This window comes from Lissotriton vulgaris, unplaced genomic scaffold, assembly GCF_964263255.1.
Source record: "Lissotriton vulgaris unplaced genomic scaffold, aLisVul1.2 SCAFFOLD_3321, whole genome shotgun sequence".
In the NCBI taxonomy this organism is placed as follows: domain Eukaryota; kingdom Metazoa; phylum Chordata; class Amphibia; order Caudata; family Salamandridae; genus Lissotriton; species Lissotriton vulgaris.
In genome coordinates, this window is record NW_028243649.1 from 22,923 (window position 1) to 167,101 (window position 144,179).

General features: G+C 45.8%; 2 protein-coding genes across 2 annotated transcripts; both read left to right on the forward strand.

Moving 5' to 3' along the window:
* Positions 1 to 5,276: 5,276 nt before the first annotated feature.
* Positions 5,277 to 109,254, forward strand: SBDS (SBDS ribosome maturation factor). The gene is made up of 4 exons (XM_086948646.1): positions 5,277 to 5,333; positions 25,173 to 25,373; positions 71,245 to 71,409; positions 106,624 to 109,254. The coding sequence occupies exons 1-4, from the start codon at positions 5,277 to 5,279 to the stop codon at positions 106,750 to 106,752; spliced, it is 552 nt and encodes a 183-aa protein (XP_086804772.1). The 3' UTR covers positions 106,753 to 109,254.
* On the forward strand, positions 91,310 to 93,005 carry LOC147668270 (uncharacterized). Its single transcript, XM_086948650.1, is given in 2 exon segments — positions 91,310 to 92,401; positions 92,403 to 93,005. Coding segments are annotated over 2 exon segments (1,695 nt in total).
* Positions 109,255 to 144,179: the final 34,925 nt, after the last annotated feature.

The window sequence follows — 144,179 nt, forward strand, 5'->3', positions numbered from 1 at the left end:
AATCGACGACCGGCAGGGCTGCGAGCAAAATGCAGGGACTCCGTGGACCAGGAGTCCCTGCGTGCCTGTAATTCATCAGCTGGGCTGCTCTCCCTGCCGGCCCCGCCCCCACCGCCAATCACCTCCCACGCTAATAAAAGACTACAGTGTACCCGCTGCGCGGGAGCGCGACCGGGAGAAGCCCGGGACAAGGGTGGGACCGTCTGTGGCGGTCCGGGGACGGAGGAGGGCGGGACGGGCCACCCCCCTTTCATCCATCGAAGTCTGCAAGGCTACCGGAAGGTAGGAGTATCTTACCATGTCAACTGATATGACTGCGCCTGCAGGGGGCACTAAAGGTACCCTTGAGAACTATTTTACCAGGGCTGCCATGGACACGGAGAAGGAGAATGTGATGGCGGAGCGAAGGATCGAGCGCCGCCGTTCCATTGAATGTTTGAAGAATAGACCCTTGCTTGACACAGTCCCTGGACTTACCTTGCCTGATACTATTCCAGATACTATAAATGAGGACCCTCTGTCCTTAGATAAGTTCCCCATGCTTCTCAGAGATACACCACCCCCATCTGATACTGTAAATACTGCACTTCCATCTGATGAGCTGGCCCCAGGCATTTCCAGCGCAGGACCTGCTGCCACCAAAGCACACTCCCTCCCACTCAGGGACTCAACAAAAAGGAAGGGCAAGATGCTCCAGGTACCGAAAGTTCCTGGTCCGCCTCCATCAAAAAGGAGAAGGAGGGGGGGCCACCGCAGAGGCATACGCTGAGTTGCTTAGAGTTCGGCAAATCCCTTAAAACTAATGTTTCAGCCGTTCCTTCAACTGAGGCCATAGTAACATCTGGTCTAGAGCCATTGACATCCGTGGTCCCGGACTCTAACATTGCAACTCCTGTTTCTGACCTATTAAGAGAAGTAAGGTCAGCAACACCCCCACTAGAAGAGGCATTGTTGTCCGGTATTCCATGTGATCCCATGGAGAATCTACTTAGGTCCTTTATGCTTCCAATACTGGACATCTTGAAAAGGGTGGAACATCGGCTTGGGAATATAGAGTCATCGTTGGGTAATAATGTGGGCTCTGGCCCTCTAACGAACTCGGCTAAGCCAGCTCCTTCACTGACGTCCATAGCCCACTCTCCAACTCAGCTAATTCCCCCAATTCTCCCTGTCCCCACTACGGTTGCCCCCAAGGGTCCTAATAAAAACATCAACAACAAAAACAATAATAAAGCAAATAATCATTTAGCTTCCACCCAATTGAGAGCGCTTGCACCACAGCAAGCGCAACAACAGGTTCACCAGCCACCTGCAGAAAAATCAGTCGCCCAACCTGTCAATGAACCCCAGAGGGGCGTGTCAAACTCCACGACTCACAACTGGCACTCAGGGAGGGGTAGGCAGAGTTGTTTGACGAATAACAAAATACAGGGCCCCCGTGCCGAATTACCACCCGATGCAGTGCCCTTCGTGGTCGTTCTCACAGGAGTCCCCCCCCCCCCCCCCCCCCCCCCCTAGAGGCTGGGAAAAGGGAGGGGTACTCACAGCTAAAAAATAAAACTATGCACTGGCTAGGACAAAACAGGCAACTCCCATATCATATCAATGGAGAGATTATCCATGTCAGGCGTCTCCCCTGGCTGGGCAACAGGGAAAAAAATCTGAATGGTGACCTCATTGTAATAAATTTCAGGGACCCTGAGGCTGTTGGCTTCATACTGAATGGGTACGAGGGTAGCAGGACCAATGCCATAGTCCCATACGATCTAACATACTTCTACCCAAGATCATTGTTGAACCGACCATTCTATCCTGGAGCACAAGCTCCTCCACAGCGCAACATGTTTATCCCATCTAATAATTGCTACACTGGGTATGTCCCGAGACCCATGCCCATTGGGAATGACCTGGGGTGGAACACGATTCATGCTAGGAACTATGGCACGCTTCCGGGGAGGCAGGATCATTCGCAGGGGAATAGGAGAATGGACCGTCTGATTCCATTCACCCCGTTAGAAACTTCCAATAGTTTTAACGTTTTCTCCAACCTCGATGAGTGCGATTGACAGCTGGATAGATCTACCCCCAGGGGACTCACCCTCCTGTCAAGGGAAAATACAGCTGCCCCTCAGGACCAGGTACCCTGCCAAGACTCTAATCAGCTGATGGCAGAGATTACCGTCACAGCCTCAAACGAGGGAATAAGTGGCGAGGACTTAATAGGACCCCCAACAATACAGCTGGCTGAAACTGAGCCCCAAGAAACAACACCCGTATCACTGAATTTGATCTCGTGGAATGTGGCGGGCCTGGGCAGCAAGCTGGATAGTGAGGAATGGGCCTCCTTTACCAATGCTAGAAGCGTATGTCTATTCCAAGAAACCTGGGCAAGAGAGGAGCACACGCGACAGGGCTTTGCAGTCTTCACAAAACCCGCAAAGTGGGGGGGTCGGGGTAGACCATCAGGAGGGCTGGCAACCTGGGTGGCTACCCACCCGGGTTGCAATGCCAAAGCCCTAAACGTAGATTCAGATGACATCCTCGCGGTCCAGATAGAATGGCCTAACTCTCATAAACTCGTAATAGTTAATGTCTATTCAAGACCTGTGCCCACATCAAGGGAGTCGAACACGATTGAAGAACTATCCGTGCTCCGAGTCAAATACCCAGTGAGCTTCCTTACTTGGTGGGAGGTGACCTAAATGTACAATTCGAGCCATTACCAGGCCTTCTTGATGGACCCTCCCTAGAGGAGGATTCAAGGTGGCTGGTACCGGCTACCATGGCCCCCCTCCCCCCCACCGCAAGGGCATGGACCCCTCTCGCCCTGCAGGTAACAGCTCTCACACTCAACCACGGCCTCAGGGCTTGCAATGGCCGCACGAAATCTGACGTCCCAAGTAAATTCACCTATAATAAAACTGGAATCGAATCCAGACTGGACTATGTGTTAGTCCAAATGTCATCTTGGTCACATATAATCGATTTCAAGATAATTGATAGATGGGACAGCGACCACTAGAACTTGAATATGCCATGCCAGGTATTGCGGACGAGGGAATGATACATTTAGGGCCAAAGTCAGGACTGGCCCTTGAGAGCAATAGAAGGAGAGTGAGGTGGGAGAAACTTGCTTCATCTGAGGATAAGCTGCCCAGACTCTACAACAAAATTACCCCAGTTTTGGAAAAGGCAGCTGCCATTGGGGACAAACCCTTGAATGAAGCTATTAGGGCTCTTTTGTGGCAAACGCACGAGGAGCTCATCAATGTAATGGAGGCAGACCTTTTTACTAAGGGGAATGATAGATGCAGCAGGACATGTAAAAAGACCTGGTATAACTCCACGTGCCGCAAGTCAAAACGCGACCTCCTGCTAGCTGTCAAAGCAGGCCGCAGCAGGGAGGAAATACGACTAAGAAGAAGGTCACATAAAAATCTTCTGGCAAATGCAAGGGTGGAGTGGGATGAAGCCCACTGGGAGAAACTCATGAGAGCTCTAGGGAGTAGGGGTTCCGGTAAATTCTGGAGAATTGTGAATCACGGTTCGGAAGATCTTCCCACAGCTATTGAGCCCAATATTGCCCCGAGCTTGTGGGAGACTCATTTTCAGTCCCTTTATGCCCCAGAGGAAGACGACTCGATGCACACCCCATATACCCTTGAGACTCCACTAGAAGGCGAACCATTTACGGTAAAAGAGGTCCGGGCAGCCATTGCAGGGCTCTCGGTGGCCAAAGCCCCTGGCCTTGATGGGATACCTGGAGACCTCTACAAACAGGAGCCGGGGATATGAGCCCCATACCTGATGCTAATATTCAATGCAGTCCTTGGAGGAATGGGGATTCCGGATACTTGGCTGGGAGCAGAGGTGGTCCCTATATTCAAAAAGGGATCCCCTCTGCTCCCGGCCAATTACCGCCCAATCAGCTTGATTGACGTTTCTCAGAAGCTCTTTGTGAGGCTGATTCTAGATAGGCTTCAGAATTGGCTAGTGGAGACCAACACGCTGAGCCCATACCAGGCGGGATTCAGGAGGGGGGTCTCAACGATTGACCAAATACTCAGGCTAAATCTCATATATTGGAAGACAGCGCTGATCGAGGGTGGCACCCTGTACACGGTATTCGTGGATCCGCGTGCCGCCTTCGATCTGGTGCCTAGATCCAAGCTATGGAAGGTCATGCACGACATAGGCACCCCAAAAGACATACTGGCTATCCTCATTAAATTGCATCAAAACAACTTTGCACAAGTCAGGTGCGGAAAAAGTGGTATACTAACTAAAAGATTCCCCGTTCGCAGAGGTGTGAGACAGGGCTGTGTGCTTGCACCGACCCTGTTTTGCCTCTTTGTGAACGGGGTAATTGAGCACCTGGCTAGGATTCCTAACATTGATGCCCCGAAAGTGTGCGGCAGCGGGGTCCCCACAATAATGTTTGCGGATGACACCCTGCTGCTGTCCAAATCCCCTATGGGCATCCAGCGGGTGCTAGATGGGTTCTTGGAATTCTGCGGGGAGAGGGGACTCGAAGTTAACCCGAAGAAAACAAAATTCATGATCTTAAACCCAATGCCGACCAATAGACCTAACCCTAGGCTAGGAGATGTGAGCCTGGAAAGGGTGAAGACGTTTGAGTACCTGGGGATAACCTTGAACCAAAACCTGACCTGGGGGGCGCACCAAGTTAAATCCACTATGAAATTAACCCAGAGGGCGGGTGGCATCCTAAGAATTGCTAGTAAATCATCCTACCGCCCGCTTGGCCCTGCAATACAAATTTACAAAGTGCAGGCCCGTGGGGCAGTTGTCTACGGAGGAGAGCTCTGGGGCCATATACCTTCTCAAAGCCTCCTAACTGCCGAAAACAAGTTCCTTAGGCAGTTAGCAATCCTCCCTCAAAGCACACCACTGCTCCCTTTAAGACTGGACTTGGGCGTAAGGCCAATAACAGAGGAACTCGGCCTCAAACCACTGACCTTTTGGCGCCGCCTGTGGATTAGCCAAGATCTGATAATCTACAGAGCAGAGCTCCAGGACCTGCTACTAACCCCAAAAGCAAGTAACATACCCTGGCTAAGATACATAAAGACCATGTGTGAGTCCCTTGGAATGCCAGGACTATGGACAGACCCGGAAAGAGCCAGCACTAGCATTTCAAGGAAATTTCTTTCAAAAACTTACTACGATTTTATGCTGGCGCGAGTACTTGCGAACGTCCATGCGGGATCACTAACCTCTCATTTCATCCAAAGTAAAGACACTTTTAACATGGAATGCGTCCTGAACGACATCATGCCCCCTCTAACAAGAAAACTGTACTTGCAGTGGAGGTATGGGACTCTACCTTGGAGGTCCTTTACAAAAAGATGGACGAGACAACCCAATACATCGGCATGTCCCGCATGTGATAATTCACAGGAGAATGATGTGCATGTTGTGTTCTTGTGTAGAGCATATCGGAACAGTAGGAAGCATTGGATTGTTCCCCTGCTTAAAAATCTGGGTTTCAGGCGGCTCCAACCGGCATATAGAGTCTTAAAAACTGATCTATCCCCGACAACTGTCTTTGCAATGTCAAAATTTTTAACTGCAATGTGGTTCACACGTACAAGGCTGTTAAAGGCGGCCAGGGAATAATGGTAATAGAGTCCCTTCCCAGCAACTACTACTGTTTTTTAGAAATTTGAATTGATTTTAAAATATGATTGTAATATGATTTTACTGATGTAATATTATGTGTATATCTTTTATGGTCTTGTGACCGAAATAAAGATTTGAAATGGTAATGGTAAAAATACCAGATAAGATAACAATGCGAAAGTGATGAAAATCTGTTAACATAAGCAGGGGGCACCATGGCATACCAGAGATCAGGCAAAACATAAGCAAAAGAGAATCCTTGAAGAGATATCACCTGTAAAGATGAACAGCACCTGTCTGCATTTTACAGCAATCAAACTGTACCAAAGTCATATGTAACATCAAGCTCCTTGTCTTTAATAAAATCCAGATTTTCACTTTACGGGTTAGGCATATCCCTATTTTTATAGTACAGCAATGAGGCGCAAATGATGCTACTTTTTCAGAGCCTGTGCAGAACCTAAGGGGCAGCATCCTTGATTATTCTGAATTAAAAGGCTTCAAGATGGAAGCTATCGACCCATCAGCTGTCTTCAGAATGTCAGAGCGGCTTTAACGGCTGAGTTTGCCCATATCAGTAAATATCAAGCAACAAGGGGCCAAGGAAAGGTTGAAGGAAAGACAGCAGAACTGCCAAATCCTTCCACTCTACTGGAACTTCAGAAACTTCACAAATTGGGATCAAGAAATAAAAATAATGGTAGGATTAAACGCACTAGCCAATCCCCAGCGACAAGGATATTCTTGAGAAGATGGATGGCCTTCATCATGAAATGCTCTTACAGAGCACATCTATAAAGAGATATCAGATTTATTATAGAGCACAAGTCTCTTGACTTCTGATGCACCAGGGAAAGTAAGCTGATGAAACCGTATCGGAGTTATTATTGAATAGATGGCGCTGGCACAATCACTCCTTTCTTGACTAGATCCATCACCTTCTGACCTCCTTGGGAGTTTTCTTTTGGGGAAAAAAAGAGATGCCAAGTGGGGTGTCATCACTAAAAGCGAGAAGGAAAAACATCTATACAATACTCCAGCAATCTACTCAACTCAAGTATTGGCAGTCATTTTTTTCCTCTCTGGGAGAAAACATTATTCACCATATTCTGTGCCCGCCCACCCTTACCTGAGGGAGGGAGAGAGAGACAGAGACGGAGGCTATCTGCCTGTGATCCTGAAGAAGATGCATTGCACTGGTTTTTCTACTGCTTCAAATGGCCACCTCTTCCGAAGAACAATTGACTACGACCACCCCATTTCCCCCCCCCAAAAAAAACCCTACCTGCTGCCACCTTTGAGCCAAGCCAGAAATGCATCATTAAAAGTCATCATACATTGATAATTTGGCGTTTTCAAAGAAAGCAAAAAACGATTTAGAGATTACCTAAACAAACTGATCTCTGAAAAATAGGTGAGCAGATTACTCAATCTGGGAAGGAGGCAGTGTATCTGCAGTCTTGCTATAGCAGTCCATGAGCACAGATTTCTTGCACTCCGCAGTAGGTGTGGTGATAGTATCTCCTGAAACGCACACCGCTCTATAGGCCCATCTCTCAGGGTAATGATATCAATGGCTTGGGGAGGACAAGGTCAGCTCTTGCATATCCCGAAGTCTTATCAGTGGCCCCAGGACAGCTAAAGGTGACCTAGGCAATGCTTCATGGCATGATCAATGCCCTTAGGTCCCTTCTTTGCGCTTAAATGTAACAAGACCTGGTTAGGGTTAGTCTTTAGACTAAGAGGCTTAACTTTAATTTTATGCCTTAAACCGTGGTGTAGATATAAGGTCTTTGTCTAGAGGTTACGATAACCAGTACTTACTGAACCAGGTAACATGTTGAATGGGAAATCAATCCCTAGATTTCGGATGCTGAAATTCGGCAACGCTGAAAAGGGGCTCACCACGGAGGTCTGAGATAATGGAGGATGAGGGAAGGAGAAGAGCTTCAACGGTTTTGGGGCCAGGTATGGTCCGTTAGAAGTCCCTGTCAAAAGAATACTTATCACCCGCCACCCCACTGGTCACTTGGGGAGAGTAGGTTAGTTCCTCATGTATTGTCCAAGTCATTGGCAGACCTCTGACTGCCCAGAGGGAAGAATGAATCCTGTAGCCTTTTGGCACAAGCTCAGGGATGGACCGTAGCCCTAAAGGGTATAGTCTTTGAGGAGGACATGTATATGTGCTTCCACCCAACCTTACCAGAAGATAATGGCCCTTTGGATGTCTGAAAACTCGTTGGTAACGGGCAGCTCTTGCTGCTAAGGCTGTGGGTTTCCTTTACAAGCAACTGGCCACACATCCATAATTGAATGTGAAGTCTGGCAGGGATTTACTGCCAAGAAGACCCCAGGCATTCCAAGGCAGGTTCAAAGGAGTATTTAAGCCTAAATGATTAATCTGCAACAATATCCAGGTCTTGGTCGCTAGATTTGCTAATGAAGTAGTCTGGAGGGTAGCTCCAGAGATTAATCTAGTCAGACATCACCATTACAAACCTTTAAAAAAAAAACAAGATCTGAAAGGATACAACACCTAAGAACCGGGTCTTAGACCACTGTTGACTAAACAGGATACTAACTCTTTTATCTTCTTTAGTTTATTATACACTTAGTTTGCCAGTTGTTAGAATTGGGGGTCTCTAGTTGGCGGTATACACCTTTTACAACTACCTACCATTACAACGCAACTTTTACAACGCATACCATTACAACGCATTGCGCTGGGGGGCGCTCTAGGATAGGGAATAAGTTTAATTTACTATCCAACACCTTCCCTAGTGTCCACGGGGACTGGAGTTGGAATAGTAAATTATACTTACTACTATCCAGCACCTCTAAGCGCTATGCGTTGTAATGGTATGCGTTGTAATGGTCGCGTTGTAATGGTAGGTAGTTGTAATGGTATGCGTTGTAACGTCATACATCCCTAGTTGGCAGAGGTGGGTACCTTTGACCAAATAGGGACCCTTACTTCTAGTCAGGGTAAAGGGGCACACACTGTTGATTATCCCTGCTCACCCCCTCGGTAGCTTGGCATGAGCAGACAGGCTTATCCCCAAGGCAATGCGTAAAGTATTTTGCACCAACACCCACAATAACAGTGTGAAACACCACACAGGTAGTTATCAAAAATAGACTCTTTATCTCAAATTCAGGCAGGACCAAAAATCAACAAGCAAGGCCAACATACACAATAAACTTCTGTTGCAATTGAAAAGGTAAGGGTTCTCTGGTAACCAAACAAAAACGATGTCTGGTAGTGTTTTCTTAACGGATAGTTCACTTGTCTTGCAAAAAGAACACAATCCCAGCAAAAAGGGGGAGGGGGAGAGGGGGCCTCCGTTCCAAATGATAAGGCAGTCTCTGTATCCTGGTATGGCAGTGTGTATGGTAATGCGGTCCGTGACTTTTAAAAACGGGACTCCCAACTTTACGCAAGCCTCATCTGCCTCTCCTATACGCACAGGAAACAGTCCTTGCATGCTGCCGATAGGCTCCTCTCAAGGCCTCCCCACCCTGGGTAGGTAAAACCTGCTCCCTGGCCCCACTCGCAGTCCCCTCTCCCCGCGCCGACTAATAGATTCTAAGCTGCAGGCAGTTTACCTTGGCGTGCGGGGAAGGAGGAGGCCGCCACTGCGTGTGAGCTTCCGGTGGTACAGTTTCCCTGGCGTCTTCGGGTGAACGCAACTCCCTCGAGGGTTGAAGATGAGCGTTGGGCCTTCACAAGCGCTGGGCCAATCCCAGCGCGATGTCGCAGGCGAGCCCCCGCCACGTGACACTTCTCCCGGCGGGGCCCAATCGGAGCGCGGCTCCTTAGTCGAGCCTCCGGGGATGCACCAATGAGGGCGCAGCTTCTCCAGTCGAGCCTCCCGCAATTAGCCAATGACAGCGCGGCCTCCCTGATGACGACAGCGGCCCGGGGCCGATGGCGGTGGGTTTCTCGGGCTGTTCTTTGTCCTGGAAAGCGGCGGTGAATTGTAGACCTGGCGATTCGGGCACAGCAGCCCTCCCCACAGGGTGCAGGTTGCAGGCAGGCCGCCCACGACGTTACCAAGTCACTCGGGGGAATTACTCACGGGGGAGGCCCAGCAATCCCACGGCCGGCGTCAGTTGTGTGCCGATGAGCACACCGATCCTCCCACACTGCAGGCAGTTAGGAATAAAGCACACAGGGCAAATAAAAGACGTTTCTTACAGCGTCTTGGTTTTTCTTGGGAACTTTTTAACCCTGTGTTCCAGGAACAGGAGGCCATCTCTTATCGGGCCCTTGGAGACTCTAAGCATACACAGCAAAGTCTTGGTTGCAAGCAGGTGGGGGAAGCACAGCACACGGCAAAGTCCCTTCTTCTCTCTTTTAGTTGAAGCAGCAAAACAGCAGGTCAGTCCCAGAGCACACAGCAAGGGTAGTCTTCCTTAGTTCCTCCAGCTGTTCTTCTTCCGCAGAGGTTCCTCTTGATTGTAGAAGTCTGATTTTCAAGGGGTCTCTGTCGTACTTTTATACCCTTAAAGTCTTTGTTCTTCATGTGTTGGGGGTTCTGGACCCAGTTCAAACCAGTCCTGGGGGCACTCTGCCAGTGCACAACTTCTTCCTTTGAGACAGGTGGCCAGGGTCCTCAGACGCCCAACAGGAGGTGGAGCCAGTCTTTTGTGGAGGCAGGCAAAGCCCAACTCAGCTACAGGGATTTCCCCACCCACCTCTCTAAATGCAGATGGGCCTATTCAGCATAGAACTACACACCCAGACTCCTGGAGCCAAGACCCCTCACCAGCCCCTGTCACTCCCCACAGTCAGTCAATCCAGAACCAGGCAGAGACACACAGGAAGGTTTGAACAGAGAAACAGCAGCTTTCTAAAAGTGCCATTTCTAAACGCAGGATTTAAAAACCATCTTCACAAAAAGATGTGTTCTTAAAGTCTGAATTCAAGGGTACCAGATTTCATGTCCCCATTTTGTTCCTATGGGCAGATAGGCTGGTATAATGGTACACAGCCTTCCCCATTCTATCCTATGGGCAAGATGGCCTCCCAATAGTGAACAAACGAAATAGGCTGTATTTCACTATTAGGACATGTTACACAGATCAGTACATGTCCTATCTTTCACCTGCACTGCCTCCTGCCCAGGGGGGTACCTTAGGCCTACTATAGGGGTGTTCTATGTGCACAGAAAGGGAAGGGTAGGGCTTGGCAAGTGTGGGCACTTGCCAGGACGGCATGGTAGTTCACAGACTGCACCCAGGCACTGCGGTGGCAGGCCTGAGACACCATTTTAGGGCTACCCATGTGGTGGCACAATCAGTGCTGCAGGCCCACTAGTAGCATTTGTTATCACCAGCCCTGGCACACTTTGTACACTTTACTAGGGACTTGGTGACACAAATAAGGCAATCATGGATAACCAATCATAAAAACAATTTACTCAGGGAGCACTTGCACTTTGACACTGAACAGCAGTGGCAAAGTGCCCAAAGCATCTAAACCAGCAAAAACGAAACCCAGCACAGCATCAAAAATACAGGAGGTAGAGGCAAAAAGATAAGGGGAAACCATGCCAAAGATGCCAGGTCTAACAGTGCTTCGATCAAGGGGCCATCGGTCATCTATCCCTTTGGCAGCGGGTGTTCAACCTGATATACACCTGTGGCCCCGCTATCCTTCCCTTTTTTATTTTGTATCTGGTGTGAGGCTTTTGAGACGATGTACCACCGTCTGCACTTAGCAAGACAAATTTCCCTTAGAACAGTACTGCTGTCTTTGCAGGACTAGAGTGCTAAATCGAGAGCCTCCTGGGAGATTTGGCGTGGACAGTTTTACTGCAACCAGGATGGCTACTTGCATGAGTTATATCATAGCATGCGAGGCTTCTCCGTGTGCTGACAGAGACATGGGGAGACCTGACTCACGAGCCGACCACGCATATGCTCATACAGTACCTACATGTGATGGGCGATGGTTCCCATTTGGTGCACTGGCTGGCACAGGCGCTGAACTATCATTCTCAATTCTCCTCCCAACGACTGAGAGAGAAGTGGACGGCCGACCGGGGTAGTGAATGGACGGACAAACAGTGGGCCGCAGTACTGGCTGGCGCAAGGAACATTCCTCGCAAGGCGAGATTTAAGATCATCCAATATTACATTATACACCGTGCATATTTATCCCCGGACAAACTGAACCGCTACTTTGGCCTCACCTCTTCAGCATGCCCCAGGTGCGGACTCCTGAACTCGGACCTGCTACACGCACTCTGGAGTTGCACTCACCTCACCATGTACTGGTCGGCGGTCACTGACACGTTAGCGACGGCCACGGGCGATACCCTCCCCAAGACGTGGGAAGTATGCCTGCTGGGACTCTACAAAAGAACCAAGCAGACCAAACTACAGGCACGTTTCTGGGACCTGGGGCTCATTACGGCTAAGCGACTCATCACGAAACGCTGGAAGAATAATGCCCCCCCCCCCCCCCCGCGACCTGCAGACTGGCGTCGCTCATTTGACAACTGGGCTTGCGCAGAGAGCGTGACTTTACACAGTGAAGAGACGGCGGGCCTTCGTATGTACCCGATTGCCCAAGAGTGGGACACTACCCTGACTGCATACCATCGGGCTTGCACCCAGGCTGGTATTACGTGACCGCCTCGACACGGAGCGGTGAGAGACAAGTCGTCCTCCGCCCCAGCATGACGCTCCCCCTCCCCAACCGTTGGGGTAACGCCCAACAAAGTCTACTTGCTATCATTCCCTCCCACCGCCTTGCGGCCGCAGCAACCCTCAATCCACGGCCACTCCCGCCCCCACACAGTCCATATATGGCGTCACAAACGCCGTTAGGGTCACTGATACACTACTGTACACGCTAACACTAGTCCGATTGTTGTTGAAGTGTTTTCCCTCCTCTTTTCGTTATTTCCCTATTGTTTCTCTTGGTTGGCAGTTAGCTTGTTTCTGCTGTGCTCACGATGATGTTAATTTTCCCCGCCCCGTTTACCCTTTCTACAATGTTTATTGAATACTGCCACGATCACAAGACTTTAGCCTAGTGACCCATATGGTAATGTGGCATATGATTCCTGTCTTTGACTTCATCCGTGTCAACCAGGGAACGCAGCCTAGGACAAACGTTGTTCTGTAGTAGGGGATCTCTGTGTATAGTCATAATCTAGTGAATAGTCCCGCCCATGTGCGCGGACCCCGGAGCAATCAAAAAATAATCTCTTAAGCTGTCAAAACATGCAGACCTGCATAGACACTTAAGAGAGAATTTAAAGACAGATAATGCAGCCTATATCCACAGGCTACACTGTCCAATACTTCAACTGGAAATTCCACCAAAAACCACAAGAGCACAGCCTGTCCAGGGTTTTCCACAGAGAAAAACCTTGCTTTGAACAGCAAAACCCTCTGGAATGATAGAGAGGAAGGAGTGGACAGACAAGCCACATAGGCTGCCATTATGTGGCTCAAAACAGGATACTGTGCCTTTAAGAGAACTTCCCAGAAGCCTCACAGTATCCCAGAATGCAGTGCAGGTCCCTTTCACCTTCAGTTCTTTTTTCCGGCTCCTGCTAGCAGGACCCTGGAGCATTAGCTCTTCTTTTCTGAGCTTTTTCTATACTATTTTTGTGATATTTTTGGATTTTTGTAGCTTCACTCGACGTCTTTGGACTTTATCTGTATTCTGCTGTAGTTTTTTGGCAGAATTTCTGCAATCTTTTTGTCTTTAGACTATTTCTAGTCTGACATGTGCTTTGTCTGCAGCTGAACTGAAGGCCAAAGCTGAAGCTCATAGGGTTTGTACTCTGTGCTTGCCTGTGTCTTTGGACACCTGTCTTCTCTGTACCTTCTTTTCTAGGGGGCTTCGGCTTCCAGGTTTCAAACAGAGGAGTTTGAAGGCATCTTCAGCCTCTGGGTGAGGTGAGGGTAGGTCCTCAACCGAGTCCCATGCTGTAATCTCTGGGGTTATCCCCAGTAAGGGCACGTCTGAGCTATGACGCGGTTCCAGTCGGCACGTGGAGTGCCTGGACGTCATGGAGTGCCTCGACGTCGACGCCATGGAGTGCCTCGACGTCGACGCCATGGAGTGCCTCGACGTCGACGCCATGGAGTGCCTCGACGTCGACGCCATGGAGTGCCTCGACGTCGACGCCATGGAGTGCCTCGACGTCGACGCCATGGAGTACCTCGACGTCGACGTCCTGGAGTACCTCGACGTCGACGTCCTGGAGTACCTCGACGTCGACGTCCTGGAGTACCTCGACGTCGACGTCCTGGAGTACCTCGACGTCGACGTCCTGGAGTACCTCGACGTCGACGTCCTGGAGTACCTCGACGTCGACGTCATGGAGTACCTCGACGTCGACGTCATGGATTACCTCGACGTCGACGTCATGGATTACCTCGACCTCGACGTCATGGATTACCTCGACGTCGACGTCATGGATTACCTCGACGTCGACGTCATGGAGTACCTCGACATCGACGTCATGAAGTGCCTCGACGTCATGAGGTGCCTCGACGTCATGAAGGGCCTCGAGCATGGGGTGTCTCGACGTCGACGTCATGGAGTGTCTCGACGTCGACGTCATGGAGTGTGTCGACGTCATGGAGTGTCTCGACGTCGACGTCATGGAGTGTCTCGACGTCGACGTCATGGAGTGTCTCGACGTCGACGTCATGGAGTGTCTCGACGTCATGGAGTGTCTCGACGTCGACGTCATGGAGTGTCTCGACGTCATGGAGTGTCTCTATGTCATGGAGTACCTCGACGTCATGGGGTTCCCCGACGTCATGGGGTGCCTCGACGTCATGGAGCGGTGATGCTCGACGTCATGGAGCGGTGATGCTCGACGTCATGGAGCGGTGATGCTCGACGTCATGGAGCGGTGATGCTCGACGTCATGGAGCAGGGATGCTCGACGTCATGGGGCAGGGATGCTCGACGTCATGGGACAGTGAGGCTAGACGTCATGGAGCGGTGAGGCTCAACGTCATGGAGCAGTGATGCTCCTTTTGGGGCATTGGTCACTTGGGCTCTGCCCTCTTCCGTTGGGTCAGGACGTCACCGTTGGGGATGGCTCGGCGTTTCCTTGGTTGACACCTAGTGACATTTTGACGTCTGAGTGTTGGTTGTCATAGAGACAGTCACTGTCTTAGTGATGGTGACGTGGTAGTGAGGTCGGCGTCATGGGTTACAGCCGCAGAGTACTGCCGGCTCTTGACGCCTGGGTCTGGTTCCAGGCCTCGCTCCTTGGTGAGCCTCCCGTCGTAGAGGGGACTTTGTGTTCCCGGCACCTTCCACTCACGACGCAGAGCAGTTGATCAGCGTCGAGGAACCCTTCTGATGGGGAGTTTGTGGTTACTCACCACGTGTACACGAGGGACGTTTGTCCTTTTGCTTAGTTTTGAGTGCTTGCATGCCTGCACGTCTGCTAGGTCGCCTCCTGCTCAACCACTACTGGTGAGACCACCGGGGATGTTTCAGAATCCCCTCGGTTCCCTCTTCCGTCCACCCCCCCAGGGGCCTTTTGCCCCTCAGTCTGCGAACCTCCGTGCCTTGATGCCAGGGATGCGTCTGCCATGAGTACGGGGAGTCCCTCTCCGACTCTTTACTGGTTGGCGGGTCTTACCTTTCGTCCACTACCGCCTGGCAGGAGGTTCTGGCTCCGACCGTGCTCCTGACTTGGTGGCAGGGGTGGCGGCATGTAGGCCTCGCACTGTGGCCCGCGGTTGTTGGACCGCTGTTGTGAGATCCCTCTGTGGGGGGGTTTTCTTCACCGATTTGTGGTTCCTCTGCCGAGAGACAGGAGGGAAGCCTTACAAGAGGTGGTCTAGTGGGCCTGATAGTTTCGGATCTAGGCATCGGTGTCGGAGCGAAGTTTTTCTCTCCTGCCGACCCCCAGGTATTGTGGGTTTGTCCTACATTGCCATACTTTTATTTGCCTGACGTCTCGGCAGCCTGCAGCTCAGCAGTGTGCTTCTACTCTCCCGTTCTTTGGGCAACCCTTGGGTTGCCATGAGAGTAGTGAGTGGCCCGCATGAAGTCTGAATCGGAGACTTTTGGACGGCTGTAGGTTTGGGGCATGGAGAACGGCCTGAGGCCTTCTGCCCTTTCTAGCGGCGTTTTTCCTCCCAGGATTTGCCGGTGGTCCCGGGCCGCCATTTGATGCTTTACAAGTATATTGTGCGCATACGCGGGAGAGCTTGTGGCTCCTCGGCGAACAAAGGCCGGCTGGGTCTAAGTCAGTCTTCGGTTCATCGGCTCTCCTCCAGCACTTCCTCCGGTCGGCTCGCGGTTTCAGCGGTGCGAGCTCTAAGCAGAGGCCGTTATCCTGTCTAGGACAAGGGCGATAGAGGACGTACCTCTGTCTCAAAAGAGGAGAGGTCTGTACTCCCGGTTCTTCTGGTTCGTGAGAAGGACAGGAACGAGTTCCGGCCCATTCTGGATTTGCGATAAGCAAACAAGTGGATTCGCAGTAGAGGAGTTTCGCATGCTGTCGTTGCATCAGGTTTATGCTCTGCTGCAACAGGGAGATTGGCTTGGTGCCATAGATCTACGGGATGCATACTCCCATGTGCTCATTGCACACAGGAAGTTCCTGCGATTCCAGGTCTGCGCCCATCATTATCAGTACACAGTACTGCCAGTCGGGCTGAAGTCTGCGCCCAGACTATTCTCGAAGTGCATGGCAGTGGTAGCTGCACGCCTGTGGAAAAACAAGGTGGCTTCTCTAACCGTGCCTGGACGATTGGTTGATCAGGGCCTCCTCCTTCTCGGAAGCTCAGGCGCACTTCAGGAGGACGTGCGTTCTCTGGAACGAGCTGGGGTTGCACATCAACATGTCCGAGTCTGTCCCCATTCCGGTCCAGTGCATACAGTACTTGGGAGCCTCCATCAATACGCTGTCAGCAAGCGTGTCTCCTTCGGTGGAGAGTCGATTATCTCCCCTTGGGAAGGCTCAGGCTCTTGTGACCGCCCCATCTACGGTAGTGGAGACGGTGTCTTCTCTACTGGGGTCGGTGGCCTCTTGTATGTTCCTCACGCCACACCCACGGCTGCTCATGAGACCTTTGCAGGAGTGCTTGGAGGATCAGTGGGATTAGAGGAAAGGATCCTTGGGCGATAAGATACGACTGTCTCTGCGTGCTCTTCAGTCTCTGAAGTGGTAGTGTTCAGCGGAGAATCTCCTAAGAGGGGTTCCCTTTCACAAGGACATTTCCACACGGACTGTCGTGACGGATGCGTCTCCCCACGGCTGGGGGGCGCTTTCCGGAGACTTGCAGATACAAGGAAGGTGGTCCCCGATGGAGTCCACGTATCACATCATTTTCTGGGAACTCAGAGCTGTTCCCTTGGCATTGAAGGCGTTTCTTCCGTCCTTCCAGACCAACTCTCTGCTTGTACAGACGGACAATTTGACCACAATGTATTACCTCAACAAGCAGGGGGGTTCGAGATCGCGCACTCTGTCGCAGGAGGCGCGGGCGATCTGGCGGCTGACTCTAACGGCTGCCCATCTGCCAGGTGTGCAGAATGCTCGGGCAGACGTGCTGAGCAGACTGATTCAGGAAAGCCATGAGTGGGTCATAAACTACGAAGTACTAGGAGAAGTCTTCGGCGAATGCCGAGACTTCGCCTCCAGGTACTGCCTGTGGGGAAGCTGGGGAATGCGTTCTGGATTAACTGGTCGAACAGCTTTCTGTACGCTTTTCCACCCTTTCCCTCGATTCCGGCGGTGTTCATCAAGCTGTCCCAGTCCAGGGCGCGGATGATCCTGATTGCCCCGGAATGGCCCAGACAGTGGTGGTTCACGGACCTGCTTCACCGGTCTCTCCGTCCTCTCATACGGAGGCCTTGCAGGCCGGACCTTCTCGCAAAGTTCAGGGGGCAGACGTTGCACCCCAACCTTTCGTCTTTGAGTTTGGCTGCATGGCTCCTGAGATAGTGTGATATGGCCATTTGAATCTACCAGAAGTTTGTATGGACATACTGAAGGAGGCTAAGCATCCTTCCACTAGGACTTCTTCTGCTTAATAGTGAAAGAAGTTTTTGCATCTGGTGCAAGTCCAAGGACCATGCCCTGTCGACGTGTAAGGAAGATGTCTTCCTTCTGTATCTTCTACGCCTGGCGCAGTCGGGCCTTAATGTCTACTCCATTACGGTTCATATTGCTGCGCTGACTGCCTACAGGAAATGCCCTTCAGACTTCCTTCTTCCAGATCCCTGTGATCAAAGATTTTTTGGAAGGCTGGAAGAAAGCATTCCCTCCTGTCTGGCTTCCTTCGCCTTCATGGGAATTGAATGTGGTGCTGTCCAGATTGATGTAGGAGCCTTTTGAACCTATTCATAGGGCTTCGTTGCAGCATCTGTCCTGGAAGGCGGCGTTCCTTGTGGCCATCACATCAGCCCGCAGGGGGAGTGGTATTCAGGCGTTGTGTTGCCAAGTATTTCATGCTGCTGAGGTTGTTACGCATACTCACCCTAAATGTCTTCCTAAGGTTCTTTCTGGTTTTCATGTCAATCAGACAATAACTTTGCCTACGTTTGTTCAGAATCCGGCATCTCCAGCGGGAAGGTCCCTACATTCCCTGGATGTTAGGAGGGTGTTGGAATTTTATCTGGCTAAAACCAGAGATATTCGTGGTTCAGATCAATTGTTTGACAATTATGAATCAGTCTGGACCGGTTTTGCTACCTCAAAACAGTCCATCTCTAGGTGGATTGTGTCCTGTACACTATTGTGTTACCAACAGACTAATACGACCTTAGGAGGTAAACCTAAGGCTCATTCCACCAGGGGCAAAGCTGCCGCGACTGCTTTGCTGCTTAATGTTCCGATTGCAGAAATCTGCATGGCCGCCACTTGGAAGACGGTCCATACCTTGGCTTAGCATTACTGTCTGGACACTGATACCAGGGCAGATGCTCAGGTTGGGCAGGCTTCGCTGCGAAATTTGTTCGCACAATAGTGGTGTTATTTCTCGTTTCTCCACCGCCGCTTTGGTGTGGGGAAGGGCTTGCCATTCTATTCACTAGATTATGACTATACACAGAGATCCCCTACTACAGAAGGAGTAGTTTCTGTCCTGTAACTCCAGTTCTGTAGTAGGGGTATCTCTGTTATAGTCATAAGCGCCCGCCCTCCTCCCCGGTGGAGAGAGATATTCATGTAAGGAATGCTACAGGTCTGGCATGTTACGCCTTCAAAAAGAACTGAAGGTGAAATGGACCTGCACTGCATTCTGGGATACTGTGAGGCTTCTGGGAAGTTCTCTTAAAGGCACAGTATCCTGTTTTGAGCCATATAATGGCAGCCTATGGGGCTTGTCTGTCCACTTCTTCCTCTCTATCATTCCAGAGGGTTTTGCTGTTCAAAGCAAGGTTTTTCTCTGTGGAAAACCCTGGACAGGCTGTGCTGTTGTGGTTTTTGGTGGAATTTCCAGTTGAAGTATTGGACAGTGTAGCCTGTGGATATAGGCTGCATTATCTGTCTTTAAATTCTCTCTTAAGTGTCTATGCAGGTCTGCATGTTTTGACAGCTTAAGAGATTATTTTTGATTGCTCCGGGGTCCGCGCACATGGGCGGGACTATTCACTAGATTATGACTATAACAGAGATACCCCTACTACAGAACTGGAGTTACAGGACAGAAACTACTCCTTGGCTTTCATGACCACCTTGGTCCTTCTGCAGTGATGAATGCTGCAGGCACTGCAACCCGAGATTTTTCCTGGAACTGATAATTGCGGACTAATGCATCTTCCCTGGCTACTGTTTATTTTCACCTATATGTGACCGACATGTCGAAAATGTTACTGGCTGGGTAATGATTGTAGTTTCTATGACATTGTATGATCTATTGGCTTATTACTTGTGAAATTAAATAAAATCTGGGACAGTTGGTCTCAAAAAAAAAAAAAAAATAGAGGCCAATCTAGGTGCAATTTCTTCAACACACTGTATGCGATGAAGCAGGGTTTCAGTCAAGCTTGGGCAAATCACATGTTTAAACAAGAGCCAAACATAGCGTATACTATTAATCAGCAGCAATCCAAATTGATCATGGGTAAACGTTAATGCATTTTCAGCTTCTGAAAAGAACAGGAGGGTGCCACTGGGACTAGCGTGTAAACAGGATTCACTAAGGCATTCACCCACTTGTAGAGAATGTGTAAAAGGTCCAAAAGTACAGGGCCACAGCTCAGGAGTCCATAGTTGCTGCCCACTACTACAACCACTGTCATATCTATATTTGGCTTGAGCCAGTTTCTCCCATCTCGGTATTGATCCCCAGAAATCAGCTTAGCATTGTTAGCTGCAGATTACTAACTGCAAATGTGACAGATGAGTTGTTTCTATGTTTTTTTAATCTGATCTGGAGTGTATATAGTAGGGAATGCATTAGTTATGGTTTTAATTTTTATATCTGTCAGATATTTTATGGCTTTATATCTGAAATAAACTTATGATCATGAGTTGTTCCTTATAGTATAAAACCGGAGACTAAAGGAATGTATGAGAATCAAGAGATTGACTTTAGATTAAAAAGGTGGGGTAACAAAGCAGAATCTTGAGCAACCACACAGATTGTAAAATAAAATGTTGAGGGTAAAGGTCAGAGGATGACTCTGAGTTCAGTCTGACAAAAAGCAAGAGAATCAGACAGGCATAAATCTAAGAAGCTAATCCCTTGAAGTTTTAGTTGCAGGTGATGGTGGTCAACAGTGTCAAATGCCATTGATAAATCAAGCAATGCCAAGGCACCGATACTGTCAACTTTGGCTGCCATCCGCCAATCATCTAATATTGGCTCGCCGTTGCTGCGACTTGGGCAGAATCCCACCTGAGCTTCATCTTGGACAAGATTATTTATTAGATGTTAAAGAACTTAGAATACGCTAATGGGGGCGAGGATGAATGTACAATGGTAAAAAGGAGGAGACTCATCTAATCATGTCTGGTTCAACAAAGGAAGAATAATGCATTGTTTTAGCTGTTTGGGAACAATGCATGCAGTGAGGAGGTTACTGATCACCGAACTAAGGTACGTAGGTTAAAAATGACATTTGAACACCTAACTAAGACATGAAAGTTAACAATGTGATGAAGAAAATGTGTAATTTTGGGGTACTGGACAAAGGTGAGCCGGATTTACACAGTATCCTTAAGCATTTTCCGGGCAATGAGAAATTTTAATTTCAGTCCTTAGGAGTAGAAAGAGAGGGCTTAAATGCAAATAGAATTATTTGCAAATTGAGTAGAGCTATTTTCTCTAGTAGAAACAGTTCTGTTAAGAAGCACGAAGCTACTTCATCAAAAAACAGTCTGAGGTGGTATTAGAGATGGTGTCAGCAAAGCAGCATCAATGAGTTAATTTGCTAATATTTTAATTTATTTTTGTTTCATTTTGTTTTTGTTTAAGATGCCCCTTTCTGCTAAGGGCCGTAACTAAAGGAAGAATTACCAAATAATTTGTTCCTCCTTGGCTTGCTATAAAATCTTACTCCTTAATTGTAGCAGTAATCAGTCTTGAATAATAAGGAAGTAATGTTACTGGATGCTGCACGAGAAGTACACTGATGATTGGTTAATTATTGCTGGCCAGCGGGACAGTGTTGAGCTTTACATTGATTAAAATTTGGCGTAGCTGTGGTTTAGTTTGTTTTGCTGGTGCTATATAAATACGTACGCCTGAGCATCTTTTTAGGAAGTAACTTCAAAGCCTCATTATTTGTTTTACTCTGCTTTAGAGAGCTCTGTTTTTGACTCTGCTCAAAATAAATGCTGTTTACCTAAGGTTGAGCTTTTTTATTCTTTCTTTAGTTTTGGCGTAAACAACCTTTTGATTTAAAAATAAGTGTGTGTGTGTGTTTGTGTGTGTATATATATATGTTTGGAGGGGGGACCGAACCAAGCAGAGTGCGGAAAAATTTGTGGTCCAATTAAATGAGAACCGTATGAATTTGGAATTTACAGCTAAAATCAGTGCCACACCCATTAAGTTCCATAATGTACAAATTTATGTCAATAACAACACACTAGACTCCAAATTGCATCGTAAATCCACTGAAGGCAACTCCATTCCACACGCATCAAGTTTTCACCCAAAGCACCTGATCGACAGCATCCCGTATGGGGAGATGCTACGTTTACGTTGACTATGTAGCCTAGAAAGGGATTTGATCCTATATCAACAAGAGGCCAAAAAAATATTTAGAGAGAGGGGTTATAAGGAGAGAACAATCGATCAAGCTATAGCCAAGGCAAATGGGCAACCCAGAGAATTGGTCCTATGTGGGGAGACTGAGTCGGTTGAGGGACAACAGGATCCCTTGAATGTCAGTGAAACCGATAAGATAGATGTGAGGCTGATCACTACCTTTAAAAACAGGAGAAAGCCATGAGATCCATTCTAAAGAAATAATGGCCAATAATACTTACAGACTCTACGTTGGGCCCCATAGTATCGAAACAACAAGTCTAAACGTTTCGTCATGCATATTCAATGAAAGATGCACTTGTTAGAAGTAGCCCTTAATTGATTACTAAAACAAACTGGTTGTCGGGCAAGGAAGGTGAAGAACCATTTATACCTACTTACTGGGTCTCGGTGGCGGGGGAACCGCCCAAGTCTTCCATACCCTCCTTGTATAGAAAAAGGAGACAAGGAGCCTTCGTCTGCAGGAGGAACCAAGTTTTATTCGAATAGCCCGGGCTATGGACCAGAGTCCCGAGCTCGTCGGAGACAAGACAGAGGAGGCTGCTGCTTCACTCCGCAGCTTACATGCCTTATATACACATTTTCCACCTTAAGAAACCAGTTTGGATGGGGGCCTGGCGCCTCCGAGTCAGAATGCAGCTACGCCATTCTTTGTTCAGGCAGGACGGTGCCGCAACAGATGGTACAAAAGATTACGGACAGATCTTGCAAAACAGGATATGTACGTGAGAGAACAGACAGTTCTTGAACAACAGGATATGTGAAAGAAACTAGTTCTGGGACGGTGGTGTGACCAAGTTTTGCGAAACAGGGTGGGTGTGTGCAGGAGTTCAGTCCGAGGGTAGTGAGGCCAATTCTTTGTTCCCTTTTTTCGAAATTGGCTCGACCACAAGGAGCATGAAGGGCAGGGTGGTCATGACAGTTAGAATTTCATCAGACATCAGCAGAATCGACCAGGAGAGTCGTGCAGAGAGGTTTGACACGAAATGTCAATGCAAAAATAATGGAGTCCTGACACAAAATAAATGCCGACAAGAATGTCACTTTTCCTCAAAGGGGTTCTATAAATGCAGTACATGTAGGGCATGTCGATTTGGGATCAACACTACCCAAGTTACCACACCATTCCGTCACAAACCTGTGGTTTTAAAAAAATGATGCTACTGCTCGATGGAGTATGCGGTATATGTGTTGTGGAATGCACCTGTAGGCTTAGGTATGTAGGAAATACCAAGCTCCAGGTGCATTTGAGAAGATTACAACACCGGAGGGCCATTGTCAACTCTGACCCTTGTTGTTCAGTGGCTCGCCATTTTAAACAATTTCGTAATAATAATTTAAGCCAATTAAAGTATTTTGTTATTGGTGACGTCTCGGTTTTAAGAAGATGTGGCAATCCGGAAAAACTATTACGACAGCTAGAAACCCGATACATATTAGAACTTGATCCCGCAAAAGGTCTTAATGTCCGCTAGGATTTGCACAATTATTTATAATAACTGACTATCAATGGCCTTTATATATAATCCATTTTGAATAAGAATACTCTACGATCATTGTGAATCTGTTGGGTAATGATACAGGAAGATATTCAATTCCACATTATGCCAAATATCCATGGGCAATTGTCTGGTAGAGGAGAGAGTATTGAGCATTTTAACTACAGCTGCTGAAGTATCTTTATATTTTTAATTTTATCGTGATTATTAATATTATTTTAGATGGCACTAGCACTTTATCTATAAGCACTTTATATAGTTTGCACTTTAATTAAGAAGTCACAGCGTGGACATATGATTAACATCATATTATGAAGCATTGGAATGTGTAAGTTGTACTCAAGAATTAGATGTGATTTGGTGAACTACATCAAGATTGTATGGTTTTATTTTCGAGTTTCGATTAAAATTACAGAATAAATTAAAAAATTCACAAGAAGTTTAAAAAAAAATCAAAGAAGATTTCATGTTTATCAATATGACAAGCATATAAACAAATCGTATATTGATTTTCACATATGATTACAATAACTAAACAACATGTTTTAATTGTGTACTAAGCAGTGAGATATAGTTAAAACAAGGTTTTTAGTGTTCTTGTATTGTACAAATCACAATGGTTTGTAAGTCCTGAGGGATGTGCTGTCTGTTTATTATGTCCACAAATTCATGCAAATGAGCAATAATCACGTGGTGAACAAGTTGTATACAAAAAAGTAGAAAGATGATGCAGCATACATGTGAGCAAGGCCACGGACGACGGACGATTAGCGTCATGGACATGTAAATAGTACAGAAATAAAAGCACACATAAATCTGAGTCTGTGCCCGACTGTTTGTGTGACGACGATCTCTGGATTGGAGATATATATATATATATATATATATATATATATAATATACTTGCTAGTATGGGCTTTCAGTCAACTCTCTTCATCCATTAGTCTGTATAATTCACATTTTTGTTCGGCTCACCACAGCAGAGGCAGTGGTTCAGCCGACTTCAAACATTGGCTTACTGTGAGTGATGACAATCTGCTATGCACAATGTACAAGTACACACAACAATAGTCCCCTTGTACAATTTTACAAAAAACATTTATAGACACTGCAAATATTGGCAAAGCAAAAAGTAGATAGTCAACAACAGCTCTTTTGGCTTTGCCAATGCTTGTTTTTTTATCTCTTTGGGGGGTTAGCCAGTGCTAAAGGGAGACCAGATCCTATTGGAGAGTGTCACCTTTGCACATGAACATAGAATGTCTGAAATTACAGTCACATTTGGAATATATGCTCTTTTATCGTTGATTGAGGAACATTTGTTTGTTTACATTGTTTCGACAGTGTATTTGCTTCATAGTCGCAACATTTGTATGTTGAATTTTTATGGTACTCTACTTTAGCTTGAACTGCAACACTTCTGTTTTGCATTGTTGAATATGATTTAAAACTGCCCATGTCTAGATTGCATTGCCTGGAGTGGTTACATTGAAATATTTCTGTGTTGTATTTGTTGTGGCTGAAGATGGTATATTTCTCGATTGGATATTATGATAGTCTTTGGTCTGGTTTTAGTTAGAACATTCACATGTTCTATTGCTATGATTCTTATAAGTAGTGTGGCCTTGTTTGAGTTGAATTATAACTTGTCCAGGTTACTTGCCTCTTCTGTGTTGCATTGTAATGGTAGACTGCCTTAGTTTGTGCTGGAATGTTTCAGATTTACAATTCAGTAATTCACATTTTCATAATATATTTCATATAGGCATCTTTCATTTTCATTAATAATATAAAATTCATTTTTAGATTTTATCAAAAGGAGAATTGCAGGTTTCTGAAAAAGAAAGAAGCACCCAGTTGGATCAGATGTTCCGAGATATTGCCTCCATTGTGGCAGACAAATGTGTTAACCCTGAAACGAAGAGACCATACACAGTCAGTTTAATTGAACGAGCAATGAAGGATATTCACTATTCAGTTAAAGCCACCAAGAGCACCAAGCAGCAGGTTTGTATGCAAAAACAGCAACAGTCATAATTTCAGTAAGTTGTCATCAATGTGAAATTAATGATTTGGCTGACACGGATGCCTATTCCTGTTAAGGTGTAGAATGATGAATGCCTAAAGTTGTATTATTACTTGGTTACTGTTTAAGAAAAATCAGGTACTTTTCTTGTTCTCTTAATTAATAATGACTAAACTAATAAACACTTTGTCTAGGTGCTTGAAGGACAACGGAAACCAACCACCACCACTGGCAGAAAAGTCAACTATTTACTATTTCTTTAAATTGGCGAGTTGTACACATATTTTTGCTGGAGGAAAATAGCTATCAATTGATGCAGCACCTCACAGGAAAGCATGGCTGTCACCACCAGAGTCTCAAACTTGACTCTTCTGTCAACAGATATTTAGTAGCATTTGGGTTAGTAGCTAGTAGTAATATTTCTTAAACTTCCAGGTTGTGATGTAATTTTAGTGTACACCTTCTGATTGTTTTCTACAAAACATAACCATGCCAAGAATGCAGGCTAGTAAGATCACATGACCCACCAAGTTCAGTGCACTTAGTTTGTAGGGCACTAAAGTGGTTAGAGCAACATCCTAAACTGATTAGAAAAGTGATTTGCTCTGCTTTGAATGCAATGACCAGATATGAAATGACCTGACGAAATTGAAGCAACCGCCCTTTTATATGTGGTTTTATGACTTGGTCTGGTCATTCAACTGATTTCCTGTGACCACTACCAAAGGGGAAGTACACCTATTAGTGCTACATCTCTGTTCAAGACTAGACCCACCCGTTTATAGTCACGTTGTCTGTTATCTCTCCCATCATGGTCAAGGAGATCCAAGGAATAGTAGGCAAGCCAGGCACCCCAACCCCTTCAGGACAACCCCTACCAGTGTAGGTAACCTTTTTTGCCATCATGTATATGTCCATACCTAATTTCCAGTCCTGCAGGGTCAGGCACTCCCCTGCTGCCCACTGCCTGGCCATGTCTCTTTTCGCAACCATCAGTCCAAGAGTACAAAACAGGAGTTTTAGATCTAGGGAGATGAATGTCGTTAGGGATCCCCAGGATAATGAACTTGGGTACAAGAAGGATGGGTTTCCCAGGATCTTGCCTAGTTCCTTAGTGGTAGTCTTCCAATAACCCTGTATATGTGGGCCGTCCCATACTGTGTGCAAGAAGGTACCCTCTTCTAGTTCGTAACCCTGGCATCAAGGGTGTTGTGCCCTTCCCATTGCATGCAGCCATCCTTCCATAATACACCCTATAAGAATTTTAAACCGTATTAGACAGAGCCTCGCTTTTATCACTACCTCTCTAGGGTTCATCAGGGCAGCTTGCCAATCAAGATAAATCATTTCCCCGAAGTTTGCCACCCACTTTCCCCACGACCACTGTAAGTGGACAGGCATATTATTCAGGGTTTTATATGTCAAGGAAATTGCAACTCTTCTGAGCTCCTCAGTGAGTGGCCAACCCTCTAATGGAGCAAATTCTGGGGTGTGGTCCACCTGTACTCCCTCAGCCTGCCAGGCATGCCGGAGCTGCACGTATTTCCATATCTGGTTATCTTGCAGCTCATATTCATGCTGCAGCTCTAATAACGATGTTATGTCTCCACCACTCAACAGGTGCCCTAACTTGGATATCTCGATTAGATCCCAGGCCCCAAATCCCCTCAGTTTCTGTATCTCAGGGAGCCAGTGACCCTCCCACAAGAGTGTTTTCCTGGGTAATCCTGCGGTGCCAACCCAAGCATGTCGCCCTCCCATCTGGCAAATACCTTCGGGGGGAGGATGTTCTGTAAAATATGTTTTGTAGCATATATAACAATTTTGGGAGCAATACCATTTTGAATAAGGCTGCGCCACCCATTAGTGTAATGGGGAGGCTCTTCGATCTCTCCCAGTCTTTCCAGCACGCCGTGGCTACCCGTCCGAAAATTTGCTCGAAACAGAGGTCCTGCTTCAAAGCTATAAAGATTTCCAGATATTGTAAGCCATCTGTAGGGCACAGTAGTCGACAGGGGAGAAGTGTTCTGTCCATCTCTCTGTTTGGAAGATATAGTACTGACTTGCTCCAGTTAATCTTATAACTGGAGTAGCTGCCATACTCCTCAAAGAGCAGTGGGAGGGATTGGGATGGCTTGGTGATGTAGAGGAGGATGTCATCTGCTTAAAGCAAGATTTACTCTTCGACTACCTCCAAGTCCATGAGTTTGCACTAGGCAGGTGAACATTTCTATGGAAAGGGCAAACAGGAGAGTGGGACATGGGGCATTCCTGACCAGTACACCTTCCAATAGGAAAATCTGAGGACAATGTCCCATTGACTCTTAACAGTTGCCACCAGGTCATCATACAACAGCCCTGCCCATTTCTGAAATTTAGGACCGGATCCATAGCGCACCAGAGTCTGCTCCAGAAAGGGCCAATGCACTGCATCGAACGCCTTCTCTGCGTCTAGTGCAAGTAGGACATGAATCTCTGACTGGGTGTTAACCTCAATCATCCAGTTGTGTGCTCTTTGTAAGTTATACTGAGTTGACCGACCCGTTATAAACCCAGACTGATCTCTATGAATCAAGAGGCCAATCACCTGCAGGACCCTGGAGGCCAATATGGTGGCCAGTATCTTCACTTTGATATTTAAAAGGGAAATGGGTTGGTATGAATCACATTTGTCTCTGGGCTTGCCCTCCTTATGGATCACCACAATGAACGCCCGTCGGAAATCTGGTCGGAAGAGTACCAAGTCTTCCTGCTTCTTGGAACATGGATAAGAGGTGAATCCCCAACAGGTGTCCAGAATACTTAAAAAATTCAGCGGGTTGACAATTAGGCCCTGGGGTCTTACTGGATTTGAGCTTGGCTGTGGTGGCATGCACTACTTCTATTGCAATATCGGCGTTCAGAATTTCACTTGCCTCACTGTCTAGTACTAGGACAGCAACAAAACCCAAGATCTATGCAATATGAGTGGTATCATGGAATGGCCGTACTCTATAGAGATCGTCGCATTACAGAGCAAAAGTTTCGCAATGGCATGTTGCGTGGTATAGCAGTCCCCATTTGGCCCCACAATCTGGTGTACCCATCTGGCATCCGCCTCCTTCCTGCTCAACCACTCCAGGAGCTTCCTGGCTTTATCCCTGATCTTGCATAGTCTGTGGAGCAAGGCAAGCATCTGTTTCTTTGCTCCTACGTGCACCATAGCGTGGTATTACGCTCTCAAGAGATCCAGTTGGTGAAGCTCTGGGGAGCTTGAGTTCGGGGCCAAGACTCCTTTAGGGGCCAGCAGCCTACCCTCTATCTGCTCAAGAGATCCGTACACCCTTTGTCTGCTGGGCAATGAGATTTTGTGCAGATCCTTGGAGGACCAGCTTATAGGCCTCCCATAGCATCACTTTTGAGAGGATTGAACATTTGCTCTCTCAGAAATAACGGAGCCTATGCATTGAGTCTCCCTTGAGCCCCAGTCCTACGGACCCTTTCGCCCAGTTTCAACAGCAGTGGGAAATGGTCTGAGAGCCCACGGGTGAGATCTTCTTCTTGTAGTAGATCACTCAGGTTCACGGCCGGGGCGAAAATGTAATCCAATCGGCAGATCACTCTATGGGCCCCTGAGAAGTTAGTATAGCTCCTCCAATTAAGGGGTGTGCACCGCCTGAGGTCAAAGAGACCAAGAGCAGACACAAACAGCGAAAGTAGGTGACTGGTGCTATTGTGCCACTGCTCCTGGACCGGTCCAGCTCTTTTGCCATGATATTGTTCAAGTGAAGGTCCCCCCTCTCCCTGGCCAGAGAGTTTTGCTATTGTAGGGGGCTGAAGCCTAGGTGGTGCATGAACGCTAGTGAGAGTGATGTCTGCTCTACCCCAAAAGCCCCTCGTTCACACGTATCTTCGGATGGGTCTGACCATTGCTGTATCATTTGTAATGGAGGACACTTTTTCATCAATATGGCCACTCCCCGGGTTCCTGATGTGTACCCCACTTGTGCCAGAGTGGTATAGACCACCCCCCCCCCATCCCGGGAACCTACATTGTGTCCCCTTGAGATGCTTATTGTTAGAAAACACAATGTCAGACTGCAACTGCTTATGGTAATGAGTTACCAAGCCTCTCTTAACTTTGTCCCCCAAACTGTTAATGTTCCAGGAGAGTATGAATAGGCTTCCGGTGTGTAAAGACTAGTTAGGTGCCTTAGCTCTGCCAGTGTATGGCGAGTGTGTGCAAGTCGTCTGAGATAGTGCGTCGGCTGAAGGGTCTAGGTCTCCCTTATGTAAATCAACAAACTTCTTAATAACCCATAAACTCAACCACCCTCCCACCCCACCCCACATGAACCCCCACAAGTGAACTCTGCCATTACACAACTAGAAGTACTTTTGGGGAAATGGAGAGGTATGTAGCCCACCCCTCCCACCCACTGAACTCGGTCCCCAAAGTTCAAGAACCTAACTCCTCAGCAACCACCCCGACAACAGCGTATCACTGGCAGTTTCACTAGAGGAAACCAAAAGGAGAGAAAAAGAGTAAAGAAGAGAAGCATTCCATGCCCTTCAGGTATCATACATGTTTATGAAGCCAGTAGCTATATCGCTGCATCTGTCCCCTTTGCCATGGTCTATGAGGGGACCGAGGCAAGAGGACATTCCAGTTTGTCAAATACCACCATAGGATGTGAGGATTCTGGTCTGGACTCCGACCCTTCCTTTGTAGCTACCATGCCTGTATCTTAGTCTTATCACTCCTGCTGAGAACTGTTGTGCTGCTCCCATCCGAGAAAGAGGATATCTCTGGCCGGGCCTTGAGTCTCGTCCCCCGCCATGGGGTTTCTGGCCCCCACGGCCTGGCCTTTCTGTCCTCACTCCACGGTCTCTGTCCATCCTTTGGTCTGCCTCCTAGTATCTTCCCGGCTGCTCCCTCTGGTGTGTCAGCCAGGGACATTCTTCAAGCCATTCCCAGGCTTCCTCAGGGGATTTATAAGGAAAGGATTCTTTCCCTGATATATAACTTTGAGCTTGGCCGGGTACAGGAGCATATATTGTATTTGGAGACTGCGTAGAATAAGTTTTACCGAGTTAAATGTGCACCTCTGGCGTTTAACTTCACAAGAGTAGTCCGAGTATACTAAGTTTTAAAAGTTTTCATGGCGCATTTCCCCCTGTCTGCGGACTTAAGCAAGAATCATGTCTCTTCATGTTTGTTCAGGAATTATGCTATTACGAGTCGTGGAGGGACCCCTGGCCTAGTTTCCAAGGCGTGATGCGCCCTCTCAATGATAAAACAGGCCGAGAATCCTGGGAAATTATTCGGCAGAGCCAGGTGTCGAGGAACCATAGCATATTGGAGCCCTCCGCTCCTTCTGGGAACCCCGCAAATCTCAGATTGTTCCATCGTGCTCTATTTTCTGCATCGTCTAGCGGCCACAGCATACCTGTTGCTGTCGTGTGAACATCTGCTGCTTCGAAGTACTCTGACCGTGTCTTCCAGCTCGGAGATCCTACTTTCAGTGGCCACTCTGCCACGTTACGGAAGTCTTGGCGCACAACAAACACCTCCGACCGAACCTCACCCACACTTTCCTCCAGTGCCTCACAGGAGGCCTGAATTGCCACAAGGAGGACGGTGTTGTCCAGCATAGGTTGTCGGGGTTCCTCTGGCAGAGGGTTGATGGCCTTAGTGTAAAGATGTTAATGTTATGGGTGTCTTATATAGCGCTCGGCTACTCCAAGGAGTATCCCGGCGCTTTCTGACCCATAGCTGAAAAAGCAAGGAGAAGAAACAGAAAACAGACCTATCATTGACTATAGAGCCAAGTTTTCAGACCCTTTCTAAAAGCCAGCAGATTTGAAGTACAGCGGAGTTCAAGGGGGAGGGTGTTCCACAGCTTGGGAGCGAGATGTTTAAAAGAACGTCCCCCTATCCTAGCTTTTTTAATGATGGGGACAGTTGCCTGTCCAAGGGATTCAGATCTGAGGGATCTTGTGGGCTTATAAAAGGTAAGCCGTTTCTGAATGTAGTTAGCCCGACATCATGGAGTGCCTTATGGGCCAATGTGAGTGCCTTAAAAGCAATCCGTTTCCTGACAGGTAGCCAGTGAAGGGAAAGTAACAGATCCGAAGCTCTGGCATGGTGGGGAAGGCCAAAAATGGCCCATCCGCCGAATTTTGGACCACTTGGAGTTTTTGCAACAGGTAGTCCGGGAGACCCAAATATAAAACGTTAGAATAGTCGAGTCTAGAACAAATTAGGGCCTGAACCGTCATCTTCCTATGGACCAGAGGAAGCAAAGGGAGGAACTTGCGTAACATTTTCAGGAGACCGAAACATGTGCCAGTGAGGCCTGTGATCTGGGACTTCAGTGATAAATTGTTGTCAATTTTAACCCCAAGATTTTTAGCCACCGAGGAGGAAGATGACGAGGGAAACATATTCACCGGCCACCAATCCTGCCAAGGCGGGTCTGCCTGACACCCAAAGAAAAGCACCTCTGATTTATCAGGGTTGCACTTGAGGCTGTTTCGCTGAAACCAGTCGAAAACAGCCCCAAGACAGCCACGGATGCTCTCTCCATCAAACTCCGTACCCTTTTTACAGGTGTAGAGAAGCTGGGTGTCATCAGCGTATGATATGATCTGGGCTCCAAAAGACTCCGCCAGCACCGCCAGTGGAGTCATAAAGATGTTAAAAAGGGTCGGGCTAAGCACCGACCCTTTAGGGACTCCGACCTCCAAAGGCGGTACTTCGGCAGAGTACGGGGGAGCCCAGACCACCTGTTGACGACCCGCTAGATAAGATCTGAACAGCTCAACACCGTCCCTCTTAAACCGATCTCATAGAGTCTACTAAGGAGACCCTTGTGAGGGACGGTGTCGAAGGCCGCCGACAAGTCTAGCATCACCAGCATAGCTCTTCCACCTGAGTCAAGAACTTCCTTGATGGCTTCATTTACCTCCAAGAGAGCGGTCTCAGTGCTCAGATTGGAGCGAAAGCCTGACTGGGTGGAGTGAAGCAGACCATGACTTTCCAGGAAAGTGGAGAGCACAGAGTGGACGTGCTTTTCCACAATCTTTGCCAAACCCGGTAGGAGAGATATTGGCCTATAATTTGAATGATTCTCAGGATCAAGACCAGGCTTTTTACGAAGTGGGACAACCATTGCCTGTTTCCAGGCCAGAGGGACAGTGCCTTGAGCCAAAGAAAGATTGAGAACAGGATTTATTAGAGGGTTCAGAATCTTGGCGGTACTGGCCAAAAAGGTGGCAGGACAAGGGTCCAGAGGGGAGCCTGACTTGATTTTGAGAAGGAGATCCAGAGAGGTAGAAGTAGACATAGCTGGAAACTCCGAAAGAACAGGACAGGACTCAATAGATGGAGTTGATGGGTTACTATAGTTGGGAACTGTGTTAAGGCCGGAAGGGGGGAAGGAGTCTTGGATCTGTTTGATTTTAGTTGTGAAAAACTGTGCCAGCGAAGTGACCCATGACCCGGAAAGCTTGTGCCAAACTGCACTAGCCTTGGGAGAGACAAACTCCTTGACAATAATGAAGATTTTGTCTACAGGAGTTAGACGCTGACTCCATTCTAGTGGAAAAATAACTCTTTTTTGCAACAAGAATATCAGCATGATATAGCTTAATCGTGGCTTTGTACGCTGCCTTGGCTTCCACGTCATATTGCTTGCGCCATAGTCTCTCGGCTAACTTACAGTTACGCCGGGACAGAGCCAAAGACTCAGAAAACCATGGTGCCGAGCTCCGCTTGGTAGAAGAACGGGGCGTGGAAAGAGGAGCAAGTTCGTCTAACCGCTCAGTCAACCATCTCTGTAGTGTATCGAGATCGCTATCCAAATCTCCTGACAGAGTGCAGGGGTGTTCCAGACATGCTTGGGCCAAACTTTCAGGAGTCACCCTATGATATGGCCTACTGGGGTGCCTAGGATGCTTAGAGTTTATACAGGATGATTTGCTTATTCCCTGAATATAAAAACAGATCAAAAAATGGTCCGACCAAAGAACAGGGATGGGACAAGAGGGACGGTGGAAAACACTTGATCAAGAGTGTGGCCCTTATCATGAGTCGCGCCCGACAGATAGGGAGTGAGACCTAGAGGGGCGGTGACGTCATTGATTTTGATTGCATCACCGTCCGTCTCAGCGTCCATATGAATATTAAAATCCCCTAGCACTATGCAGTGTTCTACCTTCAAGCAAAGTGTAGTAATTACTGATTGTAACTCATCAAATAAGAGACCACGCAGGCCAGGAGGTCTGTAAATCAGGAGCCCTGAGAAAGATTGACGAGGGGACAGAGTAATGGAAAAAACAAGGGATTCACAGCCAGAAATGGAGATCGATGGTATGACCACACAAGTGGCAGATCTTTGGACCACGATTGCGACCCCTCCACCTCTACCTATGGATCTGTCCTGTCTATAAAGTACATAATCCGGCGGGATGGCTATAGCAATATCCGGGTTGGAAGACTCACTAAGCCAGGTTTCGGTGAGCATTAAACATAGTGGTTTTTCCGTTGTCAGCAACTCGAAGATATCCATGGCATGTCTACTCAAAGAGCTGGTGTTAACCCCTCCCCTGCTGATGACGGAACTGCTCTGTCATCAGCTACGGTTGGGCTGTGCTGATGACGGAGCGGTTCTGTCATGGCCCGGCCGCCGCGCCTGCGCAGCGCTGATTTCGCGCCTGCACGGCAGTTTTAATGAGCGGGGCGGGTCATGACGGAACCACTCCGTCACAAGCACAGCTCAACCGCGGCTGGTGACGGAGCGGTTCTGTCACCAGCATGCGGCCGCCGAGCGGCCGCCCCGCCCACTTAGCGCTGCGGCGGAATAGCCGCCGCAGCGAAAGGGTTAAGTAATAGGCACTTGTAGTTGTCCATAGGGGGAGGACGATGCACATCGGGTACCAGAAAAATATTTGGGCGCCACCCACAACCAGGACAACAACATTTACCTTTATAACGCCCTGGAAAGACGGACCGACAGTTGTCTATGCTATTCCTGTGGGACAACAGGTCAACTGAGGTGTAAGTGATCCTGGGGCTAACGCCTCCCGCCACGCGGACGGGTGCAGACGGGCAGGACACTGGCACGACTCCGGCGCAGGTCCGGCGCGTCCGCTGCGCGGAGTCATCACTATCCGTTTTTAAAGCGCTGCTAGAGCGCGTCACCAGCCCGACCCACACCCAATATGGCGGCCAAAACCGAAGAACACAGCCCTCGGCGTCGATACTCAGCCGAGAGCTGGTGGAAGGCGAAGGGAGGGGGGGGGGAATGAGCACAGAGCGCCAGGGAGCGCTAAAGGAAGTCCCACACACTTATTAAAATCAAGTCTGCAAGATCCATTTTTCTCTGACACGGGGCCTGGATTCTTTGTCCTTGGTCATTATATGCTCTGTTGCTTGCATAGAGAGGCTTCTTTCCAAACCGGGCAGTGAACCCCAGCCAACGGACGGATGAGGACAAACAACAGAGAGATCACAGCAACTGCCTGTCTGGCAAGACATCAACAGTGAACTGTCAAGCACTCTTCGCAGGCCACAGAGGGAAAGAGGGGCGTTATCTTAGTCAGAACACATGCACCCCGCCCCCCTGAATTGCCAGTCATAGCGGGTCTCCCAAGTGTTCTGGCAGCCACAGTCCAGGTCCCCAGGGCCGTCCAATACAGCTGCCGCACTCCCTCCTCACTGTGGGGCCCTATGTGCTGTCTCGAGGATATTGGAGAGAGGTCTCTGTGGTTCCTCCAAGGCCAAGGCCAGGCAGGCATGCACCTTTCCCTCCTCACAGTCTGTCCCACAGTCACAGTGCAGGTCGCAGGCAGAACAAGCTCAGCCGTCTCCACTCCTGTAGGTCCACAGCCTCTGGTGGCTTCGCTATTGGTCCCCAGATCACAGAACCAATAGGGAGCAGCATGTCTGCAGTGAGCATAGCCTTGACTCCGATTTAAAGCAGGATTTTTGGTGGCTTGTGAGTGGAGCTCTTTCATTGAGCATTCATCTTGGCAAACTTCAGTGCAATCCTTCACTGTAAATTCGTATTTGTAAATTCGTATTTGTAAAGCGCGAACTCTTTACCCTTACGGGTCTCAAGGCGCTGGGGGCCGTAGTGGAAATTAAGGGAGCTATTGCCCAGAGTCACATGGTGTTGAGCTGAGCTGCATCGAGAGCCGGGGATCGAACCGTGATCCCTGTGTGCCGAAGTCGGCTGCCCCGGCTGCTGCACCTCACCTCTCCACGAGTATGATTGGATTAAACAAAGTTGCACTGTGTGGTGAGCCAAGAGGCTTTTAATGACTTCCTGCACTATAAAACTGGTAATATGGGCCCCCACATGACATAGGCAGCCAAGAAGTATGGTAATGCTAGGCTGTTAGAAATTAAGTACACTGGTTTAGAGCTATAATATCTGTTATCAGCACCAGCCGTGAGCGTAGGATAGAAGGGTATATGTACAATTGTTATGAACATTTCTATATAAATCATTCAAATTAAAGCACATTTACAGATTGTTAGCACTGCATGTGAATGAAGAAATTGATTTCCAGTGAATAGTTATAACAATATCAATTCCATATTACATATAAGAAATTATGAATAAGACTCAAAATGTATTCAACATTTTATAGTTTTCATAAATAACCAGATTTGGAGGCGAGGCAGTGTGCTTGGGCTGCCTGCCGGTGACCAGATGGCACTTGGGAGTCCTGCCGGGCCACCCGGGTTGATAGCATCAACTCCTCGTGGTGGCAGTTACAGGACAGTGGGGCACTGGCCTTCGAGAGCCAGAGGGAGAGTTGCAGTGGTTCACCATGTCCAGGATATCGTTGGGGCAGCCTGACAATTGGGCCAGGGCATAGACTTATAATAGCGACTCTGTAAATAAACAGTTTAAAAGGAATGATCTGTGTTCACATTGAGGTACTCTACCAACAGATAGAGGGGCACCCAAAGCAGCTGGAGGCAGAGCCTTGGACCGTTGCATCCGGTGGGCGGCTGACCTATGGTTACACCTTGAGGTTCATATTAGTGGTCATGAACAGGAAGGGATTCCTTCTCCCCTTCTTTCTGGCATTGCTTCTTAGACCGGACACATCATTGGTAAGAGTAAAACACCCAAATCCTTGCAGCAAACACAAATAGAACAATATACAGAGGGACCAAAGAACAATCACATATCAAGTGAGCAAGGAGACCTGCAGGTTGATCCCCAGCTGCCTGACATCATTGGGGCACAGATACTGGACGCCATAGAAAGGTTGTCAACAACATTAGAAAACAAATTGACTCTGTTGATTGAGGTGAACCTCCTGCACACTGATCTCCACACAGTCAACTATCCCTTACTGGCTGCAAAGCAGTCAGTTCAGGCCCTCCCAGCTGGAATGAAGGTGATCAGGGCCATAGTCCTCTCTCTGCCTGACTCTTCACACCACCTTCACATTAGAATAGAATATGCAGAGGATATTTTCCTTCATAATAATCTTAGATTTGTGGGCTTCCGGGATCATTCTGAGGCAAAGTCCAGAGACCAATTTCTAGAACATTCCGTCAGGACTGTCCTGAATCAAAAGGGCCTCCCCACATTCTTCTTTCTGGAGCAAGCTTCTCTAGACTCCTATCCACAAACTATCATAGTCCGAATTCAGAACAACAAATATAATATAGATATAATCCTGCAGCTCCCATGTAAAAATGGCAACCAGAAATAAGAGGATAAAATCATTAGAATCTTCCCTGACTATACGTAAATGGTCCAAAAACGTTGAAATTAATTTGATGCTGTAAAACAGAAGTTGCAAGATATGGGACTTAAGTATATGTCACTCTTACCAGACATGTTGTGGGTACTCCACAATGGAGGATCATATTTCTCTGCAGACCCTGCGGAGGTTTGGGACTATCTCGAAATGGGTAATGGTGCTGCAAGAAAGTCTAGGGGGCCTTCACAAGCTGAAGGCCTGAGGACCAGAAAGTGGACCGGCCAACAAATGACCATGCAGGACGATGGAACAAAACGAATGGAGACCCCAATGGCACCGGGACATGAGGACGGTTCGGACCTTGATGGCTGTCTGTCGGACAGAACTGCATACAATGATCCGCTTAAGAAGCTTAATGACTGGGATAATCATGAGTTTGATGGAGAGTGGACATGTTACTGCTGGACCTTTTTTTGAGACCCTGATGCTTGATTTCTCAACCTGCCATAAACTAAGTTTATTTATACCATTGTGACCCGTACTGTTATACTGGGGAGCAGTGGCGGGGGATGCACAATGCAAAATTGATTGGGTCTTTGATCGAGTAGAGAGACTGGGGGGTCTTACTGTTATGTTGTAGCAATGTCTAGGTATTCAAAAAGGGTAGATTATGGCTGGGGATGGGGCTCACAATCTAATTCTGAATCTATTTAATGTCTCTCATATTCCTGTTTTTTGTTTCCTTGTCTAGGATAGTTGTAGGTTTCTACACCCATTAAGTTGTACATCGGCAGGCGGGTGGACCTCTGGGGCCACAACCCTGCAAGTGTAGGCATTAGAAGCAAGACCGGGCCCACTGCATGTTTCAACCCAATGGTATTAGCTGGTAATCTTTCCCCCATAGTTAAATGTTTAGATGTGTATTTAGCTGTCCTTTTTTTGCACCTGTTGAAAAAAAAATTTTTTTTACAGGTTCAGTGTTGAACCAGATGGGGAAACTCAAATGAGGATGGTTTAGTATGTACACTGGGGGAGGGGTGATTAGTGGGGGTCAGAAGTTCTTTTTAATTAAAATGTTTACAATGTGATCATTGATATATGCAGATTGCAGTGACTGGATGTCCTTTAGTGCATTCCTAATGTCTCAACTGAGACCTTTGATAAGACAGATTCTCCGTCAACTACTGACTGAAGGGGCCCATTTATACACAAGTCATTCCAGGAACAGTTAGGATTGCCACCTGGGTATATACGGGGATAAATGATCACATTAAATGATGTATATGACTGCATTCTTATGACAAAAGATGTGCCATTAGAATTTGGGTTTTACAGCAATCATATTTAACAGACACAAAGGTGGAGAGGACAGATTTATTCAACTACATACTCTTTTTATACCAGGAGAATGTCACTGTGGTTAGTAGCATTGGGGGGTCCCCTTTCTACATTGTACAAAGCAGATGTTGAGGGCCGCTCTGTGCCGGTCTACAGGTTGCTTGACGGGGCGTAAGTATGTCTTGTTAATGTATATGCATTAATTTGTAGATGACGTATGTGTTTAAAGCCCTATATCCATATACCGATAGTGTGTAAGGAGGGCAATTTTAATTGTACCATAGGTGGTATATTAGATAGGCCACCAATGCACATACTTACTAAACCAGCCATGACACTGCCTTGAGAGGTGATGGATAAAGTAAAGTGTGTAGATAATTGGCAAAAACTTCAGTTGAATTTGCATGTCATTCATTGACTCATGATACTTTCAGAAGACTGGATCGTGTGTTGATGACAAGATATGGCTGTCAATGTGAATACTGCTGTGTACCAGTATCTGATCCTGCTTAGTTAATTGTTGATTACACTCTTACACTTGTGAGTCCTCTGGTCCATCTGTGGTGTCTTTATCCAGAAGTGCTACAGAGCATGATTTTTTATACCGAAAGGGAGGTTATTGACAGGTATTTTGATATAAGCTGGGGGCCCACAGGTATGAGTAGGAGGCTTTTCAGAGGGGTGCTCAGTTCACTAAGAAAGTGGGAATACAACACCGGCTCAGGGTTAGGGTTGACTGATCAAGAAAAGAGGGTGTCACACTTGTAGAAAAAGGTGCTGGCAAATGCTGGTGTCAAGACACAGTTGTTTCAGGCTCAAAAATTACTTGGCAAACGGTGGTGGTGATAGAGTATAGACAGACATTACATAGAGAGCGGGGGAGGGGGACAAGTTGGAAAGTCTTATGTCTTCGTTACTGAAGGAGAGACCCCTCACTCAAATTTGGTCCTACAATCTGATGGGCCAATAGTCTCAAATCAAGAGGGCCTTTTAAAATTACAACATTTGAACAGGTGTGTAGGTGTCCATGAAGACAGGATAGTACCAATCTAGGGGAATTTCTAAATACAGGGCGACTCCTGAGTCTCACAGGGAAGCAGCTGGAGATTCTAGATGTAGATATCACCAGGGAGGAAACCGAGAGGAGAGGAGATGCCACAATATCAAACATCGGGGCTAGAAGGGGTTCCCTCTGAGCTCTAGCAAGCATAAATGCAACCACTTGCAAAAAAAAAATTTGAGGTCATTCTGGAGTCCAAACATTTGGCCAGCCTTCCAGGATTCATGAGGGAGGCAGTGGTAGTGATGGTAGCAAAACCCGGGAGGAGCCCTGCTAAACCAGGGATTGTATTGACCCCTCTCTAGAACACCTAATCCGAAATCTTTGCTAAGGTACTAACTAATGGACTGCGGCAAGTAACAGTCACACTGATACAGGAGGACCAGTGTGGGAAAAAGATGTCCAAGAGTGGGCGACTGTGGGAGAGATTAGAATGAAAAGGGTAAGGAAGGATAATAGAGTGGTTGAAGATTTACATTATTGGTCTGCACTGATTAATGCATAGATGGGAAAGGGAATTCAGAGAATCAGAAAAGTGATGGTTTGTTCTCTGTAAATTGTATACTGCTAATAAGACTTGCGATGATTGTCATGGATTGTTTAAAGCATTTTGCTGCAGTATGTGTATTTTTGTCCTTTTATGAAAAAGGACAAATACGGTTGGGGAAAAAAGATTACATCCAAAGCACTTTACAGACACAGGCAGTATTGTTTCCTTTCGCTCAAACAATTCAGTGCAGTGAAAGAGTGTGAAGAAAGAGAGAGCTTTTGTCCAAAAGCTATCTCTCCTCCACTGCCCTCCACTCACTACCCTACTTTCCTATCAAATGTGAAGGTATAGCTAATTTCAAATTCCTGTTCAGGCCTCCTCAAAACCATAGGCTCAGTCTGAAATCAGTAGGTGTCAAAGCTGCGTAAAAAGTGGTAACCTACAGCATAAACAGGTAGGGTTGGCAAGTATTCACCAAAGCATCTAACTTTTCTGTGTCTAAGGTAAGGACTCTTTTCTTCCCCTGAAATGTTGCTTCATTTTACTGGCTGAAACAGTTCCTTGTAATCCTGTTCCTCAATTACTTATTGATCTTATTTGACTCTTAGTCACATTGCTTCACGAGCATCAATAACAATTATTCTGTCTGTTTTATGTCAGCAATCCCAAGTCCCTAACTGCCACCTCGATGCCCCTTGTATCCAAGTGTCTGAAGCCAAAAATTGGCATGACCAACCCTTTAGGCCCCCTATACATAATAGGGCAATGGGATTAAAACTACCTTTAAATCGCTGGTACATAATAGGGCATGGCAGTTTAGAGACCAACAGTCTTTTCTGTACCGCTGAGAGTATGAGGTCATTTTAAAAGTAGCCGTGTTGCAGCACTGCTATTAAATTTAAATTGCGCCCAAACTCGACTTTGGTGGTAGGTAGGGGCAATTAAAAAGTGATAAACTACAAATGTTGGTATTTGAGGTACCCCCCAGGGTCTCCCCTAGGGTTCCCAGGGGCGTGGGGTGTAATGTAATTATAAGGAGGATCCTTCTAAAATGGTTTATATGCCTTGTTGATAGAGAAATTGCACATTTCACTTCCCACATTGTAGTAAAGTGCCTCCCAAGGTAGGGGTGTGGACAAAATGGCGGCTGAGTAACCGTTCACCACTGGAGCTCCGCCGGGTGAGATCTTAATTAGCAGGGAATCTGGCCTTCAGGGGAAAGTAATTTCCTCACCGGACCCATGAAGAGCTAGCAGACCAGCAAGGGGGACAGCGGAGGGCCCGACTCCGGTGGAGAGAGGCTGCTGCGGCCACAAATGCAGCTTGGAGCAGTGGATACGAGAGGGCGCCTGGTAAGATGATTTCAAGCAGTGGTGGGAGCCCTTTGGAGGTGTATGGAAGGTGCACGCAACCCCTGGAGCAGAGCAGGGGCCGGGAGGTGGCGACCAACCTCTGCTGAAGTCATCGAGCCTCCGATGGTGTGGCGTTTGGTCCCGGCTGCTTGGCTGCGTGGTGTCAGTCGAGGCCCTGGAGGAGAGGCCATCAAGTTGCGGGCCGGGTGGCAGTAGAGTAGGGGGAGTCATAGCCAGAGGGACGACTGTGGCTGGAACTGGGTGGGGATCCCTGGACCTGAGCAGGGCCGCGGCTCCCGATCGATGTGCACGAGTGAGTGGCAAAGTGGAGCAGCGGCCGCGATAGCAGCAGCCTGTATCTGCAGGCACAAGATGGTGGCTCGCAACCCAGCCCGGGGGAGACTGGGGCTGACAATACGGAGCGGGACCTCCTTGACCTCATAGGCGGACATGAGATTGGAGCACAATACAAGTGTGCGGGTAAAAGGTTACTGGGTCTGGTAAGTGGAGCACACCAGTCTTGTTGTAAGGGCCGGATTGCAATGAGGACCCTGCGTGCAGGGGCAACAAACACTGGGCAGCTGAGGCCGTGCACAGCAAGAGGGTGGAGCTACACCTTGCCATAATTAGAGGTGAGGCGGCCCGGTGATTAGAGGTGACACCAACCAGATCTAGCTAACCCGGGTCAATGCCCACTGCCAGGTAGAGTGCTTTGCTGGAGAACAAGGGACAAGGCCAAGCTGTAAAGTGGTTTGACTGTTTGGCCACAGACCATAGATACTAGTGGCCAATACACCTCTTACAGTGGGCTAAGGAACTGGGCACTGAAGATGTTCCCGGACTCCCCTGCCCCGCCCCCTCTGCCCTCTCCCCCCCCATCCTCACCCCTAGATGGCCTCGGGTCAGACAAAAGAGGATGGCTCCATTAAGGATATGCTGGAAAAGCCGGACATCAACAGAGCTGAGGCACGTGCTGACTCTCCATCTAGAACCACAAATAAAACAGCCCCTAATACAGACATGGACAACTCGACGAAACACTCCAGTTCATAGAGCAATTGTTTGGTACCCTGCAGGATGACTTCGTAACCCCACGACAAGGGGTGACCACCGACATTAAAACCCTCAAAACCGACCTGACAGAAATAAGAGGATTGGATGGATGCCCTCGAACGAACAGGGACGTCAGAGAGAAAGAATTGTAGCAGCATGCCCGGGAGCTCATGGAACTAAAAGAGAGGCATTAGGAGCTGTGCTACCACCTGGAAGATTTGGAAAACAGGTCCCGGGGCTCCAATATCCGAATTAAGGGGGTTCCGCTTCAGGCGATTGCCGGTAAATTGGAGGAGTTGGTGCAGCTTTTTAAACAGGTGGCTCCTGAACTGCGTGACAGACATCTTCTTGGATCATACCCACAGGGCAGGACACCCAGCGACTGGGCCGGGACGACCACCAGACATTCTCACATGTCTCCACTCCTACGGAGAAGATCATGGCGGTGACACGAGACACCACAGTAATAGCTTTCGAAGGAATGCAAGTGGGCATCTGCCAGGATCTCTCCCAATTACCCTCCAATGACGTAAAGTGCTGTGGCAAGCCATTGTCATCCTGAGGGAAAAGGGAATTCGTTCTAGATGGGGCCCCCCTATCTGGCCGATCTTCATCTGGAATCAAGAAACACATACAGTACAGTACGCACATTAGAGGAGGTGAGATTGGTCTTGGGCCCGAGTTGGCTTCGGATGCTGAATTTCAGAACACACAAAAGTCACAGAAGGCGCAAGCTGGGAGCAGAACGAGACGCCGGCGCCGAACAGTGAAGGAACTTGTGATGAAACCGTCGGAGACTGAAAGCACTGAAGAAAGGGAAGCACTCCTAAGGCAACTTCAGCAACGTGAAGACGGGACAGAGAGTGGGTTGTCGTAGGCCTGGGGAGAACCGGCCTTATGGTCCCCCATGCAGCTGAGATGGACTAAAGGCTAGACTAGAGTCTTAGAGATGTGCAGACCTTGCCCGGTGGAGACCCCCCTCCTTTTTCTCCACGTCGAGCCTGAAACCTAGAGAAGGCTAGACGCCAGGTTCATGATCCACCTTAGTTGGTGATATTTTTTCCTTATTATGGGAACTCAGTTTGATGTTTGGTTTGTTCGTTCCTATTTCTTTTTCTGTGATTTTTCTATCTTTCTTTGTCTTTCCAATTGAGGAAACAGTAGATACACCCATGGGGGATGAGATACAAATATGCAATGCTGGCTCATAGGTGTGTTCCTTGGCTAAAGTGGCGGAGCACCTGTCAACAGAGCTCCTACCCGCCCAGATGCATTCCCCTTCCATGTTATCTGGTACCTTGGTCGTAGGGCACGGCCGCATAACCTATTCAGAGACTGGTGTACCAAGCCTTCGCAAGAGTGGGTGGGAGACCCCCTCTTCCCCTGCCATTAAACCCTTTAGGGATGGTGCTGCGCTTCGAACCCTGGTGTGCTGGTCCTCTCTCTCTTGCCAGACAGCCCTGTTTCCTTTTCTATATACTGCCCCTCTGGCTGCTTAAATGTTTTAGTGGCCTGGTTGCGCTCACAGCCTTACATGCAGAACATTTACACACAACACGGTAACACACGACCACCCTCTTAAGATATTAAGCCTCAATGTCCGAGGCTTAAACGCACTCACGAAATGGATAGCCCTACTCACTTTCCCCAAAGAGTCGAAATCTGATGTATGCCTTTTACAAGAAGCGCACTAATGACGCGCAGACTGGCGACGCCGGAGATCACGATGGTTCGATCGACAACACTTCTCGTCCACATTGGGGAAGCGGGCAGGAGTGGCCATCCTATTTGCAACACATTTCTCTGGGAGGGTCCTCTCTGTACAAGCTGAAATCCCAGGCAGATTGTTGTCCCTGCTGGTAGAAGCCGGGAACAGCACCTACACTTACGGCTCCATATATGCCCCAAATGACTCACAAGAGACCTTTATGACGCAGGTCTTGGGCGAGGTTCTGGCTTCCCCAGATGAGGACTTAGTTGTGTGTGGGGATTACAACAAAGTGCATGACCCCCTAATGGCTAGATCTACTTCGAGGACACGTATATCAGGGGGCACTTTCGGACGCTATGCTGAGCTGGCTGGCGGAGGTCGGATTGGTAGATGTGTGGCGCCAGCATAACCCAGCGGCAAGAGAATATACCTTTTTCGCCGCTGTGCACCAGACCTATGAGTGCTTAGATCTCTTCCTAACTTCTCCCCTCATATCTCAACCTATGGTGGCAATAGGGGCTGCAGCACTGTCTTACCACTCCCCCTCACCTCCCTAAGGCTCTCATTGACGCTGCCTCGGAGCCCTGTCCCGTAGAGGCAGTGGCGATTGAATAACAGGCTTCTCTTGCACGAACGCATGGTAGGGCAGATTCAGAAATCCATCCAGAAATGACGACGGTACGACATCCATCACACTAGTATGGAACACGCTCAAAGCAGTCCTCCAAGGGCAGCTCTTGGCTATTTTGCCTAAATTAAACAAAGAAAGGAAGGCTAAACGAGATGCCTTAGATGGCACGGTTAAAGAATTAGAAGAAGTCCATCAACGTACTGGTGCTGCCCAAACGAAACAGCTTATTCTGACGTGGAAACAATTAAAGGCGCTAGACATAGACCGGTGCGCACAAAACAGACCTATTACGAAGGGGGGGAATAAGACTGGCCGTCTATTAGCACGCAAACTGCATTCCCAGGTGGAACAGCGCAGAGTGGTGGACATTGAGAATTTGGAGGGGAAGGGATTGTCAACGGACGACCTAAAAGCGGGTGAATTTGAGCAATTCTACACTATCCTCTACAAAGCGGAGACGCTGGATGAAGTGGCGGCTGGAAATTATGTGGCCGGAGCCCCCCTGACCCATCTCCCAACGCTGGAGGCATCCAGGATGGACATCGATATCACCCCGGACGAAATATCTCAGGCTATCCGGAGCCTACCCTCAGGCAAGGCCACTGGTGACGATGGCTGTAGCCCTAAATTTTATAAACATTTGCGTTGGATCTTACTCACCATTACAATTTGTTTAATGAAATAGGTAGTCTTACTTCCACTATGCAAATGGCCTCCATTATAGTCCTCCCAAAGACAAACAAGGACCCCAAGAGATGTGCATCATATAGGGCCACCTCTGCTAAACGTTGACCTGAAAATATTTACAAGTATACTGGCGGCGCATTTGGCACCGTATATGCAAGGCCTCAGAGACCCGGATCAGTCTGGGTTTATCCCGGAGAGTAGCTGTACAGATGGAACCAAGAGACTCTGCCATATCCTGGACAAATCACACCACACGCACACACCGACTATGGTCCCGTCAGTGGATGCAGAAAAAGCTTTTGATAGGGTACACTGGCCATATTTGCAAGCGGTACTCACTAGATTTGGGCTTGGGGAAAGGTTTCATCGTTGGGCCAGTTGTAACTATATTCTTCCAGAGGCCAGGGTCAGGGTAAATGGAATATCATCCCTCCCCTTTGTAATTTACCAAGGACAAGACATGGATGCCCCTGTCCCCCTTATTATTTGCTCTTTATATGGAGCCATTTGAGGAGCGTATCCGCCAACACACTGCCATTACAGGACTTCACATGGGTGATAGGGAACACAAAATCTCGCTGTACACGGACAACGTGTAACTGATTCTGACGCAACCATCCACTTCCCTACCCCCCTCATACTAGAAATTACAGCTTTCGGTCAGATTTCAGGCCTTAAAATCAACTGACAGAAAGCACAAGCTCTTAGCCTGACAATTCACAGAGCTGATCGATCGCAATTGGCGAGCATGTTCCCTTTTGAATGGGCTCCTGAAGGGCTGACATACCTGGGCATACGGATCCTCCCTACACCTGAACGTGCAGCGAAAGAAAATTGTGCTGCTTTACTCACTATGACCAGATCTGAACTATTAAACTGGAAAGCATACACATTATCCTGACTGGGTAGCTTAGCAGCTGTTATAATGACACTAATTCCCCTGATTTTATGTCATGCAAACACTCCCTCTACAACCCGTCACCAAGGTGATATCTAAATTACAGCACCTTATAAGCAACTGCATATGGGGTGGGAAGAGAGTGCGCATGGCCTGAAGCCAGATCTACCTGAAACAGAAAGACGGAGGACTGGGTATTGCCCATCTAGAAAGATATTACCAGGCGGTTTAACTCCGATACATGATATGGTATCGAACGGCGTCAGAAACGCATTGGTGCTTTATGAACCGCTTGGGCGCCGGGATTCATGTATTCACGGTTCCATGGCTCCCAAAAAAAATATGACCTATTGGCATGTACATTTCACCAGTAACTAGGGCAACCATGGGAGTGTGGGACTAGGTGCTAGAGAAAAGACTTCTCTCCACTCCACTATCCCCCTTGACTCCCTTTATAGGGCATCCGGAAATTCCCCCTGCTGTAACCAGGGAGGGTTCTATTAAGTGGCAAGAAGCTAATTGTAAAAGGACAGGGGACCTTTTTGATGAGGAGGGAGTGATGGACGTTGCGAAGTTACGTGCCAACTACGGCTGAGCCCCAGACACCCAATGGCAATACATTGCGCTAAAACACTGGGGCACACTGCCCCACATGGCAATCATTAATTTGAAAAAGGGTTTATTACCCGCCAATCAGATAAAAAACTGCTCTCAGATATATATTCCTTCCTCACTGCACTTCAACAACAAATTAAATCACCAGTGCAGCTTAGGTGGGAGAATGAGTATGAACGGATATTTTCGGCCAAGGAGTGGTAAGACATAATACCCAGAGCTCTGGCGTCCTCGTGTAGTACAGCGGGCAAAGAAATGTTTCTCAAAATTGCCCACTACTGGTAATATACTCCTGTGAAGATTGCAAAATAGAGAGTGGGAGGGGACACACAGTGCTGGAGACAGTGCGGGCAGGAGGGCAACTTGACACACTTACTATGGGACTGCCCAAAAATCCAACATTTTTGGTCTGCAGTCCTATCCGCTTTAGATACTGTTTATGAAACCGAGCTGCCCAGGTTCCCAAGCTAAATCTTATTGGGCCTCCCCAATGCCCTGACCTTCTCCTACGATCCTGTCGTGGAAGAGTTATTGCTTTGGCTTTGGATGCAGCTAAACAGACTCTTTAATCTAGATGGGCCACAACCGTAGTCCTGACCCACTTGGATTAGTTATGCAAAATGTGGGACCTTGTGTGTATGGAAAAGCTGACTGCAGGAACCAAATGCACGCTACCGCACTTTGATAAAACATGGGGCCCTACTATTATATTTTTATCAAACGAATTTGTAGAATTGACGTGTCCAGTATATCTACAGGTGCTATGCCTCACACAGGCGTAATTCATTCTTCTAAGAGCTGTAAGGCACATCCAGAAACAATAAGCATCCGTTACAGATACTCTCGCTTAGGATGTCAGGCTTCCCTTCCTTCCTTCTCTCTTTTGGTTTTGTTTCCTTTTCCTTTCTGTCTCTTCATTGATGTTATGATACAGTTGCCCACCCCACCGGCCTATGGTTGCCGCTGATGGTATCAGTTTAAAAGATGTGAATAAAAACATTTAAACCATAAAGTGCCTCCCAAAATCAACGTTAGTGCTAAGAGCACTGTTGAGTGGGATCTATTCTATGTTTGTATAGTCAGAACCCTTAAAATCCCCCCTAGGTGTCCCAGGGGTTGGGGGTGTGGGGGGGTCATGCAACTATAAACATGGCTCTTATAAAATGTTTTATATTCCCTATTGATGTAGATTTTGCTCATTGCAGTTTCCCCATTGTAGATGCCTATTCCCATAGGCTAACATGGCAATAGTTTATGAATGCATGACTGTCTCTAGGAACTATCATTCAAGGACTTAGGAGAATAATATTGATAAATCCAACAATATGCTATAGTTGAATTTATCCTAAAATATACAGAAAATAAGTTATGTCGTTCTTATCTGCAAGCCAAATTTCAGCCTTCCTGTGGTCTTCTCTAATTGGCCAGACTTGACAAGATTAGCCTGGCTGGTTTGATGAAGTGACAAGTGACTCACCCAGTGAGAGGCTATGTGGTAGAGAGAGCTCTGCTACACCGGAATGCCAGAGCCACGGGGGAGCAGTCGTAAAGCAGTTGGGGGAGGAGAGCTATAGAAATGAGCCACACTGGAGGTTGGTTTAATTAGTTCTTGCTCCTATGCTGAGTGTTCAGCCATACTGTGTGTTGTTCCTCCTGAGGCGTAAAGCCGGGAGGTTGTGCTGTGTGCCTGCGTGTCTGGACCTTTTTATTTTCGCTCTCATCTTCCTCTTTTTAAAAATTGCTGCATTTTAGATTTACATAATTTGCACTTTACATAGAGGAAAATATTGCACCTTGCCCTCAGACCTCCTGGCAGTTGTTGGCCCCGTGCCCCGCATTTGCTGCTGATTTTCCGGTGCTCGGCCGATTTTGGAGCTGAGTCACACGGACCCGGAGCATAGCGGCCGCCATCTTGGGGGAAGGTTCAACCTGCAGCGCTCTAGTCCACAGCGCATAAAAGAAACAAACATGCCTTCGCGTAGCGGACATGTGCAGCGGACGCGCCGGACCTGCGCCGGAGTCCTGCCCGTCTGCGCCCGTCCGCGCCTGTTTGTCGCCTCTCGCCAGAGCCCCTGGAGAAACTAGGAAAGGTGAACTTATGTATTCTAGGCATGACTTACTAACTTTCAAATGTCTGAAAGATGGCTGTACTAAATTCAACCTTTCACGGAGCAAAACTCGCATTACCTGCCCTTGTGGTATCTCCCTGCCAACACCCTCACTGCCACCCCCTCTCTTCAAAGCCACTAGGCAACAAATTAGGCTGGGCCAACTGAATGTAAGGTCCATGTAGAAACATCACCTGGAAATTCACGAACTACTTTCCAACCACACCCTAGACATTTTATTCCTAACAGAAACTTGGCTGAAGGATGAAATGGATTCAGTTGTCAACCTAGCTACCCCCAAGGGATACACTACGTACACCCTAAATAGACACACCAGGGGTGGCGGGATAGCGATGATGGTAAAATCCCATCTCACCTGCACTTTCACAAGGTTAGAAATTGAAGACTGTGAATGCGCCCGATTCAATATTAAAATTAATTCCCAACTTACCCTTGTGGGTCTTCTGATCTACAGACCCCCGGGAGCAGACACAAACTTCATAGAACATATGCTCTTTGGCTATCGGAACTGCTAATTTCACTATCATCGGGGACTTAAATATCCATTTTGATATTACCACCGATAATAAGATCAATGCTTTGATAGCTGACTTAGCCGCCCTACAGCTCTGCCAACTTGTGAGCAGACCCACTCACAGCGGCGGACATCTCCTAGACCCGATCTTCTCCAACCTGATCAATATGACTGTAGAATCACCTATCCCCATGACTTGGACAGACCAGTTTAGTGACCATAATACTGTCCACTGGGGGTGACCCGCACATACATCCCGCCCAGCAGGTTCGGAAAAGACCATGGAAAAAGCTCCGTCTTGAGGAATTCTACGCTCTCCTCACTACTGACCCCCCTATTCTTAGTGAGGACCCCAATTTAGGGTATGACAGTTTTTGCGACTGGATCAACAGGGCCTTAGATACGTTTATCCCAGCGAAGTGGATCAAGGCACGATCTCAGGAATCCAGCCCATGGTTTAATGACTAGCTTACCTTACAAAGAAAGGAATTGAAAAAAGCAGAACGTAGATGGAGAAGGGACTACGATCCTACGCTCAAGACCCTGTACGTCCAGTTACAAAAAAGCTATCACCATAACATATGTAGGATACGAGCAGCTTACTATGCTACTGAGATTAACAATAGCCAGAATGCAAAACTATTTTTAGAATATTGAAAGAGCTCAGTACCAAAAAACAGTAGACAACCCTAGCACCTCACCCGCATTATGCGACAACTTGGCCTCTTTTTTTCATGGACAAAATCCAGAAAATTTATAACTCCTTCCCGGCTACTTCTCAATTCACTTCCACAGCAGTCCCGAATAGGCCCAAACTTTCCACCATTCCGGCACTTATCCAAGAAAACCTTCTGACACTATGTAATAAAATTAAATCAGGCTCGCCTGCAGACCCCCTCAAACCTGAACAATTCAGAGAAGCAGGCGAGATAATACTTGGCCCCCTTAGAGACATTATAAACCTGTCTTTTCTTATGGCCAGTATTCCCGCCAGTTGGAAGCAAGCATGGGTCTCCCCCATCATAAAGAAACCCACGCTTGACCCTAACCTACCCGAAAATTTAAGGCCCATTTCTCTACTTCCTTGGCCAGCCAAAGTGGCGGAGGCCCATGTTAATTCCACCTTGACCAACTTTCTGTGTCTAACTCCATTCTAGACAGTTCCCAACATGGCTTCCGGGCCGGGCACAGCATCGAAACAGCCCTCCTGAGAGTCATTGAACATCTTCGGACTATACTTGACTCAGGAGGAACAGCAGCACTGATCCTTCTAGATCTCAGTGCTACCTTCGATACTGTCTCACACAAAGTGCTGATGTCCAGACTGGAGGAAGCAGGGGTATCTGGCCAGGCCCTTAGCTGGCTCAAGGCTTTTCTGTCAGATAGATCCTTTAGGGTCTCCATCCCGCCATACCTCTCCAAAGAATGTCCCATTGAACAGGGAGTGCCCCAGGGGTCTGCCCTCAGCCCCACCTTGTTTAATGTATACGTTCAACCTCTGGCAGAGGTAGCCAGGAAGCGCGGGCTGTCACTAGTGTCCTACGCCGACGATACCCAGCTGGTGGTAGCACTGAAAGACGAGAGCGGCCTGAGTGCGCAGTATTTCAAACAGACTCTCGCCGACATCACCAGCTGGATGACATCAAACTATCTTCAACTCAACGCCGGCAAGACGGAGGTCTTGCTGGTAGGTAAAGACACTACGGCTTGGGGGAACAACTGGTGGCCTGATACTCTGGGACAACCACCGGTGCCCAAAAATGTCGTAAAAAACGTAGGAGTATGGGTGGACTCTGCCTTGAACTTTACCCATCATACGAAAAAAGTGGCGGCCACATGCTTCGGGATTTTACGTAACCTAAGGCCTATCTTAAAATATTTTGATCACCATACCCGCCAATTGGTGGTACAATCAGCCATTCTCTCACGACTGGACTACGCTAGTTCCCTGCTGCTAGGAACTAACGTAGCAGAGAAAGCCAGAATGCAGCGAGTCCAAAATGCCGCCGCGAGAGCTCTGACGGGCCTCCCCCGCCACAAGTCTGTTACAAATACCCTCAGGAATCTACACTGGCTTCCGGTAGAAAAGAGGATTCATTTTAAAACTCTACGCCTCGCTTTTAAAATCCTGAAATCTGCCTCCCCCATGCTGTGCCCACTCCTCTCATCTTATGTTCCTCGACGCGCTTTACGGTCGGAGGGACAGAACCTGGCCACTGTACCTCGCAACAAATTAGCTCGGATGGGCGGTCGCTCATTTAGATATCTAGCAGCTAAACTCTGGAATGAACTTCCAGCCCAGATTCGTGGGCTGAAGGATCTTCTATCCTTCAGAAAGGCCATCAAAACTCACCTCTTCCGTTAGTTATGTTATTTCACCTGCAGTTCCATCAGCAGCAGTCTCCTCTGGATACGAACAGCTAGCGCCGGGACGCCCCTTGGCTGGGGCAGCTGTGCACTATACAAGCATATATAACATAACATAACATACTGAATGTTGGAGGCATAGTGATTCCTGGGAGAAGATTATGTCACACTTTAAAGGAAGTGGTCATGCTCTGGGGTGTTGCCCTGCATTTCATTGGACAGGAGTGCTCTCCTGCTTGGCCCCAGAGAACACTGAATACGTATGTGATAGGTGCAGAGCCTCTCAGATATGCTGCATGTAAAAGAAGAACGTGGCTTGCCAAGCCAGAAATGTGGTTTGCACAATCACGTCCTGCATTCTGACTGACTCCGCCTGCTGCATTATCTGGAACTACAGCGCTTTGGATGTACCTTGCCTCAAGAAGACTAAAGAGTGGACTCCCTGCAAGCTAAAGGTTTACAGAGCTCACCTGGATCCTCCCCACCAAGAATCTCTTGCCTGGAGTGTTCCATTGGTTTTGTAAGAATTTTGTCCTGGTGCATTTTGGAAATTGAGGTCCCAACTTTTCAAGTACCATCTTGGAGACCCTTGGATTGTGTTTTGGACACTGTAGACCGGTGGTTCCCAAACTGTGCGCCGCGGCTCCCTGGTGCGCCGTTAGGAGTTGCCAGGGGCGCTGCGCACGATTTGGGAAAGCTTGTGCCGAGGTAGCAGCTAATGATGTGATAATTAAACATCTCCTTGACAAAGCCTTCGATCCCATGCAGTTCCACTGCTGGATGTGCCACGCTTCAACAAATCCCAACCTGGGGGGCGCTCACCTAGGGATGTTAATTGCAGGGGATGCACTCACCTGGAGGGGCGTCAGCAGGAGGCGCTGTCATCTGAAAGCACTGAAAGCAGGGGCGGCCTCTGGCCAGCCGGGTTGGATGGATGACAGCAGTGCCGCTATGGTGTTACTGCGCTCAAACAGTAAATGCCACTTCGGTCAATTAACTCCTCACATTTGCTGAGTGTTTGCTATTGTAGAACTATTACACCGAACATGGTATTCAGTTGTGTTATGCTGTGTTATAAACTGATGCTCAGCAAGAGAATCAAAGTAACAGCACTTAGCATTTGTCAGAAGTCCGTCTTTTGTCCTAGCCGGATATGGAAATTATAAACATGTACTCTGGGTCTCTCTTGTGGGTTGAAGGCAGTGGTCAAAGTGCTTTAAAAAATGTATGTGTACTGAGATGCAATGCACAATGGGTGAGATTTGGGCGGGGTGAAAGCCATGGCTAAATAAACAAAATATTCTGTATTTTTTTTTTCTTTTACCATCAGATAACTACTTACTAAAAATAATGCACACTGAAAATGAAAAATAAACGCAAGCTAATTTAATCAGTGGGAAATCGTACGGGGGACAGCAGGATGGAAGCACGAGCACTGACTGCAGAGGGCGCTCTCACCAATGACCCTGGGAACAAGAGGGCATTCGCTCAGCTGGAAACAAAGTCAGCAGAGGGGCTCCCTCCCAAGGCGCAGGCAGGGGTGGCACTATGACCTGGGGCCGCAACCTCTAACCTTGAGTGACAGTCTGCAGGGAGCGCTTCCGACCAACCAGCTACAACCGAATCATAGGAAATAAAACATGTTTAAACAATCTTAGAATCTTAGACGGGAATAACCGGGGTCCTGTGAAATGTTCCACTTTGCTGTGAGCAACAGCATTGGCAAAGGCATCAGGTCTCACCTATGCAAGATCTATTGGCTTTGTCAATTATTTTTGAGCCATGCTGTACAGCAGCACAGCTTCTGTGTTCCATTGTTAAAAGCAATGAGGGTAGCAGGATACTGAATGGGAGTGGGGGGGGGGAGTAGGATGTGAAGTAGGATGTGGCGCTAAGGCAGAGCTGCCATCCTCAGAACTGGGGTATCTGGTTTGAGTCTCGGCATCAGCTACACATCCTCTGGATCTGGGCCAATCACTCAATCACCTTTTCTTTCCAAAAATAGAAAAATGTGAAGTTGTTCGATGTAATTCGTGCTCATTTGAAGCGCTAAAAAAAAGAAAAAATATGAATTTGTAGAATGTAACTGGTGCTCCTGTAAAGCGCTGATACCTTCAAGTCGAGTTCACGCTATAAAATAAAAAGCCAAAAAAAGAAATGGTACATTAATCACAGCACGAACAGTCATTGGACACTAATATTAATTAATCTGTACTTTGGTCATGCGCTCGCAAAAAACCGAAGTGAAGCCTCAAATATTCCGCCGGATTAGAAGGCAGCAAAAAAAAGAGTGATAAGGATGCCAAAAAATGTTAAGTAATGGGTGGGCTAAATGCCCCATTTTATGGGTTTTTTCTTTAGACACAAGTGTTCATCACCATAGCGCGCTGCCTGCAAGCGAGACCTAAAAGTGGGCTTACATCCACCCACTGGTAAAAAAAAGTGACATGATGGGGAGCCACGACCAACTGTCAATTTGGTCGAGGGAGCCACAGGTCGAAAAAGTTTGGGAACCACTGCTTTAGACCATCAAGAGGAACTTTAGGAAGAAGTTCCAGAAGTTTGGAGAATTTGAAGCAACTTTGGAAAAAAGCTCCATAAGGGGTCCAACCCAACCGCTGGAGCCAAGCTGCCTACCTTCCACAGCAAGCCGGCCTGTCCTGCTGGTTTGTCCCGCTGAAAAGCTTCGGAGGTGCTTGTTAAGGGAGGCAAGATGGCATCGGAGTGAGCAGTCGCACTGATCTTGCTCTGAGGACCTGAGAGATTTATAGATGGCTGGCTAACTGAATGATAACTAACGCATGAAATCCCTAACAACTTGACTTTCGCGATGGAGGCACGGACATGCAGGATGTCTCTCGTTTCTTTATGACTATCTGGGACGGTCATGGAGACATATTGGGTTCCCTCACGGCTGCAAGCATGATTAAGTTCATGCTGGAAAAGCATTAAAGAACTAAGGCTCGAGGATCGAGGTCTGAGGGTTGAGGCGGTGAATCTCCGGAGTCCACAAGCCGAAATCTAATATCAGAGAGAGTCGGGGGGGAGAAGGGAAAACAAAAAAAAAAGTAACGTGGAAGACTCTTACCGGAGGAAGGTCCTGGAGCTGGGAGTGCTGCGAGAGTGTGGAGGATCTCTGGATTTCTGGTGGCCTATGGTAAATGTTGAGCGCTGTTGGGGATCAGACGCTGCATTTGGACTTGCGTGTCGGGCCTGCATGTTGTACACATCGGGCGGTCTGCGAGGAATGTGGAATGTGGATGATTTCCCGATCTCCCGACTTCTCTTTCTCCCGCTCTCCCGCTCTTCCACCCCTCCAGGATTTGCCGGGTCTCACTCGGTGAAATAGCAGAGTGTCCCAGAGGGTAAACATTGCGCGGACACATGTCTTTGCCCTTTTTGTGATTCGAGTGGATATAGACCGTATTCCGTTACGCAGCGGCTGAGCCATTTCTGGACTTCTGCCTGCACGGTGTCTGCTCTCCCTCCCCTCAGCCGGTCGACTACTGTGTGAGACGTCATCAGAACACTGCTTGCCGAGTGTTGAATAGGGAGATAGCCACGCCCCAGAACACAGGCCCTAGGGAGCGTCTATAAACTATCAACAACTTTCTACTGACATAGGGGTCTGTGGAGTAAGACACTTTAAAAAAAAAAAGAAACCTGATTGCCTACATGAGCACATTTCAATTTATCCACTCAAGAAAATCTGGGGGCAAGAGCAAATACAAGGAGAGCCTTCACATAAAAATATATAAAAATAAGCACAGACTGTCGCAAAGGTTAACACGGTTTGAGCAGAGAGCAAAACCATACAGGATCACGATAAAGCTTATCTTTAAGGGAAATCAAGAATGGGACTATACTTATACAGGCTTTTTTAATCTCAATGATCTTGTTAGAAGTTCTATGGAGGCAATAGAACTACAGACACAAATTCAAACACAAATAGTACAGAAAATGTCTGAAACAAACTCGAGCAAAGTTGCGAGCAAGATGCTTTCAGAGGATGAAGCTAATGAAATGAACGAGGTAAATGAAGCAACCAAAGTAGCAGCAAAAAATACAGTAACATTGGATCATGAAAGTAGCTTAAAACAAACGATAGGCTACCAACTAAAAAACAATAGCTCCACTAGAAGGCCAGAAACTAGAGGATTGAAGGCACAAGAAGTTAAAGAGGCCAAAAATGGAAAGGAAGATATGGAGGATAATATTGTTGGCAAAGTAAAACATAAAAACAACATGGAGAAAATTAAAAGCCAAAGCAAAAATGCCATGAAAACTGCTGAGAAGGAGAAGGAGAAGGACAGTGAGAGGGGAAAACAGAAGAGACAAGAACAGCTAAATGAATGTAACCCCGAAGAAGAAAAGTCAGATGATCAAGCTGATGAAAAGATGGAACTCTTGGTTAAATAGGCTAAGAGAGTGCAAACTATTAAAAGCTTGAAGGCCGCAGCAAAGTTAACGGGATTGTGTGATGAAACACAACCAAGGATCTCTAACATATTCACACCGCTCTCAAAGGAAGCCTTGAATGAAAGCAATAAAAGTGACGATAGCAACAGTAACAATAACAATAATGGGAAGCTACAGGACGTAATGAAGAATAAGACTCCCAGTGATGAAATAAATCCAACTAGCACAAGCGCAGAAATGGCCGCAGATCTGGACAATCAAGATCTGGACTATATGCACGCTAATGGACAAATCACAGCTGGAGATAAAAAACTACAAACTGGGAGTGAAGAATCTTCAGAGGAATCTAATTCTGAAATTTACGAAACTGGTTTATCGATTTCTAGTGAAATTGGAGACACAAGTGCGATTAGCAAGGATGAAAATTCACCAACTATCAATCTGGAAGTAACGGATCAGACATATCAAAGAGATACAAAGAACAATAATGAACTTGGTCGAGATTCGGTATCAAAAAAGAAGGTGGAGAAAAAAAAATCAAAACATAGAAAACTCCACAAACCATTAGTTGACGAAACTACGGACCAGGGGAGTAACCAGGACCAAACAAAGAAAAAATCTAGACCCTTCCGGAAAAGTTTGACTCCTACATTTATAGGAGACACAGAACTTAAAAACCCAAAAAATGGGGCAGCTGAAAAGAGCAAGGAAAAACAACATCATGATACTGGCAAACTAGGATTTTCTGTAGAACCATCATTGAGTGAGGTCCTGAGGACCATAAAGGATTTTCACTCGGATGTTAAAACTGATAGCCAAAGGAATCACAACACTTTTCAACAACTTCAAGGCGCTATCCAGAAGGTAGATAATACTTTTACGGAGATAGTGGACAGAATGGCTTCGGTGGAGAGCCGCACAGAAAATCTAGAAGCAGATGTCATTAAACTTCAAAGTAGAGAAAAGTCTCAAACTGGTATTATTGAAGATTTAATGACAAAGGTGGAGGACCTCGAGAACCGGGGGAGAAGAAATAACCTCCGCTTCTTGGAAATTGCAGAAGGTGCTGAGGGAAGCGACGCCAAGGGATATATTGTCAATCTTTTAAAGTCTACCATGCCTGAACTTCAAACATGGGAATTGGAACGAGAAGTTCAACGCGCTCATCGCTTTCCTCTAGCACTCCCCAAGAGGTCTATAAAAGAAAATCACTATCCAAGAGCTATTCTGGTCTGCTTCAGAAACTTTCTCTTACGAGAAGCAATTTATGACCTGGCCAGACCGACGAGTAGAAAAGAATATCAAGGGAACAAGTTCTTTGTCCGTCCGGATTTTGCTCATGCAACGGTTGAACGCCGTTGGAGGTTGAGACAACTCTTTGCCCCATTTGAGAAGATCGGAGCAGCCGTCTATATGTTAAATCCAGCACGTTTAAGAGTACTTTACAAAGGAATATCAAGGAACTTTACAAGTGAGATCCAAGCAGAGGCTTACCTGCATGAACTCTCTGAACTAAGAAAATAGGAAGGGGAAAGTTAGCCAGCTGAGCTGTTATATGGTTAAAGTCTCTTGATAATTCAGGCGATCAAGCAAGCGGTGGTGCTCGGATCACTCGGCCGCCCACACCTGGGGCCCCTTGGTCCCAGGATGCCTCAAGAAATGGTGGGGTGAGGGAGGTGTAAGGGGGGGGGGGATGCTCTGCTCGAGGGCAAGTGAGGGGGGGCAGCAGGGGGGAAGAGGGAGATAGGGGGGCGCAGGGGGGGGGGCACATAGCACGGCACATTTTTTCTTGGTTTAGCATTTAGAGATAGACAGGCACACAGAGTAATATTTTGTTGTATTTTAGATGAGTTGTAGAATAGCCTCAATAAATGTCTGCGGTTTGAATGATCCTCAGAAAAGGATTCGGGTGACCGCAGTGCTTAAAACAATGAAGCTAGATATGATATGCTTGCAGGAAACGGATGTCGAGGGAGAGAGGACGTTCCTCTTAGACCAGTTGGGCTTCAATCTCCTGGCGTGCACAAGGCAAGGGTCTAAGACAAGGGGTGTTGGATACTCGCTAAAGGGAAGGATTATGTAGTGGTTAAGAAACTTGAAGACCAGTGGGGCAGGTGGGTGATAGCTGAAATAATGCATAAGGGTGTGAAGTTCACAATTGCCTCAGTTTATGGTTCCACCGAGGATGACCCAGAGATATTTGAATATCTTGATGCAGAACTAGCGCATTGGCCAGAACCAATTATATGCTCCAATTATATGCTGTGGAGATTTGAATATTAGCATGCCCTCTGGCAATGGATAACAACTAGGGCAGGGATATACTGGCAGGAAAAAAAGAGTACTTCGAGCGGTTACAGCCATGACACAAAGCAACTCACTCTGTGATGTGTGGGCAGGGCTTCACCCGTCGATAGATGGCACCACGTTTTACTCCGCACCACATAAGATCTTGGCAAGATTAGACTACTTTTTAATTTCAAACTCCCTGCTGGCAAGATCTAGAATCCAGAAATACCCAAGGATTATATCAGATCATAGTTCTCTGGTCCTGGCGGTAAACTTGGGGGGGGGGGGGGGGCGGTAGGCAGAGATAATGGCTGGACATTTGAAAGAGCACTCCTGAAGGATACAGAATACGTTGTGCATATGAATAAATGGATACAAGAGTTCTGGGAGTTTAATAGGGAGAGTGCGTCAGCGGGGGTTGTCTGGGATGCATTCAAGGCGACAGTTCGGGCGGAAACGTTGAGCTACACTTTGTCTAAACAGAAGCGGGAGAGAGCTAGGGTGGAACAACTAGTAAGGACAATTGGACAGGCAGAGGAAGAGTTGTGCTCTTTAATACAGCAGAATGTGCCACTGGAGATGCAGCTATTTAAAATCACTCAACTGAAAGCAGAGGTGCTAGAGGAAATCATCAGCAAGGTAGCAGTGAAATATTTAGTTAAGAAAGAGCAAGCGATTGAACTTAGTGAAAGAGTCTGGCATATCCTGGCAATCCGAACCAGACAGCAATTGGCAGCGGGGGAGATTAAGGAGATCATGGATAATCAAGGGACTCTTAGGAGGGATACAGAGGGAATCAGAGAAGCTTTCAGACAGTTCTATGCAGACTTATACAATTTAGAAGATGGATATGGAGGAGTAGGAGTTTTCCTTTATGGTATCTACGACTGATTATGCTAAATCATATACTTTTTTTATAAATTTGGGAACATTTTATTCGGTATGGATAAATAAATAATGTGTGTACCTTTTTTAATTTATTTTTTTAATTTATTTTTTATCTTTTTAAATTCATTTCTCTTACATTAAATGCTGTGCTGTGCTATATGTGAAAAAATCTTCAATAAAAAATATTAAAAAAAAAAAATGAAAAGCTTCGGAGGTCCAACTTCCAGAGTTTGACTGGGATCTCACTGGAAAGCAAGCTGGCGAACCCTCCTCAAACTCGGACTGGTTTAGCGCATCGAGAGACACTAACAGCAAAAGCGCTAGAAAAGGTTGTAAGTCAGAAGGTTAAATCTCCACCGAGGCCTACCGCGAGGGATATCCGAGAGTAGGCCTCTTTTGTGCTCGGCCTGAAACTTTGACTTTGTCCCCCTCAAACCCAACCAGATGTCCCAGAGTGGCGCTCTAGGTTTCGAAGTGCTAAATCTTTAAAAATTAATATCTCTGGTTCCCTACATTGAATTTTTGTCATTTTAAAGATACAAATATTGGCTATTTTTATCAGTTGGTGTGGGATTTTTATTGTGTGCTGGTTCCTAATTATTTCCTAGGTTTTGAAATGCTTTGCATATCTGTCTCCTAAGTTAAGCCTACCTGCTCGCAGCCAAGTTACCCAGGGTTGAGCATGATAATATTGTATTGAGACCTGTATTGAGCCCTAGACTGTGTTAGTGGCCTTATTGCCAGTGATATATGCCTATTTGCCACTACTAATAACTCGCTTTCCAACAAATACCAAATAAACTGAAGTGCATACCCTCGATGCACTTTCATACTCTGCAGTGATTACTGCAGAATTACTGGTTTCTAAGCAGGGCTGGAAGACTGAGCAGTCCTTCTTTATTTGAAAAATACTGCAGATTAAACTTTAATCTGCAGTGGTTTTAAACATAGAGGGGCTGCTCCCACTTCCCACCCTGTTTAGAAATCACAGTAGTGCATACCCCTCGGCGCCCTTTCATACTAAAGTATGTAAGGGTGTCAAGAGTTATGCACTGCAGTGCAGTCTGTGGTTTGTAAACCGGGCCACTTTAATCTGCAGTGGTTTTTAGACCTAGAGGGACTTCTAGAAATTGGGATGGAAGAGGGAGCAGTTCCTGCATGTTTAAAAGCCACTGCAGAATAAACTTTAATCTGTAGTTTTATGGCAGAGCGGTGAAATTTACCAGTAATCCTGCGTTACAAGAGTGGCACGGAATGAGACCATTCCTCCCATTTCAACAGCAGAATTAAAAATCCATACATGCCTAGTTTGTATACGGAATATCACTTTATTCTAACATGGCTGAGAATTATAGCGTGAGCCTATAGAAAATGTGCTCTCATCTTAGCTTCTGGAGCACCTTTCATAAACACTACATGCATTTCAATGGGGACAATTTCTCAAAATCCTGTAATGGCTGCCATAACATGTTGTAGCTCGCCACTCGAAGGAGGGGCCTTTGAGAACCCTTTTACATGCCCTTCGCGGTCCAGGTGTGCTTACGCTGCCCCCTTGTATATTTTTTTTTAATTCATTTTCATGATGCAGGGACTATGTTTTAGTTCTTTAATGGCTCCCACAACATATTGTTGTGGCTAGCCGATAAGGACTGGTATGCCTTTTTTAACCGCATCATGATCACTCGAGCACCTCACTGCACTCTAGAATCTCGCCCCATAATGCTTTGCTGGGCCTTTTGGTTGGCATATAGTCAACTCACAAAAGTGAAATTGAAAATATAGCGAGCAATGAGAGAGGTGTAGATTTTTGGGTCCTCCCTAACCTAGGGAGAGACCCAGCAGATGCCTTGAACACAAAGAGCACATCATGCTCAACGATTCAGTGGTGGTCCCATCCTCCTAGGACCACCCCAAGCACAGTTATGGGCAAAAATACAATCCCAACCAAAGGCTTTGCAAATCTTTATGGGACGAGAGAGTGCAGTGAATATTATAGTATCCAATATCAAAACATTCCTCAAGGGGCAGGCTTTCAGCTCAGCTGAGACCTAATACTATAATAGTCACTGCACTCTAGAATCCTGCCCCATAATGCTTTGCTGGGCCTTTGGTTGGCATTGTATTTTTGCCCATAACTGTGCTTGGGGAGGTCCTAGGAGGATGGCACCACCACTGAATCGCTCAGCATGATGTGCTTTTGTGTCCAAGGCATCTGCTTGGTCCTCCCCCTAGGTTAGGGGGAGACCCCAAAATCATCACCTCTCTCATTGCCTAATATTTTTCAAAGTTCACTTTTGTGAATTGGTTATATGCTTATTAGCATGTCACATTAAAGTTGCTTTATGAAAGGGTTGTGGGTGCAGTAGCTAATTCCGCTACGCTGCGGAGTCACCTAGTCAGACTTTTTCCATGAATTCTGTGTTTTCAATGTAATGCGTTGTTAACAAATCTCCACAACCTCCGCTAGCGGAGCCGAGTTCATTGCCCGCGGTTACCTGTGATCCAGAACGTGGCCTGTAGATGGTACTCGTGGGTCATTCAATGCTTGTAGCAAAATACAAAAAAAAATGCAAATCACTCGGGTGACAAATGCAAAAACAACAATTGATGGACAGAATGCAGAACAATTTCATACATTCCCCCCAGTACAGAGAGCTGGGCCTAAATCCATCGTTTTTTTGCACTCCACACCACCCCAGTTCAGACATGGCCATATGCAAATCAGCCTTGACCCTGTGCCTCATGGGAACAGTCAAGGCCGAACTGCCAAGCCATGTCTTTCCTGGACCGGAATCAAGCATCCTAGGACCAGTTTCTGGCTATCAGCCGTCTTCAGCCAGGATAGCTTGACTCCAGTGGTGTGGAGAGCATGAAACTCACGTCTGAGCATACCCATCCCAATCGGGGTGACAAATGCAAAAACAACAATTGATGGACAGAATGCAGAACAATGTCATACATTCCCCCCCCAGTACAGAGATCTGGGCCTAAATCCATCGTTTTTTTGCACTCCACACCACCCCAGTTCAGACATGGCCATATGCATGGCCATAAGCAAAATACTGACAGCGACTAGCAGAGCCGGTCTGTGGAGTTTATGGATTCGGCTCAGTCCCATTTCCAAGCCAATGGTCGCTTCAAGCGTTTTACGAAAAAGTCAGTGTTCCCTTCTCATTCAAGTGTACTCCATGACCGTGTTTAGGACTCGTTCCTATGCCACAGACGGGTTATGCGAAGGTGGGAGATCATGTATTTTTTCTTTGTCAGTTTCTCACCAGGACCCCATCTGCTCACAGATGACCCATCGCTGGCGCCTTGCCCAACCCACCTAAGCAGCTGTAAACCTTGTATACTGACCGATTAGACAACTCTTGGTACTTTATTGGCGTGACAACTGCTGCCATGTAAACTACATGAACTATTATCTTTCTAGTGGTGATCGTCTTAAGTTCACATGCATGTTGATGTCTGTTTCATGCACAGTGTCTTTATTGGTAATCAGCATAGGCATTTTTGCTGCTGTTTCTGTCTGTTCTTTCTAATGCTCAGTTTTTTTTCCTTTCGCATTTACTAGCGAAGATTTTGTTTTCTTAACAAAATATTAGAAAGTAGGTGTCCCAAGTGTCTTAGTAGGCGGGGCAGGATCGGAGAAGTGTCTCTACTCTACTTCTCCTAAGTCACATTATTGCCAAATTATGTCCTCTTTGGGCTGTGGTTTGGTCTGTGTCGAGTCTTTAATTGTGGTCTGTTTACAAGTATTTTCCTTTGCCTCTCCTGCACATTCCAGGCTCACACTGAAGTCGTTACCATTGTCACTCGCACGTTGAATGACCCTCACCCGCCATTAGTAGGCGGGCTATCTCTCTCTTGACCATCCATATGTGTGTTCATGTATACGGCTGTGCCATTTTCACCCGTTGCGGCTCCCGTTGATGTTACAACTCTTACTTGTACTTGCCGTTATTAAGTTGTTTTAGGCTACCTTCGTTGGCTGAGCTAAATTTTATTCAACATAACTTGTTTTCCTTTGTGGTAACACTTAAGACGGTACCATTGAGGGTCGGATTCACAAAAGGCCTCCGCATTGCAGTTTCTCATTGTGGAGGTCCTGCCACGAGTGAGGCCCCCTTGTCCCCTCACGACGGCGGAGGCCAGTTTCTAAATCGGGCCTTCAGTATTTGTAAAGATTACACGTCAAACCGATTTGTCTTTATGCATAAATATAGGTGTACTCATTGTAGAATTCTATAGCTCTCTTCACTACCAAAGACAGATGACCGGTAGAGTTTACACACCAAGATTAAAAACTAACTCCAGGTTTCAAGTGGAAGCACTTAGAAGTCGGATCCACTTGATAAAATAGTAGAAAGACGGAGTCCAAGATGGCGGAGTGAGGACTCTGCTGGCGGCGGATTAGGAGCGAACTAGGAGCTCTCTCCCCTCGCTAAGCAATACGGACTGCACAACGGAATTGTTTAACCTCCTCTAACCCTGACCCTGACTCTGACTGCTGGAACTAACGTATCGAGCAGGGGGCGACGAGACGGGGGAAACCTGCAAAAGCGGCAAAACCAAACAATAATGCTCAGCCTGACTCACCCACGTTAGCTGGCCGTGTGAAACATTGGAATCGGAGCGGAGTCCGTTTATTATTGCGGAATACCGAACTAACAACATGTAATCCACCCAGTACTGTGGGTTCTTGGGCTCCCTCTCTCAGCGGCAGTAGCAGGGCGAGGGCGATACTGATTGACCGGCAGCTTCAGTGCTTTGGCGCTACGCGTGTAAAAAAAAAAAAAAAAGCGCTGGTAAACACTGCTGCAACTTTGTTTCAACTTCCGCTCGGCTACAAAACAACACTGCCTAAGCAAAAGGCTGACGAATGCTGTGGCAGACAACGAAGATTTGGAGAGCTGTGAAGGTCTGGCTCACTCGCTCCGGGATTACTGCATTAGGTCTGGCTAAAACAAGGCTTCAGTCTACAGTGACTATTGCAGCTACCGGAGGTATGTCACCCAAGCACCCTTCACGAACAACACGAATTACCAAAAATTCAACAACAGCTGCAGCAGCAGCAATGATCACCGTTTCTGCACCTGTCTCTTTGCCCTCGGCAGTAGACTTAACAGCAGCCCTGACCCCGGCTTCTGTTCTTGTTCCAGTCCCAGCTTCAGCTCCAGCTCTATCTCCAGCCCAACAGACTGCAGGGGTTCCAACAACTAGTACGCAGGGGAGCGTGGAGAAAATGACAACGAGTATGGAGTTGAATGAAAATGAAGCAGAAATGGCAATGAAAGATTTATCAGCTCATGGCGTAAAAAGCAATTTTGAAAAAACCGAAAAAACAGCTACGGTCAAGGGGAGCGACAAGAAGATGACAGGTAAGGGGGTCTTGAACCCTCCCGTACTTAACTGTGGAACAATCCCCCAAAAAAAAAATACAATGTTAAAAAAAAACATAGACATTAATGAGAGCGCTAAAGTCGGGACAAATGTAGGAGGGGATGGCGGCTCACTCAATAGAAATGACAATAAAGATAATACTCCTACTATGATCGTAGGCAATAAGACTTGTGACATAATAGAGCTGGAAAGCCCCGAGATAACCACTGAGCTAGGAATGGCAACTGAAAGGTCAAAAACTACCAAAATATCATCACTGGCAAAAATGGAAACTATTGCAGATAGTGACAAAAATTAAATGGAAGAGCTTAACTACCCTGCCGCTGAACTTATGAGTAATCACATATCTGAACAAATTTCAGAACTCAACAATGATCACCCCAACTCAGAGGACGGTGACTATGACACAGAGGAGGAATTAGAAAAAACTTTGAATAAAACTTCTAATAAACCACCACCACGGAAACGTAGAGGCAAGGCCAAGACGATCTATAAAAAAAAAGGGAAAAATTTGACAGATATGGTAGCAGGGATAATACCCTTAAGTACAAGGAAGACTACTATTGACAAAAGCCCTTTAAGGAAGTGGATGGAGGCTAAAGGGCTTGTCAAAAATATGACCTTAAGGCTCTCAGGGGGCAGCCCCACAGATTGTGACAATGGGGTACTGTTGCCACCGGAAAATGGGTCTGACTCAATGATGCAAACCCCGAATGATATCAACTATGAACAGGATAACGAACAAACTAAAGGGGAGGATGAAGTCCTGGTGGGTGCATCCTCACTGGATTCAGCAGTTGCAGAGGACCCGGGCTCGGACTCTGAACCAAACCAATCTAATGCTGAAAATAAGCGGAGTGAATCAAAGGAAGAGCCCAAGCTGGGTAATACCGACCACCCTCAGCTAGATGCTATCTTAAATCTTCTTGTGAATCAGAGGGCAGAGTCGGAGGCACACTATCAGCAGCTAAAAAAAGATAACATAAGACTGCAAACACTAATAACGGATGTAGCCTCCATACTCAAGGGAGTCACACAGGAAATAACAGAGCTGCAGCAGCGTACAGTATTGGTTGAAGAGAGAACGCAAAGGGTTGATGCCACGGTGGAGCGACATGACTCCGTACTAACTCAACTTCAGGGGAAAGTGGATGACCTGGAAAATCGCTTAAGAAGATCAAATCGTAAACTGTATGGTATTCCGGAAGGGGCAGAGGGGTCCGACCCTAGGGCCTTCTTGGTGAAACTGATGCCCCGAGCTTTTCCTGAACTCTCTGATTGGGACTGGGACTCCCAAATCCAACGAGCTCATCGGCTTCCCCTGGGTCAAAAACGCCCCGATAGTAAATTTCCGCGTCCATTTCTGATCTATTTCGGGAATTTTCTGCTACGGCAAGCGGTATGGCAAAAAGCTAAACCTAACACTCCCACAACCATCGATAACTATACCATCTTTGCGCGCTCAGATTTAAGCAAAGCCACGATGGATAAGAGATGGGAAATGCGCAAACTAATTGATCCTATCAATAAACTGGGTGGCTCAGCATATCTGCAGGAACCAGCTCGCCTCAAAGTGACTTTGAAAGGACACACAAATTTCTTCTATGAAGTACAAGAAGCGCAGGCATTTTTAACCAATGCTAAGCGCCAATAAGAGCAAATAACCATAGAACTGAAATAAAAGGAAATAGCTTAAAAAAAAAAAAAAAAAAAAAAAAAAGGGGGGGAGGAGAACTTGCTCTAACACTACTAGCAGATGTAAAACCATTAAGGAAGGAGGGGGGAGGGCGGCCCTAGATTCGTCGTCGCCGCAAGCGCTGCCTTTCCAACGGCAGCAGTAGGTAAGGGGGGGGAGGGGGGTGGTAGTTCTTCGCAGTTTGGGGGGGTTGTGTGTGGGGTGGACGGGTGGAGGAAGGGTAGGGGTAAAAGAGGGGGGGAAAAAAATATTTTCAACCTGGTAGAAAAGTTTAAGAAGAGATCTAAGTTTGTAAAGTGCTCTCTTTCATATGTGAGAAAATGTGAAACTATGTTGTTAATAGTTAATACTGTCTATATCTATTATTTTAAAGATGCAAAGTATTAGATGTCTAGCATGGAATGTGTCAGGACTAAACAACAAGCGCAAAAGGCAACTAGTCGCTGAAGAATTACATCTATATAACCCACAACTAGTTTTTCTGTCAGAAACCCACATCATAGATGGCGATAAGAAACTGCTGAATCAATTGGGCTTCGAGATGATAACATACTCAGCAGCCACTTCACATATCAGAGGGGTGGCCATATTAAAAGATAAAAGATTTAGGGTAGAGATAATTAGGACACATTCTGACAAACGGGGGAGGTGGGCAATTACTCAACTTTGCCATAGTGATATGAAGCTCGTCGTTTGTGTTGTATATGGACCTAACAAAGAAGACCCAAGAATATACGAAGAATTAAATATAGCTTTATTAGACTGGGAAGGAGAAATTATAATAATGGGTGATTTTAACTGTATCATGAACCGCCAGTCGGACACAACTCGCCCCGGTAACCATATTAGAATGCCCAGAACCAGAGCATCTATCTTAAATCTGTGTAAGTTACACAATGTTAGAGATGTATGGAACTCACTATATTCTAATGCTCCAGGATACACTTACTATTCTGCTCCTCATAAGCTATGTTCACGTATAGATTTGGCTTTAATTTCAGACTCCTTGATGAGCTCCATCACGACAATGGTCATATACCCACGAATTACATCCGACCACAATCCCATAATGGTGGAACTAACTACCCTTCAAAAAATCAATCCCCCTAGAGCCTTTACGTTTCCAAGAAACTTAATTGCGAACATGATCTTTACGTCACAACTGAAGCAACATATTATAGAATTTCTGACTTTCAACAGAAACACTGCCTCCTGTTTAACGGTCTGGGACACATGTAAAGCAAGCATAAGAGGGTTCGTACAGTCATTTGTCTTAAAACAAAATCAAGAAAGGCGTAAATATAACTCAACCCTGACATCGGATATAGCTGTAGAAGAGGCGAAGCTAGTGGAGGCTTTAAGAGGAAACCTTCCAACTTTGGCCATCAATGCCAATCTTAGTCGGTTAAAATGCAAGACCAAAGAAACTTTGATTAAAAAAAGAAGCGCACAGATTCACAAATACAAATTCGCACAATATGAAGGGGGTGACAAAATTGGCAAAATCTTAGCATTTAAGGTAGCAGAGGATAGAGCAGAATCCACGATTACACAAATTATAGGAGTCGACAATAAAAAATATAATCAGACAGACAATATAATACAACAGTTTGCTAAATATTACGAAATTTTATATACTCCGGAAAAAACTCCTAACAGTGAAACTATTGATAACTATCTAAAAGAGAACTCTACGAATAAAATAACAACCTATGAAGCAGAAAACCTGGCTCTAGATATAACTAGACAAGAACTTAGAGAAGCTATAAACTCATTACCATCAGGCAAAGCTGCCGGGGAAGATACTATTCCTCTGGAGTTATATAAAATATGTATGGAAGAGTTAACACCACTTCTTGTAGAAGTAACTAATCATATAAGCAGTACAGGTTCTGCTCCGAGTTCTTGGAATAAGGCGAAAATTATCTTTTTCCACAAAAAAGGTAAACCCAAAGAGGAGATGGGTTCATATAGACCTATATCTCTAATCAACGCCGACGCTAAGATATTCTCAAAATGTTTAGCAAGAAGACTAGCACCGCTTTTACCTAAAATAGTAAGCACGCAACAACACGGATTTGTGATGGGGAGAGACACATCAGCTCACGTAAACACGGCAATAACAGCTTTTGACATTGCTGAAATAGAGGCAACCCCCTTAGCAATGATAATGCTAGACGCTGAAAAAGCATTCGACCGGGTGGGGTGGGAATATCTATGGAACGTAATGAGACATATGGGATTCAGCGGAAACTTTTTAAATGGGATTCAGGCACTTTACGATAATCCGTCTGCTTACATCAGCTATGGCGGCCTCACGTCAAACTATTTTACAATCCGGAGAGGCACACGTCAAGGGTGCCCCTTATCTCCCTTATTATTTGCCCTATCATTAGAACCTTTTTTAAAGGCATTGGATAAAGAACCAGAAATAATACCATTCAGAACAGGCAGGCAGAGCCTAAAAATAACCGCATACGCGGACGACATAGCCATTTACTCTACTGAGGTTATCGATTCTCTGAAAGCAATTAATATAGAAGCATCCAAATTTGGTAATGTATCTGGCTATAAACTAAATACTCATAAAACTCAAATAATAGCAAATTTTGTTCCCCCCCAAACTACGCCTGAAATCTGTAAGACTGCGACATATTTAGGAGTACAAATCTCCTCAAATATCAAAGAGATAAATAAGATCAATTATAATAAATTATTGAAAACCACTACTTCGAACTTAAAAAAATGGCACCGACTTCCATTAAACCTAATTGGCAGAATAAATTTAATAAAAATGAAAATAATACCCAAATACTTATACCTATTCAGATCAATTCCTTTGGCGCAAAACAGGTCTTTTTTTAAACAATTAGATAGCGTTTTTTGCAACTTTATTTGGGGCTATAAGAGAGCTCGGAGATCGCTAAAGATGTTAAAAAACAAAATCGGATCAGGCGGTCTCAATTTTCCTGATTTAAAATTTTATTTTTGGGCCTCATTTATAAGGCGTATTAGATCCCTATTAGATTCAGAGAATCTGCTTTTTTACCATCATTTACTTTTAAAAGAAGACTCTAAACAATTTCTACTTCGTATCACTGACCCGAATTTTTACAAAAGGGTTAAATTTAAGACAGCACGGGACTTAGTAAAGATATGGAAAGATATACAAATACACTGCAAAAACAATATATATCACACTCAATTAACCTTATGGGATAATCCTGGACTACCTAGCATATTCAGCGACGGGGAATCCCGAAGATGGCAATCGAAAGGAATCAAGGTACTGGGGGACTTATTTACTACTCAAGGCATGATGGATTTCCGCACCTTAAAACAAATATATGGACTACCAGACACATACGAGTTTAAATATAGGCAAATATATGATTTTCTCGTGCGGAAGAATAAAATCAAAGTCTTATCAAGCGGGGGTATCTAGGATATCCTAAACTCAAAAAAGGAAAAATCAATAATAAGTTTGGCTTATAAGACACTGACAGATATAAGAATGAACGATAATGAAACAATAGCAATTAAATGGAATGCAAAATTAGGTACTAATATAACAGGAAAACAGATAACCGACGCGTACATGGACATCCATCACCACGTAAGATCTTCTAGTTTGCGCCTACAACAATACAGAACCATATATATGCTATACTACACACCAGAAAAGATATCTAAATGGGCCTCAAATGATATTCTGGGTGAAAAAACTAAGTGCCCAAAATGTGACGAATATGCAGCAGATCTAATACATATGCTGTTCACATGTCCAAAACTTGGGAAGTTCTGGGAAGAAGTGGGGAAAATTCTAGCCATAAAAAACGTTACCAGCACATCTATAACAGCCCCCATGGTAATATTAAGTTTATACACTACAAATCAATCATATCCCGTACTATTATCTATCTTACTATCCTGCGCTAAATTAATATTAGCTAGAGCATGGGTCAATACTAAGCCACCCAATGCCTTGGAATGGTGGTACTTAGTTAACGAAATCAATACCATGGAACGTACATTGGCAGAACTTAGAGGTGTTAAATCATTGCAGAAATACGAGAAAGTATGGGGAATACTAGAATTGAACTGAACTGAACTGAATTGACATTAAGTCTCGATTTATGTACATTGATGATAAGCTGGGAGATGATCATGTCTGTATGTGACAATCTTGTTTAATCTGACATAATATTTGATTGTATTTTGTAACTCAATACCAGGTGAAAATAATAAAAATATTTAAAAAAAAAAATAAAAAATAACAAGAAAAAAAACAAGAAAAAAAAAAAAGATAAAATAGTAGAAAGACATTAATTCAATTTACCACTTCACTGGAATAGGGAAAAAAGACAACGTTTAGCAGTTGGAAAAAGAAGAAATGTTCCACTGAAAGCAAAGCAGTGCTTTAATACCAGACAAATGTCCGCCTCCCCCACGGATATAGACAGCCTGCCTTGCCCAATTATGCTTCCTTGCTGAATTTTCCTGCCTTTCTTTTAATGTATAGGTTGGCACTTTGGCTACCAAAAAAGTAAAATCTGATCCATGAGCCCGATGGATAATATCTCTGCTTCTTTCTCCGCAGGCTTTGGAAGTGATCAGGCAGTTGAAAGAAACCATGAAGATCGAGCGGGCTCACATGAGGCTGCGTTTCATCCTCCCCGCCAAAGACGGGAAGAGGCTGAAAGAAAAGCTGAAACCACTCATTGCGATCCTGGAGAGCGAGGATTTCGATCAAGAGCTAGAAATTGTAAGTCTATTTTAAAAATGAGGATCTCTGATCACCTTAAAAACTGACATATCTGTGCAAAAATGAAAACGAGTACACTGTATAATTGGCAGTGTTACAAACAAGAACAGATTAGCACACTCAATGTAACCCACGTGATACAGGCAACAATATAAACTTAAGGCGGGGGCCCAAACTACAAATCTGTTCAGGTATGTTGCCTTGTTACATGTTTCAGCATTGTGTGAACCTTCCTCAGGGTGGTATCACTGCAAAATGTTGGTGTTAGTGGGAATGTGATGCATTTTTTTAAATATTTAATGAGCTTTATTGAACAAATAAAGTTTATAAAACATCGGCCTAAATATAACAAATTAGATGTATCCAACATACAAAGTAGAAATGTACAATAGGCTAGTAGAAAGCTGTTAACATTTTAGGAATCATATAGGAATGGGAAGGGGGAGAGAGAGAAGAAAGAGGAAAGAAAATATATACTTTGCAAGTAATAATTAAATAACAATAACACTCCACAAAACAAAAATGGTATAATTAACAAATTTACATCTGAATAATACTCTACCAAATGTTAACATGAAAAGAGGACAAAGAAGAAGAAATCATGGAGGTTGAACATTTTCAGAACGATTACGGGAAACTTTAGTAATTGAAATCATATTCAAATAAATAGTTAACAGCAACCAAAATACTTCTCTATTTACATGTGAGTTGCAATGGGGGGCAAAAGCAATATCCAATCTATGATAGTGGCATACAGCATTCCACCAAGACTTAGTAGAGAGTTTGTTTGAACACTTCCAGTTCATTGTACTCTGTTGAAATGCTAAGGCTAACTTCAGATCAAACAACCCTTTTTCATGAGATAATAAGCTTCGGGATTCCGATTAGCTTCCCATAAAGAGAAGAACATTTGATCTAGGAATATGTATGTTAAAAATAGTTGAAAGGGGAGACAAAATTTGTAGCCAAAAAGAAGCTACTGAGGGGCATGAAAATAGGAGATGTGATAGGTCGGCCGAGGGATAATCACCAGACCAGCAAATCTTATTATTAGTGTTTGCAAAATTAGCTTTAGATATTGAAGTGAAATACAATCAATGATATAGAAAAACATAGATTGAGTGGTGGATGCAGATCTCGAAATTCATAACGATCTAGCCCAGATCTTGTTCCATGTATCAGTACTCCACTCGCAGTCCAAATATGTCTCCTAAGCGAGTTCCATCTTAGTCTTAGAACGTCCAGATCAGTGGAGTTGAAGAATTTCGAGATTAAGGAAGCTTTTGGAAGTAACAACATGATTTTAAGAAGTGGATTTGTGATGCCAAGGAATCTTCGGAAGGAAGGGAATAGGACGCACTCAGAATCGCTTCCATAAATATAGAAAATGTGTACAAAAACGAGCAAGGACATTTAAAAGTGTCTTGAAAAGAGCAAGGAGATATGCCGTCAAACAAGTCTTTAACCCAGATAATACCGTTACTTCTCCATGAAGACAAAAACAGATGTCTGTTATTAATGGGAATGATACGGTAATACCAAAGAGGAGAGTGTAGTAAAGTATTTCTGGATATTATTTTTGGTTGGTAGTGAGATCTTAACAGCAAGCAAGTGTCTTTAAACAGTGGAAAAGAAGTGGGAATAGAATGTGATGCATTTTAATAGATTTGTTCTTGTGCATATTCCAGGATACACTTTCATACTGATGCCTTCTCATACATGTCAATAAGCATATTTTCAGGTCATCAGCTGATTTTTAAGATGTGATCAAATGTGTTTCTTTCTCTCTCTAAGTATTTATTACCGATATTCCTTTCTGTTTTCACATCTTTTCTTAACACTATGTGCCGCCGTCATTTTCCATGTATGTATATGCTTTGGCCTTGCAGTCTGTAGTCCGAGGCTTCTTCTGTTATTGCCTGAATGGTACATTATTGAATAATAATAATAATAATATTAATAATACCAGCATTTGTAAAGCGAGCAGCTACCTCGGGCAAGGTGTCCCGGCACTGGGGACTGTCGGGAAGATTAAGCAAGCTATTGCCCAGAGTCACAAGGTGCTGGGCTAACCTTGCGCCAGGCAACGAACCATGAGCCGCCATGGTCCAGAGTCATCCGCCCTGGCTGCTGCACCACGCCTCTAACACAACTGAAGTACCAGAAAAAAATACACTCCCTTTATCAGCTCTGCAGGAACTTTGTTCCACCTGGGCTTCAAAGAAAGCTTTGCAGTGAGCAGTGCTGGAAGTGGAAAACAATAACTGCGGGAGCCCTAAAAGGGGGACACTGCTGAGGTAGGATCAAAGGGTTTAGAGTCAGGCAAGGAAGTGTCAGAAGGAATGCCTCCAGTGGTAGGCACCCTAATATCTGCAAGGACATTTGGATTATTAATATACACTCTGCTCCAAAAGAAACTCACAATTAGAAAGGCAATATTAAAGTTGTACTGGCATATTTTATTTATCTCATATAGACCACTTTTTACAAGCCCAATCACTTTGCTTAACATACAAGTTCATATGGACATAAATAAATGTGAATACAGATGCAAACAACCAAATCTAAAAACACAACACTATAACATAAGTTTATCCCTAGGCAGATTAACTGATAAAATGCCTCATTGTACAGCTAATCCATTGTCCCGTCTGGAGATGAAATTTGAAATGCTGTACCTGCGCCAAGCCCAGAGACCACCTATTGAAAAATAATGAATTGCCTGTGAGCTATGCAGATGTGGAGAGCCCAGTCCATATTTAAAGGAAAGCCATGATCTGTCAGTATCAGCATGTTCAGCTAACAATGCAGCACACCACCACACAGAGGAGAAGAGCCTCACCGACACCCCTGCAGCCAGCTGCTCTGCGCCTACGTAATTGACCAAGGGAGTGCCCCAGGGCTCCTGCCTGAGCCCAACCTTGTTTAGTATCTATGTGGGTCCCTTGCCTACCTCCTTAGGACTTGTGGATTCAACCCCATCTCTTACGCTGACTATACACAGCTGCTTTTTCCTTTCGACAAATTTACTCCATCTGTACAGTCGGCCTTCTCTGGCATGAGAGTTATTTCAAATTGGATTAGGTGCTACATCCCCCAATGCAATGTTGGCAAGACAGAGTTCTTGCTCTTCGGAGAGGCTCCCCTACTATGGACCCCTGAATGGTGGCCGGCTGATCTGGGTATTCCCCCTGCTCCAAAATCCCTTGTTAAGAACTTAGGCATTCGCCTGGACAGGCACTTACTCTGAAGGAGCACGCTGCTCAGATAGCTGGCTCCTGTTTCCACACACTGGGTTTACTATGCAGACTCTTTCCATTGCTCCCCGACTCAAATCTGAAGACTCTGACTCAGGCAATTATATTAAGCCGTCTGGACTACTGCAGTGGCCTGTTGGTCTCTGCTAATGAGTCTTCGCTTCGCAGGTTGTCCAGAACACTGCTGCGCGATTGGTCCTCAACGCCCCTTCCAGGACTGCCTCCCGCCCTCTTCTCTGGCTCCCAATACGCGAACGGGTTAAGTTTAAAGTTTGTTGCAAAATCCATAAGGCTTTTTTCAACTGCTGCCCCATTTATCTTTCCGAGATGTTTATACCTTATTTGCCCTCTAGGTCCCTTCGCTCGGGATCTAAGTCCCTTCTCGTGGTTCAGGAAAGCCAGATTGGGTGGAAAGGCTCTTTCACACCTTGGTCCCCACTACGGGAATGAACTTCCACTACACCCGAGACAATGCTCCGAACACCTACAATTTCGAAAGCAGCTTAAGACCACTCTCTTTTGTCTCTGATTTGTCGAAGAAACTCTACCTCTTATCGCCCATCCAAAGCGAAGCTACCCCTCCGGGGGTCGATTCAGGCACTATATAAATAAATAAGATACACACACTGCGTGTGAGAGGCTGCTGCGTTTACCGAGGGCAGCCTGTCTCTGTATCGGGATAGAGGCAGGGAAAGCTGCTAGCACCAGCAAAGAACCTGATCCCGAGCAATACCACCTGCACGTCCCCACCACACTCCTGCAGCGGTAGAGAGACATGATTCTGTAGCACAGTGCATCACTGCACACATGAGGGCAGAGTTAGTGTCACGCTTCCTGGGCGCATAACAAAACAAGTAAAGACAGTGAGAGAAACAAACAACCATGTATATTAAACCACAAAGACTGTGACGGTGGTACTCTCGCAACCCAAACTGATGTCATTGTTTCAGCACCTGGCTACCTGTAACGCTGCTTCATAGGCTTCTTTTCTGCAGCCAAGGCCTACTTCACTAGAGTTTTAAATATCTGCTTGTTTTTGGTGGCAATTCCTCAACGCTACACCTACACCACTTTAAAACTAAAGACCCGTAAGTGTCACTTTAAGAAGACAAAAAATAATTATAGACATGTTTCTTGAGAAATGAGAGCTAAAGGAGTAACATAATTCAACCTTGGTAAAAAACACAGGTGGCACAAATGACCTGGTAGGAAAAGATACAATTTAGCCACATGCAAGAAAAAGAGAAAATGCACGGAAGAGAAAAAGCATATGTGCAGTTTAAAAGTAGAGGTAAGGGCACCAGTCAAACCATTACAATACAATGCATCACAGCAAACCTAAAGGAAATTATATTGATGAGTGGAAAGAGGCGGGATGTGGAAAGGAAAATAGGAGCAATGGGAAAGCAGAAGACTTGAGAATCAGGAAAACAATGCTACCTGATAAGGAAATGTGAAACAGCAGCAGACAAAGCATGTGGAGACATGAAGAAAAAATGGAGAAGTGCAGCAAAAAAACACAGAGAAACAGAAGTGCTAAAAAAGAAATGACAGGAGGTTCATCAAACCTAATTAAAGCTTATAACTAAGTAAAACGTTCAAAGAAAATATCTATTTAAAAAAAAGTGACAGAGAAAATACATGGTATAAGTTTCGATTTGCCAGTATACAATTGCAACAAGATGGGGGAGGACCAACTCTACAGTTTCAGAGCGTTCCAGAATTATTGCAGTGTGTAAATATGAGAGTCCCGTGTGTGCAGTCCATTGTAGAGCTGCAGAATGAGTTGGCACCAGGTTGCTGGAAGGAATTGCTAGAGTGCATTAAAAAAAACAGAAAATCAATATGAGAAACCTTTGAGTAGGACCAGTAAATCCTGGAGCACGGACCACTGAACATACTCAGAAGTGCATTGGCAACTAGAATGGATAGAAGGCACCTTCCTAAACTAAAGCACTTAGTGATTCTGTTGTTGTGTGTGAACATTGGGGATGATACCCAGATAATTTACAAGAAAGAATGAGTAGGTGGCCATCGCACTGCATTTTTTTATTTTTTATTTAAGGTTTGAAAAAAAGTTTTATTAAGAAAATTAGGTGTCACTATAAAATACAATGTTACAGATAACAATCAACAAATCAGCAATAAATTCCAGTACAAATGTGATAAACAGAAGCAAGGATCAGCAAACTTTGTCATGAGTAAAACAAGGCAAAAAAGATGAAGTATAAAGAGAAATATAAACAATGTATACAAGAGTAAATAAGTTAAGGAGGTTTGAGGACTTCCGGCTGAGAGGGTTGCAACAAGGGGTGAGATTTAGCACATTTATCAAAAAACGTTGTAACAGTTAGCCAAAGTTGAATCCTCTTTGCAATCATAGGTGTAGGTAAATTGGAGAATGTTTCCATTCTATGATTGTGACAGATATCATACCACCAAGCTTTATATGAAATGTTAGTAAAATTCTTCCAGTTCCTCGTTATTTGCTGAAAAGCAACCTCTATTCATAAATAAATAATTTTAAAGTTAGTTAAAGATAGTGGTTGTGGAGAATGGGATGTGTGTGATGAAAATTAAAATAATTTGAGACCAAACATGTGTCCAGAAATTCCTTACTAGGGGGCAAAGAAATAACATATGAAATAAATCAGCGTCCGGAGATGCACAAGACCAGCAGGTATTAGGTGTGTCAGGAAATCTTTTATGTAGGGCCTGTGGAGATAAGAAAAGTCTGTGATAAATATAAAACCATGTTTGTGTGCGGCTAGCTGCTCTCGAGACTTTGCGGATTTTAGTCCATATGGCATTCCATAATATTAAGGACTAGTCAACACCAAAATCCTTCTCCCATGTTTCTTCGACCTTTGATTTATGTCTGGGTGTGGCAGTGGATTGGAGAAAGGTAAATAAAGGTGATGCTTTGGGTTGAAGACGTAAAAATGAGGACAGATTGGTACGTGAGTGCATGGGTTGAGATGGTTGAGCATAATTGGAGAAGAGTGTATATGCATCTAAAATGGTTGTTTGAAGAACATTATATTTGTTGAGGGAAGGGAATTATTAAAGCGCCATATTCTTGGAGCGTTGGTTTTGGGTAAAACATCTAAATCAATGGAAATAGGGGCATGATCTGACAAGAGTATGGGTCCTATATCATCAGTTATGAGCGATTGTGATATGCTATGTGAAATGAAAAAATAATCAAGCCGTGACTGAGAATGATGAACTGGGGAATAAAATGTGTATTCTCTGGTAGTCGGGTTGCATAGCCTCCATGCATCAAGAAGTTTGTGTTATGTAATCATATGGATAAAAGATTTGTGGGCCTTGTTGGGAATAAATGAAACTTTAGAATTGCGATCTATAAAGAGATCAGAAACCTGGTTACAATCCCCCTCTAATATAAAGTTATCTTCCATGTGAAGAGTGACCTGCTTAGCCAGTGAAAACCAAAATGATGAGTAACCGCCAGTTGGGGCATAGACATTAAAAAAGAAGAATGGAACATCCTTCAACATCAGCTTAACGTTAAGCCATTGTCCCTCCGTATCTGAATCTTGAGAAATCAATTGATAGCGTAAACACTTACGACACAACATCATGACTCCATTACGTTTACCATCACCAGTAGAATAGAAGACTTCACCCACCCAACCTTTTTGTAACTTTAAAGATTCATTCTCTGTAAGATGAGTTTCCTGCAGGAAAACTATATCTGCATTTAATTTAGCTGAATGGGATAGAACTCTGTCTTTTGATGGGAGAGTTTAGCCCTCTAACATTCCACGAGACTAATCTTAACGGCATAATAAGTCATGGAAAACAAGGGGAAGAGGGTAGAGTGAACAATTGAAACAAACAACTCAAGGAAATACAAACAATGAAGGATGTCATGTGTACAATAACCATGAGTAAAAAAGAAGAGTAGGAAAAAGACTTTTTGAGTAGAAAGGCAGGAGAAAATATGTGGTAAGTAAAAACAATGACAGAAAAGAATATAAAGCTTAAGACATGGTACACAAATGGAAGAGAAGTAAGAGATTGTAAGATTTCTGAAAAAGTTAGTAATGAAAACTAGAAAATAGCAACAACAAAGGTGTAATGGAGCAGAAAGACTGACATTTTGTAAGGAATAGGATTATGAAGAAAAAGAGTAACAATGACTCCTAAGATGTACGGAAGAAAAATACCTGGGAAAGGAGAAAAGAAAGGACTAATGACAAGAAAAAAGTGGAGATACAATAGAAGAACATACCTACATGGGGGAAGAAAGCACGAAGAGACGAAGGAGGGGGTGGAACCACATAGGACAGGCGGCAAATCCGATGTCTGCTGAGCGGAAACCAGGAAAAGAACAGAGAACTGGGACAAAAAACCTATGAAAAGGAAGGAGATAATAACAAATTAGGACATGAAATCAGAAAAAACAAAGACCGCAACAATAGCAAACAAAAACCAGGAATAACAAATGACAAATAAATTAAGTTACAAAACTGTGAGCAAAAAAATGTAACTGAAGAACTCAATCGCTAGAACAATTGGAATCAAAAAGATGAAATTTCAAACAGCATCAAAGTAGAAATTGCGACCACAGCTCAACCATGGAACGAGGATGAAGGACCAGAAATATCCATAGTAGGTGCTTTACATGAGTTAATGAAACTCTGCAAACTGAGTGGATACTCGTATGTGTTCGCCTTGTTGTTGTAAGTAACCTTGAATAAACAAGGGTGAAAAATACTGTAGCAGGGTTTCCGTTCTCCCACAGAACTGTGCACAGAGATCTAGAACCTGGGTGAGTCAGGGTGACCCAGAACTCACCTTTGTTTTAGAAATCCCCTTACCAAGCTAGCTACAGTGTCTCATCGGTAATAAATACTTCCCAATGACTTAGACAATCCAGAACATGAACTTAGGGTACCTCAGGTATCGTGGAACACATGAACACTCTTTCGTTATATAATCATTACAAACCGAAACTGGGAGGCAAAGAACACACGTGCAAGTTTGAAATGTTTATTTTTCAATGCAGCATTCTCAAACGCAGTATCTTGTATAATATCAACAACATACATATTATAAAAATCAGAGTTAGCAGCATAGTCACTAATCCATAATAAGCAAAAGGTGATAGCATGTTATGGTGCAAAAATCTATAGAATTCTGTATCACCTATATTTCGCGCACCCTAATTAGCATATTATTTTATATCTAAGAAGGTCTCGTTTGGGTTCTTAGCAGGGCGGCCCCATACCTCTAATTCTCAGTAGGAGGAGATCACATCAACCGCTACCAGCTCTCTGCATGCCAAGCATCAAGTGTGTTGTTTCATTCCCTGTAACTCTATCTTAAACCCACGTAGAGCCCAATGTTGGCAGCAACATTATTTGTGTTATGTCTAACGTGGTGCGAGGATCAGGCCTTCAGCAACCTTGTGTTAGGTTATTCTTAGAGTGTGCAGTTCTCGGTGTGCAGACAGTTGTACCAAGTGTACCAAGCACGACTGATACCAGGGCAATAACATATTATTCTCAAATAAATCACATCTTTCGTCTAGGTTGAAAGCTACAATAACAATTAGGTGTCGTGTGCAAACTGAAGCAGAAAGAAAATATGGCGTTTAAACATTTAATAAGCACATGCTAACTTAACACAATATATAGAAACGTAGTAACCATATGACACCCCCCCAATGATCCGAGGACGGTTAAAAAGAAAAAATATATGCCAATACTCTATGAGAGGCAAAACATGAAAGCAGAGTTCAATGATATTGAGCCAAGCTAAATGTATGCAAATGTAAGTAAAATTTAAAAACAAAAGTTAAGTATGAATGCCTATAGTGGCCACACAAAATATAAAAGTCGAACTTAACGCCTACTCTCAGTTCATAGGCCCAGAACATATGAAAAATCGAATGTTCGTATTGAAAAAGGCACCATTCAGAATTACTAAAAAGTCACGTGCCATAATAATGAAAGTCTTCAAAGTCACTCATGGGTTGAATGAATATGCAAAATAGGTAGCTACAGCTTCCAACATGAAATCACTGTCATCATCCGAAAACAGTTCAGCCGTCCAATTAGGCAATGGGAAAGAACATACGTGCTCCTCCAACACCGATTCCTCTAGCAACATCAGAGGACAACTCAGTGGGTTCTCGAGAACGCTATGTGCCAGAAAGCCATGCGCCGCTGCGAATATGTCCCACTGACCCATTAGTCCATGCATCGCTGCCACAGCCATAACCCTTTCGCCAGAACAGACCAACTCGTGAGCCTCTACGGGGTTCATCAGCTGATCAAAATCGACGTCAGGAGAAGTCGGTAAACAGAGACACAAATCAATGGCCCAGTCGAAATCACAGCTCAGGCAATGGAACACGGGCTGGACACATGTGAAGTAGGAAAACCTAAACGATAATCCAAAAGCCGTGCTTAAAGTCGCAAGCGGCAAGGAGCCATAGTAATCAAGCATCCGGTTGTGAAACTGCATCAGTAGGGGCTGAGCGTTTTCTTGCGCAGGATGGGCATCCATGTTTTATAAAGTAAAATATCACCAGAACGCCTGCAGCCAAAGCCAGCAAAACAGGAAATCCGCCAAACAGGCTAGCGAATATAGAATGAAAGAACGCAGGGATAATACCAAATACTTTTTCAAATGTAGTCACGAGACCACTGCTAACCATTTTAAAAAAATGAGCCAGCCCGGTCGTGGAGGAGGCATTTAAGATTTGATGAACCAGCTCGGAGAAATGAAACGGCAAATCAGTACTTAAAAGTGCCTGCACCTCTGTGCGTGTGTTTGCTATGTGAAGGACATAAGTTTCGCGGGCAGAGCTCAGGGCCACCTGCTTTTGAGACAATAGTGCTCTTATACGGCCTAAACCATTGAACTCAGCTTTCAAGGTTGGTATTCTTGGCCAAATTAAAACATCTGAATTCCCATGCGTGGGTGGATATAGCACATTCTTGCAGCAAACCACCCTCTCTGAAACGGTAACCACATATGCGATACCGACCATTAACCCACAACAAAAGTCGTTATTCAAAAGTAAATAACTACCGTTGGACAACAAAGTGAACGCGGGAACTATTGCAGGAACTGGTGTCCCTTTCAAAACACAGGCCAAATTAGGTTTGTCCTGATTACAAGAACCATGCAACTGGATGTGTCAGCATATTAGCGAGCGGTCAGGCGACTGTGTACATTCTTCACCATTAAGATTCACTTCATTTCCCTCTTTTAGGCATCTATAAGTGTATGGTAAAGACCATGTCTCATGGAGGAAAGCACTGCTTAATGGTTCATATCGCCCAATGGCTATATATTTCATACAATTCGTAAATTTATACAAAGCAAAAGGTAAGGTTATAACACCATGGATAAGCCATGTAGCAGCAGTCACCTCAGCCACAGAAAAGGGCAAGGATTCCAATTTTTCAATGTGTAACATACAAAACGTTGCATCTCTCATTGATAGCATTCGCTGTTTTTCAGTCAAATTAAATGGGGCAAATAGTGATGAGACATTCATAAAATTCCAAGGCACTCGACCAGACTTAAGAGTCTGTAGTGTCCAAGCAAACTGCATCACAGAACGTAATTGATTTTGACCATGATATAACACAGACACTTCATGTACAATGTCAACAACAGAAGACACAATATTGTTCAACGTGTAAATTCGGGAAGAAAGCGTGTTAATACTGTTATCGACAACTGCAAGCACCTTTTCTAAATTTGCTAGATCAATAGCTCTCAGGCGTTTAGCAGCCTCAATTTGGGAAACTTTCCAAATTTCATTGTAAATCGCATACAGCCATCGTTTAGATCTACCTTTAGCTGGGCCTTTTATAAAATCATTCAAATCCACATTATCATTTAATTGAGACAGATGTAGTTTAACTGCAGCTAATGTGGAATGTTGTAACCAATTTTGACACCGCTTCCCCACAGAATAAGTTGTGACAGTATAGTCTTCTTCAAAACGGGGATCGGGTCTGACTTCTGTGAACCCTTCAGCCAAACCTAGAAAACGACGTTGGCAAGAATCAGCACTCCTATGCCACATCAGCCAACCCCTGGAATCTAAACTGGAAATGTTAAAGGATGAATTGTGCAATAGAGCTTGCAACTCATGAATGGACAATTCAGTAAAGTTACCCCAACCTGAATATTCCTCTAAATCTGGGATGGTTGGTGTATTTAATTTTTTAGAAGTAGCCAATCCAAAGCATGTTGTTTGGAAAATGGATGAATTTAAAAACAACATGTGAGTCGGGATGAGACATGCACGATGCAAAGCCTCAGTGCCTTGTACCTGCCAATCCTTGGTACCCCAAACCGATTTAAGGTCAATTGTTCCTTTCCAAAACTCGGAGCCATCTACAGCCAACCTGTCTAGAAAGGACTTCGAATACAGTAATTTTGTATCGGTAAGTCTAACTTTGGACATGGACTTTTGTGTCATTTTAAAATAAAATGACTCAGGATTAGATTGATTAAAGTCTGTGAAATAAGTATATTTTTTCAGAAACGTATTGGAGATGCTACCTAATGGAGCAGGGCAATGTTCCCATTGTGTATAATTTACAGCAACCCTCCTTGAATTTGTCTTATGCAAAAAATGATTACCGTAGTGTTGAAAACAAAACAAATCACCATAATTAATAGAATCTAAATACAGATCCTCAGCATCGAAGGCAGCATAATATTTTAAATCAGAGAATAATGCTTCTACGGCCTGAATATCCCAATCATCAGAACGTATATTTTGTTTAATCACATCTCCCATGTTTACTCTAAGCACATTTGGAACATTAATCACTTCAGTGGGCCCATGTATCTGAAACCTAACCGCATCCCACACAATCCCATCAAGGACAGGCCAAGCAGTAATGTTAACTGTATTTAAGTTTCGTTTCAGTCTGTGCGCTGAATGTGAAGAGGAAAGAGGGGCCAATGTTCCATTAAGGTACCGAATTCCTGTTCTTTCTTTAACGTAGTGACCATCAATCAGACTGAAAAAATAAAACACAAAACCAATTGACATTAAAAGATAAAATGAAAATAGGATCAACCAAATGTATGTCCAAGGGGGAATTAAAAAATGTTTTTTAAACAACGTGGCATATCTTGCAATGTTTGAGGGTTTCTTTAAAGGTTCCGAAACAGAGTCAAAAGAGAATCTGGACTGGTTGGCCAAACGGGTATGCAAATCAGGCATCGATAAATCAGCAGGATAAGTGTAGTTCAGCTCATCAATATCAGTAACAGGAATAGTATTTAATAAAGGACTGGATATGGCAGGCATCTCGAGGGACACCTCCTGTTCTGCGCCAGATGTTATTGCTAGCACAGAGTGCCTCACCATGGAAGGACAGGATACAGCCGGTGTCATGCTATGAAGAATCGGCCACCCTGTGTGTCTTGACATTGTCAATAGAAATAAATCTGTTTTCCTTACGACCTGGAAGTGGTGGTAAAATGACTGTTCTTGTGCCCTTCACTCCAAGAACTCGAACTGGTGCTCGATATGAGGGACCAAACTCTTTCTTGTTATCGATCTTCTCTCGAACCAGTTCTCCAACTTGGGGTAGCCAGCCAACTACCGGGATCTGCAGCGCATCATCCGATGTGGAGGGCAAATGTTCCTTTGCAAGACTGTCTCTGGTCTTTTGTAGATTCTGTAAAACATTGCAATGTTCATCTACGTCAAAGGCCGTGGCCTGGGCCTTGCAGTCCAGCCCATCGAGGTCAGGGACATACATCTTGATACCAAAGAGCATTTCGTATGGGGTCCGCCCACCCAGAGACCTTCTAGGGAGATTATTAAGCGCACGCTGCACGCCCATGAGGTGGGCTAACCAGTTTCTGCCAGTGCCTATAACTCGAGCTGTCAAAGATTGCTTTAAGTCGCGGTTCATTCGTTCAACTACACTATTACCCTCAGGTCTGTAGGGGCTCGAAAACTTGACTTGGACCCCCACCGAAACCATAGCATCCTTATACGCCTTAGAGGCGAAAGCCGGACCCTGATCCGAATGGAAAGTACCACAGGCAAAAATTCCCACAAAGACTCGCAAATCCTTAATGACAGTACGTGAATCAGCGCTCCGATGTGGCCATACCCACACAAAGCGTGTGCATGAATCAACTGCTACTAAGATGTACTTATACGCAGTATCAGAAGAAAATGGACCGCAGTGATCCAAATAAACGCATCCAAGCGGTTTATTCGAGATGTACAACTGTGTCTGAGGCGGACGCGCAGCAGTCGAAGGTTTAATCTGCTGGCAAATGTCACATTGAAGAACATATTCGCGCGTCTGTTTGTACAGTCCCCGCCACCAGAATCTTTGTTGTAGCTGAGTTACAGTGGCCGAGACGCCCGCATGCGCAGACGCCACACCTTCATGAGCCGCTGCAATCTAAGCAGCCCTGCGATCCGAGTTGGGAACTAGACGTTCGCCAACATCAGGGATTTTCACATAAGGAACCTTATCGGGACTTAAGTGGTATGTGTATTTAGAAGGGAACCCCGCAGGATATTTACTTCCCTTCTCCGTTGCAGCAACTGCTGCCAAGATGTCATCATCTATTTTGCTTTTGGACCTCGTGACTGCTGCAACTAAGTATTTTGATACCGCTGACTTCGCTGCTTCATCAGCAAGCGAATTGCCAACAGCGTGGACCCCCACGCGCTGATGACCGAGAGTATGAATCACAAACACAAGTGGCAGCTTCTCTTTAAGTTCCGCCACTCGGACCCAGATCGTTTTATGTTTTATTGTGCTACCTTTGGAGTCACGAAATTCATTCTGAATCCAAAAGAACAAGTTTTCATTGTAAGACTGGACACAGTAGTAAGAGTCACTTACGATCAAAGTCGTCACACTAGGATCTGCGTACTCCAATGCAAGCATCAGAGCACGAAGCTCTGCTAATTGTGCGGTACAGTCCCCAAGTGTCTGCGTGTGCACGACACTGGACTTGAACTCATTGTTCACCATGGCACCGACCACAATGGCGCAAGCGGAAATGTAGGCATGTTTAGAGCCATGCGCAACCTGCGCCGAACCATCAGTGTAAATGATGCAATGGAAATCCTCCAAAGGCCGCATTGCTAATGGAGCAGGATGAACAAATTCATACTGTAAATACTCCTGCGACCGTAAAGTGGCGTCAAAAATAAACGTGACATCTTGTGACGTCAAGGATGCAGCCCATTGAATCCACCGAGGGTGCAAAGCTTTGGAATTAGGTACACTGGCTTTCGTAACCGCCTCTAAGGCAGGACACGGGGTAACAACCAACATGCGCTTTCCTTGTGATAGGGCACGTTCTTTAAGAATTGCCATCTGTACAGCCGTCAAAACCTTCTCCACAGTGGAAAAACGCAATTCAGCCGATGTGTACAAGTGTGACTTGTAAGCAATAGGTACTGTATCTCCTTCATTAAAAGTCAGGTACGTGAACCCCACCACCCCAGGGATGATTCTTATCACCAGGTTGGTCTGGTTATCACGAGTCTGTAAGTATTCAGAAGCGAGCAAATCAGCCTGCAAAGATTGTAGAATGGCTGAATGCTCAGGCAGCCAGCATGATTTGGAAAAAGATGGTTGTATCAAAGCATACAAAGGCTTGATACGCTGGGCATTTTCCGGAATGTAAGTCCTCCCGAAATTCAAAAAGCCCAGCAGAGATTGTAATTTTTTCAGTGTTGTCGGAGAACGCAACTGTGCGCATTTCTCCAGGAAGTGGGGTGCTAAACCCTTCCCTTCGTTGTTAAGCTCGTAACCTAGAAACAACACTGTGTACTCTGCAATGTGCGACTTTGCAAAGTTAAACTTGTAACCTATGTCAGCAAAGTTACAAATTATGCTATTTACTCGACACAGATGCACCCAAAGATCGTCGTCTGTGAGATAAATGTCATCCACATACGAACAAGCAACTGGGTCGAAGCCCTCCAGAAGAGAGACAATGCGGGCGGAGAATACTCCTGGACTGTTCTTGTAGCCCATTGGGAGTCGTCTAAACATTTTTTGCACACCGCCGCATGTAAAACTGGTCCATTGGGAACTTAGACCGTCTAGTCTATGGGCATAAAAACCATTGGAAATGTCAAGCGTGGTTTTAAACCGTTTACGCTCAAGACTATTCACTAACGCAGAGCCATGAGTATTCTGTACTGCGCAGTTACGGCAATGCGAGTTCAAATGCCTATAATCTAAAACCAAACGATATGAGCCGTCCGGCTTGTTTACAGTAAAAAGGGGGTTATTCATCGGTGACACACACGTTTCAATTACACCTTGATATTCCAATTGTTCAAGGATAGCCGCGACTGAAGCTTTGGCTTCACGCCGTATGGGATATTGAGGTTGAGGCTGTGGCTGAGACCGTAAAGGAATCTCGTAGCTTGGTGACAATTTATCCCAGCCACACTGATTACGGTACACAGCCGGCGCAAGCGCCAGAGCCCACTCTTCTGCAAAATGCAGCGCTTCCACCCTCGGCACAGTGTGCGCGAAACTGGGCAGGATTACCTCCTCCCCTCGCGGAGCTGCGAGAACAAAAGGTGGGGGCCAGTCAGCCTCTGAAAGCAAAATGTCATACGTAGACGAGAGATTTTCCCAAAATACCCCTTTTACAGTTCGCTGCATGTCACCTTCAATTAACAGGACAATTTCAAAAAGACGTTCAGGGGGAGCAACATGCGTATCAGCAGTTTCAATCACAACATAAGTATCAGTCGCTGTCACCTTCAACAGTGGACGGAGGGCCTCTCTCACTATGGTAATCTCTGCTGCGCTGTCCAGCAAGGTCAGAGCCCACGTCCGATTCCGAAGCCGCGTTCTCACTATCTGGGGCATAACGATGCGCTGTCAGGGCGGCGACTTTCTTCGTGGCAAACTGTGGTCTCTTGGGCGTAGAGCCTTCCTGCTGCTCTCCACTGTTTCGCGGGCGGGGCTGACCACGTCCTGGCTGGCCACCCTGGCCCCTGCCGCCCCCTCCACCACCGGTTGACGGAGCTGATGAGTCCTGAAAGGAACGAGGAGAGCGTTGGTCAGAAGCCTGAAACCTCTCAGGCGATTTAATCATCGCGCGGTCGCGCAAATCATAAACACGATCCGACTGCGCAGGCAACGGAGTCGCAGGAGCAGAAACCTGTGTTTGTTGTTGTTGTTGCTTACCCTGATTCTGCTTTTTAGGCCAATTTTGTTTTTTGGACTTTTGTTGACCACTAGTTTCCGATGTCTGACCCTGGGGCTGCTTCTTCTCCTTATCAGGAAAAGCTTTAACCCCCATGGCATTGCGGCCTACAATCTTGTAAGCAGCCACAATTATCCTTGCCAACCGTCGGGGTCGTTCGGCCTCGGGAACCAACGCCAATGCGTTAGCAACCTGAAAGTTCACTGCATCCCCCTTGACATTCGCAAGGATAAGATCGCAAACTACATCAAAGGAGCCACACAGGCGCATACCCAATTCAACAGCCGACTCCGGTCCGTGTTCGTCTTGAACACGTTTAAGGACCCCACCTAGATTGGTCACAGACGGGGAGCCATAGCACCTCGAATAGACCGCTGCAAAAGTCTTACCCCAGGTCTCACAGTCAACAAGTTCAGGAGCCAAATCTTTCGGCAAACTTAGTGTAAGAATCCGGTGTTTATCACCCGGACTCGTGTTGGGAAACACAGCTTCCAGCTGGCCGAATTTCTCAGCAAGCCAGAACGGAAAATCATCCTTGTCCTGGGGCTTTTTACCCATCACGGAATTCACCATGACCGGATTGATTTTCAGACCAGCATGTTCTGCACGAAGCTGTGCGCCTCTAGGGGCCGCGTCCTGAACATTACGGCTAGTGTAATGAACAAGCGCTCTAATCACTTCCACCGCGACTTCATGAAGCCGCCGCAGATCTGCCACGTTACAAGTGGCGCGTAGAGGGTGAGGAGTGAATCCAGCCAAAGCGGGCAAAGGTGTGCCCGGAATGGACAAAGGACCCAACCTCGGAGCGGTCAAAGCGTGTGGTAGGGCGCCACCAAACCAAACTCCATGCTGCCAAGCATCAATAGGAACTTCCAGTGCCCTGTACGGAGCGTACGCAACCGGTACAGCTGAAGCAGTGTAAGAATGGAACACTCCAGAATTAGCGTTCACCGGCGGAAATGTCACCCACGAATAAAACAGTTCGTACGGGTAAGCATGTTCCGCACTCACCACCAGAACAACAGCCAAGCCTTCTACTGGAACATCATAAGCCCGCAAATGGTCACGCACCGCAATGCGACTATGCTGCGGGATGTCCACGGCTTGTGCCATGTCAGCACAGGAACGTGAAAAAAACAAAGATAACTTTGTAGCACAACTGGGTAGTAACTCAATGAAACCGTTTTTAGATAGATTCAAGCTTGAAAAAAGACCTATTTCAAAATAGGCAGGTTTTTCCGACACCGCCGTTTTCCGGAAACGGGAATGAAGACGTTAAGGTTTGAATGATATACTACTCGAGTGTCATGATATAAGGCCAATCAACGTATGGGCGCCATGTAGCAGGGTTTCCATTCTCCCACAGAACTGTGCACAGAGATCTAGAACCTGGGTGAGTCAGGGTGACCCAGAACTCACCTTTGTTTCAGAAATCCCCTTACCAAGCTAGCTACAGTGTCTCATCGGTAATAAATACTTCCCAATGACTTAGACAATCCAGAACATGAACTTAGGGTAACTCCGGTATCGTGGAACACATGAACACTCTTTCGTTATATAATCATTACAAACCGAAACTGGGAGGCAAAGAACACACGTGCAAGTTTGAAATGTTTATTTTTCAATGCAGCATTCTCAAACGCAGTATCTTGTATAATATCAACATACATATTATAAAAATCAGAGTTAGCAGCATAGTCACTAATCCATAATAAGCAAAAGGTGATAGCATGTTATGATGCAAAAATCTATAGAATTCTGTATCACCTATATTTCGCGCACCCTAATTAGCATATTATTTTATATCTAAGAAGGTCTCGTTTGGGTTCTTAGCAGGGCGGCCCCATACCTCTAATTCTCAGTAGGAGGAGATCACATCAACCGCTACCAGCTCTCTGCATGCCAAGCATCAAGTGTGTTGTTTCATTCCCTGTAACTCTATCTTAAACCCACGTAGAGCCCAATGTTGGCAGCAACATTATTTGTGTTATGTCTAACGTGGTGCGAGGATCAGGCCTTCAGCAACCATGTGTTAGGTTATTCTTAGAGTGTGCAGTTCTGGGTGTGCAGACAGTTGTACCAATGGTACCAAGCACGACTGATACCAGGGCAATAACATATTATTCTCAAATAAATCACATCTTTCGTCTAGGTTGAAAGCTACAATAACAATTAGGTGTTGTGTGCAAACTGAAGCAGGAAGAAAATATGGCGTTTAAACATTTAATAAGCACATGCTAACTTAACACAATATATAGAAACGTAGTAACCATATGACAATACCATATCTGGCACCCAGCAGGCGAAGATCGGCTCTCCTATTTAGAAAGGCTTTACGACGGGCCGCAGTAGCTTTAGCATAATCCTGAGCAAAAAATAAAGAAGAGCCCGACCAAGTGATCTTTGGAGAGGTCTTAACTGCCGCCAAGACCTTCAATAAGTCTGTGTATTCTAAAAAATACAGACTGACTGGGAGGATTCCATCATTGCGTCAGAACTGTGCAATGAAGTGTTGTGAGGACACAGACTCGCTGGAGACACATTCGGGGCACTTTTCCCCTCACTGTTCTCCCCTTCTGTATTCACAGAACGTCCCCGGGGAGTACGGCCCCTTTAAGTACACTGCTTGCGCCCGTCATGTGACGGGATCACATGGTGCAGACGCGTTGAAAACGGGAGACGCGGAGGAAGTTCGGTGTTCGGCAGGACCCGCCTGGGATGAGGAGACGCTGGTGACGACCTTCGAAGTCTTTCCCTGGAACAAGGACACGTAGTTGGCGGAGGACACAGACCCGGTTGCTGGCGAAGACGTCTTGCTACTGGGAGGAACGGACAACCGACAAGAAGGGCAGCCAGACCCTAGCTGGCAACTCGCTGACGCCTGCCACGGCCCAGGAGAAGGGTCGTGGCTCCACAAGGTACGGGGACGCCTTGGGCTAGTGTGGGGAGGTGACCGGGTAGAGCGTAAGAGCGGAAGGGGGGAGCAAACCTAGAGGCGCGTTCTCCACGGCACGAGTGCTACACTGGTGACGGTAGTGGTGGCTTCCCTGCTCTTTCCCCGTTACACCCGCGACCTAGAAAGGAAGGAACCCCCTTCCTAACTGCTCTTTTCTGTTTTCTTCTTTCCCTGGGGTCCAACTCGCCAAACCACGGAGCAACCACTGAAGGAAGAGGCTGCCACAAGACACGGAGGTGTTGGCCTACTAACCCCAAGACACAACCGGACTACAACTCCCATAATCCTCTATTGGGGAAACAATTGAAGACTCTTTGATAGCCCATTGGGAGAACATTTCCATATCCTCTAAGTTTGTTTGCCCTAATAAACCCACCTTAGTGAACAACAACCCATTTTGTCCTGGTCTGCTTCTCGCCCTCGTTACACGTGGTGTCAGAAGTGGGATCTGGTTCGCCTCACGATGGAAAACCTAATTCTGCAACTAATCCGTGGGCAAGAAAAGCTGGAATGGGCAGTAGAAAAACAGATGACCTCTGCCCAAGCAGACCGGGAACTCATGAGAGACAGTCTGGCTAACCATGCAGACCAAATGCAGAAAGTAGCAGACGACAGGCGGGAGTTAATAACACAACTCCAAATAAGGGCAAGAACAGGGCCAAGCGAATCTCTCCAGAAGTATATAACAGGAGAAGACCCAGATACCTTTCTTCTTAACTTCGAAAGGGCGGCAAGGGCATCTGGTTGGCCTGAAGCTAAATGGCCTTTCTTCCTAGCACCCCTTCTTACTGGAGAAGCACAAGCTGCCTACCAGGTGGCTGATCCTAATGGCAATACTCCGTATGCAGACATAAAGGACTTGATATTGGATCATATGGGCATGGATGCAGAGGCATATAGGGTACGGTTTAGGAAAGAACGCGGCACCGCATCATATCACCCCAAAACGTTGTATTTCAAATTAAAAGCAGCAGCGGATAAATGGCTAAAACCCCGTTCACAAACAAAGGACGAAATCATGGATATGATTTATCCAGAGCAGTTCTTAGAGGCCCTACCATTCCCTATTCAAAGATGGCTAAAGCAACACAAACACCTAAGTCCTGAACAGGCTATAGAAATGGCCACTACGTTTTATAGGGCGCAACCTAGGGCCTTACCATGGGACTCTGACAAACTCACAAAACCAATGGGATGTCCAGTAAAACCTGAAAAGAAACCACTAAAGGCTCCGCTAGACATAGTAAAGCCAAGAACACCCCGTTTAGAACCACCTCCCCTACGTAACCCACAGTGCTTTGAATGTGGTGAGTGGGGTCATATAGCACGTAACTGTCCCAGGAAGAAACCACCCGGAGAGCCAGTGGACATTGGATGTATTCCCCGTTCCATTCTATATTCCACGGAACTAGGACCCAGCTTCCACGTAAGTGTCCAAGTAAAGGGTGTACAAGTGAGGGCGTTGCTAGACTCAGGATGCAAACAGTCAGTCATTCTTCAGTCCATTGTGTTACCTCTCCCTGATAAGGTGAAAGACTCTGTACCAATTAGGATTTGTCCTCGGGGATGTGTAGGTTTATCCGGTCATCCAAGTCCCAGTCACTCTTCCCAAAGGTCAGACTATAGATATCAGGCTCAGGGTTGTTCCTAGTCTGCCCGAACAAATGATAATAGGGCAAGACAATCCCTCATTCCTTAAGATGCTAAGAAACAAGTTGCAGAACATCTCTTCCAAGTCCGGAGCACTGCCTACTCTACTAACCCAAGCTCCATGGGTCATTGATCGAAGCTTCAAGTATGCTCAGAAAAATGACCCAACCTTACAATCAGCATGGGATCAAGTTCAACAAACACCCAATAGTTACCCTTCTTTCCTAACAAAAAACGACTTGTTATATCGCATAGGGAAACAGGGGGATGATCCCCAGTTGTTGGTGCCTCAAGCTTTTTGGGAACAGGTTCTTTTTTTTTGCCCATTCGCATCTGCTTGCGGGGCACAGAGGGGCCCAAAAGACGATGCAAATGTTGTTGCGACATTTTTATTGGCCTGGCATATTTTCACAAGTCACTCGGTTCTGCCAAGAATGCAATATTTGCCAAAAAAAGAACCCGTACAGGCCACCAGCAGTCCCATTACAAGCATTGCCGATTGTGGGTAACCCGTTCGAAAGGATCAGTATGGATCTCATTGGTCCGTTACCACGTACCAAGAAGGGCCATGTCTACGCTTTGGTCGTGGTTGACTATGCCACGAGATACCCCGAAGCCTTCCCTCTACGCACTCCCACAACCTGCAACATTTCTGAGAAACGCCTGGAGCTCTTCTCACGGGTCGGTTTCCCTCGGGAAATACTTACCGATCAGGGTACCCCCTTTGTCTCTAAGCTAATGGGACAAATCTGTAAGTCTTTGGACATTTCCCACATTAAAACGTCTGTATAGCATCCCCAGATGGATGGACTCTGTGAGCGTTACAACGCCACTCTGAAATTGATATTAAAGAAGCTTCTAACTGTCGAGGGTGAAGAATGGGACCTGCTGCTTCCTCTATTCTTGTATGTAATCCAGGGCCAGGTTCAAGCCAGTCTAGGGTGCTCCCCGTTCCAACTCCTGTATGAGAGGGAACCTCAGAGCCTTTTGGAGATTACTAAGGAGGTATGGAAACAAGAGAAGGAAGAGGATACTAAAAATGTTCTTGAGTATACACAGAACCTCCACTCACGACTCCACAAACTAAGGGAGTTTGCTGATTCTACTCTAGAGAAAGCTCAAAGACAACAATAAACGGTATATAACAAGGTAAAGAAGTGGCGCCAGCTCAATGTAGAGGATTGGGTGCTGGTCCTTTTACCTTCGAACCTAGGGAAACCACGGTCAGGGTGGCAAGGCCCATATAAAGTCACAGAGAAAGTAGGTTTAACATCTTACAAGATACAGATCAAACCCCAACAGACCCAACTGTACCATAAAATTCTACTCAAAAAGTGGCTAGCCCCCCCCCTCAAAATGTACACAGCATAGACAAACCATCCCAGAACGAAACTACTCTGAAGGAGTTGGTAGTCAATCCTGATTTATCTAAGGACCAAGACAAGCTCCTTCAGGATACTTTGAGTCCCTTTTCCCATCTTTTCTCCAACATACCAGGAAAGACACAGTTAGCTGAACATGCTATAGAAACACAAGTAGGAAAAATAGTAAAACAAAAGCCCTACCGCATACCAGCTGCCAGAAGACAAGACATAGAAGAGGAGGTTAAAAACATGCTAGACCTAGGCGTCATAAAACCGTCTAAAAGCGATAGGTCCTCTCCCATAGTGCTCGTGCCAAAACCGGATGTTTCAGTCCGCTTTTGCATTGATTTCCAGGCTGTAAACTCCATATCAAAGTGCGACTCTTATCCAATACCTAGGTTCGATGAGCTGATAGAAAAACTGGGGGAGGCTCAATACATTACGACTCTTGACCTCACAAAAGGCTATTGGCAGGTACCTCTCAAACCAGAAGACCAGGAAAAGGCTACCTTTGTTACACAAAGCGGCTTGTACGAATTTACAGTCTTACCCTTTGGGTTACATGGGGCCCCTGCCACATTCCAACGCCTCATGAACAAGGTATTGAGAGAACATCAGGAGTACTCCTCCGCAAACCTTGATGACATCGTTATATTCAGCCCCAATTGGGAATCCCATTTACAGCATTGTACCCAGGTTCTTAAATCCCTTCGAGAGGCAGGTTTGCATATCAATGCAAAAAAATACAGAGCAGGGTTTAGGAAAGTGAAATACCTTGGGTTCCTTCTGGGAAACGGTGTTATCGAACCGCAATCTGAAAAAGTAAAAGCTATACTGGAGGCCCCTTTTCCATCAAGCAAGAAAGAGGTTAAGGGCCTTCCTGGGGCTCCTTGGGTATTACAGAAGTTCCATCCCACAGTATTCTGAACTGGCGGCTCTTCTGACCGACCTACTGCAGAAAAACCTTAAGACGAAAGACATCCAACACCCCTGTGTGAGCGCCAAAACAGCCTTTGTGAACCTAAAAACCGCTATAACCAGTGCCCCAGTTTTGAGATCTCCTGATTTCTCGAAACCTTTCTTGTTACACACAGATGCATCCGAACACGAGTTAGGGGCTGTGTTGTCCCAATTGTCTCCCGAAGGGGTAGAACACCCAATCCTTTTCTTTAGCAGGAAGTTATTTCCCCGTGAGCAGAAGTATCCGATAATAGAGAAGGAGTGCCTTGCTATTAAGTGGGCGATAGAGAAACTAAGATACTATTTGGAGGGGGCCCATTTCCTTCTATATACGGATCACGATCCCCTACAATGGATGAGTCGTAACAAGGAAAACAATCCACGAATATTGCAATGGTACCTTTCCCTCCAGCCTTTTTCCTTCGAGGTGGTCCATCGATGGGAACCGACAATGGAAATGCTGACTTTCTTTCACGCCTTCCTTTGTTCCCCGAGCGTGAACAAACTGGGGTAGGGGTGTGTGAGGACACGGACTCTCTGGAGACACATTCGGGGCACTTTTCCCCTCACTGTTCTCCCCTTCTGTATTCACAGAACATCCCCGGGGAGTACGGCCCCTTTAAGTCCGCTGCTTGCGCCGGTCATGTGACGGGATCACATGGTGCAGACGCGTTGAAAACGGTAGACACAGAGGAAGTTCGGCGTTCGGCAGGATCCGCCTGGGATGAGGAGACGCTGGTGACGACCTTCGAAGTCATTCCCTGGAACAAGGACTCGTCGTTGGCGGAGGACACAGACCCGGTTGCTGGCGAAGACGTCTTGCTACTGGGAGGAACGGACGACCGACAAGAAGGGCAGCCAGACCCTAGCTGGCAACGCGCTGATGCCCGCCACGGCCCAGGAGAAGGGTCGTGGCTCCGGAAGGTACGGGGACGCCTTGGGCTAGTGTGGGGAGGTGACCGGGTGGAGTGGAAGAGCGGAAGGGGGGTGCAAACCTAGAGGTGCGCTCTCAACGGCACGAGCGCTACACTGGTGACGGTAGTGGTGGCTTCCCTGCACTTTCCCCGGTACACCCGCGACCTACAAAGGAAAGAACCCCCTTCCTAACTTCTCTTTTCTGTTTTCTACTTTCCCTGGGGTCCAACTCACCAAACCACGGAGCAACCACTGAAGGAAGAGGCTGCCACAAGACACGGAGTTGTTGGCCTACTAACCCCAAGACACAACCGTACTACAACTCCCATACGCCTCTATTGGGGAAACAATTGAAGACTCTTTGATAGCCCGTTATTGGGAGAACATTTCCATACCAAAATGCGCTTCGGTGTAGTGGCCTAAGAAAATTATGACTTCAATCTTCCCATAAAACTTCAAATAGCAGACTCCTTCTCAATAAGAACAGGGTATGTTGCAATGTGAATCTTGCAGGAAAGAAAAAACTTATGAGAGGAGACGCAATATAGATGAAGCGAAGAGAGATATGAGATAAATCAAGTGACTTGAGATAGCGAACCACAAAAGAGCAAAACACCATCAGAAAAAGGCTGAGCGCAGCAGGCAATGAAAGGCGTCAAAAGGGTATCAATACAGGATGAAATGCAAAAACAGGCATTATGCAGCTCCCCACAACAACAGCTAATGCAAGTTTAATTGGCAAAGTGTGGAGATATAAATGAGCAGTAGACCTGTCATTGAAGCAGCATGTCCAAAAAGATACAGCACCTGTATATCGAAGAAAAAACTCTTGAGGAAAGAATAGTTCTCCTAAAAAGGCTGTGAAGAAGTCTCCGAGCTAGCGCTGAAAAAGAGAGCCTGGTGCGCAATTCTGGTGATATGAAGTCGCATTCGTGCTGTTAAAGAAAGTTCTTACATAAGAAGTGAGTTTGCTGAGGTAAAGGGAGGCATTCCAGCATCAGGACGCTGGGAAGCGAGAAAATTGAGGTAAAGCGAGTCTTCGCGCCAAAAGCACAAAATGGCGGCCGTGATGCTAGCGGAACCGCTGTAAACTCACTGTGCTTAAAAAGGATGGTTAACTCGCATCCAGACGGCCGCCATATGGCTTAAAATTGTCTGTACCTCTGACGTCTTTTAAAGTCCTCCGCACAAGGTATGGAGTGCGGGAAGAGGTATGTCTTCGAGGCAAGCCACGGAGCCTCAGTCGCCTGCCGCCATGACCATCGGGCTCCAAGCCACGCTCCCCCATCGCACTGCATTTTAATGACACTTTTATCTTGATACAAAACATGATAAAAACCTACTGAGAATCCCAGCATTTCAAACGCTGCTTGAAACAGTCAAGGGACACATTAGTCAGATAGATAAATATATGCATTCAATAGTCCGTATGAAGAGGCAGGGAAGTCCATTATTTAAATAAGCAGGGATGGAGTGGTAGCCAAAGAAAATGGAAAGCAAAGCGAAAAGGCACCTCAGTTTGTCTTATAATGTAGCAGTGTGCATTTTATTTCAGCTGAGAGGACTGTCCAACAGGAATTTGCTCCTTCACCGAGAACGCAGGAACTCGACATGTAACTGCTAAAAGACAAACATTGAGGAACAGATTACTGGATGCCAGTAAAGTTACAGAACCACAGATTGTTTGCACTGCAGGGCCTCGGGTGTACAGGCAGGAGCTTTGTATGATTGGCCATTCCATAGTGACATGAAGGATGTGACATGACCTTCTTTTTGGAGATTGGTGGTCTAGTTTGTTGTTCAGGGCTGCAATCGAGGAGCGAAACACAAGGGTGGGCTTTTTATGCTGAAGCTTCCCAATTTTACCAGCGAGATCTTAGTATTTCATCTTAATCACAGTAATTCAACAGCCTAGCTGTTCTGTTATGGAGCTGTGTTGGTGTCTATACCTCAGAAATGGCTCCGCTCTTCCAACGAAATGTTTCATTGAGAGGCTAGTTTTTTGAAACACATGATGAAATCTTCCAATCTACCAATTTCTTCTCCAAACCCCACATTGTGCATGTTACAACTAGGACTCCCTTTGTGGTCATCAGTCCTTTCCGCAGCACGTGAAGTTCTTTCTGTAACCTGTTGGTCAAATATGAATGCATCATTTTTAGTACTGCTCATCCTGACCTCCACCTAACTAGAGTCGTTTATTTTTCTCATCCTTGCCTGTAACTTATCCAGCCTGATTTTGTTGCACTTGGAGGAGTGATTTGCCCAGATTTCATTGAGAATTTGTTGGAGAGTGACCTCCACTTGCTACCTCCGCTCCCCGGAGTGCAGAGCAGTAATCTCGGCCTGAGGGTGACCAAGTCACAGCCAGAAGATTAGCAGAAAGCAACATAATCCAACCTGGTTAGAGACCCCCTGAGGTCATTCTATGGTTTGGAAGTATCCAGAGACTATACATGGCACAGTCTCCTGTAAGGTTATAGTCGCATGTAAGTTCGGGAGGAAACTGTCACCCTCACAAGCGGCCCAAACCAAAGATGTAGATTACGGAATTTAGAATTGCCCAGATAGCTACAGAGTTTTACAAATGAGAACAGCCCTTACCACTGCCACTAGACCATTAAAATACCCAAACCACACAGTCAAAACAGATCTGAAAAGAACAGTGCACTACAGCAGATTAATCTATGGGAGAAGGAGCTGGCATCATTCATCACACGAGTGACACATTAGTTTAGGACACATCCGCGTGGGATCACAATAACACATAGGCTTATTAACAATCAATGCAGCACCATCACACTTACCTCTAACCTTATCTGTTTGAAGGCAAAGAGTGTACATTTGGGTGATATATTTTCAAAAGGTGCGGATAGTCTAGCTGCTCCATACCAGGCAGATACCATAAAGATCCAACCCTACTAACTTGAGTGCCCTGAACAATCGGGCGATCACCTACATGAGGCCGCAATTACCTTCGGGAAGGAGCCATCCCTATAATGCATTGGAGTCTGCTGCAATCCTTAAATATAGATGGCCAGCAATATGCCCCAAGATCAGCTACCAGGGCAGCCAGCAACTGTTCAGAAAATTAAATAATATTAGCAGATTAATTAAGTATATATACCTAAATAAGCAAAATAGTCCATATTCCTTTTTGAATGCTCTATAAATATGTAGGAATTTGAAAATGGAGGCTAGAAATGAATTTGGTATTATTAGCATATTTCATGAGAACAGCACAAGTAAACAGAACCTAGTATGGACAAATGGTGGCCTCAGATGAAGCATTGATATTCGCAACAAAAAGAGAGCATGTATTAGGAGCAAAAACAGTGATATGCTCGAGCCTAGCCTGTCATGTCATGTCATTTTTCAGAAGTACAACTAAAATCTGAAAAGCTCCAACCTTCCCATTAAAATTTCGATTTTTACATATGTTTTGCTTGTGAATTATATAAAATAGTTTATAATTTGTGTATTTGTTTGATGTATACTTGTTTTTTTTTATCATAAAAATTGCTTACGCTCCATTAGTGATTTAGTCAGGGGTCCACTCTAGTCAAAAGGTTAAGAGCCGCAGTGCTAGATTGTACCAGAGGTGGATAGATCAGCCGGGAAGATGTGCCACAATCAAAAGAGCTGGTGGGTGGTGCCCATGTCGGAGATGTAGGAGCAGTGTTATAGTGAGAGCATCACTTGTAGGGGAGAGAAACCCGCCACCCCCACGACCATGCCATCTTTCGAGTCTGTGCGAAGGAGAGCCACTCGATTCTACGGTTTGCAGCCAGTTCATCACTCAAGCAGCACAGGCGGTTCATGCACCAGGAGCTGGGGGGTTTGCAGTTTGGTAGTGGTGATACAATGTCAAGCCGGTGCAGTGAGATAGAGGCTGAGGAGCTCTGCACTCCTCCACCTAGCTCAGATGCCTCTCATCAAGTGACATACAAGTTTTATGTTTTTGTGGAATATTCAGTTAAACATTATCAACATCATTTGAGGAAGCAAATAGATACACATGGATAAAGAGTGCCAACATATTCTCTGCCAAGCTGCTGGTTGTCTTATATGAAAAGATCTATGTTTTTAATGATCCTTAATATGCTTAATGCCTACTTGGGGGAACGTCTACTCTGCTTCAGTAACTGTATATTACTAGTTTGAACATTTGCCTTAAAATACTTATTTCATCAACTCCTCTGTATTTAGGCTGATGAGAACATCAGGAAGTTGTCCAAAAAATTAGATAGCCATATTTTACTAGGTTGATAAGAGACATTGCTATTTTTGAAACATAATTTTATCAAACCTTTTTCAGCTGTCGGGTTCAGCTGCCTCTCTCCTTTGTATGCGTATTGGAAATAAACTACTGGTTACATTTTGACATTTTCTGTGCTACATTTAACCTGTTTTTTAATATCCCAGTAAGTTGTTGGGAGCAAGGTTCGCTGGGGTTTGTGACATTTCAATATGTTTTGTGTGTGTATGGGTCCTAGTGGCAGTGCATGATTGGTCTCGTTTTATGAGCACCCGGGTTGGATTACATGTATGTTGTCCCTGGCGCCATGATTCTACTAGTAGTGACCACGCACTTTGTAAATAAATTATTGTGAGTAGATTGGAGGAAAGTGAAAGAGAAACTTCATGTACGGTTCTGGGATTTCTATGACCAGGGATCGTGGATGGTACTCGTGGGAGTAGAAGCGGTGCTCGCTGTCTTTATTTTAATTTTGGCATGTCCCTTGCTTTATTTATTTATTTCTGGTATTTATAAAGCGCGACACTCATCCCAGGGATATCACGGCGCTGTAAACAGAAGAGACTGCTGAGGACTGTGCTGAGAGTTATTTTTTAGGGAACAGGTGAGTTTTTAATTGTTTCCTGAATTGAAGGTAGTTTGTGGTGTGTCTGAGTTCTATAGGTAACTCGTTCCACCTTTTTGCGGCCAGATATGAGAAGGCGCGTCCGCCGGTCCTTGCTTTGTAAATGCGCTTGGGTTTAGCCAGAGCCAATTGGTTCGATCTTAAATTCCTGTTGGGGGTGTAGAATTCGATTTTCCCTTGGAGGATAGTGGGGCCAGTTTTATTAAGAGCTCTGTGCGCGTGGCAGAGTATTTTGAAGGTAGCCCTCTGGCGCATTGGTAACCAGTGGAGTTTCCTGAGGCATGCGGATGCTGAGTCTCGCTTGCCTTTGTTACAAACTAGTTTGGCTGCCTGGTTTTGTAAGACCTGTAGTCGGGAGAACAGTTGTTCGTTCATCCCTTCGAACAGGGCATTGCCGTAATCCAGGCGGCTGACCAGTAGGGCCTGGGTGACTGTGCGTCGGCAGTCCAGAGGTATCCAGGGAAAGATTTTTGCCAGGAGTTTAAGAATTGCGAAACCTTTGCCCCAAAGTGAACGGATGTGGTCCTTCGTGGATAATGCATCATCCATAACGATACCCAGATTTCTGGCATGCTGTTTTGGGGGGGGGGGGCTGACCCCAATGATGGTGGCCACCATGTGGCATTCCATGTGAGTTTGGCTCCTCCGAATAGTAGGATCTCCGATTTTCCGGTGTTTAATTTTAAGCAGTGGTTTCGCATCCAATCCGCCATTTCGGAGAGACAGCTATGAAGTTTTTTCTTTGTTGTCTCCACCTCTTCACCCATTGTCCCCATCAGCTGTGTGTCGTCGGCATAAGAACATATGCCGATGCCCCACTTTCTTCCAATGTCAGCCAGAGATGAAACATAGACATTAAAGAGAGTGGGGCTCAGTGAGGCCCCCTGTGGGACTCCACAGCTGGTGGGGTAGGGTTTTGAGTGGTATTGGCCCATGTGCACTGCTTGGGTGCGCTTGCTGAGGAATGATTTAATCCAGCTCAGGGCTGTGGATTGCACTCATTTGCTCCGTAGGGTGTTTAGCAGGCACTCGTGTGCTACCGTGTCAAACGCCGCTGACAGGTCAAGCAGTATCAGAACCACAGATCCCCCTTGATCTGTGATGCATCTGACACTGTCCGACACTGCCAGCAACGTTGCCTCGGTGCTATTGTTGGCTCTAAAGCCGGTCTGGGAGAGGTCCAGGAGTGAATTGTCTTCCAAGTATCGGGACAGTTGTGTGTTAACCAATTTATCCAAAGCTTTGCAAAAAAAAGGGGAGTTGGGAAATTGGCCTGTAATTCTCCGGATTGGAGATATCGGATCCGGCTTTTTTCAGGAGGGGGGTTACGGATGCGTGTTTCCAGGCTTCCGGAAAGGACGCGGTGGTGAGTGATTGATTAAAAAGTTTGGTAATAAAAGGGCAGAGCGTTGGTGCAATTTTGGGGAACACAAAATGGGGGCACGGATCCGCGGGAGAGCCAGATTTGATTGTCTTCAATGCTGATAGTACTTCCTCGTCGGTAGATGGTTGAAAACTAGTTAGACGCGGAGAGTTGCCGGCGTCTGGTTGGGCATTGCATTTATCCGTTGTTGGGGGATGCTTGTCGAGGTTGTCTGGTAAGGTGGGGGTATTGGGGAGGGCGAAAGTGGAGTAAATGTCAATTTTTTCCGCAAAAAAGGTGCTGATGCGCTCACAGGCCTCGGTTGAGGGGGTGAGGGTTTGTGATGTGCTGGACGGATTGTTGAGTTCCTTCACTATTTTGAACAATTCTTTTGCGGAATTGTTGCTGTCATGAATTCGCTGGGTGAAGTATGCTTTTTTCGCGTCTCGGATTGCTGATATGTACTGTTTTCGTTTAGTGACATAGATTGCTCTGGTTTCTGGGTCTTTTGTTTGTCTCCATCGGTGTTCGTCCTTTTGGCATTCCTTTTTAAGTCCCTTGAGGAGGGGGGTGTACCATTTTTCCCTAGTAGTTGTTTTTTCTTTGATTCCCGCATAGGGGCTATTTTATCCAGCGTTTGTCGAATTCCAGTGTCTAGAAGAGTGACATTACTGCAGATGGGAGAGTCATCCTGCAAAGCAACGTCTGCCTCGAGGAAGTGGTCTTGAAAGTTGGAGTCATTAATTAGTCTCCAGGTTCTGTTGGTGGTAAAGGGGGTGAGTCTCTGCTTCAGGCGTTTACCAGGGAGCTTAAATGAGAAAGATAACATGGAGTGGACCGACCAGGGCAGGGGGAGGATTTCCTTTATGGTAGTTGACTCGATGTTGGTGAAAAGGAGATCTAGAGTATGCCCTGCTAAGTGCGTGGGGCCCTCAACCCACTGTTTGAGTTGTAAGTTTTCCATGTCATATTTCAGTTGGGAGGATCCGGGGGCAGTTATTTTTTCATAGTGGACGTTGAAATCACCGATGACCATGTAATTTTTGTGTTTTAAGAAAAATGGTAACAATTGATTCAGTAACTTAGCACTGATGTTAGCTTGCTGCCCTGGGGGATTATAGACAACTGCGCCGGCTAGTATAATATGGCCCTCGAGCAGGATTCGGAATGGAAGTATTTCATGTTCGGGGTCGGCAGTTGTCGTTTCCGTAAGACATGTTAGGTGGTCTCTGAAAATTACAGCGACTCCACCTCCTTTTTTTTTGCTTTGTCTATTTTGTGTAATTATTTTGTATTCAGGGGGAAGGGCGTTGGCAAGATCTGGTGCGCTGGTGTCAGATAGCCAGGTTTCAGTAATAAAAACCAGGTCAGGGGTCCTGGATGCCAGCGTGTCCCAGATGTCCAGTGCATGTTTAGATAGAGATCTGGCGTTAAGGTATAGGCATTTCAGTTCCAGCTGATTATTGGTGGGGATTATGTGGTGGTCAGTTGGAAGTTGGCCCATGCTTGACCATCGGCAAGAGAGACAGGAGATGGGTCCATAGGATAGGCCGGCGCCGGTTTGAATACATTGATGAGATCTCACTTCCGTGGTGGCTTTGTTAAGGGCAAGTAGTTTGCTTCGTGTATAACAGATTGGTTTGTGAATGAATGGATTCGAACCTGCAGGGGGTATGGCCCCTGGTCCCGGTCGGTCGCGGACGGGCGCAGACGGGCTTGCCTTAGGCGCGCCTTCGGCGCGCAAACGTCGCGCCCGCTGCGCGACCGAGGATTGCACATAATTTATGTTGCTTTGGAATTGTGGATTGGGAGGCGTGGCCTGAAAGGGGCGTGGCCTCCGCTCGTGGTGGGAGGGCGCGAGGGAGAGAGTGCGTGTGTCGTCAGCGCTGGCTCCGCTGCGTACACAACTGTTTTGTCAGGTAAGTGCAGTAAAGACACAAGTGGTCTGTGCTTTAAAAACAAGTAATCAGTGACATACAATTTTTAAAATAAACGGTCTGCCTTACTCCCGGCTTCCGCCTCAGGAGTCTGCTTACGGTTCTGCTTGCTGCCCAGACTCGGCGCCTTTTATGCGCGAGTGTTGAGGGGCGTGGCCTGAAAGGGGCGTGGCCTCCGCTCGTGGTGGGAGGGCGCGAGGGGGAGAGTGCGTGTGTCGTCAGCGCTAGCTCCGCTGCGTACACAACTGTTTTGTCAGGTAAGTGCAGTAAAGACACAAGTGGTCTGTGCTTTAAAAACAAGTAATCAGTGACATACAATTTTTAAAATAAACGGTCTGCCTTACTCCCGGCTTCCGCCTCAGCAGTCTGCTTACGGTTCTGCTTGCTGCCCAGACTCGGCGCCTTTTATGCGCGAGTGTTGGGGGGGCGTGGCCTGAAAGGGGCGTGGCCTCCGCTCGTGGTGGGAGGGCGCGAGGGGGAGAGTGCGTGTGTTGTCAGCGCTAGCTCCGCTGCGTACACAACTGTTTTGTTTTGTTTCATGAACACCAGTAAGGTTAGAAGGGTGCACATGTATTAGTGCCATTAGAGAAAAAAAAGCTTACTTGGAGATCTTTCTATTGCCACAGCTAGGGGTTGGTATTGTTACATATTTTGTTATTCCACATTTTCTAGAGTTATTTTCAAAATAATACTCAAATCAGTAACTTTCCGATGTATATAAGGAGATGGAAGATCCAAAAGGATGCCTGCTATCAGTAGATGACATACTCTCTAGAGCTCTTATTATCTTGGTGAACTCACAGGGCCCCAATCCTTCGGCTCCAAATTCTTACCAACGTTCTTTGCTCATCCTCATGCTGTCATCATATGGGACAACAATTGCAATGTAGTGCTTTACCCTATTGTTGATAAAACAAATGGTTGACCAGGACTCTGCCATCTACCTACCTTTATCTCCCCTCTGCCCATGAATGCCTCCGTCGTGGTTCTTGAATTGAGCAAATGTTTTATGTCCACAGGAGTGCAGAGGTCAGTCCCAATTTGCTCAGCACTACCAAATTTGGAACATGGGGTCACTTGCTTCCTACTCTTTTGAGCTAGTGAGACTCCTGCAATGAGCCTGGCATCAGATTGTACGCAGAATAAAACTAGTTCAGCTAGTTTCACTAGCGGTGCTATTTGGCTGCGTAAGCTTCCATGTTTGATGGCCATACTCTGTGTTCATGGTAAATTGAATTAGGATTACTATAAACTAAAGAAACCTTCACTGAATTCCCACTGAGGTTCAAGCTCCCCCCACCATGATTGTACATCTTTAGGACCATGAATAAGACCAAAGTACCTAAAGTGAGAACAAGACAACAACACTATATAAAATGTAAAATTTCTTGTTAAATCAGACTTTGCTCTGGACCGTGATGGGATGTGGCGTCAAATAAGGGCAATAATAATTGCACGATGTGTGCTTAAGAGGCCAAAATATGCCGAAGCTGGTTTTGAGTTGCTTGTGTTTCTGTTCAGAGGGAGCCTCACCTGGCATTTTGGACGGACAGTCCTTGTTGGAGCAGATTCAAGACTGATTTCCACATGGTTGGTTCCTGTCTTAGGTGGCAAGGTGGACTGCAGAACGATGGACTGGAATGCTGCTCAGATTCATTTATAGTGTCCGAGATTAATTCAAGCATTCCATCCATCTCTTTTTTTGTGTACCTCAGACCGGACATGAATTGTAACCTTTCGCTTCTAGAGCCTGGTATAGTCACTTTTGCTGTAATTAAAGCCCTGGCATAGCATGAGTTCTTGTGTAATCAAAGCATGGTAGTATCAGATCTCTTAAGTCATGAGTGCATTGCTGTATATTGCATCCCTGCAAGATCCCAAATGGGACTAAGGAATGTTTTACAAGACAAGTAGATTTCTGTACCAACTCGTTCCATGGACCAGTAAATGTTAACACCTGTCACGCTGCGTTAACCATTGTGGGCGTTTTAATACCTCATTGCTATTGGTAAAGCTATTCAAAATAGTAGTGTTCAAAGTGATCTTGGTATTACTATTTAAATCTCACTTGTTCGTAGACTCAGTGTGGCCTGGTTCCATAGATTGTATTGGGGAAACAAACGTGTATTGGCTGCTCTGAAGTACTAGGATGTGTCCCTGGGATTTAACCAGGTCTATTTACGCTGACACCTACAAACTTCTTGTATGTATGTATGTATTGGTAGTTGTATAGCGCAAACCAAGCTAGGAAGCAACGAAGTGCTATACCTTACATAGGGGGTGGGAGGCAATCTACAATATCGTGTATATTAAATAGAGATTACACAAATAGAAATCACACTTTTTAGACGCAAGTAGATTATGATATTTGCCCAGAATCACATGATGTTGATCAAGCCTGGAATTCGAACCTGGGCCCCCAGGTTCCAAGGGTGGCAACTTTAACCACTAGGCCACATCTTATCCTTTCCTCAGGCACTCTTTCAAGATATGCTTGTCTGACCCTAATGTTAGTGTTATATAATGTTACAGAATGTATTCACTTTCACTTTCCAGGCTATCTCTGCGCTGTAAGGATATGTTTAATAACAAAATAACACTTGACTTCAGAATGTGAACTGTGTCCAGGTGCCTTATTGTCATTCTGCATCTTTATAATAATCTTGATATAATCTGACTCTGCTTTTTTGACCAACCCTCAATAGGTCTGCCTGGTGGATCCTGGTTGCTTCAGAGAAATTGATGAGCTGATACGATGCGAGACCAAAGGAAAAGGCACCTTAGAAGTGCTAAACTTGAAAGATGTGGAAGAAGGCGATGAGAAACTGGAATAAATCTACCTAAATTTTTGAGTTCTTTATGCTATAAAACATCAAATGTGTGTGTTGCTACTTTTCTGCATTCTGTTCTTGCATATCACCAAAATAGTGGATTTCCTAAAAAAAATACAGTTCCCTAAAGGATGTGTGTTTGAATCCTTATCAAGGAATGATTGTAAAGGTGGAATGTTTATATTCAAGATGAGTGATGGTTTGCACAAACTGTAAAAATGTAAATATAGTGGTGGACTCCAAATGGTAAAGTGCCTGTACATAATATTATGTTTACTTATTTAACTATTAACCTAAGATTTAGTGCAGGCTTCTACCACTTTCAAAATCTCACATGCCTTTCTCTGATTCCCTCATCCTTGAAAAATAAACCTGTTAAGAATATAGCAGTGGTTTTAATTAAAAGAAATTAAGGTAATGGCAGACTTGCACAGAAAAGATTTTGACGCTTTTAAAACACATTTTTCTTGGATGTCTTATTGAAGAACTGAGTTTGCCAGTTAGTCATACAACAGTGTGTCACTTGGCAAATGTATGTTTTGGGCCACATTATTTACATATTGGCGGAATTAAACCATGAATTTGGATTCCCTCAGTGCTGTTCTACTTTCAGTATTTGTAGTTACAATTTACCCCTTACCCCCTTCAAACCTCAGACTTTGTTTTTAACACAACAGTGATTTGCTGGTTTTGGCAAAGAGCATAAGGGTTTCCACTACGTATAATTTTTTTTTTTTTTTTTGCCTGGCCATGTGGGTACATCCTGTGAGGAAACAAAAGCTTCTCGGGTTCTGAGAATTCACCAGTGAAAGGCGATGAATGCTTTTCTCCTTTCCAAAGTTGCTTATAAAATAATCTGTGGTTTGATTGCCCATCGTGCTGTAATTGACATTCGTTCAATCTTCAGACGTATAGATTTTGTCTTTTTTTCCTCCAATTTTTTTTAACAAATCCATTGCATATGCATCCTTATAGCAACATTGAGATGGCTCACCGAGTACTTCCTGTCGTGAAGAATTATCTTCTGGTAGTAAAAATGAGTTTAAGATACTTTTGTTAAAACGTCTTACAAATGGAGATGCCCACGTTCTCTGCAAATCTGCAGGTAAGTCATCAGTCTTCAGATCTGGTTCTTTTATTGTATCGGCCCTGTCAAAGCCCACAGTCTGCCCACCTCTGCTGATTCTACTGGGAGCTCACACGAGACCTCGGCACTGAATCACCTACTTGCTCTCTGGGTTTGTGGGATACACATCCATGCCTTTCTTAGGAAACACCTTGCTCCGTGGAATCCGTCTGCATTCCATTAAAGCAAAAGCAGCAGCTTCATGTTTAAAAAAATATTTTGTATTGGAAATAAAGAATCGCATTACAGGTCATAACATAATGTGTCAAAGGTTGATCAAATCTGCATTTTTTTAAGAGAACAGTGCAATCCTCACTTGCGACATTAAACAAATCCACTACAAGGTATGGGTACTACTAGTTGCACCTGTAAAAACGACAGCAAAATATTTTCTCTATTTCACCTAAAGAGTCAGTGTTATTGCAGAGTGAAAAACGGAATGAAAAGGCTCCCTAATAAATAAACCCCTAAAGGCAAGGTTGATAAAAGAAAATACAATATATTTCTTTATCGATCTAGAACTCAAATACATTAAAATAAAAAGCAAAAAAGGGAAAAATTGAGATATATTAAATATTTAAATGCGGAGACCTGGAAGTCCAACGAATGACCAAACACTAAAACATTTACTGTTTGTTTTATTCAGTTTTAACTCTGCAGGTCAGCAATCTTTCTTTCCACTTGCAAGTTCTGCATAATTCTGAGCGGGACCTCCTTTCATCAAATCCTACCCCTAGCAGAAGAAAAGTATCTATCTTTAGTCCTGCAGTTGACCAAAAAACAATATGAACAATAGTGCTTATCAAAAACCCATCCCCACTTCCTGTTTTTAGACCTGAAAACAGCAAAACGCTGTATAAAAAGCAACAATAACTGAGGAAATTCATGCATTTTAAAAGCTACTTATTAACATTGTCTTATGCTAATATATGTTCAGTAGCAATTATATCAGTATTTGTGTTTTTGTTGTTTTGTCAAAGCTATTGAGGCTTTATACCAATTTAGCAGACTGGTGTGTATATCCATTTTATTATGCGCATCCTAGATTGCCCAACAAACTTGTGACCTGAAAATGCTAGATTTTATGAAAAAACCCAACTCCATAATAATGTTTTTGAAATCTGCTCAAACGTTCATATGTTAATAGACTTTGTTCAAGCTCAGTGAATGTTTGTTGTTTCTGTTACCTTTTTTTGTGCAACTTAAATAGCACTAATCAAACTTGAGGTAAGTTCCTATGTTGCACTGCACAGTATTTAATAGAGAATGGCCTGGATTGCATTTAAAAATTTCAGAACTGAAGGCGTTGTCCAGTTGTATTGTAATATAGCAGTTCTGAACTCATATAATTATTTTTATTAAAATACTCATCACAAAAACATATCGTCTTGTTGAATGTTCTAATATTTCAAAAGTATGGCACGTTTTAAGTATTCTTGCATGCATCAAATAGTCTGGTGTGGCTTTATTAACAAGCCATGCATTGGCAAAACCTAAACGAGCTACTGACTTTGTCAGTGTTTTTAGCCATGTTGCAAAGCAGTGCTGGCTGTGTCATATTACTTTTTTTGTCGCCGCTGTCTGCATCTTGGATGGAGGGCTTGCTACAGGGAGGGTGTGAGGCAAATATGGAGTTATAATGTGGCCATTGGTGTCCACCTCAATTGTTTTTTGTTGTTTGTTATGGTGGGTTGAAGTAACGTTGCCAACAGAAGGAGGGCAATAAAGGGTAAGCAACAACATGGACAACAAGTTGGGGCAAGCAACAACACAGACAGCAGTGGGGCAAGGAATAACATGGACAGCAACAACACTGAGTGCGTTTTTGTATTGGGAGGCCGTGAAGCTTCTTCAGGTGTGGGGAGATGTGGGTGCGACAAATTAGGTTGAGGATCAGTTTTGTGTTGCGTTTTGGATGGTTTGGAGGCTGTTCAGGAGCGGTTTGATTCTTATGTGAAGTGCGTTGTTGTAGTCAAATCTGCTGGTTATCAAAGCTTGTGTGAATGTTTTTGTTGTATTTCCTGGTACCGACGTAACAATTTTCTGCAGCACTGTTCGGATGTGGAAACAGGATGATGTCACTCTGTTTTCTTGGGCTTTCATGTCGAGCTTGTCATTTAGGATGAGTCCTAAGTTTCTGGTGTGGGTAGGTGTGTAGCCGAGGTTTGCCAGCTACTAGGTAAAGTCCCCAGCCGAGGTTTTCCTTTTGAAGATCACCACTTCGGTTTTGTCTGAGATGAGCTTGAGGCAGTTGGATCTCATCCAGGTGGTGAAGTTGTTTTTTGCCGCAGTGGAACTTGTCTGACAGGGGAGTATCAGTTGGGTGTTGTCAGCATAGGACAGTATCTTGATGCCATGTGATCTCATGAAGATGTTGACTTGGTTCTGACTGAGAGATGATCCTTGGGGCACTCCGCAGGTGAGGTTCTTGGCTTCCGAAGTTTAGGATGGCATACTGACTTTTTGGATTCTTTCTGCGAGGAAGGAGTAGATCCAATTGAGGCTGTGTCCTTGTATGCCTATTCCATGTAGTCTTCTGATCAGCATGGAGTGAGAGACTGTGTCAAAGACCACTGAGAGGTCAAGCAGGATGAGGGCCTCTATTTCTCCTTGGTCGTGGATCATCCTGATGTCAGTAGCGACGATGAAGGCAGTCCTGGTGTTGCGATCAGGCCTGAAGCCTGATTGCGTGGTGTCTAGGAGTTGGCTCACATCGAGTTAGTGGGCAAGTTGCTTGTTGATGGCTTTCTCCATGACGTTTGCTGGGTAGGGTAGTAAGGAAAAATCACTCCTTTTTTCGCTATTTGGGTGGAGTGTGGTGTAGTTGTGTTTGGAAGTGCATTGGCTGCTATGTGTTCCCAGGTCTCCGCAAACGTCCCTCTGGTGATGGTGTTCAGAATACAGGTGAGTACTTCGCTGAATGGAGAGGTGCTTTAGTTGTAGATGTGGTGGAGGCTAGAGTAGGTAGGTGGTCCTTATGATTTTTGCTGTTTTGTCCATGGTGATTGTTTCCCAGGTAGTCGGGTTTAAGACAAGGTAATTTTTGGATAAGCTGGAGGTGAGGCTGCAGGGGTTCGGTTGAGGGTTGAAATTGTTGTATATGGCTTTGATCTTGTTGCTGTAAGATTTGGAGAGGTTATCACTTGGGGCTCAATTACGAGTTGGCAGAGTGGGAGCAGTTTGCCATGCCACAGCCCGCACCCACTGGGACGCCACCTGCCAGATTACAAGTGAAATTGTGGTGGCGTCATGGTGGTCCTGTGTTGGTGCAATAAAAAGGCTCAAATGTGAACAAAGCAATTGTAAGCAATTGGCAGCATTAAGATGCTGCACAGCAGCGGGATCGCCACTCCACGTCTCTTTATGGCATGGACTGTGAAGTCCATGCCGTGCTGGAACAGGGGGTGCATCTACACAGGGGTGCTCCCATGCATGCACCAACATACATGTTTTATGGGGGGGGCCTGTTCGCCTCTTAAATAATACAGGTCCCACACGATGGCTCAAAACTCGGCGAAGCAAAAGACTTTAACACGAAACAAACAACACCTTTAGAAAAAGGTTTTCTTTTACAAAATGCAAGGACTCTCTATTTTAGAACAAGGCTTGGTTTTTATTTTACACAAGGCTCTCTAACAGGATTTCCCAGATGCCAAATGCAGAACATTTAAATACACAAGGATATATATATATATCTATATATATATATCTATATATATATATATATATAGAGAGAGAGAGAGAGAGAGAGAGAGAGAGAGACGTTTATATGCAAGCAATAACAACACACTTGGTAAGTGTAGCAGTTAAGTAATACCATGAATAAACAAGCCACAAATAATATGAGATAAGAATCACGTTGGAGGTGCACCTCAACTCTCTCACACATCACAAAGAAAACACCTCAAATAATCAGAGCATACGCCCATTGCCCATGTCGACAATTAAAGAGACTCCAAGCTGTTCCCCTTCGTGGTCTCTGCCTTTTTCTTTGGAGAGGTTGCCCTGAATATATTAGCACGGAAAGCCAGCGACGTGCATCAGAGATCCCTGCATACAAGCTGACCTGGTCTTCACTGGCGTTGTTTTGTTTCGGCAAATCCTTCTTTGAGTCCGAGTTATCGGAAGGACCAGGCCCACCACTGCACTCAGGAGCAACAGAAGCGGTGTCGGAGTCATTGTACTCCGCGTTGGGCGAGGCGCATTGTCGGACTTGTCCCCGTGGAGAATGGACCTGATGGCGGCGGTTATGCAGTCAGGGGACGCAAGGAGTATCGATGTTGTGCAGGGCATTAAGGAGCACTGGGAGAGAGCTACTAAAGGTGCCTGCAGTTCTCATGGTCCATCCCAGCAAACCACTGCATGCTGGGATCAGTAGTTTAATCTACCATCGTTAAACGGAAGCAGGTGACATTGTTCTCCGCTTATGGGAGGAGCCAACCAGAACTATTTCTTGGGAGCAGGACCCTTTAGCAGCATACCTACCTGTTACAAACTGGGCGCTGACGAGGCCACACGACCGAAATGCATACGCCCATTGCCCATGTCGACAATTAAAGAGACTCCAAGCTGTTCCCCTTCGTGGTCTCTGCCTTTTTCTTTGGAGAGGGTGCCCTGAATATATTAGCATGGCAAGCCAGCGACATGCATCAGAGATCCCTGCATACAAGCTGACCTGGTCTTCACTGTCGTTTTGTTTCGGCAAATCCTTCTTTGAGTCCGAGTTATCGGAAGGAACAGGCCCACCACTGCACTCAGGAGCAACAGAAGCGGTGTCTGAGTCATTGTACTCCGCGTTGGGCGAGGCGCATTGTCGGACTTGTCCCCGTGGAGAATGCACCTGATGGCGGCGGTTATGCAGTCAGGGGACGCAATGAGTATCGATGTTGTGCAGGGCATTACGGAGCACTGGGAGAGAGCTACTAGAGGTGCCTGCAGTTCTCGTGGTCCATCCCAGCAAACCACTGCATGCTGGGATCAGTAGTTTAATCTACCATCGTTAAACGGAAGCAGGTGACATTGTTCTCCGCTTATGGGAGGAGCCAACCAGAACTATTTCTTGGGAGCAGGACCCTTTAGCAGCATACCTACCTGTGACAAACTGGGCGCTGACGAGGTGTTATGGCTGGATTTTCTGAGTAGGTGGGATCAGCCCCTAGGGGCCCCTCCAACCCAGCCAGAACGTAATCACATCCCTCCTCAGGACCAACTATCCAGGCACCTGGTACCTACCTGAGGATGGGGAACTCGCAATATACAAGCTCATATTATTAAAAACACCACTAAATCTATAGGGATACTAAGAATACTCACTGATTACTAGGGATATCCATACCCTACACCACACTTATTCACATCAGTTGGTCTCGCGGCCACCCTGACCCAGACCGTTCTACCCTAGGGCAGATATGACACACAATCCGGTGCGTCTACACATGGGCCTGCAGAACCCAATGCTCCCTTTTCCAAACTGTTTGCAATCCTGCAAAACTACACACTAGTTCGACCTCCTAGTGCTCTCACTTATTCAAGCCACAATCCTGTGGGTATCGGCACTGGTAATCCTCCCCAGTGTTCTCACTAACGCCGTATATCAACGACGACCACATTCCTATGAACACCTATATATATATATATATTGGGAAGTCTCTTCACTAAGGGTCTGCTACTACAATATTAGGAGTTAGCCAATTAATCTCATATATCTCCTACTCTTGACATCATAGGTCCACTCACTCCCTATTTATGTGATCACCACTTACCTGATTGGGATTACTCATCCATTCATGCAAACACTAAACACCTAGGAGTGTTGTTTACCTAGATTGAACAAGAATACAAGGCAAAGGCCAGTTTGTTACAAACTGGGGGGGTTATTTTATTACAACAATATAAACATTTACACAGAACTGACAAAGACTATAGGTAGAACACACCGCTGAAAGAGAAAAGATTAAACATAACAGGAACACTCCGCTGAAAGGGAAAGGATTTAAACATTCAATAGCCTAGGGAATAAGGACAAGATTAAGATGCAAGTGTAAAGTAAACTAATGTGATGAAAACAATATCACCTGATTAGTGTGAAGTCTTGTTCTAGCTGTCATCTGGGTTCCTCTCTCGTCTGTGCCTTGGCTCATCTCAGACTTCCTCTCTCTCCTGCACTCTTGGGTACACCTCTGCGCTGATCACTTTGCACTGGACTCCTTTCCCCCTCACGAACTGTCTCCACCTTCCCGCTTCAATCTTAATAGTTCCTGCCGCTCTGATCACCGTTCATTCCACTAGCTTATTCACTCTGTCTCTGCGCCAATGTCCAATTAACTCCATCTGCTCCCATAGGTTAGTCCACGATCTCTCCTCCGTCTCTTCTAAAAGGCATTACTTCAGACTCCAGCTATTCACACCTCCTCCTGATAAGCAAATGCTTCTGACTGCTTCCTTCAGTTCCAGCTCACTATTCAACTCGGCTCTTCTCCAGCTTGAACCCTCTCTCTCTGCCAACTCCACTCCACTGCTTTCCACTCCTCCACCTTAACACGACCCTCTGGCTTCGCCACCTTCACTCGACTCTCACTCTGCTCGACTCCCTCTCTGCTTGACTAACTGACTCCGCCTCTGCACTTCACTGATATAGAATGCTGTTTCCTCATGGAAAGTTCCAGCCATCAGCCTGCCGCCCACCAGGTCTCTGCATCACCTCGCATCAAGGACACACACCCAGCCGGCCGGCCTTTTGTTGTGTCTTCTACACAGAGAATAATACAGCCTACCGATAAGGGCTGGCCCAGACCGGTTCTCTCCAAGTGAAAAACAGCCTTAACTATAAACTTTGCCTTTGCCCTGAAAAGCCTCTCAGCTTCATCAAGATGGAGTCCCTCTAGCTCTAGGCCTGTAGGCCTGAAAGGGGTGAAATGCTCCTCAGCTCTGTCAGAATACCTACATAAACCATACCAATGTGTCTAATATGTCAAAGCCAATAGGCAATAGACAGGTTAAAGTCAAGAATAAAGGCATATTAAGCAGCTATCCTCTTCTAGGTCTGGAAAAAGGGCTTAAAAGGGCCAACACAGGCTAAGAATACCTATACTAGATGTGAGCAAGATTAATGATCTATATCACTGCTAAATAAAGCCAAAAACTCTGCCATAACACGAGGCCACACGGCCGAAATGCATACGCCCATTGCCCATGTCGACAATTAAAGAGACTCCAAGCTGTTCCCCTTCGTGGTCTCTGCCTTTTTCTTTGGAGAGGGTGCCCTGAACATAAAGAGCTGGGCTCCGAAACGCATCGGGCAGGACTGCCGATTTATGATTGAATAAATCCAATTCACATGCAAATACGGAGTTTGGGCTCGGTTCTTTCGTTCTTTACAGGTAAAGGCATTCACGAAGGAGTTGGTGTTATATATATATATATATATATATATATATATATATGAGAGAGAGAGAGAGAGAGAGAGAGATATGTTTATATGCAAGCAATAACAACACACTTGGTAAGTGTAGCAGTTAAGTAATACCATGAATAAACAAGCCGCAAATAATATGAGATAAGACTCACATTGGAGGTGCACCTCAATTCTCTCACACATCACAAAGAAAACACCTCAAATAATCAGAGCCACGTGCCAAACATCACAATAGCAATAACCAAAACTCAATACTTCACCTGGTGCACACACTGTATCTTAGCCCACTCCTTACTGGGGGAATTAAACAGCCTGAGTTCAGAGTCTCAGCAACCAGGGTTCCACGCTCCAAAGTAGACTCGTCCGTCCCTGTTCGGATTCCAAACTCCCGGTTTCTAAGTCAACAACCCTCAGCTTTATAATCTCAAAACACACTAGAAGGTTCGGGAGAGACTGCCCCGCGCGCCAGAGGAATCTTTCCAGAACTGGCCAGCTTCCAAGCAAGCATTCCCATGGCAGGTAGGAGTTCCCACGTCCCCTTCTCCAAATCTCGTTTTATTGCAGCCTTTATCTTGGCTGAGCTCACAAAGCCTTCCAGGTACATTAAACAATCTCTCACAAAAACAATCCTTGAACGTGATTAACCCAAACAACTTGCAAGCGCTGCTGTGCAAGCAGAAAAAGCTGAAGCAAGGCAGTGTCCGAATTCATGAGGCCATTTCAAAGCCAATAGTAAGAACTTCATAATTCCCATCAATGTACAACATAATGCACAATTATGCACAACTGTTTATAGAATCACATACTTCATCTCTCAATGTACAACACCGAGCATCGCTGCCCACAACACTGCACTTTGAGACCAAAAAGTACATTCCACCACTTTCTCCTTCTCATGCTTTCAAATGCACATCCCACACCTTCTCTTCTTGGCAAGGCTGTCCTACTCCATTACAGCTCCCACTGAAAGACTGCAAGATTACAAGAAATAAACTTTTAAGAGAAACAGGCATATACAGGAAGTTGTACATTCAGGCTAGGAGAAAAAAACACACTAAAGTCAATTAAAATAATGGTAGTCAAAGGTCATCACAGAGTGTCAGACCACAAGAGTACCTCTAGCACTACAGTGGCTGTGCTGCTTGTGAGCCCCTGACTGTCGTATCACCGCCAGGAAATGCGCTTCCCTGGTTGTTGCGGCGGTCGGTTCGACCACTAAGGTTGTTATAAGGTAGTCAGACCGCCGGTGCAGCGGTGACTTGACCGCCGCGCCACCATGAGATTGCCAGTCCATGGACCGCCAAACTCCTAATCAGGCCCATAGTTCTTTCAAGGGGGTGTAGCGGTTTGTGGTGGCAGCTGGGGTGAGGAAGTCTTTTGATGATGGTGAAGATTTCTCTACAGCTATTGGAGCTGTTATCTGTGCACTCTGCTAGGACTTTGTTCCTTGTTGCTCTGATCCGCTGGTGGCAGCTTTTGAGTGCTGCTTTGTAAGTGTACATGTCAGATTCTCTGGGGTAGGTTCTCCGTCTTCCCAGTTTGCAATGTTGTTGGTTGAAGGGAGTTCCTCAGTGTACCATCTAGCCTAGTTCCAGGTTCTTTTTGGTTGTTGTGTTTTTGGGTACCAGTGAAATAACGCTTACTATGATCTGCTTGTTGAGATGTTTGATAATGCTATTGGGCTGCTACATGTTGGGCTGGTTAGGTCGCCGGTGGGACCAGTTAGACTCAAATATGCTGCTCCAATTGTGTCTGGCCATGCTGGTGATTTTGTGTTGGTTTTTTTTGGCAAGGGATGTTGATTTTGAAGTGGAGGATGGCCTGATCGAATCAGGTGAGAGGGGTGGTTGCGATGATTTTGATGTCATTGATATAGGGTGCCTTAACAAGAAGCAACCCAGCTGCAAAAAGCACATGCTGTGGAAGAGCAGAAGTACTTTTGCCGTGCCCCAGAGGGCCCAAACACAAGAAAGGGAAGTGTAGCCGGCACGTGCTGACCAAAGAAAAGTAAGTAAATGAGTGATAAAGCCAACCCATGGTAAGCAATTGGCAGGCACTAAGCCCACTGTAAGCTGAAAAAGTGTCTCACAAGCGACAGTACTTGCACAGTCTCTGAAGAGATCTAAACATGGCTCAGTATTCGGGAATATCTAAACCCTCGTTTGTTTTGGGTCACCTGTTAAATATATTTGAAAATGATGGTGTAAGTTTTGGGCCTTGGAAACCCATTCCTCACATTAAATGTGTTCCATATCCTCTTGAGCACCAAAGAGGAATAGAAAAACCCAGGACCCTTGCACACTCTACCTTCCTTGCGTGTTCTAGCACCATAGTCCTGCACTCCACGCTGTCATAGTTCCAGCTGAAAAGTCCTGCACCATATTCTCCTTATTGGAAGATGACCTTCTTGCCCCCAGCAGCTTGACTACCTGATCTGTCACTTTATCCACCAGTCTTACCACTTGCTAGAACATCTTTTTTAGTGTGTCTCCACTGCAACAGTGTTCCCCCGATTTTTTATTTTACCATATTCCACTTTTTAATGACATCAAGCGTTGACATAATCTTTTACTTACCACTCATGATTTCATTTGCAGACCCAGCTAAGACATCTTTCTCCATTACGCCTTTGTTACTCTGGGTCTGAGGCTGGAAGAAATGATACCATCTTTCGTGCTTTTCGCACATCAATGACGGTCAATCATCAATTACTGATAGCGAGACTTTGAGAAAGTGGGGTTACAGGAATTTTACTCAAATGGCTTGAGTCTTTCCTGGTAGATAGGTCATTCCAGGTCTTAGAGGACAATTCCGTCTCTGAAAGGATGCCTTTGTGATGTGGGGTGCCTTAGGGCTCCTTCCTGAGCCCAACGCTTTTTAATGTTTATTTGCACCCTGTGGCCTTTGGGGTTAGGATCATCAAGTACGCTGACAACACTCCGCTGATTGTGTCCCTTAATCTTTTGGACAATACTAAGATCAATTTGGCCTACTGCTTGGAAAGTGTCTCAGTGTGGATGAAGAGTTCATTCCTAAAGCTGAATGCAGCTAAAACCGAGCTGATGGTTTTGGGCAAGACCACTAACCTTGACACCATCGACTCTGGCGTAAATGTTTAGGTGTTATGCCACCCCCCAAAGATCAAATAAAAAGTCCCGGGATATGGTTGGACTACAGTCTGAATTTTAGGGAACCGGCGCGTAGGGTGGCAGGTACCTGTTATGGTATGTTATGTTATGTTATATTAATTTATTGTGCGCACAGCTACTCCAGCCAAGGAGCATCCCGGCGCAGAGACAAGGAGAAACATAACACAACAGGAAAAGATAAGACCCTAAAAGGAACAGCTAAAACAAGAATGTTTTTATTGCTCTCCGAAAAGACATCAGATACTCTAGCAGACGGATTTCAACTGGGAGGGTGTTCCAAATTAGAGCAGCTTTCACGCTGAAAGAACGGCCCCCCCATCCGGCAGAGTCTGAATCTGGGGACCACGGCAAGGGCCTGGCCTTGGGACCGGAGATTGTGAGTGGGGACATAGAAAGAGATACAGTTGGACAGAATTTCAGGGCCAATACCTCTTAAAATCTTGAAGGTCAAACAAAGGACCTTAAAGAGAATACGCTTCCTTACAGGAAGCCAATGCAGAGAGCGGAGAACATTTGCCACCGGGCAAAATCTGGGCAGGCCAACAATGGCTCTGGCCGCAGCATTTTGAACCCGCTGCAGGCGAGTTAACTCAGCCTGGTTGGCCCCAGCCAGAAGAGAGCTAGCGTAGTCCAGGCGAGAGATGATGGTTGCCTGAACTACAAGCTGTCTGGTTGGGGCATCGAAGAATTTAAGTACTGGTCTTAATCCTCTCAGCAGACCAAAACAGCAGGCTGCAGTTTTTTTGGTATGCCCTACAAAGGTAAGGCCGGCGTCCAACCAGGCCCCCAGATTTTTCACCTCCGACACCGGGGTCGGAGTGGGTCCCAGCTCAGCAGGCCACCATTGATCGCCCCATAGCTCTACTCCCTTCCCGACAATCATTACCTCCGTTTTCGTGGCATTAAGCTGGAGACAGTTTCCAGTCAACCAGCTAGCCAACGCCTTCAGTCCGGACTGAAACCTGGGGGCATCATGCTCCGCGTCCCCGCTGAGAGTACCCGCCAGCTGTGTGTCGTCGGCATATGAGACCAAAGTTAGGCCCCACTGCCTAGCGACATCAGCCAGCGGTCTCACGTATGGGTTGAACAACGTGGGGCTCAGCGAGGACCCCTGCGGAACCCCCATGGCCAGAGGCTGGGAACTGGACTTGAAGGGAGGGATGGCAACACAGAAGGAGCGACTGTCCAGGAAAGAGTGGAACCATTGCAACGCCTGGCCACCGATACCAATCTCCTTGAGCCGATGCAGGAGGATGCTGTGGGATACCGTGTCAAAGGCGGCGCTGAGGTCTAACAATATCAGCGCCGCCGTCTGACCAGCATCCAACCTCGCACGGAGATGTTCCACCATAACAAGAAGAGCGGTCTCCGTGCTGTGGCCAGCACGGAAGCCATTCTGTGTGGGATCGAGGGCGTTGGTCCGAGCTAGATGTTCTGACAGGGCCAGATTGACATGGGCCTCTGTTAGCTTTGCCGGCCAGGGTAGCAGAGAGATGGGACGAAAACTTTCAGGCTTAGACGGGTCCAGGGTCCTGAAAATGAGCAGGAAAATTCTACCCCTTCTGCCCTTTAATGCTAGGAAATTGCTGGTGCAAGCCTTGATGTAAATGTAAATGTACAGGAATTTATATAGCGCAAATCACCAACCGGTCTCTAAGCGCTTGCTTAGGGAACCCGTCCTGGTATTCCCCTGTGAGATAACCCCGGCAGGGTATCCGCAAGGTGAAAGCCAGGCATCCTGCCGCGAGGGGCCATTGTGGAGATTAAGCAAGCTATTGCCCAGAGTCGCAGAGTGTGAACCCGTGAATCGAGTAGGCACCGGAGCGAGAATTGTCGAGTCCATGGACATTTTAGGACTCAAGACCCCGCCGAGCCGGGAATTGAACCCTGGTCCCGGGCTGACCTCTGCTTCCAGGTCTGCCTCCTCTAACCAGTGAGCCACACTTTTCCACTTGATCCTTTCGCAGCTTTACTAAGCCAATGTGCTTTAACTAGGCTCTCCTTGCTCTAGCATAAAAAAACTGCAAACGGTTCAAAATTGTGCACGACTTCTCATGCAGTCTCATAATCGAGAATGTGCTAAGTCACATATCTCTCTGCACTGGCTTCCGGTGGCTGAAAGATTCCAGTGTGTGGCTCACTGGTTAGAGGCGGCAGACCCGAGAGCAGAGGACGGCCCGGGACCAGGGTTCGATTCCCGGCGCGGCAGGTTTCTGGACCAGGGTCAGCGGACTCGATAATTCTCTCGCCTCGGTGCCCACTCTGATCAGCGATCACACTCGGCAACTCTGGGAATTAGCTTGCCTCATCTTCACTAACGGCCTTACCAGACCGCCGGGGATGCCTGGTCTCACCCTGGAGATACCCATTAAGGGACCATCTCTCAGGGAAGCCAGGAAGGGTTTCGCAGCGGTCGAAGCGCCTTGGGACCCTACGGGTAAGTAGTGCGCTATATAAATGCCAATACATTACATTACATTACATTACAGTTTAAGGCCTTGTGCATCGCTCATAAGTCGCTTTCGGCTAGGGCCCCACTGATTCTCCGATCTATCATCTCTCCTTACCTCCCAAAAAGATCACTGCGCTCTGTGAAGAAACATCTAGCAACCTTTCCCAAAGTAAACAGAGTCCGGAGTGGTGGCCGTCTATTTTCCTTCATCGCGGCTGAATGCTGGAATCGGCTACCAAATCATATTCGGCTTGAGGCCAACCATCTCTCATTCTGCAAACTTCTGTAGACTCTGTTGTTTCCTTGAATCTCCTGATATATCTCGGTTGAGGGCTTTGTCTCTAACGCTGGGAGGCCTTTGGTAGCCATGCGCTCTATAAGTGTGTATTCATTAATTCATTCACAAACTTTTACCAACCAGTTAGCAAGTCGGGGATCAATGGAAATGCTGTTATATTCAGCAAAACTGCCACTCCCTTCTTCCTTTGTTTGCCACTTGTTCCCACCAGGTAGCCGGCAAAATCACAGTTCTAGTTATGCCAACAACCACCAGCTAAAATTGACAGATATATTTACTCACACTGGGCTAAGGCACCAGAAATCTGCAGCTAAGATCTCCTTGCATTCCCTCTCAATGCTGCATCAGAGCTCTAAAGGAATCCAAAAGATCAGGGTGGGCTTCCACTGACCACCACACATAAAAGCCCTGAGAAGGGTGTTTTTATGATAACATTTTTTATGATTTGTTTTTTTTAATCAGCTGGTACAAAAATGCTTATTTATGGTACCAGCTCCTGCCTGGTCTAGGCTACATCAACACCCGTTGCTCAGGAACTTACTGTGTTAAGCTCTACACAACTGATGAGGCCTAATAAGGGCAAAACTGGTCTCGGTTTGCTTCAGTTCTGGTTCAGGGAGAAAATGGCCTAGCAGTTCGTGCTGAACTCCAATTGAAGCAGAGTAAAGATTGATTTGCATATGGCTGTTTTCAAACTGAGGTGGCATGGTGTGCAAAATAATGATAGACTGGGATGTGGCTTAAAGGAATTGCTAACAAAATGAATTCAAGTAGTTCATCCATCACTTTTTTTGTATACTTCAATGTGACGCCCTAAGTGGGACGGGTATGCAGAGATGCTAGTCCTGTACACACTGCCACAGGAGCCAAGATATAACCAACCTATGAGCCCTAATAAGGGTGAAACTTGGGTTGCTTGTGTTCTCGTTCAGGGAGGTACATGTCTGAAAAGTTTCAGCGGTCTGTCCATTGTCTCCTAATGTTTGGTTTGTTCGCTCTAAGTTGGCAGGGTATGTCCAGACATGGGTTCCTTGTTCGTTTTGCCACTGGATTCAAGCTATCCCAGCTGATATGGGGTGTTACCCCGAAACTGGTCGCAGGATGCTTGTTTCCTGTCCAGGGAAGACCTGCCTTGGCAGTTCGGGCTGGACTGTTCTCATGAGGAACAGGATCAAGAATGATTTGCATATTTCTAGGGCTGAACTGGGCTGGCGAGGTAAGCTGAAGAACAATGATTGATGCAACCCAGATCTATAACTGGGGGTGAGTGTCTGAAAAGTTGCATTGCTCTGTCCATCATCTCCTTGTGTTTGCTTTGTTCATCCTAAGTTGGTAGGGTATGACCAGACGTGCTTCCCTTGCTCACTTTGCCACTGGATTCATGCTAGCCTGGCTGATGAGGGTTGTTACCTCGAAACTGGTCCCAGGATGCTTATATCCGGACCATGTAAGACCAGGCTTGACAGTTCGGACTGGACTGTTCCCAGGAGGAACAGGGTCAAGACTGAATTGCATATGGCTAGGTCTGAACCGGGGTGGGGAAGTGAGTTAAAGAACGATTGTGGATTCAACCCAGAACTGTGACTGGGGTCGGTGCTCTGCCCATCATCTCCTTGTGTTTACTCAGGAAGGATGTGGCTTGGCAGTTCGGCAGTATTGGAGCAGGGTCAGACGGATTATTTTTTTTAAAGGGGTTTCCGCCCCAATAAACGGCCACTGGATATGGTGAATGTAAATGGCACACTCTCTAGCAGTTTGAGCGTGGAAGGGGCACCAAACTAGGGTGCCCACTCTCTCCCATGCTGTTTGTCTTGGTATTGGGACCCCTTGATGTTTGGGTCATACAAGAGTCTGTACTCTGAGGTCTGCAATCAAAGGGCAATTGGGAGAAGTGGATATCACTGTACACAGATGAAAGCTCTCTATATGTGGCTGAACCAAAACAAACTTGTCTGGAGGATACTGTAAATATATCGACTTTTCGCCCAGTACTCTTGATATAGCATAACCTGGAGCAAGTACCTAATACTCCCACTCATGGGGAACCTGCCACAGCTCCCGCCTAGATACGCGATATCCCTGGTGTCTGAGGGATTCAAATACCTTGGTATTTATGTCACCGTAAACAGCGTCGGGTTCCTCGAATTAAACTTGTTCTATCTCCTAAATAGATTTAACCAGGACTTAAGACACTGGCGAACCCTGCCTCTGTCACTGCTGGGTAGAGCGGCTCTAAACAAAATGAAAGTCCTATCCAGATTCTTGTACTCCTTAAAAAAAAAACACCATTCTTCATACCCACAAAATTCTAGACGCAGAAGTGAGACTAGTACGTTGAATTCCAGCCCACTACACATCCTGCTACTTGTGTTGACCAAGGGAGCATGATTGGGTATAGCTCTGCTAGATATCTAAAAGTAGTACTGGGTGGCGCGGTTAGGCATAATAAATGACTGGGTGCGTGGAACTGGCGACGGCCTGGGAGATGCTGGTGCAGCCCCTCAGGGATAGCGAGGTGGTGGACGAGATGGAGGTCCTTAGTGCGGACAGGGGCAGCAACTTAAATTAATCAAGAGGGGGCAGAGCCAGTAGACGTAGGAGAATTGCGATTAAGCCTAGAAGTACACATCAAGCGACCCTTAAGCGGATGATGGGGGGGGGACGGAGGTTTTTTTTTTTTCTATGAGTTAGTGGGGGGGGTTTGGAGGGGAGTTTTGCAGTTGACTTAGAAGAGGGACTAAAAGTAGACACACGCACACTACTGCGGAACGCTACTCCTGTAACACTGTCACCAGGCATAAGAGAGCTGAGAACTTATCGCCGCCCGGCCTCCGGGATGTGGGCCAGTAGGCTGTGTAAAATGTGATACAGCACTCTGAACAATACTGTGTATATATGAGAATTGGCCTGAGAAATGTGTGACTACAATAAAAATTACTTTAAAAAAAAAAAATAATAAATGACTGGGTGCTCCCTAGTATTTATTTATTTATTTATTTATTTTGAAAGTTTTATAGAGCGCGAACCAGACCCTTTCGGATATTAGCGCTTTACAGGCAGTGATGAAAAATTATACAACAAAATAGAAAGAAGTCTAAACTAATATACGTGTACATAATGTGCAAACCTGCGGTCAGAATAGATAGATCTACAATGGAGGCCAAGGGATACCCCGCCATACTATACAGGACACACTGCCATGGTGTCTGTCTGGACAGAAACACCAGCATTATTGGGTTGGAAAGGGACCCTCAAAGAACAGCCACCACTTTGAGATGGTGACGCTTTAAAAGAGGTGGGAAACCTGAAGGGGTTCATGAAAACTCAAAACTGGCAGACCTATGGGCAAAAATGGACGTGATCCCCTTCTAAACCCTCCGTACAGGCTGCCAACTGGCGGCAACAGAAAAATATAGATTTCTGCAGGTCAGACAGACTTTATATGCAAACATTACAAAAGGGATTGTACTAGAGGAGCCAACTCCCCTGTAAGATAGACTGCTGATGTAAACAAAAAAAAGCACTATCCATGGTTTATAAAAAATACTCAATAACTCCCATGATGCTCTCCAGAATTTATAGATATACTGAGAACAATAACTGGGCAAATTTGAAGAGAAGGAATGAAAAGAAGAAGTTGTAAGGGCCCACGTGAAATTGCCATAAAGGTGGTCTTTCGCCTTGTACAACTCCGGTTCCTCCACAGACTGTATTATCCCAGAACACTCCTACACAAGATAGGGAGGAATACTTCTGGGAATGTGATCAGGGTGGTTTCTTCTTCCATATTATTAGGGCCTGCCCAAAAATACAAGACATTTGGGGAGAGAGAGGGAGGCTGCATGGCACAAGTGACAGGTAGCCGCCTGTCAGTTTCCTGCTGGGAGCCCGAGGTGAAGGAGAAGCCGTTGGGGGTAGACTACACTTACCGACTCTCCCTGCTGCCAGCTGCGCTTAATAGGGCATTGCGGGACTCGCCCGCGTGAAACCCGAGCCAAGGGCGGACCCGTCCATGCCCGTTGTATCCCAGGCTAACAAGGTGGTTTGTCGCTTAGACTCCTTCTAAGACCTAGTTGTTGAATATGGTAAAGAGAAAGGCAACACCGCAATATCAAGGAGCTGAGGTCGTCCACACGCTGGACTCTTTCATCTCCAGAGCAGGGGACGTGCTGTCGAAAGAAATAGAGAGAGCAGAGGAAAGGCTTTCTGGAAGTGAGGTGAACCTATCATCCCTTCATGCCCCCATCCCAACGATGAGTTCTTGCCCGAAGCTGCTGCTGGTCAACCCATTCCAAATGAGGTTGTGACAATGTCCCCAGAACTCCCGGCCATGGCAGGGGCAGCCAAGAGTCTCCTCACTCCCCTGAGGAGCCACTTGTAAAAAAGAAGAGGGGTGGTAGACCCCAAAGACTGATTAAAACGAGCACTGGTATTTGGGGGGGGGGAGGGGTCTCCTCAAAAGACCCTAAGTGAGTCAAGGAGAGCCATTCAAGATTTGGAATGCATTGTTGCCCAACTTTTGCAGCCTCTAATGAAGAGTCTTGAACGCATCGAGGCTAACCTAGCAAAGATCGGTGAAAGGTGGGGAAGAGTTTGTGATAGTATTACAATGCCTGTTGAACCTGTGCAGAAGGTTCGCTGTCTTTGTCAGTGTAAAAGTGAAGACCCTCTTCCCACTAACACGCAGTTAGGGTTGAGTGCTTACGGGCTACTCCTCGTATTCAGGGAAATAGGGAGGTAACTGTGGGGGGCTAAGCAGTGATATCATCACTAGTGTGGTAGACATGACGGTTAATTCTACGGCGATGAATAGTTCAAATATTCAGCCAATTACTTGGTATGATCATTTGTGTAGTGGCCCTCGCCACACTGCAACACCTAATCGGGCAACCATTCATTACGATTTAGTCCCTCAGACCCAAACATTTTCACAGTTGCACAGTACAACAGATATCGGGTAATGGGTAATCAAGGAGATGGTCAGGGAGTACATCAGCACAAGTCTAACTTGATTCTCCCACAAGCTGCATGCCCTTTTGTGGTGGTTTTAGTAAACACTCCCCCATTACAACTCCACCAGACGGAATCAACACTACAACTGATGAATAAAGCTTTACACTAGATATCCAAGTTTACTCCTCCTTCTGAATGCCAGAATATTGCTAACCACATTATCATGGCGAGAAGAGTACTCTGGGTGGGCAACACACCAAAATCAATTTTAGCATCTACACAAATGTATGCCATTCCCACTGGTGTTCTTTTACAGACCCCTTAGTGTAAATCCCTTGAATAGAAGACTGATCAACAACTCTGGCTCCCTTCTTTCCTCCCTCCCACTTATGTAGTCATCCCTGAGAGATAGAACACTATAGCTGCTATACCATTGGCTTATATATTTGCGCCCCTGGAGGGCTTAGAAACTTGTGATTGACTGAAGAATAGCAGCGTAACTCCGCATTTAGAGTCAACATTCGGTAGTCTCGCCAATAGCTAGTGAGCCCCTGGATCAGTGAAGAGATACAATCAATGCATTAACTTGGAATATAGCAGGACTTAGAACTAAGCTGAGCAATGAAGACTAGTCTAGGGGTATTTGGTCTTCCCAAAATGACTGCCAATAGCTAGACCAGCCAAGGTTCTCTCTGACACAGATTACCAGTTTCAAGTGGACTTCAGCGGAACCTTATTTGCACAGAAGAAACTTTGGAGAATTATTTAAACTTGATTCTCAAACCTATTTCTTTAAGTAAATGTCTTACCCCAGCTTAAGTATATCTCACTTAAGAATTATGAGTCAGAAGCACAGAAAAAACTGTTCACGTGCCACAAAGTGCCCTGATGTATTATTTTCATTAATCTAATTTGTTTAAGGATTACTCAAAAACCATTTCAAAACCCAAAGTACAAAATGGGATATTGTTACAGTAATGACTACAAAAACAAGCTCACAACTCTACAAAATAAAATCAGTTATATTCGAACTGCAGTAATTAATATTTGGTCCCTCCATAAGCACGCAACAATCTCCTGAAAGAGGACCAGCTAGATGTCTTATTCATGACAAGAAACTTGTATTAGAGGATCTTAGAAAGACAGAAGCCTTGGACTTCTGTTTTACTATCTCCCAGTAGATTTCCTTTGCTGGTGGTTTTGTTTACTGCCCCTCAAGTTATGCAGGCAAGTTCCTCAACTCCTTAGATGAAGCACTTGCTCATAGAATACGCTAACTTCACCTTACTTGGGGATTCTAACTTGCAAAGTGATAACCCTGGTGATTCCATAGCTATCATGTTAACAGGAATTATCATCACTCAGTCTATCTTGATGAATTTCTGCCCACATCCATTCAGCAGGGCACACTCTTGAACTTATTGTCTCTAACATTGCTTTTGTAGTGGATGGATCCTATTGTGGTTACATGGACAGACCAATCACGTATACCCTTTTACTGGCCCTCTAAGGGTGGAAGTATGGTGGGGATATCAAACCCTTCCTATGTGTCTCGTGCGACTACCATTTACTGAGAAGACTGCTACGGTCAGTCAGGCTTCGTCCACTGACCATCGCTCAATTTAAGTCAAACTCCATTGAGCAGTCTAAAAAGGCAGTCCTGAATTGTAGGTCAGGGTCACTGGCAGCTCCCTGTCCTCCCTCCTTACTAGCTCAAGCAATAGACATTAACAAATCCAGTATATCAACTCAAATGAGTGGCCAACAGGTTGGCAGGGATTCATCCATGAGTCAGGGTTTACAGCTACTCAGACCCGAGACGGTGCCCTGTGCTCACTCTGGGGAACAAGGTGAGGGAGGAGGCACCTCTTCTACCGCGTAATGCCCTTGACCTCTGGAAAATGGACTTTCCCCAGTATTGAATCTTTTATAGATTCACATGCTTGGATCTTCTCTGTCGTCACTGTGGGAGTCTTGCGGTAGTTAGAAAAGCAGTACTATAAAAGTGTATTAGAAACCATAAAAAAAGAAAGGAAACCTTTAACATTTATCAGCATCTTTATGTAGGTCCAAACTTTGACCAATCCGAGATGAGCACTGGACCTCAACTCCCCAGCAGAGCCACCACACCTCAGATTTCTAACCGCACTTCGTGTGTTAGGGAATCTCCCTGAGCTCTGCTCAGTTTGTCAGTGAGTGAACTTTTGACCATGCTAAAATATACCTCAAGGTACGATTTTTCTACCTTCTTTGCTTCTAAAATGTCTGAGGGATCTAAGAAGAGGCTTTTTAGACCCTGCAGATTTTGTGGGAAGGCAAGACATTTCTCTAAGGAACTCCACAAAGACTGTCATTATCGCCTTCATCCCAAACATACAGCCAAGGAATTACTGCAGAACCTTTTCGGCCAAAACTCTGAAGGACTGGAAGCCAGATTGTTAATATGGCTCCAAAAGAAAAAAATCTAGATCGGATTTAGGATCTGATGTTGAAGTCCTGGGCCATCCTCAGCTGATAGGAAACGTAAAAATGAGGGCTCAACCTCATTGAATGCTGATCCTAAGAAAATGAAGGCAGATAAATCCTCCTCTGCCGAAAAAGCAGCCCTGAAACAAAGAGTCTGGGCTGAAAAAGTCTTCTGCTGCTTCGCTGCCTGTCACAACTCTAAAACAGGATACATCGATGAAAAAAGCTTGGTCGAGAACGACAGCGAAATCTCCATCGACGTCTGTAGCTATGACCGTGTCGACGGCAGTGGTGACAGCCTCTTCGACGAATACTGTGGCGATGATCACCTCGTCAATGGCATAGACGATGACCACTGTGTCGACTATCACGTCTATGGCTCCGACTGCGGGAACACCGCCCACGACACTGTCTACGGCCCCTTCGATGAGCACTCCGTCGACAAGAGTGTTTAAATCCACATCTAGACTTCTGATATCGACAACGATCACTTTCAGACCTCTTCCGTCCTTGACGGAACAAAAACAGGACATAAAAAGTCTCCAATTGATCCAAAATTCTCCAGGTTTGACATCTCTATCCAAGATATTACCTCTGCCTCCCTCTCACCTTCTTGATACGGAAGAATGGGGAGATTTTAAAGTTTGTTCGGTCCAGCTAACAGCCTATCACAGCTCCGGGTTAAATGCCAGGACACAGATGAGGAGGAGGAGGAGAAACATATGCAGGACACATCAAAGTATATGGTAGGGTTTACTACTTCACGGGTCATCCACGGGCACAATAAGACAATTCTTTCCAGGAACACTATCCATATTATGCTTACGAGGAGCGACAGGAGGTACGGAGAGTTTCCATGCTGGTGCCAACCTCCTTGGTCACCGACCTTAGGCACATGCTCCATGATTATTACAAACTATTTCCAGACTCTCACGCTCCAGTTCCTTCGACGGCTGGAGGATTAGGTATTCGAGTTCTTTCACCACCGCTAGTGGTTACTCCACCGCCTGAAGAGAGACCAGCACCTCGGTGCGTTACAATATGAGATGATCACATCAAGAGTGAAGCAGATGATCAGCCTGAGGAGAGTGAGCTCATCCAGATTTCCAAACTTAGTTGGCCAAGAATGGGATTATTTCTTTGCTCCATCTTCGCCGTTGCCTTCCCCTGCTCCAGCTAATTCAACCCCGGAGATATTGGGGGCTTCCACGAGTTACTGTAAAGGGCATCTAAAAGTTCTGTTGCCTTTACATATAGTGAAAAACTGAATGCTTCATCTATGATTTTAAGGATCCGGCTAAGAAATCGGTATGATCCATACCCATTGGGGATTAAATAGGGAATGAGGGTTTGAAGCTTATGTAGAATACGGCCTCCGTTCCGGCTGTATTGCCAAGGATGCAAAGAAATACAAAGCACCCAATTCTGCTCCTGTTTTTTTGACTGGGCATCCTCGACTAGATTCAGTAAGAAAGCAAACTGCACAGAGGTGCACCACGAATCTACATTCTCTTTGTTTGGTGCTTCCAGTCAAAGAGGGTAAACAGCTAGACAGCATCGGCAGACGCTTTGCTAATATGGTTGCTACTTCCATCAAGGCCCCCAACAACTTAGCGATCTTGAGGCAGTACGACTGTGGTAAATAAAATATTACCCTGTCGGAATTTTTATACTTAAACAATGGCTCATGCATATAATGAGAGGCAGAGTCCGTGGTGTGCGATTCAAAAGGGCTTTATTTCAGTAACTCGAGTTAAGGGAGAATTGGGTTCCATCACCACTAAGGCTCAGGAAGGGTCTTCTAAACTTTATTCACAGAGTACTTTATTTATACATTTAAACATACATTACATTGCATAGAGAAGGCGGAGCGCTCCAGGCGGAGCAAGAGAAAGAGAGAGATAAGAGCATATGGGCGTGCAAGAGGCGTGTAAGAAGGCGTACACGTGGGCGTTCACTTGAGGAGTCATAGGTGAGTCATAGGTGGGTGGATTCGTGGAGGGGGTCTGCATGGTCAGTTGGAACCTTTACCCTACTTGTGTGCGTAACTTGGTCATGACGTGCAATTAACGTGTAACTGGGGGAAGCTGGGGGGAGCTGACTTTCGATCTAGTAGAGAAGCCTTCAGTGTCAGGACGACCTGTACGGCTGGTATTATCTGATATCTTGAGTTAGGAGGATGTATTATCTGAAGTAAAGGTCGCTCGAGCAAAGATTGCTTATCACCAAGAGCCAGTGTGTATATTTCTTCGTGCATTGCGTGGGGGCCATGGGCTTTCTATGGATGCGAGCTCTGCAAATCACTTAACGGAGACAGGAAGGCTGGGCTCTATCTCTGCAGACGGGGTTCTGTTTACCTTCTTCACTAAGCAGGAATGTGATTCTGTGGAGCAAGTAGATAACTGTGTGCAAAATACTGTCTTGGCAGGCCGGGCTGGGCCAGAAGTATGCGAAAGGTCAGGAATACATAGCTGAGCTGCAGCTTTCAGAGTGTCTGGAGGCAAGAAACCTGAGGCTCAGGCTGAGCCACAAAACGGGTTCATCTCGACTTTTATTAAACGTGCACCATGTAAATACATTGGCAACATGGGCCTCATTGCAGAATTAACGTTTCTTTCATGGAGGACTTGGTAACTGACATTCTAATGTGGGACGGAAATACAGGGGCATTATTATTACAGGCATGAGAGAAAAAAATGCATGGGTGACATGCACATGCACTAAGCGTGGGGTACACGCAGGGGACACATTGGCCACATAAAATTTCTATTTCCTCATTCCCTCCTTGTCCCCTACTGTGCCCTTCAGGACACATCTATATTCATGAGACCGTATATCTGATCATACAGCATCATTTGTTCGTCTTTTTTCTTTTGTATACTTGGATGGGGAATACAGGCAGTGGCACACAAGCCGCAAAACGCCGGGCCACATTGCAGACAGAGACAGCAGCTGAATATCATAAGCAGTATCATTCCTAGGAACGACAACACTTTCCATCCCCATGCTGATATTACACCCCAGAGCCAACCGGACCAAGTCCATATGCCTGGGTCTTGATGTATCTCGTGAGCTATCTTATGAAGTCTTGTTATTGCTGCGTACACAGAGGGCGCGTTATTAGGAATAAACACGCAACAACTGGAGCCCATCACTCTACAAGCCCCGCCCCTATCTGCCAGGATGACGTCAAGAACAAGGCGATTCTGAAGAACAACAAGTCGCATGGCAGACTGCTCCTGGGTCAAGTTCGCCAGGGCTGCTGTAGTCTCATTCACTACTGCTTCTAGAGTTCTTGTTAACCTACGTATGAGTTTACTGTTTTGGACGGGACCTATGAAGAAAAAGAATCCTCTATTGAAATCTGTATATTGCTCCCAAGCTGTCTCAGTCTGATCAATCACTGGGGAATTAGTCTCCCTCCTGTGTCTAACGTGCACTAGTCGTGAATCACGATGATAATGGGATGGGGCTAGAAAGACAGGGGGCAGAAGGAATGATATATAGCATGTGCCACCCCAGTCTAAGGGCAGATGTACATAGGTTGTCTGACCGCAAATGAAATAGGAATGGCGAGATGTATTGAAGGAAGACTTTCCTTGATCATTAAACTCGACTACAGTATTACATTCACTGTGTCCCAAATGTACCGATCCTTTCTTTCTGACGCACAAATCACCTTTTACTGGTAGGACTCTAATGAACGGTGGACCTATATTTTGCTTGGGCTGAACATTCAAAATCATAAAGTTAAGGGAAGCATTTCCTTGCTCGTACTCTTCAGTTTCTAAATCGGTCCCCTTCCTTTGGGGAAGTCCGTCTTCGTCTGGAAAACATGCCTCATTCATTACTTTATTCAAATCTCCCCATATCCAATCGTCCTTGGAAACTGTGGACTTTCTGTCTAGTGATGTCATTAAGGCAAACCATGCTCCGCACGAACCATTGTGCGAGAACCGAAAAGGGAAGAAAGGCAGTACCCCTTTCGTCTTTTGAAAAGGTGGGAGCTGGCCACATACCCAGCAATCTGTCGCATTGCTGGTCTGATGAGAACGGTGCAACATTCGAATAAAAGTATTGTTGCACAGTGCTAGTCGATATGACAATTCATGAGGTGGCAGATCACTGAAAGTATGTTCTGCGGTGTTATTAATGGGGAAATGTATACGTGAAGAAAGAGGAGGAAAGAAAACATGTAGCGTCAAGCTGATACATATAATAGTGATGCACAAAAGTGACATGAAAATCAGAGTTACTATACATCTACTGCGTAATATCTTGCAGTATTTCTCTCTCATCTTGCTCTTTTTACTATTCGGGTCTACGATCTTATACATGTCAGGAACCTGTCTAACCGATTCACCACCTAGTGGACTTAAACAATTAAACGCTGTCTGACTTACTAGATCGTAACTTAGACCTATATTCTTGTTGCGGAGTCTTTTCTAGCAAAGGGGGCTTAGAGTCAGTACAATCGGGACTGTCTTTAGTTTTGATCAAAGTTCCAGAATCTCCAAAGAATTTCTTGCAGTGTTGGGCATGCAGCCATCCCTTGCGTCCCTCGACCTTGACGGCAGTCCTCGTGGTGAGCAAAACTAATTTCGGTGTTTTCCAGCGCGGCTCCAGAGGGCTTGAACGATCAAAGTTCCGTATATAAACTTAATTCCCTGGGACGATGGCGTGCTCTTTGACTTGGGTGTTGTCAGGGAAGGTGGCGGCAACCTGTGAACGACAAGAGAGTAGTGCAGACATCAAGGAAGCCAGGTAATCTGTCAGCATGTTACTGTCAACATCAGTTATTTTCTTAGGCATAGGCGTACCCCACATATTCGGTGGTCTTCCAAAAACCACTTCGTAAGGAGATAGGCCTGTTCTGGAATGAGCTACCATACGCATGTAAAAGAGGGCAACCGGCAAGGCTACCATCCAATCCACGCCTTTTTCTGCACAAACTTTTGCTAGTTTCGTCTTAAGTGTCTGATTATGGCGCTCGACAAGTCCAGCTGCTTCAGGGTGTCGTACACAATAAAACTTCCATTGATAACCTAACAGAAGGGACACTTGTTTCATTAATTCAGAGGAAAAGGGCTGGCCATTATCTGAGTACACGACACGGGGCAATCCATATCGAGGAAAAAACTCACGCACCAGTTGCCTGGCGGTGGTCACTGCAGTATAATCTGGGACTGGGTATGCTTCTGTCCATCTAGATAGTGCACATACAACTACCAGGACATACTTGTAACCTCTACATCTGTCCATCTGGATATAATCCATCTGGAGGACTTCAAAAGGATGGTCAGGAGGATGAAATCCGCCTTGTTCCACCGGAATGCCTTTGCCTGGATTGAACTGGCAACAAATCATACAGGTACGTACTTTCTGTTTCGCTGCTGCACGTAGGTGCTTGTTAAACCAGATATTCTGTAAGCTGTCTAGCATTGCCTTTTCTCCTAAGTGTGCTGGACTATGTGCTGTGTTTATGATCACTTGTACTATAGAGTCTGGGAGGAACCATGTAGCTTTGCTTTTAGTCATCCAACCTTGGTCAGTCTGGACCCCTCCTTGTTCAGTCCATTTCTTTATTTCGTCTGGAGTGGCATGTGTCTGTATGTCGAGTACATCTTGTGAAGGATCCCTGACTGTCATGTATTTTGTCAGTAATGGCACCTCTGTCTTTGTCGTGTCTGTTGGTGTCTGAGCTGTCAGTTTAGCTGTTCGGTCTGCCAGGTCATTACCCTGGGAAATGGTGTCTGTAACTTTGGTATGTGCTTTGCATTTCAGGACAGCTATGGCTGTAGGCAGATGTATTGCTTCTAACAGAGCCTGAATGAGTGGACCGTGTTGAATTTTAGCCCCATGAGAGGTTAAGAAACCTCTCTCCTTCCATAACACTCCGAAATCATGAACAACCCCGAATGCATACTGTGAGTCTGTATATATGTTCACTTTCAAGTTCTTGGCTCCTTTGCAGGCTTGTGTCAGAGCGATGAGCTCTGCTGCTTGTGCTGACTTTGTGTCTATTCTCTGTGTCTCTATGACTTCAGTAGCAGTGGTCACGGCATATGCGGCCACTAACTCTCCTGTGCTTGTTCTCATGCATGAACCATCAACATAAAGTGTCATGTCAGGGTCTGGCAGTGCAATGTCTGTCAGGTCTTGTCTTGGTTTCGTCACTGTATTTATTACTTCCACACAGTCATGTGGTGCAGTGTCTACTGTGCTTGAGGGCAAGAGTGTAGCAGGGTTGAGAATATTGCATCGTCTGATCTCTATGTGTGGCTGAAATAACGTCAGTTCATATCCTGTCAGTCTCGCTACTGTCAAGTGCTGTGTCTGTGTCCTGTTCAAGAGAACTTCCACTGTGTGTGGTACCTGTACTGTCAGAGGGTGTCCTAACACTATTGAGTCACTCTGTCTTATAGCTAGGGCTGTTGCTGCAACTGATTTCAGGCACGCAGGCAGAGCCTGGGCCACTGGGTCTAGTGTACTAGAAAAATAAGCGCAAGGCTTGTGTTTTCCTGCTTGATCTTGTGTAAGGACAGATAATGCTGTTCCATCTCGTTCAGTGACAAAAAGCGTAAAAGGTTTGCTGTAACAAGGAGTCGCTAAAACTGGTGCTTGACATAAGGCTCTTTTTAATTCTTCAAATGCTAATGTATGTTCTTGTGTCCAAGGGAGGACAGTCGAAGATGCTGCCTCCTGTGTTGTCAACTGTATGAGTGGTTTGGCTAGATAGGCATACTGGGGAATCCATTGTCTGCAGTATGAAGTGAGGCCAATGAAGGCCTGTACTTCCTTTTGTGTCTTGGGCTGTGAAAGGTTAGCAATTAACTGAATGCGTTCTTGTGTCAGCTGTCTACCCCTCTTGGACAGCAAGTGTCCAAGGTATACCACTTGCTGTGCACAGAATTGCAACTTCGAAGGGGACACTTTGTGCCCCTTGTCTGCCAAAAAGTGTAAAACTGTCAGTGATGCATTTTCGCAGTCTGGTTCTGATCGTGCTGTGATTAGGATGTTGTCTACATACTGGAGCAGTGCAGTGTTGACAGGCATATGAATACTGTCTAGTTGTCTTTTTAATGCTTGGCTGTAAATGCTAGGACTTTCTGTAAAACCTTAAGGAGCTCTCGTAAATTTAAAGCTGCGTCCATTTAAACTGAATCCGAAGAGGTACTGACTATCTGGATGAATTGGAACACTAAAGAAGGCATTCTTCAAGTCAATTACAGTAAAGAACGTTGCCTCAGAATCAATAGCAGTCAGTAATGAAGAAATGTCGAGAACCACTGGGTATTGAGGGACTATACATTTGTTCAATTCTCGAAGGTCAATAACTAGTCTGTAAACAGGTGGTGCATTAGGGTCTGTTCGTTTAAGAATAGGGATGACAGGTGAATTACATACATTCGAGTCAGTCTCCACTACCACTCCTTGTGCAATGAGCTTGTCAACAATTTTCAGTAAGGCTACTACGGCATCAGGTGGTAACTTGTATTGTCGGATACGTGGTAGTACTACTCCTGTCTTGAGAGTGACACGGTGTGGTGTAATGTGCATGTAACCTACGTCAGTCTGACCTTGTGCCCATAGATGCTGTGGTACATTCTGGAGTCTGTGGTCAAAATCCTTTAACACATAATGTCCCTTAAAATCACGTAAGAACAGTCGTACTCCTTCCGGAGAACAACATATAACTGCTCCTAGTTCTTTCAATGTCTTTACACCAAGCAAGTTTTCTGGACATGACTTAGTAAGTAGCAAGTCTGTGGTACGCGACAATGGACCAACTCCTAGGGAAACTGGTTTCGATACTTCATTAACAATAGGCTTTCCTGAAAATCCCAGGGAAACATTCTGTGAGCCTGAAAGGGGTGCCCCTGGAACCTCGTCATGACTGATGGTAGTTCTGCTCGCCCCTGTGTCAATCAGAAATGTTCTGTCCTTTCCCAATACACGACTATGTACATAGGGACCCTCTTGATCTACAGGCACCTCAATAAGGGGCAAGCCAACTTCCCTCTCTAGGCTGTTTCATGAGAACTGTTGGTATTCTGGATAGTCTGACTGCGTGTACTGGTACATTTGTGTCGGGGCAGTAACAGGTGGCGGTGGGGGTGGTAAGGTCGCTACTGTCTGGTTTGTGTTCTGTGGGGTGCTATTCTGCCTTGGAACGTGTGGTCGTTCTTTTGTCTTGCCTGTAGCTATATTGTGTTTCAGGACAGCACAATCTTTTACAAAGTGACCTGGCTGTTTGCAATAATTACAGTTCCCAGTAACAAGTGTTGTGCCTTTTTTGTTCGCATTGGCTGGTACCGTTTGGGCAACCAGCACTTTCATTTTCGTATCTTTCATGCTTCTCTTTTCATGATCCTGTTCCTCTCTAATTCTGTTCTGGTGATATTGTAACATTTGCAACATTTGCGAAGGACTATTTGCTTGCCAAGTACTCTCAACCTTCAGTACTCTATTCTTGATCTGGGGTAAGGAATTCTCTACTAATTTGCTCACGAAAAGATGAGGATATGACTCGCTACTGGGCTTAAGGCCACTATTAATAGAAAAACATTTCTCGAATCTAGAATAGAAATCACTCATGTCCTCGTCTTGTTTCTGTTTACAGGCTGAAATAGCATCCCAATCTTCCTTTTTAGTAATCAATAATCTCGGCAAAACCTGTATCAGGAGTTCAGGTAGTTTTCTAGCTTTTTCCCCAAGACCAACACCCGGGTGCCGGCCTTTATCCTCTGTTTCCAGTACTGCCCAACTTATCTTTTTCTCTCCCACCTCCCAGTACTTTTCCTTAACCTTTTCGTAAATACCAGCAGGCAACAGTACTTTCAATAACTTTATAATATCAGCGTACGTGTAATCTCCGATGCGGAGAATGTCTTTTAATTCTCGGTGAAACCCCCCCGGGTCTTTATCATGGCAGGGCAACATCTTTTTCATTTCCAGGATTTCTATTTTTGTCAAGGGTGTGTAAACATACACTCGTTGAAGCTCACCAGCTTCATTTTTGACGGGATGCACCTCTCGTAGGGGATTCTGTCTGTCTATGTACAAGTTCTTTCTGTCGTGGTGTGGGGCAGGAAGCATGCATGTGGTCAGGGAAGTCAAGTACTTATGTCGTTGGTCCAGAATGACATTAATTAAATCAGTACCTAGGCCGGTCCATCTATCTAGAAGGATATCGTCCAGTAATTTATACAATGGACCGGGATCAGAATATTGATTCTCGTATAATGTTGAACCATGTAAATACCAGCCAAACGCTGTTCGTTCGGTGGAAGGCTCAAGAAAGTCTGGGCCACTATATCACTGTTATATATGTTAGAATTAGACACCCATTGGACGGCTGACCGGACCAATTCCTGTTCGTGTGGAGTGTGGGGCCTCTCGCTCTATACCCGTCGTTTCAGAGCTTTTTCGGTAGCGTGGAATAGATTTTCAAGGGAAAATCTTTCTTTTATAGCATGTCCCTGTTTACGGTAGTCGAGACACTTGGGCCTGTCAAACTGTCGTGCTTTGCCTACGTAATTCATTTTGTCCTTTTCCTCGTTTTCTGGGTCAACATCTTCCGATGATGACTCATACTGCCCGTCAGACTCTTCCTTGTGTATTTCTACGATCGCCTTTCGTATTTTCCTGTACATATTTTCTGTCTATCCCTGTTTATCATGCCGACCGGCAGCTATGTTATCACTCCAATCCATCAGTCCTTTCTTTACCTCCTTGTCTGGTTGGTCTCTTTCCCTGATCAGACAGTTAATCAAAAAAACGTAAAATGAAGTTCTTAACCTCCACCTTTCTTTGTTCCATGGCCTCTTCTACACTCTCGGGTCCCTCCCCCGTTCTAACGAAATGGTATATTTTATCTAGGTGTTCCTTCATGCCTGGTAATGTGATCAAATAGTCGGTGGCGTGTCTTAATCTTAGTGAACACACGAGCATTGCACCTTCTCCTGGTACTGGATCGTATATACAACGTGGGATCATTACACCTACATACTTAAATGGTGTTGATGTCAGTTGTGGCGTACGTGGTGGCCCTAGCCCTAACGGTGTTCGTGTCGCTGGCGGAGTTCGTGGCGTTTGCAGTGGCCCCATCGGTGTTCGTGGCATTGGCGGTGACCCCCCTCCCACTGCCCCGGGCCCTACGTTGTCTTTCACGATCTGCTGGAGCGGAAGCTGTTGGAGCTGAGCCGCTGGTGGGGGCGAAGGGAACTCTGCGTTCACATAGTCTGGTGCGGGCTCCTCTAGATAGGAGGAAATAAAAGCCTCAGCTGCTGTCGGCTTCGCTCTACGTACTCTAAAGGGTACTGGTGGTGGTGGCAACTTACTGGGTACTTCTGAAGGGGTCGCTTTAGCTAGTTCTTCTGAGAGGACGGGGTAAATACCAGCAACGAGGGCATTTCTTTCTCTTTCAGCCTGTTCTGCCTTGACCCGTTCCCCCTCCTCCCGCAGTTCTTTTTTGGCTTTTTCCGCTGCTTGTTTACTTCTCTCTGCTTGGTGGAATTCTTTCTCTGCTCTCCTATGTGACTCTTTACGCCATAACTCAATGGCATCTTTCTGAGACGGTCTAACTTTCCTTTTCCACAGCGCTTCCTCTACTTTCATAATGCATTCAGAATCCCATGTTCCTGAAGCAGGCCATCTGTACTTCTCCTCTAAATCCTTTGTGTAATCTACCCATAAGTCTAAAAACAATATGGCATCTAGCCCATGTTTGTTGTACATGAAATGTCCAGGTGTGTCTCTAGGCGGGACGGGAACTGACTCCTCGAGTATCCCTTTCCTGGTCCCTATCTGACGTAATTTCGAAAACAGTGGCATGTTGGAACTGTCTTAACGGAAAACACAATATACACCAAAATAGACTGACTGAAACAACCATTCACACTACAACACTAAAACACTAAAACAGATACATTCTAACTAATACATGGAAAAAACATGAACTCGAAAACAGTTTAACTTTATGCACTGGGATTCAGTACAGCCATACCGGTCTCATAAAGAGACACGTCTTTACCGTGCCCACCGTAATGGACACGTCTTTACCGTGCCTGTGTGAACAGACACGTCTTTACCGAGTTCAAATAAATGAACCCGTCTTGAACTTTATGCGTTCCCTATAACAGTACTCACCGGGAAGCAGAACTTGAAGACCTCGGAAACTTGGTACTGCGTGAACTCGATACTGCGGTGCTGCGCATGCGCCTCAGAACAGGTGGGCCTCTGGATACCTCGGACCTTGCTCTCTCACGGCTTGGGCTCTGGTCGGGATGATCCGCAATCCTCACCGCCTCGTGTGGATGCCTGGTCGCAGTCCGTCCTCCTCATGGGCCTGAGGGAGTAAGCAGGAAGACCCGCTGGCGTGTACACTTTGAAGTCCGTCACGGCTGAAAAAGGGGGCAAGGGCTGGACCTACATCACCAGCGCGTGGGGAAGGAGACCAGTCCCTGTTCGGGCGCCAGATTATGTGGTAAATAAAATATTACCCTGTCGGAATTTCTATACTTAAACAATGGGTCATACATATAATGAGAGGCAGAGTCCGTGGTGTCCGATTCAAAAGGGCTTTATTTCAGTAACTCGAGTTAAGGGAGAATCGGGTTCCATCACCACTAAGGCTCAGGAAGGGTCTTCTAAACTTTATTCACAGAGTACTTTATTTATACATTTAAACATACATTACATTGCATAGAGAAGGCGGAGCGCTCCAGGCGGAGCAAGAGAAAGAGAGAGATAAGAGCATATGGGCGTGCAAGAGGCGTGTAAGAAGGCGTACACGTGGGCGTTCACTTGAGGAGTCATAGGTGAGTCATAGGTGGGTGGATTCATGGAGGGGGTCTGCATGGTCAGTTGGAACCTTTACCCTACTTGTGTGCGTAACTTCGTCATGACGTGCAATTAACGTGTAACTGGGGGAAGCTGACTTTCGATCTAGTAGAGAAGCCTTCAGTGTCAGGACGACCTGTACGGCTGGTATTATCTGATATCTTGAGTTAGGAGGATGTATTATCTGAAGTAAAGGTCGCTCGAGCAAAGATTGCTCATCACCAAGAGCCAGTGTGTATATTTCTTCGTGCATTGCGTGGGGGCCATGGGCTTTCTATGGGTGCGAGCTCTGCAAATCACTTCACGGAGACAGGAAGGCTGGGCTCAATCTCTGCAGACGGGGTTCTCTTTACCTTCTTCACTAAGCAGGAATGTGATTCTGTGGAGCAAGTAGATAACTGTGTGCAAAATACTGTCTTGGCAGGCCGGGCTGGGCCAGAAGTATGCGAAAGGTCAGGGATACATTTCTGAGCTGCAGCTTTCAGAGTGTCTGGAGGCAAGAAACCTGAGGCTCAGGCTGAGCCACAAAACGGGTTCATCTCGACTTTTATTAAACGTGCACCATGTAAATACATTGGCAACATGGGCCTCATTGCAGAATTAACGTTTCTTTCATGGAGGACTTGGTAACTGACATTCTAATGTGGGACGGAAATACAGGGGCATTATTATTACAGGCATGAGAGAAAAAAATGCATGGGTGACATGCACATGCACTAAACGTGGGGTACACGCAGGGGACACATTGGCCACATAAAATTTCTATTTCCTCACGACTGCCAATTGTGGTCAGATCTTGCACCTCTTCTTGAACATCTTCACGAGGATAAATGTAAATGTAAATGTATTTGAGCTTATATAGCGCACAGCTACCCGCAGTGGGTTTCCCGGCGCTTGCTTAGGGAACCTGTCCTGGTATTCCCCTGTGAGATAACCCCGGCAGGGTATCCACAAGGTGAAAGCCAGGCATCCCGCCGCGAGGGGCCGTTGTGGAGATTAAGCAAGCTATTGCCCAGAGTCGCAGAGTGTGAACCCGTGAGTCGAGAAGGCACCGGAGCGAGAATTATCGAGTCAGTGGAATTTTTAGCCCAAGACCCGCCGAGGCGGGGAATTGAACCCTGGTCCAGGGCCGATCTCAGCTTCCGGGTCTGCCGTCTCTAACCCCTGAGCCACACTTCTCCATAAAGAAGGAAGCGAAAGACCTCCTGCAGGAAGGTGTTAGAGCTTCTTCTGAAATCATTGATTCAGCAATGGATTTGTCTTCGATTGCTTTCAGACAAATGGCAGGAGCCGCTGTTCTCCGTAGCAGGGCTGGCTGAGAGCGACGTCTTTCCGCCCTGAAGTTCAATTAAAGTTCTTAGACATGCCCTTAGATGGGGAAAACCTGTTTGGAAAAAGGTGATTGAGGAGTTGCAGGGAATGTCGAGAAGGATACAGAGATGGCACGTTCCTTAGGTACGCTGCAGCAAAGGTGTTTTCAGTCCTTTTGCGGAGGAAGAGGATGAGGACGAGGACAGTTTCAACAAAGATCGTCCTATCAATCATACAGATTTGAGCTGTATTCCCAACATAATTATAGACCGCAATATGGAGGACAGTATCAAGAACATTTTCATGCTTCCAATGCATCGTACAATCAACAATCAGCTAGACGCAAGCCTTCGGTACGAGGTAAATCACAAGATTTCTCTAGAAGACAGTGACTTCCACCAGCCACCTCTTGTCGGCTTCAGCCTCAGCAGCTTCATTATCTTTCTCCCTTTCTGTGCCAGTGGGAAGCCATTACAAAGGACAAATGGGTACTGGACATCATATATCGGAACCACACCCTAGAATTTGTTCACAAACCTCCTCGAAATCCGCCCTTAAGGAGAAAGCATCAACATCTTCTTTTGTTAAAGCAAGAAATCTCAACCTTTTTGTTAGAGGAGGCAATAGGAAAAGTCCCATTCAGTCAACAAGGGAAAGGCTTCTGTTCAAACGTCTTGCTTGTAAGGAAAAAATGTGGGAAATGGAGACAGGTCATGGACCTCGGACAGCTGCACAAATACATCAAGAAACAATCATTCAGAATGTTGTCCCTTCAAGAAGTTCACTTACCAGTGAAGAAAGGAGATTTTTTAGTGTCCCTCGATCTCTTAGACGCATACTGCCACATTCCCATTCATGCGTAGCATCGCCAATTCCATCAGTTCAAGGTTCTACCCTTCAGCCTTCTCTCAGCTCCCAGAGTTTTCTCGAAAGTTATGCCTCCGATAGAGGCTTTTCTGAGAAGGCAGGGCCACCAGGTTTATCCCTACCTGAACGATTGGCTGGTAAAAGGGCCTACGTTCCACTCTGCAAGAAGATCTACATGGGCTTGTCAACAGCTGTTCAAGTCTCTAGGCTTGCAACTCAATGTAGAGCAGTCATGCCCAATTCCAAGACAGAAACATATATTTCTTGGAGCAGTATTGGACACCAGGTTGAATAAGGCTTTTCCCACTCCAGAACGAAAGCACAAGATTATGCACTTGGCAGCCCTTCTGCGCGCAAAAGAGTCCACTTCTATAACAGTGTACAAATCTTTGCTGGGGATGCTGTCATCATGCATCCCGTTGATCCCAAATTGTAGTTAACATATGAGACCTCTCAAAGAGGAGCTAGACATCCAGTGGATTCAGGTGCGGGGCTACTTCAAAGACATCATCCTCAACTCTCAGACAATGAAACAGGCTCTGTCATGGTGGGAGAAGAACGCAATATCTCTCCAGGTCTCTCGTTTTAGACAACACAGCCCAGTTACATTATGACTACGTATGCCTCAATGTACGGTTGGGGAGCGCAGCTCCAAGAATTGATAATCCATGGAAAATGGTCTGTTCAAGAAACGCAAATGCACATCAATCTCTTGGAATTGAGGGCAGTTTTTCTGGGACTGCAAGCATTCCTTCCAAGAATCCAAAGCACTTCTTTTCTGGTAAGAGCGTACAACAACACGACAATGTTGTATCTGGCCAAAAAAGGGGCACCAGGTCTTGTACGTTATCAGACCAAGCACAGGAAATCTGGTGATAGCTAATTCAGCACAAGATAACATTGCAGATAGAGCTTGTTCTAGGTGTAGACAACAAGGGGGCTGATTCTTTAAGCGGAACCAACTCCCAATGTCACGAGTGGGAATTAGATTGGAAGTAGCTGCTGCGAATTTTCAAACTGTGGGGTACTCTGAAACCTGATCTCTTTGTGACGTGCACAAGAAGTGCGAAAGGTTCGCCAGCAGATTTCCTCAGGCCAACTCTTGGGGGAAGTGGACAGGAATATTCACCTATGCTTTCCCGCCATTTCCTCTCATCCCAAGAGAGCTGAGCAAAATGAAGGAACCATGCCACCTCATTCTCATTCTCATAGCTCCAGCATGGCTGAGGCAGTTTTGGCGCCCAGAACTTCTACTGTGCTTAATATCTTTGCGCATTCTCTTTCAACCACTGACATACTTGCTGTCCATGGACAACGGTCAGATAGTTGACCGTCAGATAAAATCTCTGAGTTTATCAGCTTAGACCCTAACGGCTATGAATTTAGTGATCGAGACATTGCTCCAGATTGCATGTCCAGCCTACATTGTGCCAGATTTTCTTCCACTAATATGTCATATGCTGCAAAATGGAAGGGATTCTGCCACAAGTACGTTGAAAAAGATATACATTCTTTACTCTCGACCCCGGAGCAAGTATAGCCTTACCTTC

Coding starts and splice junctions, on each gene's coding strand:
- SBDS (XM_086948646.1), top strand. CDS start 5,277: ATGCGTCCTGAACGACATCATGCCCCCTCTAACAAGAAAACTGTACTT. Junction 5,334..25,172: donor AAACTGTACTTGCAGTGGAG/GTATGGGACTCT, acceptor ATTCATTTTTAG/ATTTTATCAAAAGGAGAATT. Junction 71,410..106,623: donor TCGATCAAGAGCTAGAAATT/GTAAGTCTATTT, acceptor AACCCTCAATAG/GTCTGCCTGGTGGATCCTGG.